The sequence below is a fragment of the Haliotis asinina genome, chromosome 13 (assembly GCF_037392515.1).
Source record: "Haliotis asinina isolate JCU_RB_2024 chromosome 13, JCU_Hal_asi_v2, whole genome shotgun sequence".
Lineage (NCBI taxonomy): Eukaryota > Metazoa > Mollusca > Gastropoda > Lepetellida > Haliotidae > Haliotis > Haliotis asinina.
This window is the reverse complement of record NC_090292.1, coordinates 4,462,974-4,590,519: the sequence shown is the minus strand read 5'-3', so window position 1 is coordinate 4,590,519 and position 127,546 is coordinate 4,462,974. Positions and strand designations below refer to the sequence as shown.

Genomic DNA, 127,546 nt, shown 5'->3' with positions numbered 1-127,546 from the left:
TCACGCTCAACTTCAAGATTAAAACGTCAAAGTAAACCCCTAAAAACGTAGAAGAATTTGTAAAACATGAGTAAGGTCCTAATGAGTTGGTTCTGTGGCATGAGAAGTGGGAGACTGTGTGCACATTCAAAAACGAAGTTTCTTGAAAAATAAAAATACTAAATGTACAAACATAATCACGATTTACAGTTTCGTGATATTTCACGGAGTGTTTTTTATTGCACCCATTCAATGGGAAATTGTGAGGAACTGGGAGGTCAACATTTATTTGACCTTCTCATTCTGTCGGGTACCCATTAACTGCTGGATGAACAAAAGCAAATTTATAAAATTTGACTTGAGCAATGATCCCCGTCGTAGATCACGTGGTCGGTGTACAACGACACTCTGCCGACCGCTGCGTCGACACTGAAAACTGCCTCTCCATTGTTGGCTCGTGTCATAGTAAATGAGGGAATGAATGACTTTATTTGGTGATGAGGCCACAGGTCCTCTACACGGAGTACAACATATCGGAGTACTTCAGAGATACAGGAAACGCCAGTAAAATAATAAAATACAGATGGTAGTTGACTATAGAGATGACAATGGCAGTGCGAGGTTATCGTGGTGATAGAAACTTATTACGCTATTTAAATGCAAGAAATGTGTACTTTCCAAGATTTATTGTTATTTCATTATGAACAGTGTATATTATACAGTGTACAGTATATTACAGTGTGTATGACCCTTCAATTCTCTGTACAGTGTGTATGACCCTTCAATTCTCTGTACAGTGAAAGTGACACGCCCTACCCCACCTGCATGTCATGTACAAAATCACAAACTAACGACATCTTCAACTCGCAAGTGTCACTTAACAATTACCACTGAATGGGGCTCATGGTGTGAAGGGATTATCCCAACCTTTTTGATGTACCGCCGGATTAATGAAGCAAAACTATGTGTAATTAGCTAATCTCAACGACGCCATGTTTTGCTGCGTGAGTTTCCGCTCGCGACCGAAAAATCTCCGAAGATGGCCGATCGTGTTTCCAGTATTACCGACATTGCTTCCGATAGGGCCGATGTGTCTCTGTTATTACCGCTAAACTACCGATATCGCTGCAATTGTTTCGCGAGTGGGCTGCGTTTGTTTACATTTGAGATGCAATTCCTTCAAATTTGCTGTAATTCCTTCAATTACTTAGGGGGGCCTGTAATCTGTTACCGCTGATTAACGTTCGGATACGGAGAGTGAAGCACCGGATTACTGAATCAACAGGTAATGAGTTTACATAGTAAACAAGATTGGTTACAGTTAGCTATCGTTCGGATATCGCGGGAATCGGATTGTCGGGGTCCGGACTAACGCGGCCTGACTGTACAAAATTAATTACGCTTCCTCCTCCAATCCACCCCCCTTCTGCCTTCGCATATATTTTTGAAACATAACTGTTTAATATTGGCATGTTACATGAACAAAATTTCTGCCCCAAATAAAATAACCCTACCTTAAAATCATCATCAACCCCTAGCCATAAATTACGAATGGTCTCTAGCCTTATTTAAATAGGTGAGGAACCCAACACCCAATTGAGTCGGGGTAAATCTGATTGCACCTGCGTCCGTTAGGACTTTTGCGTTACAGATAGCGTTTGGAAAAAGGAAAATTATAATAGTAAGCCCAACAAATGAGGGGGGGCTCTGATCAGGTAAGGACGGCGATGCAGCCGGTGATGACTGTGACATCAGACAAAACCTGCGGAACACGGAACAAAACACGGAACCTCCTTCCATCGAGTGTATGCAGAATAAACATCATCATATTCACTCAAGTCAGACAGACATTTAGTCCCCAAATAAAATCATTTCATTTAAAAGTATACTTTGTTAAAATGAAAAGTAAAATTCAAGTGGAGTCCCGGACAAATCCTCACCGTCAGAGCTGAGGCACATCACTGACTTACTGACTTAGGTTGGACGCTGTGTTGTGATATTATCGTCGTACTGGAGATGGGCTAGGCATGGAAGGCAATGCGTATTTTGCTGATGAATGAAAGTTTAGACCGAAGTTCAGGTTTGGACACGCGGAAGATCAACTGACTGGGATAACAGTTTTGGGTGTTGCTTAACACCTCTGTCGGCAATATTCCATCTGAATAAGGCTGTAAATAACCGAGCATGCACCATACAATCCAGTGATTGGCGTCATAATCATCGATCTAAGCAACTGGGAAGCCAGGATACATGCATTAACGTAGCCGTAGAAACTATGCATACATGGGTTCCTGAAGACCATTTCTTACCCGAATCTACCCGGTTCCTGTTATCCCATGAGAAATTTTATCCATACTTAAAATGTTGTACAGACCCTGTGTTACATTTATCGTCAGTAACCCATGCGTGTCGGAAGAGGTGACTAATGGGATCGGGTGGTCAGGTTCGATTTTTTTTTGTTTTGACATATGCCAGCTGTTCCCAATTGCGCAGATCGATACTCACGTTGTGGATCCTTGGATTCTCTTGCCCAAACACGATTACTTACAGACCGCCGCTATATAGCTTTAATAGTGCGGAGTGCGGTGTAAAACAAAACGCACTCACTAACAAAGGTGGAACATGAACACTGTATATTTCTCCAGACTGAGCCAAGCAGTTCGCCATATGCATTCTTTAGAAGCAGTTTGACGCATGTGTTTGGTCAGAGGAATCAATTTGTCACGTGTTTGATCAGAGGAAGCAATTTGTCACGTGTTTGATCAGAGGAAGCAATTTGTCGCATGTGTTTCATCAAAGGGAGTAATTTGTCGCATGTGTTTGATCAGAGGAATCAGTGTGTCGCATGTGTTTGATCTGTGGAAGCTTTAGAGTTGTCTCCCTTTGCTGTGTGCTTTGGCTGTTGGTAAGCACGAAGCCGATCGCGGAGCCTCGATGCTTCGCTGGAATGCTCAAGAATCAGTGACTGTGTATGTAAAGGTTGATTGTTGTGATGACGGGACACACACACGGACTTACACACGGAGTAATACTGGAGTTGTGTCATCATTCGGGGTATCTACATCTGTCTTCGTCTTCGTCTGATTGTCAACATCGACCTACATCCAAGACTGACCGCTCTCCATGTAACATTCTGTTTAAAATTGTTTTTCACTCTCAAACCAAGACTTTGGTGAGTTGATATTATATTTGTGACCCATGGCTTTAGATATGATTCTGCTGCATTGTCCTAGAAACCGCCATTGTGAATATCGTTGTATCTTGCTTTTGTCTGCTCAATACATAATACTGAATATTTTAGACTTGTCAGTGTTATATTTTGCTGGTTCTGAAGGGATTTTCTTATACCCTTTGTCACGGCAAATTATTAACCGTCACAGTGTCAGGTGTTGATGGTGAAGTGGGGTAGTCGTTCTGTCAGCCAGAGTTTGATTCTTGACGCGGCACGTCCTTGACATACAAGGGTCCTTATCATAGATACATAAGACGTGCTTAACACAGGTAGTTATTATTACAGGGACATGAGATGTCCTTAATATACAAAAGCTTATTACAGGGACATGTGACGTCCTTAACACAACAGTCCTTATCATAGATACATGAGACGTCCTTAACACACACGGGTGTACATATGACGTCCTTAACATACTAGCCCTTATTACAGGGACATGTGACGTTTTTAACATACTAGTCCTTATTACAGGGACATGTGACATCCTTAACACACAAGTCCTTATTACAGGGACATGTGACATCCTTAACATACAAGTTCTTATCACAGAGACATGTGACGTCCTCAACACACAAGTCCTTATTTCAGTGACAAATGACATTCTGAACACACAAGTCCTTATAACCAGGACATATGATGTCCTTAACACACAAGTCCTTATTACCAGGACATGTGACTTCCTTAACACAAAAGTCCACAACATCAGGAAGAAGCATATATTTTATTGTCCATGTCATGTACACACGCACTTTGAATCATTCATACCTTGCACACAAATATCAGGATAACAGTGATATGTGAACAAACGTCAGACACACCTAACCTATGGTGTAGTTAAAAACACACCGACAAAATGAGTTTGTCTGAAATGTACAATAGTAAATACAATATATATTTCAAAATTGAAGTCAATATCTTTTTGATACATTGATGTAGGAACATTAAAACTAGTGATAACATACTGAAGTCACTTCCTCCACGTGATATCAACAATAAGATTCGATTGGTTGATCATTAACAGACAAGGATAAGAAATCAGCAACATCTTTCAGTGTGAACATGCAACATAACCACCACCAATCTGATGATCAGCCTCGAGGAATAAACAATCCATCAGTTGGCCTGACCTGATTGCTTCTGATTTTTAGGGAATATATATTTAATTGGTTATCCAGTTCCATGGGAATTACTAATTTATTTGCAATAATACATCAATGACACCCTAATAATTTTTGAATACCACTTTTTATGAACCAGATATATCACATCTTGACAATGAACATAATGTACCCTTGATATTCCACGGCAATACATCGCCAGTCTGTTATGATAAATAGCCCACTTTCATTCATTAACTAATACTGTATATCACCACAGATAAGCCGACCCCTAACTTGACCCTTAAAATCAGTACCAAAATGGTCTGTTTTGCACATAAGCTGAGCCCCACAATGGGGTCAAACTATCGGCCAACTCAGACCATGACACTATGTTGTTAACTCGTGAAATAATGTTTGACGTTACGTTTGATTTACCCGTACATAAGCTGATCCCAATATTTTGAAGTGAAGTAAGTTGATGAGCGTTCTTGCCCCATCTAGGTATTTTCAACTTGCTCTGGTGCAACTTGAAACTGGGGAACAAATGATGACAAGATTGCTTGCAACAGTAACTCAGTGGCTTCAAGGACGTACTGTTCGATATATTCAGAGAAGAAATAACAAAACAATCATTTGAAATCTTCTGCCCATGTTGACACTGTCAGTTTAGCATGACAATGTTACTTTCAAACTGAATAGATAAATGACTGTTGGCTGTCATATTCCCTTGTGCATTTCATTCTTATAAATAACACCAATTCGCCCGTTGAAGATATTGCAGATATTACACTAGTGCAATACTGCTTGACATCAGACGTCCAAATGGTTCAAAGTTGTGACATCACAATACTAATGTCGCTGTCGCAGTTTGACAAGACCTTGCTTGACTCGTGGAAAGCTGAGAGTTCTCACACTGAAGGCAATTTTGCCACAGTTTCTGTCAATTTATGTTGGCAAGTAATAAATAAAATACTAAACTTGTTTCCATGAAATATCATTTAATTAAACTCGTTAAAGATTTAGTATCAAACTCGCTTTCGCTTGTTTGATACCAAATCATTAACTCGTTTAATAAAAATGGTATTACGCGGAAGGTCGTTTAGTATCCTCTATATATCTCATATCATGTAACAGTAACATCATACAACTCAAGGCATTTTGATGTTGTTACAGATGGTATTTTATGGATTAGAAGAATAAAGAAGCTTAAATCCATACAATAATTGGTCAAGAACTTTATCCATAAAGTCATATGCATATTGACTCTCCACGTTCAAGAATGTTGATCAAACAATTAACCATCACATGTCAACCCTCAAAACATATCCTTCACATATAGAGAATCTCACCCTCGTGTCTACTGATATCAAATATATCAACACAAGTTGATAAAGTAACAAATATCCAAGGCTTGCCGAGGATATTTACTTTTACCAGTGAGTGGGAGATTAGGAGATATCGTCTGATCTCACACAAGTGATAGTTCCTGTGGAACACAGTTTAGGATGATAAGTCGATATCTCACAAAATAACAGTGAATTCCTCCATTTGTCACCAGGTGCTTAATGACATTTTTCTCAGTCATTATCAGCACATTGAAAAACCTAACATAGACTTAGTGGGAGCTTAAGCAGTACAGTATTTAATGATCATGGTTTAGATTTTCGAAACTCTCCTAGAGCTAAGATAATTGTAAGTTAATGTTAACAGATGTCACTTACGACTGGCTTAGCACTAAGAGGGCTTTGAAAATCTAGGCCCTGTTTGACAGGCAAGCTGATGCATAACAAGAAAGGAAAGACACTTCATGAATGACAACCACTTTATTATATCATGGTGCAATGCTTTGGTATGACGTCTTATATCACACTTGCTCGGCAACCTAACAAGAGTCTCTTCGTAAATCTCTCATGATAATATAATAAAGATGTCATACATGAAGTGTCTTTCTTAGCATATTTAACAATAAATAAATGTTCGGGCAGCAGAATTGGATGATCTAATTTGCATAAATGAAAAACAGTGATACCAAGTTTATTGATTCATAGTATCAATGGTGTTACCTTGAACATGAGGTTTAAACTTAAATGTAAATAAATGGACATCAGTGGTCATCTACACACTGCTCGCATAGACCACTCCTCCAGGACTCACACATCACACACTGCACTCTTCACAATAATATAAACTCTGGGTTATTATACAATAACAACATCCAACATCTACATGCACTGATGAATTAATAAAATAACATAACGTGTAGGAAATATTTCATTAAAACAACAAAATGAAACCTGGTCCCCAAGTATAGTCTCACTGTAGTAGCATGTTATACAAGACTCTTGTAGACTCCTGTCAAATGACACGTGGACTCCAGGCATATCATGCAATACCATGATTTGGCTCCAGTCACGTGTCCTACAATACTATTGGGCTCTGGTCACATGTAACACTATACCATTGGACACGTCTCTTGGAGGCCTGGGTCCAAATATTGGCCAATAAAAAGTTCCAGATAATTCTTCAAAGTGTTGTCTCCTGTCATCATGTGCGAATATGTCAAAGGTAAGAGATAACAAACAGACTTTCAACCCTACCAGGTCATTTTTTTCCCCCAACTCATCTACTCCTGTGGTCTTGCAGTCAATAGAATGTGAAAACACTATTGACACAGATAAGAATGTTGATCATTACTGTGATATATTCAACAATATCACTGCATACGCCCATAGATAATCATCTTGATGAACAACACACCAGTACAACATGTTACAGAAATAAGATATGAATTGGAGATTCTCCTGCAAACCTAATACCCGACCCCATAATCGTATCACCACAAATACAAACTTCGTATATAAATAATTCCAACAATATTAACTAAACATAACCATCACAATATAGTAAGATTGAATATCCTCTACACTCCAGCACCGTTAGGTGACACAGGATAACATCACTGCCACAGGCTAATTTGCATATCAAGTGACGTTTCTCTTGTTTGTAAATCCAGTGCACGAACTGTATTGATTATTTACAGATAGGATGCTAGATGTGTGACAGTAAAGTGAATGATAATTCATATTTATACAGTGGCTCTATCGCCAGTTCTCCACAGGGCTTTGATAACAATATGAACGAATCATTCATGGTGGATGCCCGTGGCAAAGGTACCATGCCGACCACACAGAATGCTGGGTGAGTGGATATTGGTTTGACACAGAGACTCCACATGATCATGGTTTGGTTTGGTTGTTGTTTCACGCTGCACTTACCAATATATAAGCTATATGGCAGCGGTCCGTACATAATCGACTCTGGACCAGACAATCCGGTGATCAACAGCATGAGTATCTATCTATGCAAATGGATTAAGATTGACAAGGAGATATGACTATCATGATGCAGTGGTCAGACTTACTAACTTGATTCACACATTCTGATCATGAATACAGATGCACAACCTGACAATTCAGTGATTGATATTGTCAGAAGCGATTCACACAAGCACACATGACCTGTGAAAATCTGGGTTCAAAAGACTAGGCTTAAGTAAACCCATGCTTGCCCTAAGAGGTGCCTACCAAGATCAGGGTTTCAGACTTGCTGACTTGTCTGACACGTCACTGTATCCTAACTATGTAGATCAATGTTCACGCTGCTGATCACTATAACATCTATTCCTGACTTGATTATTTACAGACCTGCACCATATATCTGGAATACTGCAAAGTGTGGTGTTAAACAACAAATGCAAAAATCAAACAAGGCTTTACGACAACGTATAATTGACTGAGTCACAGAGCAATTACATCACCTCTAAGAACAATGGTTGCAGGGGACCAGTTCCAGCCCTACATCCCAGGGCTAGAAACAGCAATCAGTGCTAACTGTACAACAAAGTAACACCAGACCTCTAAAGGTTGTCACAGTGACAACATCAATGCACCCAACGCCTTTCAGAAACTGGAAAAATGTAATACATATTTGAGATCACATTTTCTCAGTAGAGTAACGATTCTAACGAATTTGGGGGGTTGATTCCTATCTGGGATACCAACCCACACTCTAAGAATGAGGCACATACCACAATGTATTGAAATATAAAATATATTCCACATGCCTGGATTTCTCAAACAAAAGGTAACCAAGACAGAGACCACTGGCCAAGTGACATTCTGGAAATACTAAAATATACGAGAAGAACCAGCCTTTGAATGTTGTTTTTCATCCTTGTTTTTATACTAGTCAAAACATGTACAGGAACACCCACAATAAGCAGGTGCTTGTTGCCATCCCAACCCATGCCTTGACTAAATAACATTTGCCAAATAACACAATCTAGTGCTCATTTATTTCGTTGGTATGTATCTTGCAACAGTGACAAATAAAACAGTTATGTTTCTCACAAAACATTAAACATTCCCCCCGATGCTATAGAATATTAACTCAGTGGTCTACTTCTGGAAATGGTGACTGCCACTGACTGGTAACATGGACATGCAACACATCGCACAGTGAAGAGGACTTCCAGATCATATTTGTTAATATCACAAACCACCGTCACTACAACACTATATAAACATCTGATGTAACATCTCATAGAACAAACATTGTTATCTCATGTTGACAAATATTAATGCTTGAGATGCCACAAAACATTGATATCATGACACTGTTACATTAAATTAAAAACATTCAAAACTCGTTCAATATCTATGTATCATTCATGTTTTACAAATGTATCATGTTGTTTGATGTTATGAGAGTTATTTTCCTGCACACAGATGGGAAATTGGAACTTTTTGATCTGTATCTTTTCAAGGACAATTACAAAATATGAAACATTAAATTAAATTTATGCAATGATGCCACAAAAATGGGCATCATGTAACATATCGAAAAAAGTGGCACGGGTATCAATTCATGAAACTTATGGATTGTGACGGCCCCTACTTAATGCTTTATGCATGAGCAACAATTCCAAAAATATTCACACCTCTGATCTGCAAATACAACGTCCAGATATGTTATTCAGAGAGAAATAAAACCATTACACTGCCATCACCATCTGACCTACATCTGACAATATCATGTGGAGAAAGCATATTTCAATAAACAACATAAGAAGTCAAGCTATAAATGCTGCTCCTCTTGATACCAGAGACAGCTGTGTTTGTACAATCCCAAGGGAGTTGAGAATACAACTTGAGTACACACTGATCCATTCATAAGGGTCATAACAAATAACAAACAAGCACCTGGTAGCAGCCAAGCTCAGCGATTATAGATTCTTCTTCTCCTCCTCCTCCATGATATTCCACAAAGTTGAGACATAAGCACGAGCTGTCTCCAACTAATTAACATAGTCAGTAACTTTGAGAATGATACAATGACATAATCTGTGCCTACAAAGTTGGTCATTACTGATTTGATAGAGAAGTTTCAAATAACAATAAATAAACAAACCATAAAGGACTCAGGATCCAAATATATAACACTGGTGTTATGCAACATTGTGCACCTTGAAGAAAAGACTGACAAGAACACTGATTATTATGTCCATATTCCCCGTACTGCCAGGATATACGCTATATATAACATACTCTCTGGTCCCACAAGAACCTTGTACTGACAAAGAGAGCCTGACTATGAGCTCTCAACAAAGGTACCCATCAACCAAGTTGAACACAGTAAGTTTGCACAGCAAAATAATATCAACATTGATGAAATGCAAAATGCTGTGTCCAAAATGCTAACAAACTTATAATGATTGCTCATGTTTACATGATATGTCCTGCTTGGAATGAAAAAAATGGTTATTTGAATTAAATTTATTAAATCATAGGCTGAATGCTATTTCAACTGACATTTCCATGATAGTGAAAATTCACTGAAAAAAGACAACTTCATTTCATCATTGAAATTGTTATCTGTAATAGTTTTAACACCTTGATCATTTGACGTAAGGTCACTTGTGTTCATGTAATGGGCTAACGTTCCAAACATAATGACAACATTACAGCATGGTGATCAAACTGATCCTTTCCTACATAAATACCTGTAATAATGAACAGACCTTTATACAACTTATTCAAACTTTTTCAGTCTGCATACCTGTATCACCTTTGAGATCATTGGCTAATATACTTATGAGATGCTTAGCATCTTGAATTATATTAAATGCACCTAAATTTAAAGAGATTCTGCTGTGTAAGATCGCACACATTCTTGGGCTCGGTGTTGACATTGCTAAATCAGTTACACCTTACTGTCATGACAAATCAGTTATTCTTGTACAGTCATACATACATCTGTAACCATTGTACAGACATGGCTTACCAGGTACACCTGTACGGTCGTGACTTATCTGTTACATCTGTACTGCTGTCCACAAAACAGTTACATCTGTACGGTTGTGATTTAGCAGTTAGGAATGTACAGTTTTTGCCTAATCAGTTACCGGGTACACCTGTACAGTTGTGACTAATTCATTACCGGGTACAACCATACAGTTGGGGACAATTCAGTTACACCTGTACCGTCAAATATGAATCAGTTTCACCTGTATGGTTATGGAAAAATCATTTGCACTTTTACAGTTGTCCTAAATCAGTTTTACCTGTACAGTCATATTTAATCAGTTACACCTGTACAGTTATGGACAAATCAGTGACACCTATTCAGTCATATGTAATCAGTTACACCTGTACAGTCATATTCAAATCAGTCATACCTGTACAGTTGTGGACAAATCAGTTACACCTGTACAGTCATATCCAAATCAGTTACACCTGTACAGTAAACACAAAATTTGAAGTCAAACATTTTGGAAAGAAATATCACTAGTTATGACAAAATAAGACAAAACTCTTATTAGGCACAAAAAAACCCAAATGATCCGAACATCACACATTTCTGATATTGACCTCATTGATGCCATCTCAAGGTTGATTTGGCATAAAGAGGAATAACACTTTCATGGAATATTGACTTTATCTTTTGAAGAATACATGTTTTCAGTATTTTGTCCCTAACAACATAGCAAAATATAATATCCAGGTTGTCAAAATGCAAAATATTAGCATCTGGGAAACACTATTCCTGATGACACATGTCCACCTGCCAATGAAAATCTCAAAAAAAATAAAACCCAAAAAAGCACTCTGACCAGAGCATATCATTCTAACCAAACAATCAGCATGAAAGTTTTCTCCATTCTTGTAACAAGCAAAACAAGTCTGTCAAGCCAGCATGCCTGATTTTCAAATCTCAAAAACAAATATAAAAGGACAGTTCCAAATTGAATGATAAAAAGGCACTAACAATAATATTGTGACAGATTCTTTGTACATCACTTAGTATTTCCCAGTAGTACAAATGTCTCTAAGATAAATATTGTGCAGTTAAAAACATTTCAGGGTTCTGGGCCCTTATTCTTGGAAAACGTTCACGTAGCCTTAAGAATTCTACTTTGATATTAGTCGGTGTCTTAAGAATGGGATTAAGATGTTTGTAGGTTATTAATGTTTCAAGAATAGCCAGCCAGTTTCTTCAGACCAACTTTCCAAATCGTGATGACCAGGAAACAAACTTGAATAGACGGAAATGACCTACAATGGGTGGTTTGATATTTTCATGCCGTGATACATAAAGGCTGTAAAGTTCTGATTGGATGAGACTGTGTGAGGTGTCTACAGGAAGTTATCATCAAGACGATGCAAAGAAGTTGTTGACTTTATAGTGCTGCATCTTGGGCTCCTCTAGCTTTCTGTCCGATTCTGATATATCGTTTTTTATTGCAGTTATCAATTCATCTGAAACATCAAGAATAACATGTGATAGTTTGACTGACATTCTCAAAGCTGGTAAGTCAAACATGAACCATTCAATTTCAAGGAGAACGAGTTCTCATTTATCGCAAGGAGAGAAAATTGATGTAGACTCTACATAACATTCCACATCTATGCAATACATGAGGATCCAGGTTTAAACTGGTCTTAAGCAACCCATGCTTGTCGTAAAAAGCAACTAATGGAATTTGCCTAAACCGATGCTCATGATGTTGATCACTGGATTGTCTGGAATATTGCTGACTGCGCCAAAAAATGAATTAATAAATAACAATTAAGACATAACTTGTTTTCCTTAACTTGTATATTTTCAAAAAAAAAGAAAAGTGATGCATCAGGATTATGACATAAGAATTTATGGCAGTGGTTTAAAATATTTTTTCTAAAGCCACTTGCCACAGGACAAGTGACCTTAAGAAAGTAACTTGTCTGCTAATCTGCCCTGTTTTTTATGACATAATCATGATGATGTAAATATGACAAAAGTAAATCAACATGGTATTTGATGTGAATGCTTATTGGACTTTTATCAAGAAGTGATAAATAGCAAAGAAAGCTCTACTTTATTATCATTGTGAAATTTAATAGCTACAGTTATAGCAGATACAAAAGAAAAACAAATTTATTTGCAGTTTGAAACAATAAGCAAAAATAGTCCAGTGACCTATGGACAAGCAAAATAACATTATTTGACTGCCCAACATGAAAACTGACATGTCCCGGGTGTCATGTGATCGGATTTTTTAACCCCTGAGTAACTTCGTCTGAGCAGGCACATATAGATATTGGTAAGAAAGAATGCCATGAGACCTTTGTGGCATGACGAGTGACTGCTCTAACCATTTGGCTAACTCATCACCCACTTAACTAACCTAGTTATACACTTTTGCACTGAATGAAACTTCAATGTTGAAAATATTACTTTCAATAAGTCCTCAGTTTGAATAAAATATAGAATTTTTCCATATGCCCTGGCCAGTCAGTTTGAAGAAGAAAAAGAGGAAGAAAAGAAGAAGAGGAAGAAGAAAAGAAGAAAAAAAGAAGGGTAAGAAGTTGAAAAAGAAGAAGAAAAGAAGAGGAAGGAGAAGGGGAAGAAGAAGAAGAGGAAGAAAAGAAGAAGAGGAAGCATAAATGGCACACAGTGCTGACAGGACCAGATCATGTTTTGTTTCAGCATAAATGGCATGCGACCCATCATTAGGTGTTACAAAAGTCATTTCTGTTGCCATTTTCACACAGTGCTAACAGGACCAGATCATGTTTTGTTTCAGCATAAATGGCATGCGACCCATCATTAGGTGGTACAAAAGTCATTTCAGTTGCCATTTTCACACGGTGGTAACAGGACCAGAATAAACATGTTCTAAGAACTTGACAAAATTATTTTTGACGTTAATGTTTGATGATGAACATATACTGTGGAGAGAATAGTAATGGGCGGTTTTTGGAATGTAACGCCTATGAATGTCCTCATAGTCATGCCCAGTCAGTTTTGAAACTGAGATGACCCCATGAAAGTAAGTGACAGCAGATGGTACCAGACAAAGAAACAGGACACAGTGAAGAGATACAACTTATTACTATAAGCAGCTGACGGCTGATTCACTGATCACTGAACTAATTGGGGATAATCGCAAGCTGTTACCAGAAATAGCGCTGTGCATCTGATTGCTAGACAACAATCTGTATAGAGAATAGCTTTATCCATCAGAAATATTGGAAACTAATAATTGTTACTACCAAATCACTTAACTGATTGTCTGATAAACTGCACAACCTACAATATTTATCTGGATATACAGTTTGAGACTCGGTCAAGTCAAATCTATGTATTTTCATTGCAAACATATTTGCAATGGACAATTGCATGGTTCGGACACAAACTTGCTTGTCTGGTGGATGATCTCAGAATGAACACATTGATAAGCTAGGCATAAACTAAAATAACAAACAGGGCCTCAAAATCTCAGCAGATCCTGACACAACTAAGGGAGGGAACTTTTCATGACTTGGAGAAAAGCATGTGAGTGCAGACTGGCTTTCAACTGGTCCAAATGTTTCCTTTAAGTTCACAACTAATGCAGCTGCTACTTCTAACACAAAGACATTAGCAGGATTCGCCATCATATTCTGACCCCATGGTAACAGGAACAAATGTTGGCTGTATCAAGAAGGGAGATCTCACCTAGAGAAGCAAATGTTGACATAGGGCGGATGTAGCCAACCATCACAACCTTCAGTCTTGAGCCATAAAAATCATCCTGGAACTTGTGCATTATATGTGTTTCCTGAAAATACAGCAAGTGTTCTGCAACATCTCAAAACACACAAAAAGAGTCCGAATCAAACCTATTTTCAAACTTGTTATAGATGAAGACAGGGTTTTACCTTGATCTACAAAACTAAGGTTGAAGAGGACAAGCAATAACTCCTTTAAAGGATCATTACAGGAAACAAGAGTTTTCATTAACTAGTGAAATACTGTAATGATCTGTATTTGAAGACTAAGGAGCACTTCAATCTTCTTGTGAAGATTTTGGTAATATGCAAATAGTATTATATTTTTATTTTCAGTATCATATCTATTTTTTAAATTTCGTTCTATAGACTTGTGAGCACTCAATGCAGATTTCTATGTCATGTATGTTAACTCTCTTGCCTTTGGAAAATGAAAACAAACTGAGTCATCATATCCATCTTCAACACAGTATTTACAGACACCACTTTTTTTGTGAATTATTTACATCTCAAGTAACTGTGCTGGAATTGTATTATGAATGAGCAGACAGCTGACATCCAGTTTTCACATTCTATATCATTACAATACGATATTTCAGAACAGGTGCTTGACATCCATCTCCATCCATAACCTACCTCACAGTTCACCATATGACCATTAAATAACTGGTGGGGCCTACATAATTCATTACAGGGCATCCCACAGTGCTTGCTAATATACAGAGTTAGGTGAACACATCCCTCCCACTTACAGGGCCCGATTTAAAAGATGTTAACCTACTTGCACCTAGTGCAACCTCAGATAAAAACTTAGTTGCACGAGCCAAATTCTAGTTGCACTTATACTGCAATATAGAATTACGGAAATATGCTGCTTATTCAAGCTTGAAGAAAAATTAGCTGGCATAATTAAGCTTATAATGTCAGATTTAGTGTTGATTTATTTCTAAAAATTAACTTGCACCTGGTGCAAGTTAGATAAATAACTAGGCTGTGTTTTGTAATATTGGGTTGCATGGGTGCAAGCAACAAAACTGTAACTGGAGCCCTGACTTACCATTGTCTTCTTGGTGTTCTTGTAGTATGGATTCCAGCCCACACTCATACACATCTTGTGTACTTCACCCCCGTCAACATTGGCCCAGCCATAGTACACTCCTGTTGGCATATCGGCTGGAAGCTTCTCCACTACATTTTCGGGGAAGTTGGCTGACAAAATACATACATTTTCATTATTATCAGATATAAACAGATGAATGTCCAAACTTTCCACATGGAAGTTTTATCCTAGGATATTCATGCCCCTGGGAAAGTTTGGGCTGAGCCAAGGCGCCCCCCAATCAAGTGTCCCCCCTTTTTAAACTTGGATATCTTGTTCTGTTTTCCATAAAATGGGGAGGGGAAAGAGAGGGGGAGATTTTGGCCTAGGTAGATTACTTCTTCCCCGCAATTACTCTTATATCAAAGGGGGAGATTCTGCCCTAGCAAGGCCACTTCTCCACCTTTGCTCTTATAACAAACGGGGGAAATTCTGGCTGAAGTTTTCCAAGGGCAAAGTTTCCCTGTGGAAGGTTTAGCCAGGGGAAAGTTTGGCCAAGTTTGGAAAGGTGAGCCGAGGCACTGGAGGTTCCCAGAAGCACAAAGAGTGGGATAACTCGCTACATGGGATGACATATTGTACAGCCAAGTCTGCATATCTGCAATCCTGAATTTTGTCCATCACGATTCACATAAATTATGTGTAAAAAGTGACAGAAATGTTAATGATTTAAAGAATTAATTTTATAAAAAAAGACAAGGTCAAGTTTGTTGGCTTGGATATATCCGAGACTGTATGTAGGCTTATCCAGTCATCATCATAAAAAAAAAATATAATTTCACAGTCGCAGCACATTGTCACCATTATTTCAAGGTATGTTGAGTAACATTCCAGATAAATCAGACTACAGGTAAACCATAGCCTGGACAACACAATCCAGTGACTGACATGAAACAACTGTTATGACAGTTAGTGGTGGTCTATATTCCAACCCCAAATGCTTTTGTGGTATGACATGAAGGCAGTTGAAATGCAAAGGAACAAGGGAAACTGATACAGTTCTGAATACATGATTGAGCGAGTGAGAGTGTGACATTTTATGCCGCTTTTAGTTAATCACAGTGGAATACACCAGAAATGGGCTTATATGTTTGTTAAAGGATTTGATGATTTCATTGATATGTTTCTATTAAGACCAAATAATTATGTCTAAATATGGCATTCAAACTTTTCCGTCAGGATAACAGAAGGACAGGTGTCATTAATCATATCTAACTCATCCACAGTTCATTCTAGATAGGTGGTTTTGCAAAATAACTACATGTATATTTAGGGAAAATAAAGTCACTGGCAAGATTTAAAATTACGAGGGGTCCCTTTAATCTTTTAGGTTAGAACTACTTAGTACTAGTTTGCTTGTATTTCGATTTGACAAAATGAAAATCTGCTTAGTCATCACAAGCATTCTAAACACAGCTACCTGTTACTCTGCAACGGTTTGACAAAGAAGTGGTTAATAGATAAGGGTCTTCACTGGGGGACATGCAAGGCAGTCAAATCTGGAGCCTTTAGTAAGTAGTCAGTATTTTGGGGTTAGTTAAAGACACATGAACAGGAAAGAAACTGGCAAGATACATCTTTATATATATCATCTCATCCTGTTGTTAGGGGTTTTCGACGATGTAAGACAAAAATGTAATTTTTATTCATCTATTGCACACAAAAATATCATGTGTTTCCCACAAAAATAGCATTGATGACATCTTATTGGCGAAACTAGAGCCGCTTACCACATCCGGGGATATTTTGTATGTGTTTTCGATGATGAGCCAAACTTCTCCCTCTGCACAGCAAGGGAGTGTTTTGATTACATGTCTTCCTGTTTTATACATAACCTGTCACTAGCAGATGACATATCTTGCTGAATTTTGCTTGTTATTTTTTTTTTGTCATATAGGCAATTGCTTTTGCATCTGAAGTGGTATTAACGATCTCATGGACATAATATTGATGTTTATTTGCTCTTTACATTACTTTAACTACTGGGTTTCAATTTTTAATAAAACGTCTCACAACAGGAACTTGGCATCAGCCCTACCAATGAAACTGTCTGCACTCTGATTGCGAATGTTCTTCCCCAAAATAGCACTAGAAATGCAATCGTAGAAATCACCAGAATGTCAAATTCAGCTCACTTAGGGATATTAAAGTTTTAATGTTCTGTAGAACACATGATTGTATAATAATGATGCTAATGAAAACTTCTCTATGTCATATACAAAGTCAATTCCTGCTAGCACTGACATTTCTAGTTGACCTGCTACCCACTCAGGACCCTCAGAAACGTGTTTCAAAGGTAAACATGAGTTTGTTTTTGACAAGGGAGTAACACGGTTAGGCCTCTGATTAGTGATACAAATAAAGACTCAGTTTAACAAAAGTCACAAAAGAGTATTAACACTTATCAGAACATTAAAGCTATATACTATATACAACCGATGTTTACATAATGATAATGCTTAATTTCGCATGGTCTCCACATATCATACTAAACGAGAGTTTAAGACTGGGATATGTCTCAGTAATAACCATGAGTAAAACAGATATACATGTACTTGTATTTTACAATAATAGGGCTGGCCTTACGTATCTCATTCAATCACAATGACAAAACTATCTTATGACTTATCTAGAAATTTCGGAATTTCCCATAGCAGTTGTATCACTGGCATTGACCGAGTTTTTACATTTCTGAGTATATTCCTCATGGACGTATGACATCACTATACCTGTTGGAATACCGAGCTCCTTGCTGCCACGACCAAATCCTTTCACTACTTCACCTTCTGCGTAGTGGGGAAGAAATTTCTCTGCCATCCTTACACAACCAAATATTCCTCGCATTTGCAGACGACGCTAGAGGGCGCTGGGACAAGGGAGAGCACTTCGTTCGTATCCTGCTCCATGGAAAGCTCCGAACAGTGGGTTACCCATTCATTAAACAAACTGTTTACGATATGCGCTGCGCGAAGCTTGGAACGCTTGCACGTATCAGGACCTTCTGTTCCCGTTCCGGGTAAAAACCGGAATCAGGATGTGAGGAAAGGTACTTGTCTGTCCCACAAACCTTGAACAAAACCTCTCCGCCCACAATTCTAGATTTTTCTCAAGGTTCTGAAGTAGGTTTGTTTCATATACATATAAGACATATAAGAAGAAGAACATTATTTTATTTGAGTGTTGCGTGCTGTGGTACAAGATTTCCAAACAGGTAGTACCTGACCAGTTGGGGATACTTGATTGATTGAATATGTGTAAAATATTCAAATGAATAAAATAGTTAGAACTTCATTTAAGTAAGTACATGCAGACACATACGTACTGACCGACAGACATATATACGTTGGAACATATAGGCACAGACATACAGGCACACATACACACACACACACAAACACACACACACACACACACAAACACACACACACACACATACATACAGGCAGGCTTGCGCGCACAAACTCACACACGCACACTAACACATACATATCCAAACAACCAACCCCACATCACAGACACGCACACATACAGGCACACTCGCGCGCATACACTCACACAATCACACATTCGTACAATAATAGGCTGATGCTGGGTATAATTATCCCCAAACCCACAGAAACACCTACATAAGTGCATGCATCCAACCATCCACAGATCAATCAAATCCATACCAACGTACATACACTTACATACTGCAGTCATGCATAGATAGGCTACAACATGAACATATTATTGAATACTACAGGTAACAAAAGTAAATGTTACAGAAACTGACGTGCCTAAATACACACACACACACACACACACACACACACACACACACACACACACACACACACACACACACACACACACACACTTTGGTGAAAGCCAGCTAACGGTTGGTATATAGTGATTTAATTATACAGGGGGTTGTAACAAACTTTTTCAGTGGAGAGAGATCCGGGAAAATAGGGCTCCAAGGAGATAACGTATTTCCATAAATTATATATTAAAGCGGAATAAAATTTGCAAAGAGTTAGAGAGTGGATTTCATGTCACACATTTTACAAATTCTTTCGTCCAAAGGGACACACTGATCGTGAGAATCTCCCAGTCGCTATTTCAAGAATTAAAACACCTGTACACAATTTTGCAAGTGAACTTTGGTGAGATCTTTGCACGATAAGTTGAGCATATGGTATTAAGTATTAAGTGAGTCTGTGTGTTTGTTTGTTGCCTTTGAGACGCCCTCTGTCATTCCACAGTTTACATAATGGTGACCATTCGATAAAAGCTAGGCCTTAATGTAATTTACAACAGAGGGTTCTAAGATTACACGATGCCATTTAGAAAGTGGTCAAATACAACATATGTGATATTTGGGATTTCACTTTCTCAGTAAAGTACAAATTCTGGTACTTTTTTGGTTGAGTCCCATCCGGGATTCGAACCCGCACCCTCAGACTCGGGCACCAGAGTCAGACACCCTCAGAGTCAGGTGCCTGACTCTGAGGGTGCAGGTTCGAATCCCGGATGGGACTCAACAAAAAAGTACTAGAATTTGTACTTTACTGAGGAAGTGAAATCCCAAATATGACATATGTTGCATAGGGTTCTAAATTGATTAAGTCCAAAACAGGCAACTGCTGCGAATTGATAAGTGTAGGAAAAATTATTAGCCCATTATTTACGAAAGTTTCGTGACCACAAACTGACTTTACTACTCAGTCGATTAATGTCACAGTTTTGTAGTTGATGCCATAGTCATGGCATTTCTAGCTCGTAAATGGGGTAGTCCAGCCCATATGTCCCCGAACTGATAAGTTTGGTGACTTACTGTCCACCCCGAGGAAGAATCTCCAGAATATCATATCTTATAATATGATTATTCTATTCAATTCAATATCAAATCAATTCACTTGTTTACTGTTTCAAGGCCCGTTGACCCGTAATACAGTGCATTGAATACATGAATATATACACGTGCTATCAAAGGATTTTTCCTCCAATTCGAAACACATTGTAAACATATCTGCCATGAATGTATGATCACTGGAAATCATGAAAGATATTAACCCATTGATATTTCTATTGTGCTAGAAAATAATATGTGCATCATCACGAAGAGTTTGATACTTTGGACAATTATATAAAATATGCTTTTCATCTTCCGTTACATTACATAAATCGCATTTAGAATCAGAGCTTTCATCTTCACGTAAACCATTTCTAATACTTTGTATTCCTTGCCTGTTGTACCAGCTTCTGAAGATAAGCAGCGAATCACAATATTTAATGTTATTAAGATCACAGATATACAATCCCGTAGTAAGTGGAGACGTAATTATGGAATACTGTAACATGACTGCTTCACACAGCGCATATCAGTATGGAAAAATGTATTGCAAATTTGGCAGAACCTCAAAATCATTCTCCCATACAGCATAGATCGTATTGTTCTCACTACTGTAATGGTGAAATCAATAATGCCGAACGAGTGATGATAATCTTATTATCATCAAAGTGAATGAGACTAATTTTGCGCCGCTTTAAACAAAATTCCCGCCATATCACAGCGGGGGAAACCAGAATTAGTTCACGCGTTGTACCCATCTGAGGAATCGAACCCGGGTCTTCGGCGGGACGTACGAACGGTATCTGGATCAGCCTATGTCAGTCAAAAATGACATCCACAAATTTGCGGTTCGATCAGTCTCAACTTGATTATACATAAGACCTAGAACTGCCTTCAGCAACCTGTGCCTATTGGTGGTCAGACTCGCGTCATCGTATTCCAGTTTTGGAGACTGATGCTCAAAGGTTCACTGGATTGTCTGATCCAGACTCGACTGTTTACAGACAGCCGTCCTACAGCTGAGTCCGCGTTTAACAACAAGCAAAGAAAGAAAGTCTGTATGGGCTTGTGTTTAGGTAAGCCATATTTTGAGATTTTATGAACGCTGCACGTAACATACGCCAACACTATTGGCACTGAACACTGAGAAGACATCTGTCATATTTGCAATGTGTGATGAAATATCCAAAATACTGAAAAATACCAAGAATATTATGAACATAAATGGGATTTCTTGGAGCGAGTTCGAAAAGTTATATCGAAGTTTATTCCCATGACAAGTTTATTGAGAGTACGATGTACGAAATCGCATTCAAAGCCGCGAGACAAGCGAGTCACCGGACTCCGGTAAGGCATTTGAAAAAAACATAATTTACAGTTACTGTTAAACACTGGGAGTACAAAACGTCACTGTTATATCAAAAGTGTCCAGTATGTTGGCACTGTCTGTGACTGGGGCTCGACAGGCGTCGTAAGTACGCCTTGTGACCTCCTCTGGCAAGAATGCGCAGTTGGCAACGTCTTCGCATAGATGACGTCAAACGTCTGATGACGTTAGCTGGTATGCAGTGCCACGTATCGTATACGGCATTCTCCAGCACCCGATTGGTTGGCAGGTTGGGACGTCTTCTCAGCTCTCTATCAAGATGGTCCCACAGGTGCTCGGTGGGAAACAAGTCGGGTGAACGTGGTGGCCATGACCGCTTCGAGGTCTGTCACATGTCTTGCCAGTCTCTATCGCTGTAGCCATGCCAACTCCCCACCACCATTTCGAATGACATATATAGTGACATCTGCACAGACATTCCATGAAAAACGGGAAAACGTAGTTGGGTTTCAACGTCTCTCGCTCGTTAAATACCAACATTTAGTCACTTATGTCGTAAATATAGCATGACATGGACACTCATATCATATCCTCTGTGAGATAACCAACTTCACCCAAAGATATTAATGATGTCTGATGGCATAGTATCAAGTGACATTACACTGTCGTGCAAAACATTGTGATGCAGTTTCACTGTAGTCTGTATCTTGTGGCAGATGTTATTTGGCGACCTTGTTGTGTCGATGAGTTTTGAGAAATCTAACTTTTATTTTAAAGCGTTTGTAATATTTCAGAGTTAAAACAAATTATCTGAATGCCAACAATTTTGAACGTGTATACATTCCACAAACGAACAAACAGCAGTCAGTGTGTATGTAAAGCGGACGTATAATATTACAGTAATGTCCGCAAAACAAAATAATGTGACTGGACGGACACAGGGGTGGGACAGATCAATTTGATTTTCTGGGCTTTGTGTTTGAACAAGGAGTGAGCGAGTTTGGTTTTACGCCGCTTTTAGCAATATTCCAGCTATATCACGGCGGGGGACACCAGAAAATGGGCTTCACACATTGTACCCATGTGGGGAATCGAACCCGGGTCTTCGGCGTGACGAGCGAACGCTTTAACCACTAGGTTACTCCACCGCCCCTTGAACAAGGAAACAACAGTATATGTCACGTTCCCTCACTTAAATGGGTGCTGGGTATACCTGCGAGATTCATGACATCTCACTGAGCGAAGTTATTTACCTGCATAGCGTTATTTACCAGCAAAGTTATTTACATTCTCACAGTTGTCGTATGTTTGTTTAACGAAGCACTTATCAATGTCCCAACTAAATCCAGGTGGGTGGTAAATAATCGAGTCTTGACAACTTTATGGATGACAAGTTCTTTTTTGTTGGTTTGATAGTTGTTTAGCGTTGCACTCCAGCTAGATGACGGTTGTCTGTAAATAATCGAGTCAGGAGCAGGCAGTCCAGTGATTGACATCATGAACATCAATATACGCCATTGGGATTCGGTCACATGTGTGGCAGTTCGAGTCAATAAGCCAGACCACGTGATCCCGTTAGTCAGATCTTCCGACTAGCATGGGCTGATGAAGATCACTCCCACCCCGGATCTGTTCAGGTAATTTGTCGTGGCTGCACTAAATATGACCGACAATATATGAGACGATAATTCCTAAGAGCAGGTGTCTTATTTCATCGTATTCATTTTCCAATCGACCAAAGAGACTTGAAATAAGGTCTTGGTATTTTGAATTTATTTTTCCAGCATATAACTGCACGAATAAACACTTTTGGAAAGCTGGCAATACTGATTTCAAATCTGGTATTGGCAGCCGTGTTGATTTTGTTGAAAAGTCAAACAAAAATTTATCATACCATTCAAAAGTGAAAAATACCACATAGTAGCCACGCTGTATGCAGCAGTCAAGTGAGTGAGTGAGGTAGTTTAGCTTTACGTTGCTTGTACCCAATATTCCATCAATATCACGGCGGGGGACACCAAGAAAGGGCATCATTCAGTTTTTACATTGTGTTCATGGGTTGAGACGAACCCGGGTGTTGTAGGGAGACGAACCCAGGCGTTGAGTGCGACGAGCGAACGCTTCAACCTCTAGGCTACTCCAAAGTCCCATGAGTAAGATATTCGTGTTTACAATCAGAACATCTGATCAACTACACTTGTTTGAATGATAAGTGGACGCGCGAGCATAGGGGTGGGCTGTGGTTAGCACCCTCAACACTCATTAACCAGTCGTTCCTAGGACACACACAAGGTGATATATGTGTCATGATCCTAGCGTCATGTTTCCTGTGGTAGGTGTGGAATACAGTAGATATAGCACTCACATGGGTTGGGTCAAGTAAACTGATGCGTACATAGCCAGGTCAGTGCAGATTCGACATGTCTTCTGTTTGGAAATACAAATGACATATGGTATCCCGTGAAGCTAAATAACATGCTAAAACATGGGCTGCAATAGTAACCAACACATATTGATCGGACTGTCTGCATACAGGCACGCATATTTCACCCGAGTAGTAAGTTAAATCACCAGATTTCTAATCATCATTGTGGGATATGAGAAAAATAAGAGTTAATGTTGTTTGGTTTACTCCGAAGAACCATCATCCATTGGGACTGAGGTAGCCCAGTGTTAAACTCGATCGTTCTTCTCTTGCCCCGCTGAAGACGACCTGGGTTCTATTTCCACGTGGGTGCAGTGTATAAACAATTATAACACCCACCTCCGGTGTTCCTAGCCGTATTGCTGGAATAATGCTAAATGTGGCGTAACATTACAATCACTCACTTTAATAATGACAATTTTGCAGATAAATTGTTCGTTTACGAATATTCTTAAAGAAACACAAAATAAATGTTCCTTGTCAGTTAAAACTAAGAGAATTCATTCACCCATACACAAATTAAACCTAATCTAGTCTGTAATTGATGCATTAACCGGAATTACTTGTTTGAGTGGCACTATAATTTATATATTATTTAGTGCCTGAATATTATCGGCGGCTGAAGTAGCTCTGAACTTGTTTGTTTCCCTGAACAGATCTATTTCAAACCATTGAGGTCCATTTCTCTTTGAAGTAAACATCTACTTGCAACGGATACGAACTTTTAAATCTTTCGTGGTCTAGTAAGCTCTCAAAAGGTAGGTGTGTCCACTTGATGCAGTTTATCACGACCTGTGTTTATGAACTATATTTAACCCGGAAGATCACGTCCGTGACGTCATCAGCGAAAGCGGCGCGCATGCGTGCTCAATGGTTGAAGGCGATCAGATCGTTCTTGATTGTAGATAGACCTTTGAAAAATCGTATCACTTATGTGGATGTTTAACTGAGCCAGCGAGGAATTTACTAAGGGGTTCCTAAGGAACTTGTTTATCACACTGTCTTTCAAATCTAGTCCCTAGCAGCTAGCCACCGATACAATGAGGACTTTTCTCCTGGTGTTTATATGTGGTGTCATCCAGTTGATCGGCCCATCAGGTGAGTGACTTCAATAGAGAAAGGGTTTCAGAGGTGGCGAGGGAGACCTCGGGTAGAGGTGGGGCTATATTGTGGACTGAAAGTTATCTCAAACCTAGCAACGTGAAGGAATGATTGGAAAAGCTTGATGGGTTTTTTATGTGTATTGTTTGCGACCTGAATCATTTTGTTTACATACTGTAAATTGACGTCTGTGGTGGGTACATGACTTGTTGACATTCAAGTCGGTATTGCAAAGTACAGGAACACAACTTATACAAACTATCAATGATCCCCATACATGAAATAGTCATAGTTTATCCCCCGAACGTCATCAATGACTAGCAATTAGCTTTCTAAAGAGATAACAATGCCGTCATAATGACGTTCACTGTTCATGATAATAGTTTATTATCATGGTAAGAAGTCTATCAATGCTATTGTAAATTCAGTGTACTGTGTGTTAGTACACTTTAATAAATATAAATGTAGATCAATACAAAGACACAGCTGTTGCTATAAGAAAGGTATTTACTCGGTCGTTAAGTGTGTCTGAAGAAGGGCCTTAGGTTGAGTGGCAAATGATTCTTAAGATTGCAGCTCCACACGAATACCTGTGACTCAGATAGGCACAGACCAGGTGTCTTTAAATGGGCATGATCAACTGTAGTTCTTGTCAGAACCTAAACTTTTTACGATGGGATTGGATTCAGATCGCAAAATGCTTTCTGAGTTGACCAGATCAATACTCATGAGATCTGTGCTATAATCTTTATGATTACACGATGCCATTTAGAAAGTGGTCAAATGCAACATATGTCATATTTGGGATTTCACTTTCTTGGTAAAGTACAAATTCTAGTACTTTTTTTCCGGTTGAGTCCCATCCGGGATTCGAACCCGCACCCTCAGAGTCAGGCACCTAATCGCCAGCACACAAAGTCAGCCGCCTAGCCCGCTCAGCCACCGCGACTTCCACAAAAATGAAAGTCGGACAACTGGTAGTCTAGACTGCGTACTTTGTGTACCCCTCTGATGAGTGTAAATTGGCACGGCTCCCACGGCCGAAAGCTATGATTACACGATGCCATTTAGAAAGTGGTCAAATGCAACATATGTCATATTTGGGATTTCACTTTCTTGGTAAAGTACAAATTCTAGTACTTTTTTTCGGTTGAGTCCCATCCGGGATTCGAACCCGCACCCTCAGAGTCAGGCACCTAATCGCCAGCACACAAAGTCAGCCGCCTAGCCCGCTCAGCCACCGCGACTTCCACAAAAATGAAAGTCGGACAACTGGTAGTCTAGACTGCGTACTTTGTGTACCCCTCTGATGAGTGTAAATTGGCACGGCTCCCACGGCCGAAAAAAAGTACTAGAATTTGTACTTTACCAAGAAAGTGAAATCCCAAATATGACATATGTTGCATTTGACCACTTTCTAAATGGCATCGTGTAATCATAGCTTTCGGCCGTGGGAGCCGTGCCAATTTACACTCATCAGAGGGGTACACAAAGTACGCAGTCTAGACTACCAGTTGTCCGACTTTCATTTTTGTGGAAGTCGCGGTGGCTGAGCGGGCTAGGCGGCTGACTTTGTGTGCTGGCGATTAGGTGCCTGACTCTGAGGGTGCGGGTTCGAATCCCGGATGGGACTCAACCGAAAAAAAGTACTAGAATTTGTACTTTACCAAGAAAGTGAAATCCCAAATATGACATATGTTGTATAATCTTTATGGTAAGGTTTGTCTGTATCTGCAAGTGTGATGATGGGGAGAGGTGCAGCAAACCTCAGATCAGAGTTTCAAATCAGTATATTTCTAAAATGTGGATAGGGCCAAAGCAGACTTCAGTAGGGTAGCAAAATGGTTAAGGTGTCCACTGGTCGTGCTGAAGGACTGGGTTTGATTCTGCGAAATTCTGGTGTTCTCCACTAGATATTGCTGGAATATTGCTAAATATAAAATATACTACCGAAAATGTAGATATAATTAATGGTGTTGTTACACAGCATTTACACAGCAGACATCACTGACAAATTATAATTATATTATGGTGTTCGTTTTTTTTATCCAAATTATACATTACTATATTTTAACTTTAAGAGACTGTTGGTGTAATCGATCATAACTTGTAACTCAAGAAAATTCTGCACCAAGGTTTTAGGTGTTGATGAGGACACTTGGATGGATGGATGGAGGATGAGGATGCAATACATTGCGAACATAAGAAGGGCTTGATTTTGTGCTTTGTTACTTGCACTGGTGCAAGTATACTGCAACCCAATATTACAAAGTCCATCCTAGCTATTAGTCTATCTTGCACCAGGTGCAAGTCAATTTCTTATTGGGTAAACATCTGAATAAACCATCTAATTAATCAACAGCATATACTTTTCACTACTACTAGAATTTGACTAATGCAATTAGTATTTTTCTGAGGTTGCACCTGGTGCAAGTAGGTTAAGATACCTTAAATCAAGCTCTTATAAGAATAGAATGGGTTTGAAATACACTGGGTAACCTGGGGGTTGATCTTCAGACAATCCTTGTTCATGTTGGTTAAGCATTACCAAGTGATATGTGTCGTTGTCATTTTTCTAATTCAATGAAATATAGGGCTGTGTGTATTTTGGTATAACAGTAAAACCTAGTAAAATAGTAACACAATGGCTTTTAGTCTTGATGAAGTGTGTACGTTCCTGTCTGACAGCGGGAATATCTTCATGAAATGAAACAAGTTGTTATTCAGAAAGTCTATCAATATTGTTGTTCCTTACTTCCAGAATGCCACTCACAGAAGTTACCTGATGAACAGATTCATCATGTCACCACATTCAAACACGACTTCTTTTCTTAAGTGCTTGTAGAGTCATCAGGATTAAGTTGGAACACGATAAGGGTCTTGCAAGTAGAAGAGTCACTTGATTCAAATATAGCAGGGTGTGGAGTTATCCCACAGATGACATCCTTACCATGTCAGCTAGTTGACGGGGTTAACCTCTTTGCTCAAGTGGATAGGGTGTCTGACTTCAGATCAGAAAGTGTGTGGCTCGAATCCCAGCACATGACTGAATTTTATGGCTGCTACATGAATACAGTCTGTGGGCAGTGGGGTAACTTAGTTGTTAAAGCATTCATTTGTCACACCAAAGATCCGGGTTCGGATACACACATGGGAACAATGTGTGAAGCCCATTCTGGTGTCTTCTGCCCTGGTAATGATGGGTTATTGCTAAAAGTCGATAAAAACTAAACCCACTAACTGAATACAGTCTGCGTCAGTAACCTGTAGGGTTAGCCTCAGTTTTCCAGTCATTGTGACCGGATCATCATCATGCCCGAGTTTGATTCCCCATTTGGTTACAGTGTGTGACGCCCATTCTGTTGTCACCTTCAGTGATATTGCTGGAATGTTACTGAAAGAAGCATGAAACCAAGTTTGTCCACTTGTTCGACACTGAATGGTAAAAGCTCCAGGTTTGAAAGTGTGAATTTCTAGTTAACACGATTCAATGCCCCAATATTCCCCATACCCCTTAATATGCATTGTCTCTCATGTTTTTCTGTGAAAGTTTGTGGGCCTCTGTCATGTGTAACAGTGTCACTTGCCCCTGTCTAATGGACAAGCCTTGTCGAATAACTGTTACAATATATCGTAGTATCGATAATCCTGATAATTTATCGGGCGATAAATATGTTGATACCTTGTTTGTATCGTGAATATGTATTGTTGACCTTAAAATTCTTAATGTTCAAAAGAAATTGAGGGTTATGTCAGAATTTACACTGTTTCTTGATAATATCAGAATATGCATTTTAAAGAAAATAACTAAAGACAGCATATTGTGGGGTGAATCGTATCATGTTTTTCCAGGTTATTGTGATACGCATCATATTGTGAATTTTCTGTATGGTCACACCTGTATTGTCAAGTATGTTCTGTGTGACACACCTGTCTGTCATGCTTGAGCAGTCACAGTGTTATCCAGCTCCCACAACTTAGGACTGAGATGCCTGACTGATTGTTGAGACAGATGAGGGTTGGTGTGACCTAATTGTTTTTGTATCAAGCCACAGGTGTTCACAAAATGACTTGCACAATCAGATCCACAATCATGCTGTATAATTATGAAATTCTTTACTGTCTTTGTCCATACAGTTTCAGATAAGAGTTTGACTAAATTACCTGATGATATTTGGTAATATGCTGGATATTAAACAGTTTATGAAATTTGTCAGAGACGGGTGACACAGGAATCTTAGCGTGATTTAATCACTGCTTGTAGGACATGATGTAATACCAGTACCAGATGTATCAGTATGTAACATGGCGTATAACACATATTATATACCCTGGCATATGCCATACACTATATATAACAATATATATAGAATATATAACATTTTCACACAGTATACATGACATATACTGCATGTCATATACTGTACAATATACAACATAGCATGTACCACACAGTATACAACATTACATATACCATACAATATGCAAGTTACAACATGACATATACTGCATGGCATATACTGTACAATATACAACATAGCATGTACCACACAGTATACAACATGACATGTAGTGTATGGCATATGTTACTCAATATACAACATAGCATGAACCACACACTATACAACACAGCATGTACCACACAATATGCAACATGGCATATATACCATACAGTACACAACATGACATATACTGTATGGCATATCCTTCACTATATACATTGTAACATGTACTACACAATGTGCACCATGGCATATACTGTATGGCGTATACTACACAATATACAACAGCATGTACCACACAATATACAACAGGGCATATACTGTATCACATATACTGCACAATATACAACAGCATGTACCACACAATATACAACAGGGCATATAGTGTATAGTGTATACCACAAAATATACAACAGCCAGTTCTGCTGTAATTGGTTATAATGAAGGTGACATTGGGTGTCACTAGACTCCTGTACAAGTTAACAGATCCAACACAAACTACCGTATTTAGTGGGCTAGGACATGGTGACATGTCACAGTCAGCACATACAAATTGCATTATCATTGTGAAAAGCCAACCATTCGAGTATGACAATCCAGTAAAAATATAACTGATGTCTGGAACTGATTTTAGAGAGAATGCTTTTTGTGCAGTGTCTGCTTACTCAGTAAGTTATTTCTTAATATCCTCAGTTCTGACAACAGCACACAACAGGTCTTTTTATGTTAATAGGTATGATTGCAAATTCATGTCATCAAGGTTATGAAATTGTTGTTCCTAATATAGCCAGGAAATGTTTACTCTTCTTTTGGCTTTTGAAAACTCAAACCTAAATGATCAAATACTGACCGCTTTGCTATGACATAATGTTCGAGTGTTTGTTGGGCCTTATGTGTTTGTAAAATTATGATAACAATAATGTAGTATACTGACTCATACATGTTTAGGGGCAGTGTGAACGTAGGTCACAGTGACCTAGTGGTTGAAAAGGTTCAACTAGAATCTTTTTTGTGTGGTACGAAACAGAAGTCATATATGTTATCACCACCAGCACCGGGATTACACGCTATCAAAGGAAAAGAAGTATTTGAGCTGATTCACTTACATTGTGCTCAAACTAACATGTTAACATCAACAGGAATATGTGGGTGTATTGTTTTGTTTTGTAATGTAATGGTGTTTTTTGAGGGGTAGGTGTCATGATGGTAGGGTATTGAGGGTGGATCAAAGTTTGGATAATTATGGTAGGTATTATAAAGGGTGATAATTAGGGTGGTATTATGCATGTGGTATTGAAAGTGTACAATGAAGTCTGGATATTGATTAGGTGGGGTTATTGAGGATGGATTTTATATATTTGGGTTATTTCGGGTAGGTATTATACAAGTAGAGTTTTAAGGGTGAGTATTAGACAGATGTGGTATTAAGGGTGTGTGTTATGAGCATGGGTACTATATGTTTGGGGTATTGAGGATGGGTATTTTGGAGGTTGGTATTGAGAGTGGGTATTATATAGATATGGTATAAGGGATGTGTATTGTGCATTAAGGTTATTGAGGGTGGGTATTATACCATTGGGATATATGTCACATATTAATATGCCATATGGCAAGTTGGGTATTGGCACTATTACTATTAGGGTTTTTCAGTGATGAGCGAGATGGCATAAGAAGGTGATGAAGGTGGGCTGTTGACTGAGGGTGGCAAGGACAAACTGGACACAAGGATGAGGGTTAGCCTCACAGTCCTTAAACCATACTATTGCTACTGCCTACCTAGCTCTCTCTGCAATGCTAAAGCTCTAACTGAAGCAAGTCCTGACTTCCCCAGAATCTCTGGTCTCCTCCTTTCAGTTTAAGTTGGTATAAATTGGTTTGTTTGTCACTATTACAATTATATGTACTCAGACTTAGACAAACCTTAGTCAACGTTGGGACTGTACACAGTTTTGATGCTGATGTTAGTTAATAACAGCTCCAACTGTGACATCCTCGTTGAGATATGTGCAACACCTTGTAATAAGTAGCTTCACACTTCCGTCACTTTCTGACCTCACAGGAACAGGCTGACCTCTAGTTAGTCTCAAGTAGGTGCTCGGAGGTGCTGCTTATTAATGAGTGTGAGTTTGCTTATATGTTGTTGCAGTCTGAGAGAGATTCCTATCCCCCAAAGTCAGATTCATAGATTGCCCCAGCCTCCTCCCCCCCCCACCCAAACTTGTGGAGCATAGATTGCCCCACCATGGACTTGTAGAGCATTGACTGCCCCACTCCCCCTTGGACTCATGGAGGATAGATTGTCCCACTATATACTCATGGAGAATTGCCTCACGCCTCTGGACACATGGAGTAACCTGCAATATTGCCTTTTAATCCTGGGGGTATTAAAATGTGCTCTGTCCATCCATGCGTCCATCCATCCATGTACATTTATCTATTGCAGAGCAGAAATTTAAAAACATTCAGTATTTGTTCACCAAACCTGGGACATTAATAGATCTGCAGGTGTGCAGTTGCCTTTTGATAGTTGTGGTATTTTGAATAAAATATTTTTGGCATTTCCTTGGCAACAAGCAAACTTGACGTAGGGATTGGTCTAGTAGGGTACTGGTGCCTTGTGATAGTTTTGGATTTCTGAATAAAATATGTTTTTGCAGTACAATGGCAGCAAGTTTGACTTTCACTGAATTTGGTGCTAGTGCACTTTGCCTTAGCAGCGCTTTAAAACCTTTCCCTATTTCTTCACCGAATTTGGCACATAGAGGGAATGGTCTGGTGGTGTACTGGTACCATGGTGCCCTATAATAGTTTCGGGATTCTGCAAATATTTATTTTGCATTTCTATGTCAACAATTTCGATTTTGACCGAATTTGGTGGTAGTCTTCTTTTCTGGAGCAGAACTGTGAAGCTTTTAAATATTTCTTTACCAAACTTGGCACATGGATAGTGCCTTTTGGTAGTTTATTAATTCTGAATAAAATATATTGTGTGTTTCCATGTCAACAAGTTTGATTTTGACAGAAATCGGCGATAGTCCTCTTTTCCTATAATGATCCTTTCTGGATCAGATCTTGGTGATTTTGTCAGAGTTCAATATTATTACCAAATTTGGAAAAAAAATGTTTTCAGTTAGCAAGTTCAAACCCAAGGATTTGGTTTACCGCTAAGAGTAAGGTTATGTGCCTTCAAGGTTGGAGAACATGAGTTACAGTACAGCAAGCTGGTGTCAGTATATGTCTCTGTTTTGAATGTCATTCCTGCTTTCAGTTGCAAGAATGGTTTGCCTTTAAGGGTATGGGCCTGTGCCTTTAGGGGTGGGATACGTGAATTATACAACAGACTCAGATTGTACAACACACTGGTGTCAAGGTATCTCTCTTCAGAGATTTCTTCATTCGATTGTTTGAATGATCTGGACCCTGTTGTCTGAATTGTTCTGATAACCATTGACCTGTGACCAATCATGAAGATCTCAACTGGACATCTGGACAGCCTAGGGCCTACTGGCTGTTGAAACAGTGTGACCACACATAATGAGCAGCTGAAGATCAAGTGACTTACTCACATTGAACTGTACACATAGGCTAATGTTTAGTTTCTCTCTCTCTCTCTCTCTATGTATATGTGTGTGTATTGTCAGAAAGGAATGAAGTAAATGTGTTTCAGTCGTAACAAGAAAAACCTCTTAAAAGGGCAACAAGGGAAGCGCCTGAGTAAAGTGAGACTGGTGATAGGAGGCGTTTTTGATTTGGTGTATTGGGGTTTTTGGGGGGTTGGTGGGGGTATGAAGGGTACAGGTAGGGTTTTGAGGGAAGGTGTTGTACAGGTGGGTTGTCAAAATGGATTAAAATTGGTTAAAATTGAGGTGGTTATTGTCCAGTTTGGGTGTTGAAGGTAAGTATTTTACAGGTGTGGTATTAAAGATGGGTATTGTATATTGAGGCATCAAGGGTGGGTATTGTAAAGGTAGGGTATTAACATGATTAATAATGGGGTGTTGAGGGTGGGTATTATTCAGGTGGGGTGTTGAGTGGGTATTTTACAGGTGGGATATTTTGGTGGTTATGAAATAGGTAGGGTATTGAGGTGGGAGGTATTATTATACAGGTTATGTGTTGAAGGTGGGTATTGTACAGGTGGGGTATTGTACAGGGGGGTGTTATAAAGGTGGGATATTAAAATGCATAAATAGGGGCAAATCTGTAATATATGAAATTCTTGACATACAATACCAGCTGTCAAACTAATCTGAAAATACAGAAATAAGAAACATTTGTAAAACCAGACAATATCCCAGTATGAACTGATATGTCTTTCTCATTTAAAATACTGCAGCATGTGGTCTCTTGCAAATGTTCAGTTAATACTTTGCTGCAGTTTTGTCCCAGCATTTGTGGTCATGGTTGTCTCATTGAAGATCTGTTAAAAGTAGACAAAGTAAACAGACGACTGATGCTGTATAACAAACATACATCCTGCTTTGTCATAAGCAAACATGCAACTACATTCACTCGGTAAGTTCTCCAACCTGACTACGGCTGTGATTATGTGGTAAACACTACTTGGTAAGGGCCAAACTGAATAGTCAGCCCTGGTCATGTGTATGTCCTTTTACTGTGATTACTGGTGTGTATAAAGCGTGTTCAACTTTTAGTGTCTGTCACGATATCTGTCACATGGCAGGGATTTATAAGGCTGCAATACAAATATTTACATTGTATAACACAGTATACCTCCTTATCTGTTAGCAGTGTGGCTTGTAATAACTACAATGGACTTATCATGAATCACATTTCAGGGATTAACTGATATATGTGCTTGTGCTGGGGACTCAGTGTGTTCTTATGGTTTTTGTAGAAATAGTAAATTTATGTAATCAACTATGCATGACACTTATTGTCTGCAGTGTAAAACTGAGGAACTAAATGATAAATAAATATGATAAGACCTATGTGTAAAAACGAATGTGTGAAGTACTAATTCAATGTTTTTGTTGATGAATTTCTAAGAATTTAACTAAATTTACTAACTCCTAGTATATAAATGCAAACTCTATTAACATTCAAAACCTGAGTAATACTAAACTAATCTAAACCCGAAATATTTAACATTCTTTACTATGAAAACGGAAGTGATTGTCTAAACTAAAATATGAATCTAACCTAACTTAAGATGTCTGTTTTCATCGATGTTGAAAACCCAACTAAAATTTTTAACATTAAATCTGGGATCTTGTGTAGTTCACTTGCAGGTAAATCTCATGTGGTCAGTGTCTATGGAAAGTGTGAAATGGATGTGTTCCTACGAATGTTTGTGTATTTCATAAACACTAACTGAATGAGATGCCTTTTAGTGAACACTCCTGATATATTTCAGGGATATTTATACAAGGGGTCTTCAGTCTAATTACAGGAGTGGGTGTGGTCCCTGATGCCTTTGTAGAATTTGTAGAATTTACTAAAAAGGCGTTTGATTGGTTTGAACCAAGACTCTCAGGCTGAGTAGAAGAAAATGTCAACTAATTTCGAGACATTGTAAAAATTCGTGGAATGTGCAATGTTGGGCCGTAAGCTTGCTGGACCCTTTAGGTTGCTGGGCCCCTTAGCTGGCTGGGCCCCTAAGGTGGCTGGGCCCCTAAGCTGGCTGGGCTCCTTAGCTGGCTGGGCCCCTCGGTCCTGGAGCCTGCTTGACCTTCAGTTTGACTTCACCACTGAAGACCACACAGAAGTTAATCTTAACTTAGGCTGTGGACTGTAGGCCAAGGTCACACACTGTATTGTAATAATGTATTTTGTCAACGGAACTGAATTATCAGATAAATCTAATCATTCTCAGTCTTTGAATTATGTTCAAACATTCCCACACTGATACCTTTCTGCACAAAATTGAAAACTGACACTTAGCGTTGTCTGCATGAACTGTACAGGGATACTTCCTCCAGCACGGCCAGAGGTGACAGATGGATATTAAATGTAATCAAAGATCCACACATACGGCAATGTCATTAATTGATCCTGTTTAACTGGTTGTCTGAGACACAATTTGGATTTCTGGTTTTATGAATTTATATTTTCTGTTCATTGCCACACTCAGGAACTTTTTAGCTTCATGATGGGGATAGTAAATAATGGAATCTGGACCAGACAGTCCAGTGATTGACATCATGAGCATCGATCTGCAGTTTGGATACAGAAACATGTACGAACATGCATTGCATTTAAATTAGTACTGAAATAGGAGGATGGGATGGGGATGTTAGGGGTGTATGGTATGTTGGCTCCGTGGTTAAAGCATTCGATAAGGACCTGGATTCGAAGGTATGAAGTCCATTTCTGGTGTCCCATGCTGTGACATTGCTGGAATATTGCTTAGAGCAACGTAAAGCTAAAGTAACTCACTCGCTCATTTGACTGATCCATACAGCATGATTACTGGGTGTTATTTTTCACTTGTGTATGGTATGATAAATTTGTTCATGGTATATTTGGGTGCCAGGTAGTTTTTGTGTACCTTTGTAAAAATATGTTTGCCCAGACCTTTTGATGGTCTAGTTAAGTTCAAAACGTAACAGCAATTATATCAGTTCAGTTAATTGTTAAATCATCAATAAACAACAGGTAAACCCGTGAACACTATCATGGCTGCAAGAAAAGTTGAGCTTCACTTGCCCTGAACTCATAAGCTAACCTACAAAGTGTTATCATCTAAATCGTGAGTTCGGTTATGAGCAAAGACTTTGAAAATGACCACGCTGTGTTAAGCTGTGAGATAAAGTGCTATCATTAAACTGTTTGACAGGGCAAAAAAATATATTTTGAGTCAATTGAGTTAGTCAGATGTCTCACATTTCCGATCAAATGAATCATGGGAATATATTTTATGATTTTTTAGTAGTGCCTCCACGGCACATTTGAAATATTTCATCTGTACCTTTTCAGTATTTACCATGTCATAGCATGCAGATTAGCAATATTTCTTTCCCTTTAATATCAATAAAATAGTCAAAAGAAGCCCATACTTTTTTAAAGGTAATCATACCTCAGAACAGGGCTTCAGTATGAAGCTTGAAAATCAAGACGCCCTTGTCATAATGTTATAAACTTAATTATTTTCGTCTCTTTGTAATGTTGTTCGTGGCAGACCTCACGTGAAGGTGTAGGTTAAAATACTGGCCTTCAGTGACCCATGCTTGTGGTAAGAGGTAATGAACAGAATTAGTTGGTCAGGCTTGCTGACTTGGTTGACGCGTTATCCATTACGGGTTGTGCAGATCGTTGCTCATGCTGTTGATCAGTGGATTGTTATGTTCAGACTAGATTGTTTACAAACCACCTCCATGTTACAGGAATATTTGCTAAGTATGGTGCTAAACTGAACTCACTCACTCAGGAACTGAGAGAGGTGATGTGCAGAAAAACCTCAGTTCGCACATTTTGAGATATGGGAGCCACTATCACCTTAGGGTGAATATCTCTTCTTACAAGTGCACAAGGGACCCCACTTACTTCAACCACTTCCAAGTGTGCCCCTAGGCACGGGGAACTTGTTAAGCTGTGCCATTATGATTTTCACTCTCTTACTGGCACTTAATTCTAGGAATTAGGAAGCTTGGATGTACAGTGATTTGCAGGGCATAGCTGAAGGAGAGTGTTTGTCAGTTAGTTAGAGTGTGTGTTAGTGTGTGTTATCACCTAGACTGAGATGGAATATGACACTGTAATCTACTGTAATAACATCTGATAGATCCTCTGTCCCCCGAGGACTGATTGATTGTCTCCACTTGCTGGCACTGTGCGTCTCACCAGCCAATCACATTAGAGGGTGGCACTGTGCGTCTCACCAGCCAATGACATTAGAGGGTGGCACTGTGCGTCTCACCAGCCAATCACATTAGAGGGTTTTCATTACCACAACTCAGTAATACTGGTGTAGCCTAGAATCAAGAGAGATTTTGATAATTCCATCAGTAATTGAATCACATTTGAACCAAATTCAGAATGATTACAGAATTTACACTCACACATATCCACCACAACACTTCAACCATAAGACTAACCCAATCTCCCAAGACCCTGGAGAGTAACAATATTCCATGAACTAAATGTTAGTTTGTACTGTGACCTACAAGTGTATGTATAGTTGCTGTGGCATGTGGAGTGTTGTCACCATGTTGAATGAGGTCGTGAGTACTATGGACATTTGTTATGACTTGTATTGATCACAGTGAGATAATGCCTTGTATTCCACAGGGAACCGTTGGCCGGGCATGTCATCTGTTGTGATTTAGTACAGATAAATGTTAGTACCATCCACAGGTGTCACTAGTGGTTACCTCTGCTTAAAAGTTCCAGGTCAGAATCGGACAAATCTGAAAATCTGCAGATGTTATTTTAGACCAGTGAAATACAGACAGGACGACTAATTATTGTCCACTGACTGGTCCAATGGTCTAATGGGTTTCACTGACTTGGTTGAAATGTGTCATTATGTCCCAGTGGTTAATGCTCATAACGTCAGTCTGGTTCAATCTCAATTATGTAAAGACTGTTGTTATATAGGTAGAACAAACACAGTGTGGTTTACACAGCAAAAGACAAATAAGCAAACAATAATGATATGGGACAGATGATATGAGGAGGTTGATGCCCACAATAGTGAACTCAGCATTGTGATCACACAGGGACTAGACATGCCCTGACTGGTGTTTTCTCAACAAACATGGACAGTGGTTAGCCTGAGTTTTGGTTACTGGTTTTACTCATCGCACCAAAAACCTGGGTTAGATGCCCCACATGAAGTCCACTTCGGGTATCCCCCGCCATGATATTGCTGGTATATTGCTAAAAGCTAAATTGCTGAAGTAAACTCACACATTGACTGATTGTTGGCATTGTACTTATTGCCCTTGTTGCACTTTGAGGTAGTTTTTAGAAGCATGATACACCATTTATTTTCTAAAGATGGGAAAAGGCATTGTAACAATTCAGTACGATACATGTGACATATAAAATTATTTTTTAAAGTGGTTTCAGCAGGGGTTAAAAAATCCCATCGAATGACACCAGGGACACATGTCAGTTTTCATTTCAGGCAATCAAATAATGGTATCTTACTTGTCTGTGGGCTACTAGGTAATTTCCATATATGGTTTCAAACTGCATATAAGCTTGGATTTCATTTCATGTCTGCTCAAAATGTAGCTAATACATTTTTAGTAGAGTTATCTTTTGCTATTTATCATTCTTGATAGTGTCATGAGATCAGGTTAAGTGGAAAACAAGTCAGCGGGCACCCCGATATCTATAACGTTTTGGTTTTGAATCCCTCTCTCAAGCGTCTGTTGCAATATTAAACTCAAAACTAATGCACATGTTTTTGGCTTCTCTACTTCGTCGTGGAGATACGGCTTGTACTACATGTGTGGAGAGTATGTTTGTGTGGCTTATCTTGCAGAACCTGCTATCAAGATGGGGATCCTGTTGCTCCATACTGCAGCTCTGCTTCTCAGGGTAGATATCATGTTTTATCGTACCTCACACATGAATGTCGCTTTCTGACTGGCTAAGCTCTATTCTATTATTTTCAGTGTACACCGCTTACAGGTAATGTATTATTTTCAGTGTACACCGCTGGAAATTCTGAACTCTTCTGGTGCTTCATGGTAGTACTTCTTTGTCTCGAATACCATTGAATCACTGATGAAGCACTGAAATTACTGATGTGTTGCGATTTAAAATCGATGGAAGGGATATATCTGTTTACCTTGTGTCTGCAAAATGGCGATTCACCTTGCATTCAACAGAAGTGCTTCAAACAGTTCAAAATTAAATTCAGGTGTTTGGTAAGATAAATACGTTGTTCACTGGTCCCTCGGGGGTCGTGGGCTGATGTACCCTCGAGGTTTGTTTATGTTCCTCGAGCCCGTCCCTCGTGACCAGTGAACAACTTATAATGTAGCTTAATTCTCAGTCCGCATCTGACATTCATGTTACAGGGAACACAGAGCTTGAAATAAGACCTTAGGGTCTGTTAGTCCTTGGGGTATGCTTACAAGATATTTGGATCTATCCAGATCAATCCTTGTGATGACCCTTTGACCTCTTGCTTAAATTCCAAAATTAGTTGTGTAACCAAGGTAACAGTAGTGAAGTGGAGTCTTTACCACTTGACATAAGTAACCATGGTAGTACTGCTACTTAGACCTGATAAGTCATAAATGATTCATTCAGATCTTTTTTAAGAAAATGCTAGTCCTGTCCAGAAATATAAATAAAAGTAACACTTGCTAGATATATATTCAGTGATTGAAAATGAAAGAACGATATCCCTCTTCACTTTAGACTGCAAAGATCAAGTGTTGGTTTAGCAGTTAGGGTAGGAGAGGGGCATAGTTTTATCCCCATCATAATCTTTGAGGCAGATGAGGGGTCATATGGTATATGGTGTTGTGATTTATGTTCTGGTTTACTGTTTCTTTAGTGCTTGGTTTATTGGTCAGCAACCAGGTATAAAGTTTATGAATCCATGAAGTTCCTTGTGTCAAGGCTATATTTATTTCAAGTAAGTCCTGTATTTCACTCGTTACAGAAGTGAAAATGACCTTGTTTTTCGCAAGTCAGGTGATACATGCTCATAGTGCATATCTTCGAGGGACCTGCTACCTTTGCAGGATGCAGTATGTTTGAATGAGGTCATGGGGTATATTTCCTCTTTATCTCACATGGAAAGGTTCGTGGACTATATTGGATGGAGAGGGGTTGATAAAGTAGGCAATATGGGTGTATTTACCTCCAGTAAACACTTCCTGGCCAGTGATTCAGTAAGATGACATGGAGACTGTAACTTGGTCATGTAACTCACTAGACAGACAGACTTACATAAGTCTCTGTTCACAAGACGTGACTACAAACTGAGACTACAAGCTGCGAGTGTATTTATAGCCATTATTAATCATTCTCATTGCCTATCTTAAAGTGTCACGTGATGTACAGTGTGATGAAAGAATATCATGTGTTTGATGACTGACTCATGATTGACTCTATCCAGTCCTTGTAATAGTGCTTTTCAAGTGTCAAGTGTTCGCTTGGCCTTAGGCAGTGTCCTGATAGTATCTTCAGAGTTAAGGTTAACTGACCAGGATGTTAAAGATGGGACACTGGTTTCCTTAGTTTGAGCAGCAGATGGCCTTTGTAATGCGAACAATTTCAAGTTGTCATCTAGACTTGCTCAGAGGTCTATTTTAGATTACATCCCATGTCTTAGTTGAAAGTAAGGCTTTTTTAAGAGGCAACTTGTATTTTATCTTTATTTGGTAAATGATGAATTAAAGACTTTAATGCTTATTTCTGTGGTTTTGCATGAGTGTGTTGAAGAGTTGAAGACAAAAACGCTGAATTTTTTTAAATTTAGACTTTAAAAGGCATCTCAATTTTTAACAAGACACAGATTTAGGTCACATTTTTCATGCCAAGGGGAGCATAATTTTTAATTTGAATTCCCTGGGTTTATGCAGCTTATTGCTTTTTATTTTCAGTTTCAATCAAATTTCAGAGCTTGAACATCAATAACACAGACTTCATGTTGCAAAATCAGCTCCTTCAGCATGCTGCATCGGTTTGCAAACTGGCATGATTCAGCAGAATTTCTGTCATTGATGTTGAGTTGTGAATGGTTAGACAAGGGAAGGTGAAAGGTTGTTTACAGCGATTCTCTCTTTCTGTCTCGGTCTGTCTTTGAGTCCCTGTATGTCTGTCTGTCTGTCTGTGTTACGGAAAGTGAAAATAGGTCTGTTTGTCAGAGAGAGAGAGAGAAGAGAGAGAGAGAGAGAGAGAGAGAGAGAGAGAGAGAGAGAGAGAGAGAGAGGCTTGCGCGCACAAACTCACACACGCACACTAACACATACATATCCAAACAACCAACCCCACATATCACAGACACGCACACATACAGGCACACTCGCGCGCATCCACTCACACAATCACACATTCGTACAATAATAGGCTGATGCTGGGTATAATTATCCCCAAACCCACACAAACACCTACATAAGTGCATGCATCCAACCATCCACAGATCAATCAAATCCATACCAACGTACATATACTTACATACTGCAGTGTCACACACGCACGCACGCACGCACGCACGCACGCACGCACGCACGCACGCACGCACGCACGCACGCACGCACGCACACACACACACACACTTTGGTGAAAGCCAGCTACAGGGATTCGAACCCGCACCCTCAGACTCGGGCACCAGAGTCAGACACCCTCAGAGTCAGGTGCCTCACTCTGAGGGTGCATGTTCGAATCCCGGATGGGATGAGAGAGAGAGACTAGCTCTGAGTCGACAAGTCATGGCTTAAGTCTTCACTCCTTATGTCTAGAACTCATGATCATTATGGGAGGGGACTCTGAAAATGTAAATATATTTAACAAAATGCTGCAAAAATTTACTGCAGACTCTGTCAGTTAAATTATGTTATAGAAAAAAATGTTTAGCTCCTGATCAGATAAAATGTTTAAATTTCCTCAACACTGTGATGTTGTGACTGTAACAGATGTCTGTCACTAAATTCTTCAAAGGCGTCGCCTTGTCAGTTGAATAGTTGGTCCTTTGTCGGAAAAACAAACATTAGATATGGGGATATTTGCATTCACATTGTATTACTATTCTTAGTAGTAACCATGGTAACCACAAGGGTTGAGATGTCCTATTATGTTGGTATTTTCAGTGCTAATTCGTAAAACCTAGACCAGTGAAACTACGCAGGTAAAATGACAGACGTACCTGCATAGGTGTAACCACACTTGCAATCATGTAGGCGAAACTACTCAGGTAAAATGACAGGTGTATCTACATTTGCCACCACACAAGTGAAACAGGATAGACATAAGTGAAACAAGTCAACAATACAAACATTATAACCGCGATATATTTATCATTTGGGTAATTTTAGATAAACTTTGAGGTTTTATTGCTGACTGTTGATATCAAGTTTTGGTTTAGTGTTTATGGCTAGAAGGGGGGTGTCACAGTCTTTATACTGAGTAATTTGATAGATACTATCAACCTAAGGACACAGACAGCGGACAGTTTCATGTGTTTTTCTGGGTTCAAATTCAGCATCTTGGTCTGTCCTCACCATTTTGATGTCACACTTACTTACGAACTATGACTTGTGCCAGGCTGTCCTCATATTCAACACACCTGCTGTGATATATCGGAAATAATGGTCAGTGTTTTATTTGAAGGCAATATTTACTTCAAATGTGCAATGTCGAGTGAGTATGATTATATGCTGCGTTTAGCAATATTTAAGCAATTTCACATCAGGGAACTCCAGAAATTGGCTTCACTTACATATGTGGCGAACCGAACCTGAGTCTTTGGTGTACAACAGAGTACAACTGAGTACAACTGAGTACAGCTAGGCTACCCCACTGCCTTTCATACAGTTAGATCTGGCGGGGTAGCATAGTGGTTAAAGTGTTTGCTCATTATGCTGAAGACAAGGTTTGATTCCCCACATGGGTACAATATATGGAACCTATTTCTGGTGTACCCGGCAGTGATATTGATGTAATATGGCTAAAAGCCCCATAAAACATGCTGTGGCATAAATGAATGACAAAGGTGGTTAAACTCACGCTCTTACTCACAGTCACACTCTCATTCATAGTGTCACACTCACTCACTCACTCACTCACTCACTCACCGTCACAGTCATTCAGTCTCACTCTCACTCACTCACAGTTACACACTCATTCATAGTCTCACACTCACTCACTCACACAAACTGCGATGGGTCTGAGGGGTATGGTTGATGCATGCTCATGCAATCAGTCACTGGATTGCATGGTCCAGACTCCATATAGCTGGAATAAAGCACAGCTTGAGCCAATGACCAGGCCAGTTTAATAAAACTGTAAATCTATTCTGTTTCTTAAACATGGGAAATGTCTTCAACTTACAATTCATTGATCTGTCTCACTTTGCTGACTGTTGTCCTGAGCACCATGCAAACATCTTGCTTTTACTTTGTTATCAACGAACAAGGTTGGCACTCTCCATGAACAGTTGATACAGCTAATATAGACTGAAAACAGATAGAGTGTTCCAGCGATCACGTTGTGTCTATGGTTTAAGATCAATCACAAACACGAAGCAGTGGCCTTGACCCTTTTCCACACAGTCATCTTAACCTACAGCATGTTCTCACTGCAGAAGACTTCGAACGGTTATGGAATCATTTATCTCCTGGGCTTAAGCTGGCGATCTTAACATACAGCATGTGATAACTGTGGAAGAATTACATAACTTAAAATGGTTATGGAATCATTTATCTCCTGAGCTTAAGCTGGCGATCTTAACATACAGCATGTGATAACTGTGGAAGAATTACATAACTTAAAATGGTTATGGAATCATTTATCTCCTGAGCTTAAGCTGGCGATCTTAACATACAGCATGTGATAACTGTGGAAGAATTACATAACTTAAAATGGTTATGGAATCATTTATCTCCTGAGCTTAAGCTGGCGATCTTAACATACAGCATGTGATAACTGTGGAAGAATTACATAACTTAAAATGGTTATGGAATCATTTATCTCCTGAGCTTAAGCTGGCGTGTGATAACTGTGTTAACATGGTTAAAGTTAGTGAGTCGTTCACCCCCTGCTTAGGTATTGAATACAAAGTTATGGGATAACAGTAGTATTTAGTTGAGGGAGCTACTGCAGGTCCGGTTGTTATCACCCTGTAGGCCTGAGTACTCAATCACGCAGTCAATGGCGGCGACAGAACAAACAGAGTAGTTAAGTAAAGAAAGTCAGTTTCACTCACTGTCAGACACCTCATGTGTCAAGAGATTACATTACAAATTGTTATAAGTTCGCTATATCCCTTGTTTGTTATTTACATTGGACCACCATCTTGGATTATACATATATAGAGATATACACAAGCTGAGGCTACAAATCTTTATTTTTGTACATTGACATAACATTAAAATTCTGAATTTATCATTCACAGACATTAGCTAGCGCATGTTTAACAATCGCAACAATCTCAACAGTATGTAACTTAAGCGCTATTGCAAATGAAAATCTAAAGGACCTACCTACCTTAGATGCCAATTCATTGCCTTACTCTGCAACATCAGACCACTTTAGGGAATGTTCACACTCCCAGTCCCTTGAAACCATTTATTGAGAGCTTCTACATCTTGGTGATTGGCAAATTTAAATTTTAAAGTTGTTCGCAATATACGTTTGCATGCTATGTCTGTGTTCGCTATGTCCATGTTTTGCTGTAACATTTGTATGTTCAGATATAGATGCCAAGTTTGTATATTGTTTACTTTGCACTCAGCAATATCCCAGCTATATGACATCAGCTTCTTAAGAAAATGAATCTGGATCAGACAATCCAGTGATCAGCAGCATAAGTATCGCTCTACACACATGGATGTGATGTCTTGTGTCAACTAAGTCCGCAAGCCTGACCACCCAGTCTTGTCAGTTGCCTCTTACTGCAAGCATAGGTGCTAAGACCAATTTTCACTCAGATCTTCTGGATACAGCGTAGTATCCACGTTGGCACATGTAAGTTCCGATAAGCATACCAGAACTTCATCGCAAGTATTTCTGGTGTCTCAAGATGATCTATGACCGAAAGAATGTGATGATAGGTAAAACCACCCTCCATTGCCTTCCTGCATACTGCATCGTCATGGTTGTTGTGAGATCTTGTTTTGTGACCGTACATGACCCTAACTCTCTAGCTGTTGTATTCATGGTTCGCTGGACTGGACTTGTGTAGTAATCTGCCATAGGTGAGGTGCATCACACAACCCCTACTGGATTCACTTTGTTGTGACTTGCTCATCCATTCAAGCCCTAGTCCACTCATGTACTAAGGCAGGGCAGCAGACTAAGTGTCTGCCTGGACAGTCAAAGGTCAGTGGTTTGATCCAGGCATCATTAGACCAAAACACATGGTACCTATTGAAACAACACCCACCTTCCCCACCTAGACTCCCCTTACAAATAGTACCTCCATCTTCTCTCCTTCATCCCTCTCCCTATGAACATCACCCCCTCCCTTCCCCCTCCTGGAAATGGCATCCCCTCCCCCTACAAACAGTGCCCCCATGCTCTCTACTTCTGTGTCCCCTACGAACATTACCCCCTCCCTTCCCCCGCCAGCAAACAGCACCTCCTCCCCCTACAAGCAGTACCCCTATGCTCTCTACTTCTCTGTCCCCTACGAACATCACCCCCTCCCTTCCGCCTCCTGCAAGCAACACCCCTCCCTCAAACTGCACTCCTTCCCTTCCCTCCTACAAACAACAACTCTCCTTTCGCTCCTACCCTCTCCTGCTCAACCCGACAACAAACCCCATTTAACCTTACCACTGTTAGCTTGTATGGGAGTATGGAAATGGCAATATAGCATAGGACTGGTGGCCAAGGACAACAGTGTCCCAAGTCCCACAGGAACATAGTTGTAGCTGAGTCAACAAAACAGTGAATCAGAATCTGCATTATATATTCCACCTGGCTGCTCCTGGTCAATGCAAGAATTGCTACATCATTCGCACACAATATACGTGACAAAGCGATGGTTAATACTTGAATGAGTTGCGTAGTGATGACGTTTGGGGAAAAACCTTTGAAATTGGCTATTGCATTAAACATGTATATAATTTGATTATAATCGATAATCAAGAAAAGGATGAAAACAATCGCAGCTACCAAGACAGCGTAAATCCTAAATATATTTTGTATTGAAACCATACATACTTGAAAGATCCTTGACTCATGACTGTTTTTATCCCATGTGATGGAAACTTCAATACAGCCAAGCAGAACATGCTCAGTCTTTGTGATGCTTTCGTCACAGCGTGCACAAAATGGAGGATCCTCACCGTTCAAGGACAGACTATTGTAGTTCATGTACTTTACTGTAAACATTGTATTTGGCATTTTTGAATTGGTATTCAAACCCAGATGGGACTCAAAGCTCTTTCTTTAGTTCCCCCTGACTGTAGTAGAAGAGACACTCAGACAGTAAGTGAGTTGGGTTTTTCCCAATCTGGGTCTTCTTTGTGGCAAGCAAATACTTTAACCACTTGGCTACACCACCACCCTTCAGAACATACATTGTTTTGAGGGAGCCGTGACTTTGTAGGTGAAAATATGATTGCTATAAATACCAATATGTATAACTTTGATGGTGGTTTTGCAAAATTTGCTTTGTTTTATTTTAAGGTTGTGAACTTTTGGAACTCTAATTCATATGGTTACTTTATTGGAATTGTAAAGATCCAATGCTCTGTGGTAAAAGATAAAATTATCCTCTACTTTGCAGGTGTATATGCTAAGTTATGTCACAGAACTTCTGCATCATTTGGTTTTCATTGGCACTCTTGAAAAGTTCAATTTTTGTTATAAGCTTTTGCTGTTTTTTTAATGGCTTTCTTGCAGTTGATTACAGCCTGGGTATCATGAATATTGTTTGACAGGTATTGTCTCAAAGGTGACATATCACACAGTATACTGGGTATCATGAATATTGTTTGACAGGTATTGTCTCAAAGGTGACATATCACACAGTATATATAGGTATTGGGTTTCATGGAATAAGGAGAAGTTTTCCTCTACCTGATAGGTGTAGGCAGAAGCAGATGCCATATTATTAAAGGCTCTTAAATATGTCCAAATACGCATTAACCGTAAACAGTGCATAATCTTTTACTGATTGTCTTTCTTGCCTTCAGGCTATTAAAAAATCTTCCTTGTTACCCAATTTTCATAGAAATTATTGAATTGTACAGTGGTCTTGCTCCTGGCCAATACAACATCGTCCTCTGTTGGTTACCTAGTCACGGTGGAATTTATGGTAACACAATGGCTGATTCTGCTGCTAAAGCAGCACTCATCAAATCTGTGACACCACTTCTCATTCCATGCTTCTCATACTTTCTTTTGCTTAAAGGATCTGCTGTTTTGTATCCCATGTGATGCAAGAATCACAGTGCTGCTTGACTGTATTGATTTTTCCATCACAAGGGATAAATATTTCAATTCTAAAACAGTGAAGGATCTTCTTAGAGTAAATTATCATTTAATCATTGAATTTTAAAACGAAATAGATTTGCTGGATCTATTCTAGAAAATGGTTTGTAAATGATTCAGTATTTTATTATTGGCAACTTGGATTAGTGACTGAGATTGTTAGTCACTGGCTGTGTCCTCAAAGGAGGCTAGAGATTAATGAGATTATTGTCCTCCTGAGGACATATGTAGGTCCCAAAACTATCAAAGTCAATTTAAACTAGTTTTAATTCTAATTGTGATATTGTAGTTGTTTTACTGTCCTTTGACAACAGGTTTATGTAATATCCACATGTTCATTTCAATGTCAAATATGTTCTCAACATAATGTGGCTGAAATATTCCCAGAACTTCCATGACAGAATATTATGTGACAGAACTTCTGCATAATTGTTTGAATAGCATTCTAGAAGTTGGAAAGTCAATCTTTGTTGCATATTTCTGCTTAATTGTTTGATTTGCACTAAAGAGATCAATGTTTGTCATAAACTTTGCATATGAAGTCCCAAAATGTGTATGTTGGCCTCACTGCTGGCAGATGTGAGCGTTAACAGGTTCCTTCTACTGTGACCGGGAGTTCGAGTGTGCCGATATTGAGGCAGAAACAGGGTAAATGATGGAATTGTTGGATCAATACACGAAACATGGGGATTGAGAGATTGGGCAAACAAAGGAAGGCCGGAGTGTTTAATGTGTCTTACACTGTGTCCTGTCTCACCCCACCAGCCTGCTACAGAAGAGGTCCCTTTTGCTGGCCAGCTGGCCTGGGGATTGAACATCTTAGAAACACCTGGGACAACATTGTCATCAAATCATGGACATGTTTTATGGGGGATAAAGTACTGGGGTACTGATGTTGTCGTTTGATATGGACAATGTTGGACATGTTTTTGTCACCTTAGTGTTAGTTTTTGTGTTTTGACTGAATTATTGAGGATCTCATGATAAAAAAAGATCTCATGAAACTGTAAACCACCAAACTAACTGAGATAGAATTAATTCATAAATTTTAATGTGTTTATTAATTCATAGATTTTAATATGTTTATGATGCAGGGGAACCATGAACCCTGAAAACAGAAATATTGGGAATCCATGCACTGTAGTGGTTGGTTGCTTACAATCTCTAGCTGACTGTGCTATTAGTTAATAGTTCAAGGTTTTAATGCTCTCTAATGTACATTGTGTAAGTAAAACTATTTTTCTATCACAAAAATTAATGTATGATATCATTGATCACACAACTTTTTGGTTCATAATCATTCGTAAGTTTCCCTACTATCGTTAACATTTCCAGTTATCGATCATTTTAGCAAACAACTCTTGTTTTTATCTGACACTTAGTATTATTTGATTGGTGGGCTTAGTGGATAGACAAGGGCGGATGCCCCATCCCCAAATGGCTTATGACCACATTTTTTCTGTGTAGGCAGGGCCAAAGGGGGTTCAGAGGATTCGATGGCCCTGACTCCTCCTCCTGATCCACAAACGATAGAGATACTGTACTGTTACTTTAACAAATGAGGCTATGTTTGACAGTGGATAAGTTACTGTTATTTCTTTTTCTGATGAAGACCTCTTCTTATGATCCTATCAGTAATACTGTGCTTTAGAATTAACTGAGATAGACTCCGTGCATAAATTTGAATGTGTATATGGTGCTTGGGTGATATATAATATATAGTGAATCCAGGCAGTTTGGTTGATGGGTACTCTAGCACAAATTTATGTTGTCAGGATAAGGCTGAACTATTGTCGATATGACGTAAAAAGTAAATTTACTCACTCACAGCTGCCAATGTTATGGCTGGGCACAGCTTATGTTTCACATAATGTGTTAATAGAATTAGTCAGGCCAGTGAGCAAGTTTGTTCTGGGTTGTGGAATATCAATGAGCTGTTCCCACAGTGTGTACATATTTGCTGGTTAGCCTCCCCCACAATGGCTGTTGATAGACACACAGTTGCACTGGTTGTCCTGCCCAGACTGTTACACGGTGGATATTACTGGTATACAATAGCCTTTATAGTATGTGTAGTATATCTCACTTTATGGCCACTTTATTGCTCAGGAATGATGGTGTGTTATGACTTATATCCCATGTGTCAGCTTGCTTCAACCACCAGACATTTTCAGTCTTCCTCACTGAGACTGTCCGGCCATCAACAGGGAGAGACTTTATTAGATTGACCTGTCTCAGTTAAGACTGTTTTTAGGTCAAGCTGAAAACATGCAAAAATTATTTTGCATGCATGTTTTGGATGCATAGATTCTGATCTATAAGGCTAAATAGAAAAAGCGAAATGTTACTCAGGCACCGACGTGTCACTTTTATTTGTGCGCACAACAATATTTTATTGCCATTTAAAAAAAAATGATTTTGACCTGGTCGCTTCCCAATCATCAGTTTGTCCACTATAAGAATGAGCATCTGTAGGAACGAATGTGCAAAAGATCTGGATTTATACAATTTATGATTGTATTTCTCCACATACCCGTACCAAACCTACCACGAACACTGTCATTTTCATGAAATATTAGTAGCAAATTCATTAGTGTATTTCTGCTTGACGTCTTTTGATAATACATCTATAGCCTCACTGAGCAGCCTAATAAGAAGGCTCACAATACGTCGAAGTTTCAATAACAAGCCTGACTCATTTCTTGTCATGACACAGTCATTTGTTACTACGCAGGTATACAACATCCTGGTTGAGATGAGGCTCCACATGTGCAGGTGTTGGGCAATAAAGACATGTTAGAGTTATCAAGGTCATACAAGGAGGGTGGTGATGGTGGGAAACGACATATGTTCCATCTGATGGAGGCCCTTCCTCACATGGATATAGTATGTGAAGTCCATTTCTGGTGTCCCCAACTGTGACATTGCAGGAATACTGCAAAAGGCTCAAACCATACTCAGCATAAAAACTCGCATACTCAGCCTCTCATTCACTGATTTTTCTGAGATTTCCAGTGTTCCCCACCGTGACATTTCTGGGATACTGCTAAAAACAGCATAAATCTAAACTCGCAGCACTCTCTCACTCAAAAATGTCTGTGTAATACGGCTGGAGAGGGCACAAGGTACCAGCATGTTTCACTGAACACATCAGCTCAATGGGTTTTATTAGCCATTTATGCATTAACAATGACAGAGCTGTCACTTTGTGGAACATCTATCTTGAAGTAGTGCACCTGTTGATCCAGCTGAACTGGGATTGGCTTGTAGCTGTGTTGTGACTGAGAGGTTCTGAAGTTTTGTGTTGGTCATGGGAGAATGACGTTAATAGATGATTGCTGCGTGTATTGATAAAGTGTCTGTGAAAAACTATTTTTCTATTTTTGTTCATAAAATCTACACATAAAAATGCAGGAAAGATTGGTATTCAAATTGAACAGAAGCAATGTCTCCGCCCATTTTTTACAAACAAACAAACATGATCCCTGCAACCACACTGTTATCAGTTATCAAAATGGCATCAGTGTGTTGTCCACCTTTAACATGTCCACCAAGTATTACATTCATTTAGGTCTGTGGGGTAGCCTGGTGGTGAAAGTGTCCTCGCATCACAACGAAGACCCTCATTCAATTCTCCACACAGGCACAATGTGTGAAGCCCATTTATGATGTCCCCTGCTCTGATATAGCTAAAATATTGCTAGAGGCGAAATAAAGCAAAAAACTCACTCACTCACTCACTCACTCACTCACTCACTCACTCACTCACTCACTACTACATTCAGTTTAGTTAAGACTACCTTTCACATCTTGTCTGGTTCAGACTACAGGTCTCCAATAACGTATGTGTGTCATGATAAAATACTAGATGGATAGGTTAGTTGTAACCCATAATAGTGTTCACTGAAATTACTTGTTTAGATGTTTTTCTGAGTTTTTCCTACCTGACAGCGAAATAAAAATTGTGACAGCTGTTATGGAGAATTCAAACAGCTGCCAACTGTTGTCCATATGAGCTGGAAAAGTAGAGGAAACAGGTTTATCTAGACTTGCTCAGTGGCATATGTATGGCTCCAAATGAGTAGCAAGTGTCACTATAATTTGTAACGGAATATGTAATTCTCCTTGTAATACACAGAACATAGTTATTGCTGATCTTGCTGATGTTAGGCTTGCATGTCCAAGGAGGGAACAGGTTGTTGCATAAAAAGGTTGAATGTTTTACAAGAGAGATTTTTCTTTATGGATAACAACTTCTGTTTTACATATTATACGATGTTTCGATATGGATTTTTATACCGTTGTCAAACAAGAGTGTGTCATTTGATAGTAGTATAAGAATGCATACCGAAACCTCTCATCAAATATAATAAAGAGGTTTTTATCCATAAGGAATCTTACTTTCTTATTACTCACTGACTTCTAAAATGCCAGTGATATGAATAATTGCTATAACCCTATTACAGTGATACGATATGTGACCCATAAGAACTTTCACTCACAACTCTAACATTGTGATCCAAATATGACTATAACTTACAATAATACAAATTACAGAAAATACACTCTCTAAACACCAGTCAAACACTTCAATGTTTTAAACAAAAATGGATCTTGCATATTTGTTGGTTTTTCCAGAACAAAAATCCTTGACAGACTACATCAAACATTATGAGGAGCTGCGGTTGGACCCAGTCAGTATTCACCGAGACCACGAGCGTGTTCGTCGGTCACTGGATTCACACTTATACCTGCGCTTCAAAGCCTTTAAAAGGTGAGATCCAGTAAAATTATGAAAGAAGTCATGCTTTCTTTGGATTTGTTATTTGTTTGGTAGAGTTACCTCCCTTGGATGTGTATGGTGGTGTTGCGGTGTTGCAGGTTGCACAAATATTTTCCTAGACTGACAACTAGTTTCTGAAATGAACATATTGTATTCAAAAAAGTTCATAGTAAAAATAATAATATATTGAAATGGAGTCATGAGACTGCCTTCATTTTCAGAAGCTAAGGAAATCTGCACTAGCCACATTGTCTAGACCTGTGTGGGCTTTCTTGGATATATTTTTACAGGGTCTGTACAACAGACTACTATTTTCCTCTTTGACTTTTATGGTAATGTTATCTTTTTTTTTAAAAAAAAAAAGACTTCATCGTGAACACCTATGGCATGTGTGCATGTACACAGACCACCCCCTGTTCTGTATAAATGTCAACTGCTTGAAAATACCTATTCATCATCATTTTATTCCGTATAAGTGGCTGTGGAGCCAAATGTACAACATGTGATATACACATATGGTCTATTTGCAGAGATTTCCACTTACAATTAGAAAAGGACAAGTCCGTTTACAGCCCGGACCATGTAACGTCTAGCTTTGATGGACATTTGCAGCCAGTAGATACATCATTCATATACCAAGGAGTGCTTGTAGGTACGTACTTGTCAGCTTGGGAATGGATAACAGTAGGATATCCTGCAATGTTTATAACGAACATTTCGTCATTCTGCTGTTGACCCAGAATACTGCATTGCTTTCAACATGGATTAGTTGAAATAATGTTTAACTCCTCCCATCAGGCCAAATTTGTTTAGCTCATTTCTGGTGTGTCCAGGTGTTATATTGCTTCAGAGATGCAAATTCTACAATTTTATTGTAATCACTGACAGTTTTAACCTCAAAGCATGCGAAAACAGTTGCATTAGAAATTCTACAAAATTTGAAGAAAATTCATGAAGATTTGGACACATAGACAGAAACACATGTGTTTGTCAAGTAACCTATTCAACACCATAGGCTGGATAACGGCCATGACGTCACCAGGCCCCAGACTCTGTAGGCTGGGATATCGATTATGGAATAGTCACATCACATCAAAATGATATATAATTTGAGGAACCTTACGTGATTCGTGTATCAAATCTATCACTTTCCATAATGCCTAAAACATGTGTTACATTTCAAATTCATTTATTATGGAAAAAATTAGAATTATAAACTATTCGTTCGCAATGTTATTAAAAAAAATGAGTCTTGGACACATGCTTCAGTAATGGGTCCACATCAGAGTTCTTAATAAGAATAAAATCAAGAACAGTACTCCTTAAAGTTGTCAAATGAACATTATAACTTACCATTTCCATCTTTGTTGTGTGATCGTGTAATGTAGTTCAAGTAACATCTCAACATCGTCTCTTTGAACCTTACACTCAGACACAATGTTTAATGATAAAAAACAGGTATAAAACTTTCTTATCACAGGTCATAACCAAGCATAATACCTCCATGATACCTCCTTTCTGTTATCTGGTTAGTTGGTTTTCTTAGGTCACGTGTCTGATTTTCAGTTATATCAAACCAGTAAATGAAATTAACTCATTGGTTGCCGCTATGAGTTATCTTGTAGCTATATCGTGGTATTTTAAAACAAGTTTCACATGTTGAAGAAGCAATCGTATTCATGGTGGCGACAAAGAACGCTTGATTAGTGTTACATTATCTTCTTAGAATCATGATTACAAGTACTTAGCTGACTACAAATTTTCTGATCAAACTACTAATTTTGTTTCTTGAAACTACTATTTGCAACACTTTTAGGTCGGCAGCTGTCTTGCTGGACTATTGCTAAAAGTGTTATAAAAACCTGCTCACTAACCACTATCAATGAGTGACACTGGTAGTTAAACCCTTGTCATACATTACAGGTGTACCTCGAAGTTACGTTCACCTTTCTATAATCAATGGCACGACCCGAGGTCATATTAACATACCAGGGGAGACAACTTACCATATAGAGCCTGCAGCGCAGTATATGCAAAACCCAGACTTTCATTCTGTGATATACGACGAGAAGCATGTTGACCTTGACCCTTACAGGTAAGAATGACAAGTTATCCGAGGACAGAACAATTTCTACTGATGTGCTTTATTTATAGGTGCATTAGGTTAGGTTTTTGGTCAAAGCATTCGTAAAACTAAACTCACTCATAGAGGGGTGATGATACCGAAAATTCACGATACGATATGTATCGCGATATCTTCGAACAATACGATTCGATTTGAAGCACATTATGATATTCTGTATTAGTTATTTTCTTTAAAGACGTACGTACATATGTCACCTTTTGTCACCACCAGAAAAACATGTTGAAAATGAAATCTTTAGATATTCTGACTGCTTTCTGCAGAATGGTTTCCTTGTCTTCAAAATTCGGCTAATCTGCCGTCATATTCAGCAGATTCAGTTCAGCTGCAGTCACTGAATGTGATTATTTCATGGTGCAGGATTGTCTTTTTTTCAAGTTGCATTTAGAAGCTTATATTTCTCTTTGTGCATATTGTTGTGTATCATTTGCTTGATAATGGTGTTAAGATTTTACACCAAAGGTTTTTCATGTGTATTAATAAATTCAAACATCTCAATTTAGATTGACTCACTTCTCATTACAGACATCGGCGAGAGGCAGATCGTGCAATGTGCGGCAATGATCATCATTTTGAATGGATGAAACGTGTGGCAGAGTCAGCGTACGAGGCACCGAACAGAGCGAAGCGGGTGAGTCCAGTGGAGGATCTCTTGGTTTGGAATAAATGAATGAGTGAGTGTGTGAGTGAGTGTGTGAGTTTAGTATTACATCACACTCAGCAGCATTCCAAATACACGGTGGCAGTCTGTTTCTAATCGAGTCTGAACCAGATAATCCAGTGATAAACAGCATGAGCATTGATCTAGGCAGTTGGGATACAATGTGTCAGCCATGTCAGTGAGTCTGACAACTGAATATGCCCTGAACAAGTTGCCCAGTTATCTTATGCTCCACTGTCCCCCTAGCATCAGATGCACCAGCTTAATCATGGGAATCTCCATCTTGCTTATCTTCAGCTTCTTTCTTTTTTCAGGCAACTAAGAACTATGAGGCACCGGCCCACTCCCACAACAAATACAGTGAGGCATTGAACCGCAAGAAGAGGGCACCCCGAAACCTTGGTGGAAAAAACACATGCTACCTCTATCTGCAGTCTGACCCGATGTTATGGAACTATGTGAAGAATGAGAAATTCCCTAGAACACCGCTGGTGAGGATATAACATCTTATATCACATGTGTTTTGGGTGATATCACTATTCTACATCAGGAATGAACTTGTGAGGCTTGGGTGATGTAATTGTTCTACATCATGGATGAATATGTGAGTCTTGGGAGATGTAATTGTTCTACATCATGGATGAATATGTGAGTCTTGGGTGATGTAATTGTTCTACATCATGGATGAATATGTGAGTCTTGGGTGATGTAATTGTTCTACATTACGGATGGATGTGTGAGTCTTGGGTGATGTAATTGTTCTACATTACGGATGAATGTGTGAGTCTTGGGTGATGTAATTGTTCTACATCATGGATAAATTTGTGTGTTTTGGGTGATGTTAGTGTTCTACATCAAGGATGAGAAATACCCAGAGAAAACACTATTGAGGATATAACATGTTATACCAAATGTCTTTTTGGTTTCTTCACATCTACATCAATGGTGGTTGATGTTATGATGTGTTTGGTGACTGATAATTGACTTTCCTAGAACAAGACTGACAGTGGAATTGTTTGACTGTATAGGCTGGAAGTCAATGAAGAGATCCCACTGAGAAAGTGTTGTGTTCAGTGTTGGAAAGATCATTGCTTGTGAATTGTAGAAGTATTTGCAAAAACATACATGCTGCAGGTTTTTCATGTAATATCATTATGTATTTATTCTCTTGATGTATAATTTATGATATGCAAGGGGAGGTAACTCTTAAATGTTTCAGTCTGAGGAACGAGCTAAGGAGGAGATATTAGCATTTTTTGCGAGTCATGTGGCAGCCCTGAAGTCGATCTACTCGACAACAACGTTCAGTACATATGATGAGTCAATCTCATACAAAGGCATCAACTTCCTGGTCCAGAGAACGAGGGTAAGTTCTACTTGTATAGATGTATTAAACACTGTGTTGCTTCACATGATTGTGTTTATAGTAACTGAATCAAGCTAATGTTATTGTTGATAATATGAATATTGAATAGGGTGGTGGGGTTGCCTAGTGGTTAAAGTGTTTGCTCGTTACATTGAAGACCTGGGTTTGAGTCCCTGTTTGAAGCCTGTTTCTGGTGTACCCAACCATAATATTGCAGGAATACTACGAAAGGCGGTGTAAAACTAAATTCACTCACTCACATTGAGTTAATGCACACGCATATGTAGAGGAAAAAATGTCCTGAAATTCTATGTACAAAATATTTATTGTACCAACTTATTAATACAAAAGATCCTATGGTTTAAGTAACTGTCAAATATTACTGTACACTAAACCCTTTTTGATGCCATCATTCTGTCTGTAAGACACCTTCATCAGTTTGAGAAGTAGTTTCCAAATTTTGCTAGCCAGTTGGTCCAGATATACCTGAAAGTTAAGTTGTCATTATAATTCACTAGCCCAAAGTTTGAATGCAGAAACTAAGCTAACGATTACAAGAACAGATGAGAGTAAGATTTTGTCAGCATGGCACAGGTTTCATAACTTGTCTGCTAATACGATGAACAGTTTTCTGGGGCCATAATCATGCATGATTTAAGATAGCATAGGAACAAAATGCTACGAGAAAAGTTACGAGATCTTAGGCTTACTAGGGTTTTGTGAAACAGGGCTCGAGCTTGATCGCTGTGGTCAGAAAAACAAGGTCTTGCTCCTTTGCTTTCAATGGAACAATCTCAGGCTCAATCTCGGACAGTCTTCAACTTCTGCCGCCTTCCACTGTCATCTAAAAGCTACTTTTCTAAAACAACCTTTCTAGCATGACTCAGTTCCCACCATTATGTGCACTAGCACAAGCACTGACCATGGATTATAGCGCTATGTAAATTCACTGTTATTATTATTATTATCATTATTATCGGCAACAATGTCTTATTTACTAGATAATGACCGACGCAACTGAAAAGTGCAATACTGCTCAGGCCAGTGCATGGTGCAACCCCAACATCGACGTCAGCAACTTCCTCAACCTGAACTCCATGGATAACCATGATGACTTTTGCCTGGCGTACGTCTTCACCTACCGTGACTTCATCCAAGGCACCTTGGGATTGGCTTGGGTTGGCTCAGAGACAAGTAAGATAAGAGCAGAAATGCCAACCACTCCGATTTTGGTGGAGTTACTCTGATTTTCAAACTGAAACTCTACTCTCTGATTTGTCTGTAAAAAAAACTCCGATTTTTAGAAAATACAAGCATGTTTATAGAGTTAGAATGTTTGAAAGAATTTTAGTAAATAGCCGTTTTAATATGTTCATTTGAGTTAAGTATTGTCTGGTTAAATTGCCCATAAATTGCATATTTCCAGCAGACTAAATCTATTTTTGTAGGGGAGTTCCTCCCAGACACCCGTCAAAAGGGTCCCGATCCCCCTCTCATGCTCACCCCCAACTCACACCTTCAGGGTTGAGAATTGCTTTGGGCAAGGCATGACTCCGCTTTCATTTGATTCATGGTTGGCATGTCTATATGAGTCACGTGCACAGGTGTTGTTAATGAAAAACATTTCCTGATGTTGGTGCCAAGTTTGATCCCAGTAAGGTCTGGTTGCCATTGGCCTCCAACAACCACTACTTGTCATAAGCAAGTGACTGTTATGTTCATGGCCACACTTCACAATGCAAACATAGACAGTATAGATCTATGATGTTAATCACCCGATTGTCTGCTCCAGACCTATTTACAAAGCACTCTGGTATAGCTGAAATATTGCTGAATGTGACGTTAAACACCAAATGTGTTCTCACATTCAGTTGTTACCGAATCTTGCTGTTGTGAAACTTTACTTCCGATCAGTGATCATTAAGGGGTAGTTGAGTAGCCTAGTGGTTAAAGTGTTAGCTCGTCATGCCAAAGAACCAGGTTTGATCTCAATGGGTACAATGTAGCCCATTTCAAGTGTTCCTTGCTGTGGTATTGCTGGAATATTGCTGAAAGCTGAGTTAAAATTCACTCACTCACTCAAGAATCATTGACCAAGTAAACTGGTGTAACATACCTGCATCGCACACCCAGTAAGGTAAGCTTGGTGTTTATGTACAGAGGCGGCTGGCGGTATCTGTGAACAGTTCAAGGAATACCCCGAGGGCAATCAACGTGTTGGGAAGAGTCTCAACACTGGGATTGTGACCATCGTCAACTATGGCAAGCCTGTACAGGCTCGAGTATCACAGCTGACTTTTGCTCATGAGGTCGGACACAACTTTGGATCTCCGGTAGGTTATGGTGTTGTCCTGCTAACCCTGATCGTTGAAATCACATAAACTCAAACATGGTGAGGTCATTTATGCCTGAAATAAATGCAACTGTTTGTGTGCTTAGTCGGCACTTTAAATGACATGTTAGAACTTGCATTGAAGGTACTGATTCAGTTGCCCAAACACAACAGCCTAGTGCATGTGGAAGACAAACTTCCCATGCAATTAACATATATAAATGACCTCACCAGGTTAATATGTGTCTCACTTGGTCACTTGGTTGACACATCATTGTATCCAAACTGCATCAATGCTTATGCTCTTGATCACTAGATTGTGTGGTTCACTCTTGTTTGTTTAAAGGCCACCACCAAATAGATGGAATATTGCTGAATGCTGCATAAAACTAAACTCACTCACTCACTATGTGATCAGAATATCAACTAACATGTGCCTCCTGTATAATATGCACTGTCGAACATGCTTACACTAATCATAGTACGACAAGGGGCCCAACATGTGCCTGTGTATAATACCTGCTATTGGACATGCTTACACTAATCATACTACCACAAGGGGCCCAACATGTGCCTGTGTATAATACTCGCTATTGGACATGCTTACACTAATCATCGTACGACAGGGGGCCCAACATGTGCCTCTGTATAATTCCCACTGTCGGACATGCTTACACTAATCATATTATGAAGGGCCCAGCACGTACCCCATGATAATACATCCAGTCTGACATGCTTTCACTATTTACAGCATGACAAAGGCCCAACATGTGCCCCCTATGGAACTAATGAGCCTGATGCGTCCAAAGGTAACTACATTATGTTCGCATCTGCCACTCTTGGTGACAAGGACCACAATGACGAGTTCTCCACCTGCAGCCGTGACAACATCACCCGTGTTCTTGACGCCGTTGTCAATACAAGATACAGCAAGATCAACTGCTTCAACTGTAAGTATAGACGCATGAACTATCTCAAAAGTGACTTACATTTAATTGTTGGAATCATATTATGAAATTGATGCAAGTTACTGGTGTCGTGATGGTCTCCAACAGGCAACTATTGCACTGCTTGTTATTTCCATCAACTCTGACTGTGGTGCCACTGATGGTAAAGTTACAGATTAGTCAGAATACACCGAACTGACTAAGTTTGCACAAATAAAATCAAATGATTTTGGGGGCACATTTTCTTAATTGTGACAAGGGTGAAGGGACTTTAATTTTAAATTTTGATAGAAAAAGGTGACGAGTGAGGAACACATTTTAATTTTTTTCTGTCGGAAATACAGCTTGGGACGTTTTAGCGAGTGTTAATGAGTTGTAGATTCAGTCACACTCATTCTTACAGACACTTATTATTATGGATGACAAATGGATGATCAGGACGTGGCCTAGTCAAACTTATGTTTTTTTTATAGAAAAAAATTGTTAGCACACAAATAATAGTTTATAAGTGCCGATGCCTGAGATAGATTTCACTTTTCTTATTTAGCCTAACCCAACTGACTCACTTTGGTGTCTTCCCTCCCCCCTACCCCTAACCCAACTGACTCACTTTGGTGTCTTCCCTCCCCTCTACTCCTAAATTGCTGCAGTATTAAAGCAATGTAAAACCATGCCATGTTGACCCTTGAAGGTCCGGGGTAGAATAGACCTTCAGCAACCACGTTTGCCATATAAGGCGACTATGCTTGTCGTAAGAGCCCCTAACGAGATCGGGTAATCAAGCTCACTGACTTGGTTGACACCTGTAATCGGTTCCCAGATTGATGCTCATGCAGTTGATCACTGGAGTGTCTGGTCCTGACTTGCCTATTTACAGACCGCTGTCATATAGCTGGAATATTGCTGAGTGCAGCGTAAAGCTAAACTCAGTCACCATGCCATACTATCTGATGTATGAACGAAACACGCATGTTGTAACTTACTTAAACATTCATACAGCCTCCAAGTCGGCCTTCTGTGGGAATGGCATCACAGAGGAAGGAGAGGAGTGTGACTGTGGCTACGCCAGTGACTGTGATCAAACTGACGCCTGCTGCTATGGTAAAGGCAGCACGGAGGGCAGTGAGTGCAGGCTTCGTGAGGGCAAAAGCTGCAGGTACGCACTGTCTAAATGGAGATTCTGTTAGGTCAAACTGATTGCCCTAGCAAACTGATTTAAGTCACTCAGATACTTGTTTAAGGAATGATAATTTGTTTTGTGAAATGATAGGTATATTTTTTATTAGTACGATAGCTGCCTGGTGAATGTATAGTAGATGGATGACTAATGAAAGCTGTGGATGTTTCATGAAAGATGATAGTTGAATGTTTGACAAATACTGCTGGTTGAATGTTTGACAAATACTGATAGTTGAATGTTTGACAAATACTGATAGTTGAATGTTTCACAAATGTTTATAGTTGGGTGTTTTGACAAACAGTGATAGTTGGCAAACTCTGATAAATAGATGTTTGACAAACAGTGATGGTTTAATGTTTGATGAACAATGATAACTGTAAACTTGACATACACTGATAGTCAGTTGCTTGACAAACAATGACAGTTGTGTATTGTATGTAGATGGATGTTATCTATCTTTCAGCCCAACAGCTGGACCCTGCTGTAAGAAGGATTGTACCTTTGAGGCTAACATTCTGTGCAAGAAGAAAGATGACTGCTCCAAGGATTCAACATGCGAATATCCTTTTCTAGAGCATGTACAATTTGAATATATTGTATGTGCATTGTTTCTATTTGTGATTCAACCATCTTCAGACCTACACCTACGAGCAATGACTGGTGCCTGGTCACTAGTAGATTATTTGAAAGTATATTTAAAGTTACACTGACTTAATTCAATAGTTACAACCTTTCGTTGTGTTTAAAGGTGTTGTGACATCTTACGGTCATGAATGGTGTTCTACTGGACTGTAGTGATTATCGTAGTAAACAATGGTGCAGTAGGGTCAGCTGTGGTTTACTAGGGGGAACTAGGATCACCCACATTCAGACTGCAGTGGCAGAAGGATCTGGTATGGTCTACTAGGGAGAACTAGGATCAGCCACATTTAGACTGCAGTGGCAGAAGGATCTGGTATGGTCTACTAGGGAGAACTAGGATCAGCCACATTCAGACTGCAGTGGCAGAAGGATCTGGTATGGTCTACTAGGGAGAACTAGGATCAGCCACATTCAGACTGCAGTGGCAGTAGGATCTGGTATGGTCTACTAGGGAGAACTAAGATCACCGACATTCAGACTGCAGTGGCAGTAGGATCAGGTATGGTCTACTAGGGAGAACTAGGATCAGCCACATTCAGACTGCAGTGGCAGAAGGATCAGCTATGGTCTACTAGGGAGAACTAGGATCACCGACATTCAGACTGCAGTGGCAGTAGGATCAGGTATGGTCTACTAGGGAGAACTAGGATCAGCCACATTTAGACTGCAGTGGCAGTAGGATCAGGTATGGTCTACTAGGGAGAACTAGGATCACCGACATTCAGACTGCAGTGGCAGTAGGATCAGGTATGGTCTACTAGGGAGAACTAGGATCAGCAACATTTAGACTGCAGTGGCAGTAGGATCAGGTATGGTCTACTAGGGAGAACTAGGATCACCCACATTCAGACTGCAGTGGCAGTAGGATCAGGTCTGGTCTACTAGGGAGAACTAGGATCAGCCACATTTAGACTGCAGTGGCAGAAGGATCTGGTATGGTCTACTAGGGAGAACTAAGATCACCGACATTCAGACTGCAGTGGCAGTAGGATCTGGTATGGTCTACTAGGGAGAACTAGGATCAGCCACATTCAGACTGCAGTGGCAGAAGGATCTGGTATGGTCTACTAGGGGGAACTAGGATCACCCACATTCAGACAGCAGTGGCAGTAGGATCAGGTATGGTCTACTAGGGGGAACTAGGATCACCCACATTCAGACTGCAGTGGCAGTAGGATCAGGTATGGTCTACTAGGGGGAACTAGGATCAGTCACATTCAGACAGCAGTGGCAGTAGGATCAGGTATGATCTACGAGGGAGAACTAGGATCACCCACATTCAAACAGCAGTAGCAGTAGGATCTGGTATGGTCTACTAGGGAGAACTAGGATCACCCACATTCAGACAGCAGTGGCAGAAGGATCTGGTATGGTCTACTAGGGGGAACTAGGATCACCCACATTCAGACAGCAGTGGCAGTAGGATCAGGTATGGTCTACTAGGGGGAACTAGGATCACCCACATTCAGACTGCAGTGGCAGTAGGATCAGGTATGGTCTACTAGGGGGAACTAGGATCACCCACATTCAGACTGCAGTGGCAGTAGGATCAGGTATGATCTACTAGGGAGAACTAGGATCACCCACATTCAAACAGCAGTAGCAGTAGGGTGTTGGCATTCAAGCTAACTGTAGACAAATTTTGAACAGGTTGAATTTTTTTATATCTAACCAAGGGTTTGCTGAAGTACAGACATAATCATTGTGATGTTGAACCAAAATTTGAGTATTTTCTGTTACCGGTAATATCACATGTCGCTACAGTCAACTATATGAATGTTCATAACATATGGCTGCTGCTTATTAACAGTTGATTGTGTGGATTGCATGGGCACATCCAGGAATTTTGAAAGGAGTGGGGTTCCTGGGGTTTGAACCCCCAGAACTCCCTCGTAGCTTCACCTCCACAAAAAATAAAATCTTCACCGTGGTTTTAAGTCATTTTCCAAAGGGGAAGGAGTGGGTTCCGAACCATCCCTTACCACCTTGGATCCACCCATGGATTGTGTGGTCTGGCGTGGTGACCAGGTTGACTAAATAATTTATAATACAGTTGAAACAAACTATAAGTGGTCAGTTGATGAATTGATCAAGCAGTGAATTATACTGTCATGTCGTCCTGATGTCTTCCTTGACTGAAGCTACTGGAACAAAGGCTGCCTGCCCCGAACCACAGAAGGAGCCTAACAACACCTTCTGCAACAGCTTCTCTCAAGTTTGTACAATTGGGGTGAGTCATTGAACTGTGGAGAGGGGATGAAGGTCATGTAACTGCTATGGGTAGAAGGTAGAGGTCACAGGTCACTGGGGCGAGGGTCAGAGTCGGGTTAAGGGTCACAGAACTGGTGTCAGGGTAAGGATAAGGGTCACAAAACTGGGTTCAGTAAGGTCACAGCACTGGTGTCAAAGTCAAGGTAAACGTCTCACAATTTGGATGAGGGTCAGGGTCGGGGTAAGGGTCACAGAACTGGGGTCAGGGTGAGGTTTATTGAACTGGAAAGAGGGTAAGGGTCAAGGTCAGTTAGATGGTGACAGAGTCAGAACTGACGAGAGGATGATGGTAACAGAACTGGGCAGGATGGGCAGATTATATATATTTGAAGGATGGTTTATCAAGGGATACGTTGAAGAAGAGTAAGTGGTGTCGGAAAATATTAAATTTATTGCTCTGTTTTTGCTTTAAGTTGAGTGTGGGTGCTGATATCATGTTTATAAAGAATCTGCTATTTTTCTTGTGTCCAGGAGTGCATTGGCTCAGTGTGTCAGAAGATTGGTTGGGAGGAATGTTTTCTCACTTCCTCTGCAGATGGGAATGGACCATCCAGAGAAGAGCTTTGTTTCGTGTCTTGCCGTAAGTACTGTTCTGAGCACCTCTGTAAATTTACCTGGGTTCCTACAACTGCTTCATGATCGAAAGTCTCCAGGCACCAACTAACATGGTTGTAAACACTGCAGCTAATTTGATGTCAGATCGCTGCTGGTTTTATATTTGTGTAGAAATGTAATTTACTGCATGGAAATAAAACATAATTATCTATGTATATTTTTTCATGTTTTAGCAAGCATGAATTCTTCAAAATTCTTTTAAATGAAACAAAATATAATCACAGTTGAAAAGGTGAATGTAACCCATGGTGATTGAGTGGGGGTCGTACGCCGCTCGTAAAAATATTCCAGCTATATCACGGCAAGGGACACCAGATACGGGCTTCACAGTCTGTATGCATGCAGTGTAAGTGTTGGCCTCTTAATGGAAAGCCAACAAATTCTAGGTTTGATTTCCACATGGCTACAATGTGTGAAGCCCATATTGCTTAAAAATAAACTCACTCACTCTACATGGAAAACATATATTTTAGGGAAATCAAGTACATCTCCCTGTGTGAGCTCCTACAACTCAGCTGAGATCAACAAGGCTGAAAATGTGGATTTTAAGAACCTATTGGCTGATGTAAAAAGATTGAAGAATGACACAACTTCACTCATACCCGGCATTCAGCTTCCTGCAGGTAAGTCACTCTTTGTTCTCATATGTTCTCTTAGTCACTTTGACTGCTCAATGGTCTGAATTACAATACAAATGTGTGATCGTCACTATGACACTGATAGACTGGTCATCTTGACTGATGCATGCACGTCCCTACTGTCATTTCTGTCGCCATGTGATGTCATTGGAGGCACGTTTTTTGTTGTGGCGTCATCATATATTCCTTTCTATGCCTCATTATTTTAAATCAATGACCCATGCTGATTGTTGTCCCAAGCCGCAACGTACGTCCCGATTCATGTTAATGTGATATCTCATGAACTATTGTACCCAACATCTTCAAAATTGGTGACAGCCAACATTGGGGGATTAGGTAGACACCAGTCAATACAACACTGTGAACACTTTTCACACTCTTTAACATATCTCATGAACTATCGCATTTGATGTCTTCAAATTTGGTGATAGCCTACATTTGGTGAGTCTACATTAGGGGATTGTCCAAACACCAGCCGATTTTTGTGACCTTGACCTTGTTTTCAAGGTCACCACCACACTTTGAACACTTTTCAAACTCTTTAACACAATATCTCATGAACTATTGTATCTGATGTCTTCAAATTTGGTGACAGTCAACATTGGGGAATTGGGCACACACCAATCAATTTGGGTCACCTTGATCTTATTTTCAATGTGACCATGACACTTTTCGTACTGTGTCAACGCATTAGCTGAAAAAACTTTGCTACCAGTATCCTCAATTTTGTTGACTGGCTGCATTGTGTGATTATCCAGACACTGGTCATCTCACACATCCAGTGTGTGAGCAAAAAGTGAAAAGTAGTGAATATATTAGAAACATTTCATTCTTCTTTAGTGACAGGGGACATTGCCATATTTGTGGCCAACACTTGTTTTTATGCAGCTACTACATTTCTGTTGAATAGATAAGCTACAATTTGTTTCATTTTTAGCCAAGATAACGGTTTGGTTATTTTGTAAGGTGTTATTTGCAGAAGTTTACTGACATCTTTTGTCAACTTGTAACTGGCAGACCTCAGGCTTTTGCAGATGATACTCCCCTATAGGAACGTTACCCCTCATTTCATTTATGTATGCATGTTCCCCGGTACAAACCTATGGAGGAGTCTTTTTCCCATTTCACAAATATGAGCAGGTCTGTTATTGTTATTCCCTATTCAAATTTTTATACTGGTCTCTTATTCCATATTCACAAATGTACACAACCTGTGAAGGTCTACCCGGGTAGAATAGGCCTTCAGCAACCCATACTTGCCATAAAACAGGAGTATGCTTGTCGTGAGAGGCGACTAACGGGATTGGGTGGTCAGACTCACAGACTTGATTGACACATGTCATCAGTTCCCAGTTGTGCAGATCGATGGGTCCAGATTGTCTGGTCCAGACTTGATGATTTACAGACCACTGCCATATAGCTGGAATATTGCTGAGTGCGGCATAAAAATCAACTCACTCACTCACTCACTCACTCACTCACTCACTCAGAAATGTACACTGTGGGTTATACTATATTCACAAATGTACACTGGTGTGTTATTCCATATTCATAACTGTATTGTTACCTGAGGGTGTCAGGTTGGTATTCCCTTCTCCCTAGGCAGTTTGTATTTCTTCCACTCTTTGTCTGGGGATGATGTAGCTAGATGGTATACTCAAAAATAAGTCCAGTGTGGTGTTCAAGTCCATTTATTTGAGAACGATTTTTACTCTCAAAAGTCCTCAGATATTTCCTAGTTTCCCTTGTCTATACCCAGCATTATTATTCCTAATTTTTTTTATCCTGTGCGTGGCCTGTAATCAACAAACTGACCCCATATATCCGAGTGTCCATCCGCCTAATGCTGTAGAATCACAAGATCCAACCCTTCCTCCTTACTTATGTCAATTCAAAGAAATTGCCATTCCCAAAGAAAAGTAAATCAATAAAAATTTGGTTACTTGTCAGTGCACTTTCAGAGCAGTCTAAGTAAACTTATCCTCAGTAGTTTCGTTACACTCCACCACTGAGTCTAACAAAACCTTATGGGAGGTCGCTTCAGGTAACCTTTGAGATTGACCAATCAGAACACAGCTTACCAAATCGCGAAAAATGCACATTCGCACATCCCTTGTGAACTTTTTATCTCGAAAAGGTTCATACCCGAATGATTCCGAATGCTATTTAGCATACGATTGCTTCCGGGTGATGCACACGGCGTACGTACTGCCATGACAACGGTGAGTAAACAGTCGCTGAAAATAGTGTTTTTGACAATATTCAAGGATGTTATCTTGCGGAAATATTAGCTAATGGTAACCATGTCAACAGAAACCCCAAAGCGTATATACTGCAGGTCAAATAACTGTGTTATATACAGATTTTTGTTTGTGGAGAGATCTGTGTCGGTGACCTGAATATTTTGAAAGTCCCTCCGATCCCTAAATAGTAGCCGTTGTCTGACTGGTTAAATCTATTTAACCATCTCGCATTTGATTGGACTGTCATTGATTGCTCACAGGTTACCTGACGCGACCTTCTACTAGGTTTTGTTAGACTCAGTGGTGTAGTGTAACTAAATACACTGAGATTAAGTTTACTTAGACTGACTTTCAGAGTACATTGATCCTTCTTAACTCAACTTCAAATTTTGTTTAAATACTTATCAAATGTGTTTTAAAATTTCCATTTATTAATGTCCAGGTTATAATACACTGGTGTGTTATTCCATATTCACAAATGTACACTGGTGTGTTATTCCATATTCAAACTTGTGTACTGGTGTGTTATTCCATATTCAAACAGGTATACTGGTCTCTTGATCCCTCTTCACACATATATACAATTCTCTTCATACATACATCCATGTTCAAACATTGCTTATTGCTTGTCCATGTTCCAGGATCTCCTTGTGATAACTTCCGTGGCTACTGCGACGTGTTCCACCGATGTCGCGGTGTTGATGCTGATGGTCCACTTGCTCGATTGAAGAACCTCATCTTCAACCCGGAGACTCTGCAGTCCATCAGAGATTGGATTGTGGTAAGTTTAGAAATGCATCAAACTGCCCAGGTGAAAATTAGAACTTCTCAGTCATCCTTTGTTGTATAGTTTGTTGCTCATTGCTCACTGAATCTTGACCCAAACTTGATGGTGGATTTCATGGGTCCATTATATTGTAACTAAATTCATTATCAAGCAGAGGATATTTCTTCAGCTGTTAGTCATTAATTTAATGATAAAAGTCAGGAATAATCAGAGCTTTTTTCCCCTGTTTCCCGTCCCAGTGAGTGTTTAATAATACAGAGTCTGCTGCGTAGCATTTGTATCCACAATAACTAAACTGTTTCTATGTTTTAGTTCTTGAAATGCTTCTCAAAAGACATACTTCAAACCTATACACATTTTTGACTAACCACATGTAAATTCCAAGGTTAAGTTTTGACCTTGCCAGGCTCTTGCCAGGCTCCAATAGACGTTACAGTTCTGGCTTTTAAGGGTAGATAACCTCTTCATTGCTTAGAAGTAGCCAATGGATGACTAATTTGAAACCAACTCCGACCTTTAACATCAGTTTCAATAGATTTTTGATTTATCAACTTCATTTGCTGTGTCTACGAGAAAAAGAATGAAAGAATAGTTTTCCAGCGTATAGATTCTCTGAAACTGGGAGCTATTTAGTTGGAGTTTAACATCAGAGTCTTAAAGGATCCAGGTAATCACTGTTTCTTGCCTTTGTACTCATTGCTACATCCAACTCCATGCACTCATGACTTTGACCATCAGGTGAACTGGTGGGCGGTGATGTTGATGGGCATTGGTCTGGTGGTGGTCATGGGAGTGTTCATCAAGGTTTGTGCCGTCCACACACCCAGCAGCAACCCACGAAAACCAGCAGCCAGGAAGCTAACGTTACCACGGCGACATGGTAACCAGGGAAACAAACCACAGGCTCGCTCAGTACCAATACATGTAAGTATCATTGTTTAACATTGCACCACAGACTCATCCATGTGAAGAAAAGAACTGCAAGTCTTTAAGCTAACAGGTGCTTTGATTCCTGAAATAATTGTTTGAAACCAGCATTCCTGTTACTTGTGAGTTTCAGGATTACCTTTAACGTGTTCAGGAATGGTTTTGAATCCTGTATCATAATTGTGACGAAGACCTGAAATTATATCTGAATGGATTGTTGTAACACTTTATTTGAGAATGGACAGTGTTGGACATGATTTGGTTCAACATCCTGTCATGAGGATTCCATATCAGAACAGATCCCCTGGATTCTGTTACTTATCTCTCTGTTGAGTTTCCAGGTTAGGAAAGGTCCCTAAGATTTTAGTGCTTTTCTTCCCTTGGAGATTCTGTACCTTGTCTCCCTTTGGAGATTCCATGTAGGAAAGGTTCCCAGTAGGATTCAACCCATGAAGGTTGTGGGGCAGAATAGGCCTTCAGCAATCCATGCTTGCCATAAAAGGCGACTATGCTTCTTGTAAGAGGCAACTAAAGTGATTGGCTGGTCAGGCTCACTGACTTGGTTGACAAGTCATCGGTTCCCAATTGTGCATATCGATGCTCTTACTGATGATCAATGGATTGTCTGGTCCAGACTTGAATATTTACAGACCGCCACCATATAGCTGGAATATTGCTGAGTTTGCCGTAAAACCAAACTCACTCACTCACTCCCAACAGGATTCTGTTATGCTGCATGAAGAAAATTAAATGTTTCTTGGTCACATTCTTTTCAAAAGTGAGGAGGACGGTAGGACTTTACGTAGGATTTTACTTTTGATATTTCTTAGATAAAGAAGTGATGAGGGTGAAACACATTTTTGTTTTATTTCTCTCAGAAATACAGTTTGGAAAGTTTATGCATGTGTTAATGAGTTGTAGATTCAGTCGTTCTCACAGACACTCATTCTTATTGTGGACAAATGAATGATCGGGACATGGCCAAGTCATACTTATTTTCTTTAAGTGGCAACAAAACAAATTGTGTTACACACAGAAATATAAGTGACGCGCCAATGCTCAAGAAACATTTCACTATTTATTTAGCCTTACTAGTCTTCCATTGGAAGTTCCAGGCATTACAGTTTCCCAAAAGGATTCTGTATCATGTCTGCCTATCCAGATTCAAGGTTAGGACATGTCCAATGGATTCTAATTGCTTTTCGTGACTGTGTAGATTAGATAATCTCGTTCTATGACTTAATCTGATTGTGTTATGGTACTAATTTGCCATACAGTAACAGATAATATTTACCCAGTTCCTTATTACAGAATATCAGTCTAGGACAGACTTGATTATTAGGTTTTGTCTCCATATAGGTTTGCTGTCACTAAGCGTTGTGTGAAGCAGAAATAAAACATTGTTTCTTGTTTAACACCTCACTCAGTAATATTCCAGCTACATGGCAGTAGTCTGTAGTCTGGACCAGGTAATCCAGTGATCAACAGCATGAGCGTCAGCCTATGCAATTGGACGCAATGATACGTGTCAACCAAGTCAGCAAATCTGACCTCCAGGTCCCGTTGCTCAACACTTACAACAAGCATGGGTTACTGAAGACCAGTTCTAACCTGGATCTACACAGGGTCAGGAATCAAAGAACATTTTCAGCTTTAGTAGGTGTCTCCTAATTACTCCTTCTGTGATATGGATGATTATTAAAGTCATGTCCTGCTAACAACTGAAATGTGCTGACTCTTAACTATGCCTCTGCAGGATCCTCCACCCCCCTACAGCAGTGCAGCTCATGGCGGACCTCCACCCCCTGGCCACGGCAAGAATCATCATCGTCATAACAACAATAAACATGGTGCAAAAAATAGCCGACAAGCACAACGATATGAGATGCAGCCTCGTGCATAGTCAGTACCGAACATTCTACTTGGACAGAGTCAGGGCTCAGTAATTGTTGAGATCTGATTCTGTACATACATCCAATCAAACACCCCTGCTAATAAGGGGAGATAACCATGCAATGAAACTCTCTACAGGAACATTCAACTACGTGTCAGGAATTCCACTGATTTATCAAATTGTTTAAAATTTAAGATATATTTTTCTCAATGAATTAATATAGCACAAAGATACAGCAATTACAGATACAGTCTGGTGTAAGTGTTTGCTATCCCAATACGGGGGCCATGCAGATACGCCAAGGCAGCTAGGTGATATAGAACTGTATCCCATTGTGTTGGGAACCTCATATAAACCACACACTGTCCCTGTGTCATGCTAGTGGACGTGTACCAGCCACACCAGTGTATAACTCTCATATCACACCAACCATCTGCCACAGTGAGTTTCATTGCATCCCATATTTTGCTACAATGTTACCAGTATGTGTGTATTGTGCCGTGTGGCGGTGACTGGTTAACCCGTTCTCACCTGACGTTTCTGTTCCAGTTCAGGGGTTCCCTACTATGATACAGAGAAGTACTACAGGTGATGTTACTATAGCAACATGTACTTTGTTATTATAGCAACATGTACTCGCATACCTAGATACTTAACCTTAAGAAACTCTTCAGTTTTTAATGCAAATTAATTTATTGCAATTTGATTAAAGTTTCATTGATTTTTTATCATGCTATATTCTATTGACATTCTGTTTTGATAAGACTTGTTTCTGTAAGAGATGATGCCAGTTAAATGATCTAATGAACCAGTGTGTTTCTAGAATGTAGGATTCAAATTTATTTTCATTAAAACTTTAAATGTTAGTCTGTGATCTTTACGAAACTGGACTTACTGCCAGTGTGAAGCTCCAGGTGGTCAGATGATGCCTTGTGCTGAATGGTTGCATGTCCAGTCAATCAAACATTCATGTGACATACAGTGGATGTCAGACATGCTTTCACCTATATTTTATACCAGTCTTTGCAATGAAGGACAGATAAGGAGAAATACTACCAAAGTTTAATTATCAATTTCAAATATTTGTGTATATTTTTATTGAGGTATTGTAACATTCTCTGTGGTGTTCATTATATGTACATTTATATGCATAGAATGAGATAATTAATTTATTAGCTTCATGTGTGATAGAACTAGTGATTCATGAAGCACTATTGTTTTGTAGAAGTTTTTAGAAACAGATATTTTATTCAATAAAGAGAGTCTCTCTGTAGCCTTGATCCTGTGGGGCTGATTACAAAGCAAATCACTGCTGCCGCAAATTCTATTGGCTGACACTGGTTGCAGTGCTGTGATTGACAGATGGTTCACCATTCCCATTGGTTACTAACACATCAATCATCGCTTTGCATGGTTCCTGTCGAAGGCTGCTGTAATGTTTAGCAAAAATAATTGAAAATATTCTTGTTCCATTTCGCTGTTAGTTATCCTTCTTTATAGCCAGATGATCCTGATTTTAACACATCAGCATTATAGTTTTGTAGATGGATTCTCCATGCATAGGCAGACCCAGTCACTACTTCGTACCTTCTGTTTATTTGCCTTCTATTAACAGTTATATACACCGGATATACGGTAATTACTACATAGGCAGGAGTGCTATTGCCTCTTATTTTCATAACGCTACAGTAGTTGGCTATGTATTGACAGAAAGACTTAGAGAGCTGTTTACTCTTCATCTGTACCCATTGTATTCCTGGAAAAAGTTAAGCACCACTCTGATATTTGTTTTGTATATACTGATCGTAGATGTACAGTGACATCGTAGTGGTTAACGTATTGCTCATGTGGCCCAGGTACCGGTTCCTTCATAGATAAAATGTATTTCTGGTGTCCCCTACTATGAGACATCTTGAAGATTGCTCAAAGCGGCCTTAAACCAACTCACTTTCTTTGAAAATTGTACCAAACCCTCTTCGAAACATTTTGTGGTCTTGATTGTTTGGGATCAGTCCATGTACTAAGACCAGTATCTGCTGTAATACATCCTCGATATATCGGTAATAAAATTATCGGGCTGACCCATAGATCCATCCAGGGTATAGTGGAGACTTATTGGAATGTGTACCCTGGAGATATCGAGGATGGCTGTAGTACTGCCAAAATACAAGTCTATTGGCTTGTAGATTGGAATGTTTTTGCCACAGATTGATAAGTTGTGCTTAACCTTTCTCCAAGTGTTTATATGGAATGCAGAGTAGATGATTCTTCAGTTATATTTCATAAACAATCACATTTTGTTCCAGGTCTTCATTTTCAGAGTGTTGATTTCACAGAACATTTGATGTGTCTTGGATGGTGTTGACTGATGAGATGTGTTTGTATTTCTGTAGAATCCATGGTATAACAGGCAATAGCACATGACTGGGTTGTATCATATGTTGTAAGGAGTGATGATAAGAATCGCGGGTAATGATTGGTTTGTTGAGTTACATGACAACGGTTATTCAAAGGTACTCTGTACTTTGTTAAAAGAAAGTCATACTTATTTTGGAATAGTTGTACAGAAAAACAAGCCATCATTCTAGTGGTTCATTATGAAATTCAATTCATTTGGATTTAATTTAGGTAAGTGCAATGGCTGTTGTCTCCAGACAAGGATATATCCCAAGTTTGTTATAGTATAAGATGAATGTTGTACCACACAGCGACAATGACACAAGTCTATCACTACCCTCGTGGAAACAGAGTGTTTTATACTGTCCTTTCTGTGTTAGCCCATTCATGTACATACACCCACTACCACTAATTGGGTGGTTCAAGATGGTGATAAGCTATATATCCCATCCTTTTATGCCTACTGTATCACACCCCATGTTATGCCCCTACCATCTCACAGTATCTTATCTCATGTGTATATAATATGATCTTGATTTGAATGTTTTGAAGACATGTAATTTATTTCTTTGTTCTTGGATTTTTCCTTGTGTGTTTGTCCCTGAATATAGGTGGACACAGCTCACACAAGTGTGATCTTTATACCCACGGCTGCATGAATGCTTCAGTTTTAAGCATTGACCTTTCGACCTGCATTCAGAACCAGGCAAAGTTTCAGACATGCTCCTGCATAAATTGTATTTATGAATTGGCTCATTTGTAAGCCTTTTTTAGTCCAGTGAGCTGTTGACCTTTTAGGTTTTCAAGGGCGTCATTCCACTGACTGCTGGCATCAGTAATGTATATGGAGAGGTTGTGGGCCCAGTTTTCTAAGTCTTTCTTCCACACCTTCCATGTGTCCATTTATGGGAACATTTGATTCCCTGCTGTCCAGCAGTCCTCCTTTCTGAACAAGCCCATAGGTAGAGTCAGTTTGGTTTGTTTCAAGGTTGATGTATGGGTGACCCTGATGTTGCAGCTAAGGAAACTTGGCCCACAACAGTCTTCTTGATATGGATATGGCAATAAAGTGTATCTGAACTATTTGATTGTAAGGCCACAATGCTCCTACTGTCACTAGTACAATGTTCCAATCGTCATACCTATTTACCCATGCTAGTGCTGTAACAATACAATTCAAAGTGTGTCTGTGATGGCTAAAGGCACAACTAAACAAAGTTAGGTAACTGAACTCACTTAAATTACCTCTTATTTTTTACAGTTCACCTCTTGTGACTTGATATTGCCCCCTTAATCATCCTCTCTAGTGCAGGGTATTTTGTCTCCATGCTAAGTACCTCCGGACATACTCACTGCCATGTAGCTTTATGAAAGAGGTGACATCATTATCGTCCTTGTGTGAGGATATGATCCACTGCTACACAGTGTTGTGTTGAATTGTTACAGCTCTAACCATTATCATGTTGACACCCATATAAACCTCTATGCTGAAAAGTGTACAAGGGAGACAACTCTGCACAGCGGTCTTCCATCTTGTCTCCAGTATTAAAGTTTCTGTCTCACTTTTTTTCTCCTGCTCAGCAGTTACCTCCCTTACATACTATGTTACTCGCCACCATTACCCAGTGGCATTGACATTTGTCACCTGAGGAAGAATGTGGTTAGATGCAGTTTCATTGTTAAAATGACCTTGACTTAAGGGAGGTAACTTGTGTCATGTCTTCACCACCAAGCAAGTGTTTCGCTTTCATTTTTGTATTAGCTTTTCACTATCATTACCGAGGATCTCACACCACAAACCAGTCTTGTTGCTGTGACTGTGACCCATGTTATAATTCCTTCTTCAAGGAGTCATTTCTTGGAAATGCGATAACACTAGCAGGTTTGACTCAAATGGTTCAAATGCTATTCTCTCTCTAAAGCATGCTAGTTTAGCACATTTAGTATAGCTGTATTTTATTACAAACGATTGACATGGTGTGCACTTCACACAGAACTTCAATGAATGTGAGTCCAACTCATTTTCAGTTTGTGTTTTCAGGATTGCTCCTTGGAGCTTTGTTTGAGAAGGAATAAGTTTGGAACACATCTTCTGATATGTTTAAACATCAGAACAGCTAAGAAATTGCCTGTTTTCCTGGTAAAATCTCTGGTCAAATAGTTCCCACATGATGAGAGTCAGTTTGTTTTAAATGAAAAGAGGCCCAGTTGGGAGTATTTAACACTGAGCAGCTTAACTAGGCAACAGAGCTTGAAGGCCAGTCCCCTGTAGCATGGGATCCCAGTCACAGCATAAAAACGAAAGTCCTGGTCACCTTTTGCTTTTCCTTCCGCATATCCTTTATGATCCCTGCTTGGCTGCTTGTCCAGGCTGATGAGCATGTTGTAGAATTTCCCTTTTTTGTACTATGCTAAATTACCCTTACCGGCCCTTGCTTGCTTTCACATCATAGAAGAGCTTTGATACTTCGTTGATCGAATAAAGTATAAAACCTGCCAGCCAAAATGTTCCAATTTTGGTTGGATGTAGGGGAGATAACTCTGTTTATTTTGAGATTGAGCTGTGAGAGGCGTTGTATATTTTCGGATCAGATGAGATTCATGTCTAGTGTATCATTGTCATTCATTATGGAGAAGAATAAATGTTTTTTATACAACCAGTTCGTGGTCGTGTGTATGACGTGCTATCCCTTGGATGACCTGGGTTAGAATGACCTTGTGTTTAGAAGCAGATGAGTCTGATGCATTGTCTTTCTCACCGCCCACCTGAACACACATTCGCACGCCTGATTAAGTGAGTGAGTGAGTTTAATGTTACGCCGCACTCGGCAATATTCCAGCTATATGGCGGCAGTCTGTAAATAATCGAGTCTGGACCAGACAATCCAGTGATTAACAACATGAACATTGATCTGCGCAACTGGGAACCAATGACATGTCAACCAAGTCAGCGAGCCTGACCACCCGATCCCTTTAGTCGACTCTTACAACAAGCATAGTCGCCTTTTATGGCAAGCATGGGTTGCTGAAGGCCTATTCTACCCGGGGACCTTCTGGGGTCGCCCTTGATTAAACAATTGATTGCGCTTGTAAGTCTTATGCTGGACTCTCTCTGTGTGAGTCCAACATATCAGCTTTCGTTTTATCTGTTTGACGAGTTACACAAAAATATTTTAAGTACCACACATACTGAAATACGAGCTAACACTTCGGTGGAAAAAATCTATAAGGTTACCAGGAATAGTACCTTGTTAAAGATGAAATACCGTGACCTTCAAACTGACAGGTAGCGACTAGAAACGAGTCATGCGCACTAAAGTTTAAGAGCCTGAGTATGAGGTATCTCGACCTCCTCTTTGACCTCTTCCAAACGGACCTCCTTGACATCCTTCTTGACCTCTTCCAAATAAACTTCCTTGATATTCTCCTTCACCTGTTTCAAATGGATCTCTTTGACTTGTTCCAATTGTTGTAGAAGAGGCCGTTTTGCTCCTCTTGATCCAAATCTCGGACCAAGGACATAATATTATGATCTCTACTCTTTTCTGAATAATATACTAAACTCTTCTCCTTCCTGTTGTAACCGTTTACCTTTGTCTAGATGGCGAACTACAAAGCTTGAAGTCCCTATGTTAATGGAACACTGTTATGGTGTCTTCAAGCTAAAGAGGTAATTGTTTATGGTATAATTATATATTACAACATTTAATAAATAATGAGACTGGAGAGAAAAAAATGAGAGTGCGTGTTGGAATCTCAGATCCTGGATAGGAATACACCCAGAAAGTACTAGAATCTGTACTTAAAGGTCACATGCAACCAAAACATCAAACATAATTAAGACACATTTATCACTTATTCATGACATATAATAAACATTGCTGCTTTTAAAAAAAAACAAATAAACAAAATTATAAGCGTACAATCGCCATTCAAAAGTGCAATATTTTGTACTTGGGCTCACTTCCCCCGAAACGAAGCCCTCGGGAGACCGAACCCAGTCATAGCGGGTGGATATGCACTCAAGTGTAACGACGGCTTCCGATTGGCTGTTTCATTTGCTGATATGCTGAGGGTTCATTGTGTGTACAGAAGGATGATCTGTTTGATGGGCATTTTAGAAGTATAGCCAGTCACAAGATTCTTTATGGATAACAACTTCTTTTTGTGTACTTGATGCGTCGTTTCAGTATGGATTCATATACTGTTGTCAAACAAAATCATATACATTAAAAAGAAGTCGTTATCCATGAAGAATGTGTATAGAGATGTTGGGTTTGGAAAATACCTGTTCTCTGAATTTGCACTCGATCCAATCAAATATCATGTCAGTAGAGATTGTAAACTACTGCGTGGCTGGAATCTGTCCAAGTACAAAGCGGGACTTGAAACTGACAAGAGTTTGCACCAGTTTCGGTCAGATCCAGTCATCCGAAAAAATGAATGTTGTTTGTTTGCAACCCACAGGCATAAAAACATGTCATGTGTATCACACGTGCCTAATCACATAATGTGGCAGACACGGGACTCGGGTGCACGAGTCATAAATCAATTTATTTTCTTTATGTCGTATAGTCTGATAGGTGCTAAGTTCAAATTGCACGTGGTCAATGATTGAACCTGTGTATGAATGAATGAATGAATGAATGTCTTTATTTCCTCCCAAATACATTCGAAGATTAAGCATTTATGATATCAGTCAACTACATATATACAGTTACATATCTACATATGATAATAACAAAGCACATATATTTATAGCAGATGGATATTTACATGAGTAAATTAGAAAGTATACATCAATGAGTCTTTTAAGGCATAGATATAGTTTGAAAAGTGTAATGTGGTGGTTTGCCATGCTGCTTCGTCAAGGCCAGGGATCGGAAGTTTGGCACCACAAAAGAGTACAAGGGCATCTTCATCATCCAGCATTTCAATTAATACATATACATCTATATCCAGTATGTCAAGTAGTGTCATATAAAAATGATTTCGTTGGCTCATTACAGATTCACAGTGTAAAATAAGGTTGGCATCATGGTCATGGCAGTACTTATTACAAAGCGTACATTCCTTTGAGAATTTGGCTTTAGAGCCGACTAGTACAGTAAGTTGTATACGGGCTTTATAGTCTGGGTACAAATACATCAGAGTGTAGAGTCTATGTAGACTCAGTGTTTGGTGTATTACAGCATATCTGGACATATCTTCTCTTATGGAGAGTTTCAATTTCCATGGAGCTTCTTCATAAGAGAAGATAGAACTTACAACTATTCTTCTCCAAGCTGTCTTTGACGGAAAAATACCAGTTTCCACATAAGTTACTACATATATCAGTAGATTATACTTCCGTACAGTACATAACAAAGTGTTGCAAATACTGCGTGAGTGAATATCTAAGTGAACAGTGAGTGATAAGAATGCACAGAACAGCGTTTTCGTTGATGAATGACAAGCGTTGTTACATAATCTTCCTAGGAATAGCAATCTACACTTATCAATGTATCCAACCATTGTCCAGAGACCTAGGTTGGCACACACAGAATCTGTTGACATACGTCTGTTGAACCCTTGAATACATTTAGCAAAATATCGTTGGGTATTTTCCAGCAGATCAATGTTTTGCCATATAGCGGAGGCATGGTTTCATAGCCATAGAAACTTGTAGGTAAAATCATTCTTTTCCATATATTAACACATGTAACAGGATGTAGATCAGTATTGTTAAGACCCAATAGGCGTAAAGAATTTATAGTTTGCCTGGCCTTTTGACAGTTAGCAAGAACTCTGTCTTTACAAGACAGATCTGATGAAAGTAGAACACCACCATATTTTACTGATGAACTTGTATTAATTGCGATGTCACAAAACGAGAATGAGAGCACAGGAGAAGATTGTTTTCCTTTCCGAAAAACTACAACACTGCTTTTAGATGCATTGTATGTTAGGTGCCATCGGGAAGCATAATCCGAGACAATGTTAAGTGAATTCTGCAGCCCACACGGGGTGGTACTTAACAGTGTCGTATCATCGGCTAACAGGATTGATGGCACGTCTATACCATATACACATATACCATTGTTACTGCGTCTTAGTTCAGTTAATAAATCATTAATAAAGACAAGGAAGAACCATGCAGACAGGACTCTACCTTGCCCTACACCTTGTTTTACTTCAAATGTATCTGAGCTATTTCCGTTGCACATTACAAACGAAGAGCTGCAGATGTAGCTATGATATAGCAGATTCCACATTTTTCCCGTTATACCCAAACTGTAGAGTTTTAGGAATAGATCGTTATGCCAAATGCGATCAAAGGCTTTCTCATTATCGAGAAACGCTGAAAAGACTTGTGAGCCACGCTCAACATATGTTACGCAATCATTGAGCATGAACGTTGACATAATGTCACCATGTTCTTTTCTAAATCCAAATTGTAGAGGGTCTGGAAAATAAGGATTAATATTACTTATATAACATTGTAGACGTGAGAGTAATAGTTTTTCAAATAGTTTTCCTATACAGGAGGTAAGGGTGATACCTCTGTAGTTTTTGGGGTCGCATTTTGAACCTTTTCCTTTATAAAGTGGAACAATCATACCCAGTCTAAGGATACTGGGAAAGTAGACAGCTTTCATAATTGCGTTATATAAGACGCAGAGCTTTTCGACCAGCGCGTCACCTCCATAGATAAGGTGTTCATTGTTTACATGATCTGGTCCAGGGGATTTGTTACGATTTAGATTGACCAGATGTTGTTTTAACTCTGAAGACTGGATATCGGCATATAGTACAGCGTCAGCAGGAGTAGAGTCATTAGGATGTGAAATTATATCTGCTAGTTTGTTATCTACAGATGCTTTAAATTCATCATCAAACGTTTCGGCGTGGTGCGGTAAGGCAAGGTTAGCATAGTAAGCACCCCACAGGTTACAAATGGTCTCTGGTGTGTCCGCTTGGGTATTGTTAAACACTAATTGGTCAACCGTTGACCGCGGGCGTCTAAGTTTACGAACAGATTTAAAGAAGGTATTAATATCAGTTTCCGATGTAATTTCGAGTTCACGAGATAGTTCTTTGCGTTGTTTTCGCTTTGCCTGTCGATGTAAACGACGGAAATCGCGCTTTGCGCGTTTGTATTCTCGATATGAGTATGAATATTGTCTCCCCTTGGTTTGTCGTCTGCTAGCCAGGTTCGACGAGAGGCTCGCATTTGATAGTGAGCATCACCTAGGCCATTACTCTTCCAATATGGCTTTAGATAGGGTCTAAATGTTCCAGAGGGAATACACTTAGATCTAGCACTAGTAAGGGCACTACTGATCTGTTCATTATAGAGCTCAATGTCAGCAGGTTGAGCTTCGTTACATGGCATGCATATCTCAGAGAGAAGTCTGCCTGTTTCTTCTGTGTAAGAATTTATTTCAGTGGACTCAGCTTTGTGCCATTTCGGAAGACATGTTTTGGATGTAGGAATTACAGATTTAGGTTGTACTGTAACATTTACGAAACAAGGAAGGTGGTCAGAGATCGTGTAGTCACAGTGATCGATCACACAACACTGAAGTATGTTGCTTACCGCATGAGAGGGTATAAGGATATGGTCAGTTAGAGACTTGTACAAGTTTTCCTTACTTCTCCATGTATAGTCCGGGCCATACGTGCGAGAGGTATGTAACACGTGTACAAGATTTCTACAGGTAATAAGCTTTTCGAGTGCCTTTTCACGTAGGGAAAAAACAGTTTTACACAGATCTGAGTTCAGATCTCCTAGTACATAGGTATCTCCTTCTTGACAAAGCATATCATAGGCATCCATTAACTCATCTAAAGCATCAAGATATGTTGAATGTAATACATTAGTAGATGGAAGCCTACAACAGATTACATACACATTTGCATATCCGTTGCACATAAGCTTAGCACTTACCAGGTACTCAGACGTTTGTAGTAGATAAGCTTTCCATCGCGATTGGGAATGACATAATAGGGCTATACCCCCGGATCCCCTGCAGGAGATACTCGTATTACACACACATGTTACAACGTTGTAATCATGAATGTCGGTCAGTTTGTGAACATTATTTGGATTTAACCAATGTTCCTGGATGCATAGTACATCTACATTAACAGGAACGGTATTAGATATTACACCAGGCGTGCTGCTAGACACATCACGTACATTCCAGGTAAGTAAACTTAGAGTCATGAGTATTAATGTTGCACACATAGAGAGATTTGGAATTTTGCCGTTATTCATGGACATTTAGTACTGTTCATCTTGTCGGTATCCAGTACCGTTGTACTGTTCATTTTGATTTTCGTTCATATTCCGTTGGCGATGCCGAGGTATATAAATCCCTGCAACGAATGTCACGTGGCCAAAAGTTGCTGTCATTTGCAACGTTGTCGTAGTCATCTGCAGACAAGTTAACCTGTACTGTGTAAGTTTTTGTGCCATCATAATACAGTTTCTCGCGCAGAAGACGTACATAGGTAGTGCGCACATGTCATTCATGGGTGTAGTCAAAGATTAGCTGCTTGACCTGGTCAAACGGTTTATCTGCGTTGATATTGTATAACACAATTCGCTTTGTCTTCACTCTGGACACGCCCTTCAGTGCTGGATACGATTTTGCAAGTGATTGAATATTGTGGATCTCAGGATGTGTTTTTTTCCTTTATTGCTGCTGTAGCTGGTGCAGTACAATGCTTTTGACGTAATGGTTTCTGTGGCTGTGACTCACTGTTATCCGTTCCACAGAAGACTAGGTCATGGGAGTTTTTAGTATAAATGTCCCACAACATATCTGTATTTGTCAGATCTATTACACGCTTGGTGCTTGCTTTAGGCCTGAATTATCAAATCGGGGTTAGGAACTGCATGTGTCAGGTGGGGACTGTGAGCTCTGTTTATCTGCAGATAGACCCATCTTTGTCTCATTTGCCTGGTTACTAAGCTCCTTAAGAGCTGGAGAATGTTTATCATGAATACGTGCGTCTGATAGGTGCTAAGTTCAAATTGCTTGAGAGTCTTGCTTGACAACAGTACAAGGATCCGTACCGAAACGTCGCATCATATGTAATAAAGAAGTTGTTATCCATAAAGAATCTTACCGTCTTATCACTTACCAGCTTCAAATAATGCCAATCAAACAAATCGAGTAGATCATATACCAGGTTCAATCAGATCCACTCATCGGAAAAAAAATGAATGTAGTTTGTTAGCAACCCACAGACATAAATACATGTCATGTGTATCACACCTGCCTAATTACATAGTGTGGCAGAGACAGGACTCGGGTGCACGAGTCATAAATCAATTCGTTTTCTTTATGTCGTATAGTCAAATTGCACGTGGTCAATGATTGAAGCTGTGTATTGCATGTTGTCTTTAGCAGACAGGCAGGCAGACATATAGGTGTGAATAAACCTGGCACGGAGCTTCCTCTGAGACAGAGACTGCTTACCACAATCAACAAGTTTTTTTACGTAACGAGTAGATTATTTACTTGTTTGTGTACACAACCGAGATTAGACTATTGCTCACGACCTCAGACGCTGGGCATGCATACTGTTTCAAGCTCCACGAACCTATTCACTCCGCATGCTTTATGGACGCTGTTGAAACCAGTTTTCCCCCCAGCGCTGGGGGGAATTTAGTGAAACGTTTGAACTCCGATTTCGCGGGCTTTTCTTTCATCGTGTTTTTTTTTCAACTTTATAGGTTGAATTGGCATTTTTTTATGATTTGTTTCGGTCAGTGCATACCGAAAGGTACCAGAATCTGCAAAGTTGTGTTTTACGTTGCATGTGACCTTTAACTGAGAAAGTGCTATCCGAAATATAACATGGGCTACAGTCGTTTTCGAATCTGTGGGGTAGCCCAGTGGTTATGCGTTCTCTCGTCGCTTCGAAGACCCGGGTTTGTTTCCCAGATGGAATATTGCTGGAACATTGGAAACAGTGACGTAAAGCCACATTTATTCACTCAGTGGAAATGTAGACAATGGAACATAAAAAAAACTCACTGGATAATTGATAAAATATTCGCATCAGTTGTGAATCTCATCGACGAAATGTCACAACACTGTCTGTTAATGCCGATCACGTTGTTAGCCTGTGTGACACGCATGCATGGGATCTCATCTGCATGTATAGAGATGTCCAGGTGATACAAGATGACGGAGCTGCTGCTGCTGCTGTTGTTGTTCTTGTGTGCGGTGTTGTTATGCGTCGTCGTCATTAGGGGTGAAGGTCCAGTGCCCCCTCACCTGTACTACAGAAAGGCCAGTCCGTTTGTGGCCGGTGTCCTCGCTGCGTGTCCAGTATTCATCAAACCGTAAGTTTAACACGTGCACCTGTTGCTGTCCAGAAGGCTCGTCCTTCTACCTGGTGATGTATACATGTATGTGTATTTGGGGAAATGGGATCACATATTTCCATGTTTGAATGTTCGATAAAGGTGAACTAAATGTTTTGTCACATGAAAACCTGATTACTGCAGCTTTACACAACAGTAAAAAGCCGGAGCTGAGTGAGTGAGTGAGTGAGGGAGGGAGAGTTGCCTCACGGCATGCCACCTAGAGGTGGAGGCAATACCTGAAGAGATGTAGATCTTTGACGTTCTGGTGACGATCTGGCGACACCCGGAAGTGATTGAGTGAGTAAGTTTAGTTTAGTTTTACGCCGCTCTCAGCAATATTCCAGCTATATGGCGGTGGTCTGTACATAATCGAGTCTGGACCAGACAATTCAGTGATCAACAGCTTGAACATCGCAAAATTGGGAACCAACGACACGTGCCAGCCAAGTCAGCGTGCCTGCCCACCCGATAACGTTAGTCGCCTCTTTCGACAAGCATAGTTGCCTTTTATGGCAAGCATAGGTTCTTGAAGGCCTTTTCTACCCGGACCTTCACGGGTGACACCCGGAAGTAGTGTTAACGTACTGACTCAGCATGTATATAAGTTGGAGCGAGTTAGATATTCGAGCAATCAGGGCGGGGGACACCATTAATGACACCTTTTACCCATGTGCAGAATCGAACCCGAGCCTTCAGCGTGACAAGTGGACGCTTAGCCATTAGGCTACTTCACTGCCCCGGGGATTTGGATTGGAAAGAGGAAAAATGTCTCTTTGTCAATATTTGGAAGGGGCATATATATATATATATGTTTCAGGTACACGCCCACCCGCCTGTGGGGTCGAAGTGGCCATATCCAGACTTTTGTGTACAGCAAACTAGAGCGGTGGCATCACCCAAACCTTCACGGGCGACGTCATGAACGTGTCCTGTCCGACGGTGCGACATCAACGTTTGACGTGTACGAGGCAACACGTCAGCATAGATCTGCAGGTGACTACACCATATAGCGGATCCTGCTTACAGATCAGCGAATCCTGTTATGGAATATTGACTGTTAAGGACTAACTTAATCGCCCTTGTTGCTCGGTGATAAGTGTTAGGTCACGCTATTTTCATTACATGGTTCATGATGTCGATGCCTATATTCTTTATCTTAATATATACTAAACGCCAAAAAAACCCCCAACGTTACCATCCTACTTTTATGAATTTCTGACAAACTATAAAAGACGTTAGCTTACAAGAAAGCTGAACAGCACATCAATGTGCAAATCACGAAGAACGTTTCTCAATTGCATTCAGATCTAGTTGAAATTCATCTTCTTCAGAAGAAATTAAATTGTCCTAATTTCAACAATGCAGAAATAAACCAGTAACAGTCATTTCGACGTCCAAAAGAAAGGTTGACATAAAATTCTGCGCTGAGACAAAGATAAACCATTTAAAGTCACAATTTTTCAACCAAAAAACAAAAAAATATGTTGTGTAGTGAGTTAAATTATAGAAATCATTCCTTTTAAAACCTCTTCTGCTGATTTGCATTATTGAATACAAGTAAATGTGTCTTTGATATTGTGAAAACTGTTACATCTGAAATTATCTTTGTTAACATGCTTGCTTAAAAACTACACTTTTCCATTTTCTGTTCACACATAGCAATATCAGCCGTCAAAGCGTTGCAATATTGAGGCAGTATGTGCGTCAGTTTTACATGTAGAATGATTCCAAGGGATGTAGAGGAGCCTAGAATGCATGATATGACACACAATTTCGATAAATATGCCACGATTAACAGCTGGCGAGTGAGAAAGAGCCATTGGATGGGGTCAACGCCCACCGATGCCACCGTATTTAAAGACTTATTGAGCGCTACAGAGAGACGGGGTCACCGTAGACAGACCAAGAAGTGGAGTGAGTGAGTGACTTTAGTTTTACGCCTCACTCAGCAATATTACAGCTATATGGTGGCGGTCTCTAAATAGTCGAGTCTGAACCAAACAATCCAGTGATCAACAGCACGAATATCGATCTGCGCAATTGGGAACCGATGACATGTGTCAACCAAGTCAGCGAGCCTGACCACCCGATCCCGTTAGTCGCCTCTTACAGCAAGCTGAATTGCCTTTTACAGCAAGCATGGTTTGCTGAAGATCTGTTCTACCCCGGGTAGACCTTCACGGGTCACCAAGACGTGGATGTCCACTCATCACAAAGAGAGACGGAGATATATGTACCTCCTTCATTAAGGGAGGAGTGAAACGTTTCTTTTGGGTTTTAATATAATATATTTGCATTATAATCCGAGAGACAGGGGGTGATTTTGTTCCGAATGAGGTCAAAAGGTTTCAGCATGTAATCTGAGGTAAAGGTCTCTGAAAAATACTGATACGCAAGAGACACTCTGTTAAACAATATATTTTGTGAAATTACACATTTATCTTTCTTCTTCACATTGCAGCAACTTTGAGTGTAATTCTGAGTATTTGTAGTTAGGAGGTCTCATCTGACAGGATGCAGCAGTTTGCCGAAAAAGCCCCTTAGTGGGCTAAAACCACAGTTTTGATTTGTAAGACTGAAGGTTTTGAATTTGAGAGACACTTTTACCTCAGATTACATGCTAAAACCTTTTTCCTTTCCCAGTACCAAAATAGGCCCCGACCTCTTGGACTATCACTGTCTAGTTACCAGGAAACTACGATATGTATAAATTTGATTAAAATGAGGAAGTTACGACTCTAGTTTGTGAATACACAGTATTTAAGACAATTTGTGCATGAATTAGCTACCGAGAAATAGTATATTAGAGGAAGTACAACCTTCTCTTCAACAAGCAGGTAACTATCGTGTTTAACATCATGTGTTGTGTATCATGAGGGGTTTTCCTTTTCAGGCAGCTTTGCATGTTTCTTGTGGTGTCCTGTGGTTCATGTGGTATCCTGTTTCAAAGGGTGTCCTGTTTTATGAGGTGACCTGTGTTTCATGCGGTGTCCTGTGTTTCATGCGGTGCCCTGTGTTTCATGTGGTGTCCTGTGTTCATATGGTGTCTTGTGTTTCATCTGGTGTCCCGTGTTACATTTGGTGTCCTCATGTGGTGTTCTGTGTTTCATGTGGTGTCCTGTGTTTCATGTGGTTCTTTGTGGTTTATGCAGGCGATCTCTCCATGATCGTGTGCCCCGGTATCGCCAACAGCAGCGAGAACCCATACATCCGGACCTTCACCGATGTGGCTGTGAGAGATGGCTACAGAGTGGCGGTGCTCAATCATCTCGGTGTTCTGACCAACCGGAAACTCACATCACCTCGAGTGTTCGATTACGGTTAGTGATCAGAAACTGGAAGAAATGCAGCAAACGCACTCTTGAAGGTTTTCCAGCGATCCCTTTTGAGGAACACTTGGGAGAAAGACTGCGTCCAGCCTTATATTTGCGACGAATGATTTCGGGGTCCGTTTGGCAGCAGTTGGTGCGCGAAATACACATATTATCGTCTTTTAATAGAAAAATAATAAATAATAATAATATAGGTCATTTGTAATGCGTTTGACTCCACACCACTTGGTCATGCTCGGAGCACAAAAAGAATGTCTTTAGGTGAGATTTAAAAGTTGCAGCATATTTAATATGTGGCGGGGGAGGTCAACAGGAAAGCAGCCAAATGTTTGAAGGATCTATATCCGAAAGTTTTAAATTTATGTGATGGCACAACAAGACGTGATTGGTTGGCAGATATGAGAATCCTCGGTGGAACGCAGGGTGAGATAGTAGCAGTTCCACTTAATAGTACTACGTGGTAGGTTACAGTTAATATCTTAACACCCTACTCTTTCTCTCTGACTCTCAAATAATTCCGTTCGTAAACATTTTTAATATTTTGTTCTGTTCAGGCAATAGACTTCAAATAGCCTGTTCTCTTGGTCACTGAACTTTGTCGTAAACTTTGACGGAACAGCGAGTGGGTGTTTGTGGGATTCGGATTGAACTGAGAAAGCATCCTGAGCCACACTGTCGGATCAGTTCCCTTTCACGGCATGCGTTTTCTGCTTATGACCGGATCTGTCCTGGAATTTCGTGATGGGCAATAGTGGGTTCTTTAAGACCAGTTGTAACTGTGACAGTTGCCGGTTCGTTGAGACCAGATGTAGGTGGAACAATCGTTGGTTCTTTAAGACCAGTTGTAACATGGACAGTCGTGACTTCCTTGAGACCAGTTGTAACTGTGACAGTCGTGGGTTCCTTGAGGCCAGTTGTAGCTGGGACAATCGTTGGTTCCTTGAGGCCTGTTGTAGGTGAAACAATCGGTGGTTCCTTGAGACCATTAGTAGCTGAAACAATCGTTGGTTCCTTGAGACCTGTTGTAGGTGGGTCAGTCGGTGGTTTTTTAAGACCAGTTTTAGGTGATACAATCGTTGGTTCTTTAACACCAGTTGTAACTGGAACAGTTGTGGGTTCTATAAGACTAGTTGTAGCTGGGACAATCATGAGTGCCTCAAGACACGGTTGACCTCGCTTATCAACTAATGATTCATATACAAACTTACGGACGGATCGACTTTTACCAATAATGTAGCAAAACATCACGGTGGAAGGCGCCAGAAAGCTCATTTCTTGAATAGTGCCGCGTGAAAATATATTGACTCACTCATCCGTGCCTTGTTAACGTGAATTATCTCCCTTCTCTTTTAATGTTTAAGAATCGTTACCTCCCCTACAGGAAGTACGACAGAGTTCCACTATATGGTGGAGGACATGAGGAAGATGTATCCCAACAGCAGCTTCCTGGCCGTCGGCTTCAGCATGGGCGCCAACATCATCACCAAGTATCTAGGCGAGCACCCGGACAACCAGAAGCACTTCATCTGTGGGATGTCCCTGTGTCAGGGATACGACATTGCCAGGTGGGGCACGTGATATGGCTTTTATCGACCAATTACGTGATTTATGTGATGTAAAAATACACGACATCCTGGATTATTCATCGGTGATATATATCGCCGTAAGTCGTTGTGCATAGTTGCGTCCCTTTTATTGCACCAGTCATTCACAACAGGAACAGTTTGTACCGGCAAATGGCTGTCAGTTTCCATGGGAACGTCAACAAGCTGTTTCTGAAATCTTATGAAATCTCTGTATTGTACTCTCCCGACAAAAGTAGAAATGTTTTACACCGTATTTCCTCTAATAAGCACTGTGGATAAAGAAGCATTATAACAAGTAAATAATTACGCCTAGTAAGCGCAGTAAGGGCCCCGCCCCTAATAAGCGACGGGCCTGGAAATCTGTTGCAAACATAAGCGCCCACGCGCTTATGAGAGAAAGACCGGTAGTTCATTGTCAGTGCGATCTGTGGTGATAGCAGGTTCTCGCTTTCAGGCTTCCCAGGAGTTAAAATCAATGGTTCGAGTCCCATATTTATTTGTTTATCCTGAATATAAGTTGTCAGCAAGAAGCACTCTATTTTCATCAGATGTAGGATTTGCATCACCTCGGACTTACATTACGGACACATTGAAAGCAGTGCCGAAACCACTCACTCACTAACTCTTCCCACACTGCTGTAACTGGAACACATTGAAAGCAGTGCCAGAACCACTCACTCACTAACTCTTCCCACACTGCTGTAATTGGAACACATTGAAAGCAGTGCCAGCACCACTCACTCACTAACTCTCCCCACACTGCTGTAACTGGTACGCTGTAGAAGGCGCAACTTGCATCACTCACATTTCCAAGCTTTCACATTGTCACACCCATCTCCCTCGTCTAGTTTCAACAGGTGCTTGGAGAGTTCCGTCGTGATGAGGCTCTACAACAGAGCCATTGCCAGGAGCGTTAGGTCTTTACTGAGACGTCATCGGGACGTGTTGTTCAGCTCTGAGGCGGAGCGGCGGTATGGCGAGGCGGATGTGGACAAGATCTTCAGCTCGACATCCGTGATAGATCTGGCCAAGACGTTCAGTTGGTAAGGTTGTCAGACGCGTAGCAAGCCAATTCTATTGTGTACGCCCAATACATTGCAAACCTGTATTTGTAGTCTTCAGGGCTCGCGCAGCCTTTTGGGCAGCAATGACGCGTACGTGTGCTTTTTTGTATAATGGTTGGTACGTCCCTGTTTGTCTTATGTTTGTAGCTTCGACTAAAGTCTTCCCAAGTAAAATCTCATATTATCGATGATTCACAATTTTGTAAATGAATGATTATGGTTTTACGCCGCATGTGGCTACGTTTAGAAACGCACATATTGTAGACTTCTACGTGACGAACGTTCACTCTGAACAACTAGGCTACCCATCTTGCTGTATCATGTATAAACGTTTGGAACACATGCAAGGGAATATTTCACGTACAAAGTTTCGCGTTTCCCGCCAATATTGCAGCAGACGTGCTGGGTTTGATGACCCGGATGATTATTACGCTTGGGGAAGCAGCGCCACCTACCTCAACAACGTGAGTTGGCAACCTTTTGCAATTGTAGTGTTCGTAATCAATGAGTAAACCACCAGGCAAAAGAAGTTATTCTTCCATAGCTAGCTAAACAAAAGAAACAGTTAATTTTTCATGAATTTTCATGAGTTTTTTTAGTCAAGACTAAGTAATGCGTATATATTATATTACGTTGATTTAGTTTAACATTATAACTTTCAGCTGACAATTCCCATGTTGTTTCTAAATGCCCTTGATGATCCAGTCGTGTCGCCATCTGTACACGGTATAGCGAGGAAGTTCGCAGGTGAATGCATTGCACGCATGAAAGAGTCAAACGTCACTCACTCACAGCCATTAAGCAAACTCGCTCACTGTTGATTCGCGTTGAGTAGACGTCGTACGTAAGCAGGGCGGTGGTGTACCTAACGGTTATAGAATTGTCTCATCACTCATCACACTGAAGTCAAGGTTCGACTACCCACATGGCTACAGTTTGTACAGCCCGTTTCTTCTGCCCCTAGCTGCTTCGTGTTATTAGCGGCGTAAACCAATATGTTTTCACTTGTGCACAAGCATAGATCTTCTATATATCTTATCCTTCTCGGAGATGCTCGTTCCATCTTGTCGGAGACGAGCATTTGTACCAGACATACAAGAATATTTCTTACTGTTTTCTGTACCGTCGCTTTTATATCGACGTAAACGTTAAATCTAAACAGTGTTGTACTTTATGTTGTTCCAGAGACTCGCGACAACTGTCTTTTTGTAGTAACGCATCATGGCGGCCATCTTGGATTCTACGAAGGTGGGATTCTTGTTCCAAGTCACGTGACGTGGCTTGAAAGGGCCGTGTTGGAATACGCCGGTGCGATTGTTGCCCTGAACTCTGGAGAGAGGTAGTGTTGCACTACCAATCATGGAGAGCACCTGCCTATAGGCGTCTGACGTGTGTTATAGAGGTGAATGCCCCTTAAGCGAAGACCACACATACCTACAGCTGTGTAATCATTAACCTTAAGAACACCCCTAAATAACTGTTAGCTTTTTACCTATAAACGGGGTAAGTAGGTCGATTGTTTCCGTTACGTATCTTTCGTTTTCTATAGTTAGAAAGTGCGATAGTGATAATGACTCTCTTTACAAACTGAATGAGTGAGTGAGTTTGGTTTTACGCCGCTTTTAGCAATATTCCAGCGATATCACGGCGGGAGACGCCAGAAAATGGGCCTCACACACAGTACCCATGTGGAGAATCGAACCCGGCTCTTCGGCGTGACGAGCGAACGCTTTAACCACTAAGCTACCACACCGCCCCACAAAGTGAATGAAGACTTTACAGAAGCAATATATCTAATTAATAATGTTTGGTTTGTCTAAAATTGCAAGCGCTTTAATTCAAAGGCAAACGCAAGATTGGCGTGTATTGAATGTATTCTCGGACACGTGTTGTTTCCAATGACTGTTCATACTCTTGAATCATCTGGCAGTTGTGACCGCATAATTTTGTGTTAGAATTTTATTTTTTAAATGCAATTCATTCTGCAATTAAAGTTGAACATGTCTTTCAACATTTAGATTTGTATTTTGCTGTGTTAAGTTAATCATTCAAGGCTGTGACATTCGGTGCCACTTGGAATGGCGTGTCCAGAGCCTGTACAAGGAAGTGAAACTGAGTGAGTGAGTGAGAGGATGGGTGGGTGGGTGAGTGAGTGAGTGAGTGAGTGAGTGGATGGGTGAGTGAGTGAGTGAGTGAGTGAGTGAGTGAGTGGGTGGGTGGGTGGGTGAGTGAGTGAGTGAGTGAGTGAGTGGGTGGGTGGGTTTGGGTGAGTGAGTGAGTGAGTGGGTGGGTGGTTGGGTGAGTGGGTGGGTGGTTGGGTGAGTGAGCGAGTGAGTGAATGAGTGGGTGGATGAGTGAGTGAGTGGGTGGGTGGGTATTGCTTAAAACGGCGTAAAACCAAACTCACTCACTCCAGGATCGGGATGAGTGAATGGGTTTGGCTCACGCAGCTTTGAACTGTATTTCACTCGGTTCAACTTCACGTCAGAGAAAACCCGTGAAGGTCTACCCGGGGTGGAATAGGCCATCAGCAACCCACGGTTGCCATAAAAGGCAATTATGCTTGTCGTAAGAGGCGACTAACGGGATCGAGTGACTTGGTTGACACATGTCATCGGTTCCCAGTTGTGCAGATCGATGCTCATGTTGTTGGTCACTGGATTGTCTGGTCCAGACTCGATTATTTACAGACCGCCGCCATATAGCTGGAATATTGCTGAGTGCGGCGTAAAACTAAACTCATTCACTCACTGACGTCAGAGAAAAACCTAACTTGCCGATAAACGTACAGTAGCGAGCAAGAGAGGGAGGGGGCGAGAGGGCGAGGGAGGGAGCGACGCTTTACGCTATATTTCAGCAACATCACCACGGAGGACACCAGAAATGGCCTTCACACATTGCACCCGTGAATAGAATACCCTTAACACCGTCCCTGGAAGATGTAACATGAGCAGATGTGTTGTATACAAACGTGTGATTACTGGCACAGACTGTGACATGAATTACGCAACATGTTAGCGTGTCTCAGGATTATGGTGTTGACTAGTGAGTGAGTGAGTGTGGTTTTACGCCGCTGTTAGCAGTATTCCAGCGATAGACACCAGTAATGGGCTTGACACATTGTACCTGCTTCGGGAATGGAACACTTTCACCATTAGGCTACCCCACCGCCCCTACAATACCATTAGGCTACCCCACCGCCCCTACAATACCATTAGGCTCTCACTGCCCCTACAATACCATTAGGCTACTCCACTGTCCCTACAATACCATTAGGCTACCCCACCGCCCCTACAATACCATTAGGCTACCCCACCGCCCCTACAATACCATTAGGCTCTCACTGCCCCTACAATACCTTTAGGCTACCCCACTGCCCCTACAATACCATTATACTACCCCACTGCCCCTACAATACCATTAGGCTACCCCACTGCCCCTACAATACCATTAGGCTCTCACCGCCCCTACAATACCTTTAGGCTACCCCACCGCCCCTACAATACCATTAGGCTCTCACTGCCCCTACAATACCTCTAGGCTACCCCACTGCCCCTACAATACCATTATACTACCCCACTGCCCCTACAATACCTTTAGGCTCTCACCGCCCCTACAATACCTTTAGGCTACTCCACTGCCCCTACAATACCATTAGGCTACCCCACTGCCCCTACAATACCATTAGGCTACCCCACTGCCCCTGCAATATCATTTGGCTACCCCACTGCCCCTACATGCTGACAACCTTACAACTATATATATACAGAAGCTGTAAAGTAATGTATAAGAGAAGTGGGATTGCGTTGCCATGGCGTCATAAATTATTTATGAACAGGTGTTCCGTGGGAGTGACGCATGTAAATACGAGTGAAGGACAACGGGGAGGAAGACCGGGTGCAAGTCTCCGCATTGATAATGTGGGAAGCCAACACGGCCCACAGGATCTGCGTTCTTCATAAGAACCATTTTGTAAGAATATGATTCTGAAAACTATTCATGTATTCCCGCTAATGAGTCATAGACTTTCTACATTTCAATACTGGAATGGTTGGGACTAGCATTGACAGAACCATGTCGGAAAGGCCGATTGTAAGTACACATTACAAATTACAGGGAAAATTGTAGACTTTGATCTCACCAAACCACACCTATAACAAACTCACTGAACCAAAAGCCGGATAGTACACCACCGAAATATACCCAAACACTGTAGGAAATAATGCTATAACCGGATTTACGTATGTTTCCTGACATTTGCTAGGTATCCTCCCATTACGCAAACAAGCAGTTCGCTGACTTATAGATTAGGTCACAAGTCTAAGGTAATGGGTCACAAATATAAAATATCAGCTCAAAAGAATCTTGGCATTTACAGTGAGATCAGAAATACTAACTGAAGACAGTTTCTACAGTGAACAGTCCGGCACGGCTGTCAATCTTGAATATAATGTTGTTGACAAAGAGCAGACCTGCAAACTCTCACGCCTTTGGCTTGAGACTCACGGGTTTTAAGCATTTGTCACGCTTTCACGACAAACATTGATAATCTCACGTTTTTTTAAAAAAAACAATTAACATTTTTGAACCTATTTATAGACAGTTAACATGTGGAATGATGTGCATCCATACACCTTGGTTTGTGATGAATGACAGAATGACTGCACTGGAAGATAGTTGACAATATTTGCCAACTGTATTTTTAATTTGTTTTTAGTGAACCAATTTATAGAGTGACAGTTAACATGGAAACTGTAGATACCTATAGAAAGGATATTGTATTTTCCAACATTTATGTTCATATTTTTCCTCCGCATGGTAATTTAAAAGCACTTTTATGGTGTTAAAAACACTACTTTTCTGCAGCTTCAAGGGGGCTTCGGCCCGACCCCCCGCCAGGTTCCGCCTTGGACCCGACCAGGGCCTTGCAGCCCCTGAACCCCGGATTCTCAACCTTTTTTTTTCTTTGGGGGTTGGAAGCTCTGACACAGGTTCATTGTATTATGAAACAGGATAAAATTTACTTTCTGAGAAAAGCAGAAGACGCAAATTGACATCATTTTACAAAATTCCAAAATGATATTGCTCCAGTTTTTCTTCGGTCAAGTTATGAGTTAGAAACCCCATAAATGTACAAAATTGAAGAACGCACAACCGTCTTTTATTCCATTAGCAGTTAAGTATAGGAGAAACACGCCATCGAGGTTTTGACAATGTAAAACCGGAGGGGGATTTCCCGAACCCGATGGCTTTACATTGTCTACCAAGACCAGGAGAAGTATTTTCTCTAACATATATACCGCCAATGATGGGTAATTGTAGATGATCACTTAAAGCTACAGAACAATAACAGAAGTGCGCGTTAAATCTATTTAATGACAGTAACTGTAAGTAGATAATTTAACCCCTCCAGCTTCCTCGGTCCGATGGCCGTGCGGTAGAGCGTCTGCCTACACATGTGTTTGCGGTTCCAGTCATGTGCATTTTGAGTCTAATGTTCAACGATATTTTTCAACTGATTTCAAACACTCGTGTATCAACTGAATGTTGATGTTCATATAAAGTTAGGAAAAGTAAAACCTGGAAAGAGGTCTTTCTAGCGAAAAGTAAAACCTGTCCCACAAAACAAAAACCTCTGGGAAAAGAGATGACCTAATATATAGTGACAAGCACACTTGAGGTTTATAATTTATAATGAAGAGTTATGTTTCCTTAGCTGATTGCGACTCTGTTGCATCATTTAAATCTTGTCTCCACGTGAGAGATAAATGTGCACCTAAATAGTATTCATTTGGAATAAGGAAGTTCAATGTTTGCACAGAAGATTAGGATATATATAATTTTTATGATATAATAATACATTTAATTATTGTTTATTTAGACTACATGTAAAAAATAACGTGTTATGTCGATGTGATAATGTTTTCCATTGCAAATCGGGATATGTCGAAATAACATACGTAACTGGGTATTCAGAGAATATCCAGAAAAAGCATGTTGACTCGTAAATTCGGGCAAACCTTCGCAAAAATGCTAATAGATGCTGAAAAAAAACAGATCAGACTATAAACGGGAGTTAGGTTGCTCATCTCAAAGATATTTCACGTGAGTTGAATATGTCTCATCTGTTGATTAACATCTTTCTTTCATGAAGTTTATGTTAAGATATGCAAAAGAGTATTATACCAGATACCCACAGAAAAACAAAACGTCGTATTAAATATCTCGTAATATATATGTGGCATGAGGACCCGCAGATCGACAGGACTGGATACTGTAATACATGTATATGGTAAGAGATAGCAATGCATGTCCCTACTTTAATTCCCCATGGGATTAACATATTGTAGCCAATATATCTATCCCCCAGCTCGATCCCAACCATCGTCGGCTTCACCCGTCCTGGTTTTGCTTTTGATTTACCCTACCTGTTTCTTTTTATAGTGATAGTGAGACTCCATGGTAGCTACACCATTACTAGTTTCAGTATGAAAGTTATTATTCTTTACGTCAGCTATCCTTTATCATGAAGCTAAGCCTGCTTTGAAAATGGGCATTTAGAAAGTGCCCTTTGTAATACAATATCATCGCACACCAATTTCCATAAAACCATGGTCTGTTTAAAATAAGTCGCTGTAGACTTTGAAAAAAATCTGCATTGTTCATTTCAGTACTTATCCCTCCCCAGTAAAGTCGTACGAGGGGCGTTCAATAAGTAATGCCCTGACCCATTTCCCGTAGCAGTAGAGCAATGAAACTTGGCACACTTATTAGTCTTTCTCTACATAGGAACCACCCAAAGTAATGCATTTTCCCCATCGTTTGATGCAGTTCTGGAGATCTTTTTTGTAGAACACCCCATTTTGGTCCTCAAACCACGAAGTGACTTCAGAAATCAAGGCAGCAGCATCTGGGAAACGATTTCCTTTCAAAAACAACTTCATGGCTGGGAAGAGATGAAAGTCAGAGGATACAAGGTCAGGAGAGTAGGGAGGATGGGGGAGGATTTCATAGCCACACGCCTGTGCTTCTGATCTGGCGACATGCGAGTTGTGCACCAGAGCGTTGTCCTGCAGGAGGAGGATACCTTTGCTGATCTTTCCCCACCTCTTGACTTTGATTTCTTCTCATAATTTCCTCAAAAGGGAAGCATAGTAGGCTCCTGTAATTGTGGTACCCTTTGCCAGGAAATCTGTCATCACAACTCCATCTTGGTCCCAGAAGACTGTGAGCATGACTTTGCCAGCGGAGGGCTGCCCCCTTGCTTTCTTTGGAGGTGGTGATACCAAGTGTTTCCACTGCATTGACTGGACTTTGGTCTCTGGATCATAGTGATGGGCACAGGTTTCATCCTGTGTGATTAGTCTTTTGAGAAACTTTTTGACACATCTCCATATTCATCCTCGAGCACTCAACGCGTTCTTGTTTCTGCGACCAGGGCTTGTTGGAGCGACCAGGTCTGGGAGCTGTTTCCACAGACTTCCTGCCATGTTTGAATTCACGATGCCAGCGTTTTACAAGGTCATATGATGGGGCTTCATCACCATAAGCGTCTTTCATTTCATCACAGCACTCAACAGGATCCATTTCACACCTTACTCAGTTCCAACACTTGTTAATCTGAAACCACGAGTAGTTCAGAGCTCACATTTGCCTCATTACCCATAGAGATATCATTCAAATCACATGCAAATGTTTAGCTAAACAAGACAGCTGGAAGTGGGTCGGGGCATTACTTATTGAACTCCCCTCGTCTATTCACGTTTCCTATCTCGCTACCACTCCAACTGTAGTTAGTTTACTAAATGGTCATTGAAACCGGGTGGAAAAGAAGTGTGCACCCTCACCCCTACCCCTATTTTTGCTAGTCTTACAGTGTCTGCACACTCTACTTCCCCTCCAGCTGTAATAACTGAAATGTGTCAAATTATGAAATTAAAGTTGTCCGCTTAAATTACACACACAAAGAAAAACGACACCAAACAATGTCATATCACTTTTGTATATACTAAACAACACATATTTATTTATTTATTTATTTATTTATTTATTTATTTATTTATTTATTTATTTATTTATTTATTTATTTATTTATTTATTTATTTATTTATTTATTTATTTATTTGAACAGCGTAGGTCGACTTTTCATGTTTTGTCAGTAGCGATAAGCCCGATTCCACAGCACGCTGACTAGACTTCATGAATCCCTCCAAGATATGTTTGTGAAGTATGTTGTCTGCCTGCCCTCCCCACAAAGCCATTTAGCTCTCAGGTGACTGTTTCCAAAACATCTCTAGACGCTACCAATTCAAGAGGTGTCCAAATCACCCGCAAAGTTCCAGATCTCGAGCGGGCGGCTACCCATGTCTTACAAAATAGCGTTTAAAACGACTTATTGATTGATAATGAGTGAGTGAGTTTAGTTTTACGCCGCACTCAGCAACACTTTTGCCAGATCTATAGTACCCGTTAAAACACTCGCAAAGCCATGTCGCCAGAACAAAACGAGAACGGCCGGTATCATGAATAAGGTGAATTCAGTCATCACTTCTATGTTTGTCCTGTTTATTCTGCTTCTGTACCTTTGAATACATAACAAACAAACAAACAAACAAACCATAATGCCATAAAGACGTTACACAAAGTCCAAGTTCAATATTCATTCTAGCGACAGGTGCCTGCTGTCGGAGACATTCAGAAATATATCTGTGGACTTGAAAAATCAGTAATCATACCCGGGACATATTTCGATCCATGTGAGTGAGTGAGTTTAGTTTTACGTCGCACTCGGCAATATGTCAGCCGTAATATATTATCGGACCATTGAAACAATGTTTAGTTCTGTTAATACGGTAGTAATCCCTTTGCCTATTACTGAGCATTAAGGAGAGTATGAAATATAAGATAAATCCCAACCTGGTCACACACGATATAAGGGCATTAAAACCTATGTCCTAAATGAACATTTACCATAATTCCCATTATTCCGCTTTTGAATGACAATAGTTATGATGTTTAGTTGTTTACACATTTTTTTTGACACATTTGTTCATAGTCTTCCGGATTCTCTTTCATTCCACGACCCGCTAACAATAGCATATTTGGTTGAGAATAATTATTAACCCCCGGGTTCTCGGGTGCGCAGCCAGCCCCATTGTCCACCCCTCCGTTCTGAAAAAAACAACTGATTCTGTCCCTGCCAAATGACGCAGGCACACATTTCAAGCACTGGTCACTTACTAGAAAACGATAATAGAATCTAAGTCGAAACGTCGCCTTACACATGATAAAAAAGTATATCCTCAATAATTTTCAGCATTCTTCAACGGTTACATGAGGCCGCGGATGATACGTTTATTTCCGCATATAATTAAATTTGGGAAATAGTGTTCCTTCGGCTGGTGTGACTAGTATCAATCGTTCGATTCAAATAACACATTTATCAAGATTGCCACTCATGTAGGCTGGCTACATAAACGGTTTGTTTACACTCAGAGAAGAATGTGTGGGGCGGGAGCAAAGGTCGCTATTTCATTAAAGGGAGATAAATCCATGTTTGTTTGGGAAATTGCTTCATCTATCACGTGACGCACTGTGTCTCAGCCGCCTGCGCAGCCGATGATCTCATAGCGAATGGTTAATGATAATCAGTTAGAGCCAACAGTGGCCGCAACTCTGCAGTAACAGTACAACTCAGCTAATATCCATGTTGCACGGACTGCCATTGTCAGCAGTCAGTCAATGAAAAGCCGTTAGGAGTGTATCTCGTGCAGGAGAGAAGTTTCTCGAGGAGTGCATCTTGCATCAACTCTCTCCGCGTGACACTGAGTGACTGACAGCTACTGCCATGACCGAGTGGTTCCTGGGACTGGCGTTTCTGTTAGGAATCGTCAAGATTTTGAACATGTCAAGCCTGTCTGTGGCACCAGACATCTACATAAAGGATCGATCGTCTGCATTTGTGAAAAGCATTCTCGCAGCCTGTCCCATCTTCCTAGAACCGTAAGTTCAATTTTCGCGCACCTGTTTTGATTGACAGGCACACATTTCACACGATTTAACTGCGGCGATTGGCGATTCCGTGACTGACATTGTGTAATGTGTTGCACAGCGAGCACAGAGTTAAATGCACTCTGCAGCGAGGACCAGCTGATTTCCGGGTTCAGTCATAGTGCGCCTGATGCCAAAATAGAACGTGGGTTTTTTTTCGTGGCAAGTCAAGTCAGCAGTAGTCAGTAGATCTAACTGGGGGACGTTTCAATCAGTCATTCACCAGGATATGTTTCATGCATCATGGTGATTTATGTATGGTGTCGTCTACAATCAGTCGGAGTGAATGCATGGCTTGAAACACGATCAAGTTCATATTGTTCATATACAGTGTATAATTCTCTCGCTCCTGAGAGTATGAAATGACTGGATGGCTAGTTTTGCCATAGTATTTGGCATTTATACATTTATCACATAAAAACTATGAGCAATCTATTCCAAATAATGTGAGGATAAATACGTTTGAAAAAGAAAAGAGTTATTCATCAAAAAATTGCAACCTAGTTATTTGTCTAACTTGCACCCAGTGCAAGTCAAGTTTTTAGAAATAAATCAACAATAAATCTGATATTATAAGCACAATTATACCTGCTAATTTTTCTTCTAAACTTTGAATAAGTCAGCAGCATATTTCATTACATATTGCAGTGAAAGCAATGCACCTGGAATTTGGATGGTGCAACTAGGTTCTATCTTAGGTTGCACTAGGTGCAACTAGGTTAACATCTTTTAAATCATCCCCTGTTAAAGCATTGTGAGTAAAATAAATCCTTAAACCAGCGATACTGAGGAAGGTCAATCCGTCAAATCATTGAGTATGGCCACCAAATCCATCAAGTCATTTAGCCTGGCCACCAAATCATTGAGTCTGGCCACCCAGTCCACCAAATCATTGATTCTGACCACCCAGTCGACCAAATCATCGATTCTGACCCCCCAGTCCACCAAATCATTGATTCTGACCCCCAAGTCCACCAAATCATTGATTCTGACCACCCAGTCCACCAAATCATTGAGCTTAGTGGGCTTGAGCTGACTTGCAGAATCTCTTGTTCTTGTCAGCTTGCTTTTGATTTCTGTGACAGATGTTATACATCTGCTGAATATAGATCTGTCAGTACTGTACATCAACAGCTGGTTATTAATTAGAGCTATAAGTGTGTCACAGATGTTCGATGCACAGGCAGTGAAAACACTGCTTTCCTAATCCTAAACAAAACACTGTCCCTATGTCCTTGTGCACAGCTCTGCTGGAACAGATGATTCTAAGGCAGTTGTTCAAACTGATATTTCTGTATAGTCTGTTAAATGGAGATCCGGGTTAGAATTGGTCTTCAGCACCCCATGCTTGTCATAAGAGATAACTAATGGGATCACGTGGTCAGTCTTGTTTCTTGCATGTCATCGTGTCTCAGTTGTGTAGATTGATGCTGATGATCACTGGATTTTCTGGTTCAGAGTCGGTTATTTACAGACTGTCACTATATAAATGGAATATTGCCAAGTACAACATTAAACCACCAGCCAGTGTCAATATAAACCATGTTGGAAACACAGAAAAAGAGTCAAATTTCTGTTCAGCGTTATCATACCTGTCACTTCAGTTTAGCACAAGAACAAATCCAGTTTCTATTCCTGAAACATAATTCTTGATTAATTTTAAAATATGCATGTTTTTGTTATGTTCATTATCCTCTCAGAATGGTTATCTTTTTGCTTGACATTCCCCTAATATCTTAGATAATAATCAGGAGTTGTGTTTTTTCGTGTTTTGGTAATTTTAAGAAATTTTAAACCAGATTCCATTTTGAAAAATAAAAAAAAGTGTTTGAGTGCTAAGTGCAACCAGAGTTCATATTATATCACCATGTTAAGCTATAACAGTATATGAAACATTCAATATCAAGTGGGATAGTATTTTTTTCTCTTCAGTATATATTGATGATAGTTACTTCTTTGGAGGTCTTGACTTTAGACCACACATTGTGTTCAACCCTTTCCACTTGGCGTGTCATATGACTGTTATGTTACTTGATTCAAGTTAACCACTATCAGAGAGCAGCTCTCTCAGTCCACCTGTCAACAACCTCCAGATAAGACATGTACCACGACATTGGTCATCTCAAAGTCTGTGAGCTGAATATAATTCTCGATTCATCAGATTTGATGAGTTAGTAAGTAGGATTTTGCTCTGTTTCAACATCGTGGTGACTGACACAAGAAATGATTTTCACACACCGAGAACTAAACCTGGACTTTCGGCGTGATGAGTGGACTCTTAGGAGTTGACACACAAGGCAAACCAGTCTCAAGGGTTTAAGTATCATGTTCAAAACAGGGCTGTTGGGCTGCCAAGTGATTAAAGTGTCTGCTCGCTTCGCCAAAGATCCAGGTTCAATTCCCCAGATTGATTTTTATGTGTGAACACCATTTCTGGTGTCCCCTGTCAATATATTGCTGGAATATTGCTAAAAGCATTGTAAAGCCACTCATGCATTTATTGTGTTCAAAATATAACATTCTTCAGCCACATACAGTACTAGATAAGGGGTCACAATGTCACATGACCTTCAACCTCTGACCTGGTGATAGTTGACAACTGTTCAATGCTTGCCCCACTCTGAAGATCTGGGTTAGATTTGATCTTCACAACCCATGCTTGTCCCACCCATGAAGATCCAGGTTAGAATTGATCTTAAGCAACCTATGCTTGTATCACCCATGAAGATACAGGTTAAAACTGGTCTTTACCAACCCATGTTTGCCCTACTTGTGAAGATCCAAGTTAGAATTGATCTTCAGCAACGCATGCTTGTTCCACCCATGAAGATCGAGGTTAGAATTGATTTTCACCAACCCAACGAGATTAGATGGTCAGGCTTGGTTGATGCATGCCATGATATCCCAGCTGTGAAGATCGATGCTCATGACATCAAATATTACGTAGTTGGCCCTGGCTCGATTATTTACAGACCACCCGGCTTTAACTAATATTGCTGAGTGCAGCTGTAAACTCACTCACTCACTCACTCACTCACTCACTCACTCACTCACTCACTCACTCACTCACTCACTCACTCACTCACTCACTCACTCACTCACTCACTCACTCACTCACTCACTCACTCGGTATGGACAACCCCTATTTCAGGGGTCTGGCTCATGGACTAAAGTGCTCAAGTTTTGCCTACATTACAACAGTATATGACCCTTATCTGGGAAAGTGTTTGAACAAAGAAGTGTCTCATAATCTGGCACGTCTTCCAACCCTTGGACAAAATGGCAGTTTCAGATATATGGTTTCCGTAGAATATTGCATAATGTCCTGTACTAGAGCTGTGACGATATGTAACATAATATTGATATTCATGATACTTCATCTGACGATCAATATGTCCATACTTTTTTTCATATCATGATATGTATCATTGACCTTAAAATTGTTAATTTTCACTAGGAATTGACAGTTTTGTCAAAAATACAAATTGCTATATATATATGCGCCTTAAAGAAAATTACTAAACATAGAATATCATGGTATGCATCAAGTTGAATGTTATGATTCCAAAATATCGCAATGTGTATTGTATCGTGAAATTTTGATATTGTCCCATCTCTAGCTTGAACAGTCATGTAAAAGCTTTCTTGTTTATGCATATTTACAGCCTGACCAGAGTTGACTTCAAGGACAGTATTGTGTGATATCATAATGGTTTAAACTTTAATAATGTGTGATGACCATTGTTGTTGACCTTGACCTTTTGAACGTGTGATAACTAAGTAATTAATATGCTAGTGTGTTAAGACCACATTGTCGCCTCACCGATCAGATATACATGGTGTTACTGACATTACATCATGTCACCTGCATTGTAACCATGGTGACTCAACAATGTGACCTTTGTCTTCCTCTTCATGACTGTGGTAGCCCTGGCAACTGGGACATTCAGGGATTTATATAACACTGGCAGTCAAGGTGGTTAAAAAATGTAGTTTTGTTTTGTAGTTTTGGGATTTTTATTTATCTAGTAATCTCATAAATTCAGTGGTATTTTAACATTTCAGCCATTGTAAACATTGTTATTTGTTGCTGTCGTATGTCAGGTGAGTGAGTGAGCTGTATGTCGCTTTTGGCAGTATTTCAGCAATATGAGTGATGAGTTAACGTTTTACCAATTGGATTACCCTCCCAGTCAGGTATATACAGTCATCTATTAATGCACAGATTTGCGCAAAGGTTGCGGGGTAGCCTAGTGGTTATGGTTCTGCCTGTTACGCCCTCACTCACTCACTCACTCACTCACTCACTCACTCACTCACTCACTCACTCACTCACTCACTCACTCAAAGGCTCTACCGAATGCTAAGTCTGTGTATGTATAGCAATTCTATGCTTTCAAGTTTCAAGTCTGGATAAGCGGTCAGTTCAAGGATGCCAGTCATTTACAGGAACACTGTGTTATGTGTATTGATAATTTTTAGAAATTATTGTTATTTGTTTCCTTAGAGACTTGTTCCTGACTAGTTAATGAATCCAAAATAAACAATATTGTATCTTCATTAGCAATAAACAATAAACACAGACAATAAGCAAGAACATTTTCTCAGCAGATGAGTTGTGCATTCTGCTTGTATGTTCTGGCAATGTGTTTACCAGCCATATATATATCGGTAAACAATACACATTGTAACAATAAAACCATGCTGTGCTCTTCTGAGAATAAATTTATGATTATGGGTGATTTATGTGACTATTTTACAAGGCACACATGTTCAAATGTTAATATATTTGTTGAAGGAAAATGGGTTTTTATGTGGCATGAATGGCTGCTAGTCAGATGTGGCCTTCTTTTGTGTGACAGCCCTCTGTGATACTATGCTATTATACTGGACAAAAATAGTTAAGAATGTTTGTTAATTTTGAAATTATGAATAATGATGTATTTATTCATTGACATACTGATATATCAGTATCCCTAACTTGTTTTGTCCAGTATATTCATGTTTAGTACCCCACTCACACCTCGGTCAGGGCTTGCATAGGCTTGAGAAAGCTAGAAAATTTGGACATTTTACTCAGAGAAGCCCTGTATTTGTTTTAGCTTTGCCCCATATTTAGCCAAACTTTTGAGGTTATAATTTGCTGGGAATTAACATTTGATAAATTTCTTTGAAAGGAGTGAGTGAGTGAGTGAGTGAGAGAGTGAGTTTAGTTTTATGTCTCTTCTCGCAATATTACAGCAATGTCACGTCGGGACAACAGAAATGGGCTTCATGTGGCCATCTGAGCAATTGAATCTGGGTCTTTTGCGTGACGAGCAGACACTTTAATCATTAGGCTGCTCCACTGTCCTCTTGAAATGACAGTGGTGTTAATCGCCATCACAAAACTAAACTTGCTCAATGCAGGAATGAAGCTCAGAGTTCCCTCCCTTTGATGGTCTTTCTAGACTTGTGTGTTTGTGTCTACACATGAGTTGTATGTGTTTCTATAGTGCCTTAAATGATGATCTTTACTCAAGAGCATGTACAAAATGAATGCCTGACCCTAAAATTAATATATGATGCAAGTGACCTACCTGCATGTCATGTACAAGGTCAATGGCCCTACCCCCATCCCACTTCAAGTAATTTTTAAGCAGAACATTATAATAATTTTGCATGGCAAGTTGATGCCCCCCAATACAGAGCTCAGGGAACATGATCAAACATCAAGAGTAAGTCAGTCCATGGCCCCCTCTTGACCAGTGAACAGCCTATAGTCTATAATAAAGTTCGACATGTGACTCTTGCAGGACCTGATGATTGCTAGTATCAAATTTGTAGGAGACAGGGATGTTTGTCATTTTAGTTTTTTTATGACAGCAAGCTAGACTGTAATGAGAATAAGGGTACTGCCCACAGTTTTGATGAACTTTTTGCCTTTTGAATCTGATTATTAGTGACATTGTAAAGTACGTGATAGTCATGGTTGTGTTTTCAATGAATCGAAGGGTGTCAGGCGGCATTGAACCAAACACTGCCATTAGTAGCCAAACTGAAATACCCCAGACTAAGGTGTCACAGTGTGTCCTGGCGACTTCTGCCTGGAGATGGTGGCAAAGTTGAAAAAGGTAATTTTCATATGTGCCATGTTGAGAACTAGGGGAGGTAATTCTCTTTCACAGGTGAAAGACATCACATGCATGAACATCGCGCACGCAGGAAAACAGTCTGTCATCTTGCAGAAGGCACTGTCAACAAACTGGCATAAACCTATGAACATGATGTATAATGACCTGTGATTCTACAGAGATATTCTCATTTTGTTTTATAGCTCACCTTCACACCACAGCTTCTGTTATGCTTCCTGTGACCACTTTCAGATACATCCCGACCTTGATATGGGGGAAGAGTGGTCACATCCAGACAATCGTGTACGGCAAGATGGGGCGAGTCCAGTACCCTGACCTCAAGGGTGACAGACACGAGCACATCATGGCTGATGGGGCTACCTCCACATTCGATGTTTATCATTCTCTCTCGGAACACCCATCTGGAGGTGAGGAAGTAATGATATTTAGTCTCAGATTGCACTTACATTCCTATGGTTTATATTTTAAACAAATTATTCACATGTCAGTAATTTCATTTTAGATAAGGCATTGATGCTCGTGCTGTTGATCACTGGATTTTCTGATCCCAACTCGAATATTTACAGCTCGCCGCAATTTAGTTTTGATATTGCTGAGTGCAGTGTAAAACTGAAGTCACTCACTCACTCTGATTGGCTGTTATGCTAAAACAATTCAAAACTCAAACTAACTGCATGTTTATGACTCTTACCTCATTGAGTGAGTGAGTGAGAATGCTTTTACACTGCTTTTAGTAATATTTCAGCATTGTCACGGAGGGGTACACCAGAAATGAGCTTCACACACTGGAGACATGTTGGGAATCGAACCTGTGTCTTCACCATGAACTCTTTAACCACAAGACTACCCTACCGCCCTTCAAATCTGTGGAAGTAGCAGATTATGGTGTCAATAGGCCCCGTTCCTCAAAGCCATCGTAGTGCAACGACATTCGTAAGTCTTTGTTCAAGCATGGGAGTTACGATAGCCTTATCACTTCAGTCACTTTGTGGAGCGAGGCCCTGGACTTCGCGGTCGCTATTTCTGCAACTTTCATGTTAACTGTGTGTGTTTGTGTGTGTTACAGGCGACTACACCATGCTGGTGTGTCCGGGCATCGCCAACTGCAGTGAGAGCCCTTACATCCGCACTCTGGTCCACATGGCACAACGGAGCGGCTACAGAGTGGCGGTCCTCAACCATCTTGGTGCCTTGAGAGACGTGGCGCTCACGTCACCACGGATATTTGATTATGGCTAGTATGATGTGTGTTCTACAGCAAGTTGTTTGTGACCAGCCAGTAGAGCTACTCCGCATGACATATCAAAATCTATTGTAGCATGAAGACCCTCCTCTTATTTTTTTCTGGATGTAATTATGTACATTGGAGACTCAGTTATCTTCCTTTCTTCTAGACCTGTGATATGAAGGTCCCAGGGTAGAATAGGCCTTCAGCAACCCATGCTTGACATAAAAGGCGACTATGAGTGGTGTAAGTGGTGACTAACGGGATCGGGTGGTCAGGCTCGCTGACTTTATTGGCTCATGTCATCGGTTCCCAATTGCACAGATCAATGTTCATGCTGTTGATCACTGGATTGTCTGGTCCACACTCGATTATTTACAGACCGCCGCCATATAGCTGGAATATTGCTGAGTGCAGCGTAAAACTAAACTCACTCACTCCTTTCTTCTCAATAACGGTATGCAGAGTCGTCTCCCCGTCTCCTCTAATGATCTCAAGGGCTATCTCCCTTGTACATCCTCTTATCTTACCTATCTTCTGGTTAGTGGTATCAAGAGTTGTCTCCCCTTCATGCACTCAACAGGTGTCCCCTTCATTCCTTCTCTAATGTTTAACAAGAGTTACCTCCCCTACAGGAAGTACGACAGAGTTCCACTACATGGTGGAGGACATGAGGAAAATGTATCCCAACAGCAGCTTCCTGGCCGTCGGCTTCAGCATGGGCGCCAACATCATCACCAAGTATCTAGGCGAGCATCCGGACAACCAGAAGCACTTCATCTGTGGGATGTCCCTGTGTCAGGGATACGATGTCACACAGTGAGTTACATGCTGTAGGCACATGTAGTAGACTTTAACAGTTCAGAAATACGGGCCAGGACCCTTATTCTCAAAATGTTTGTAGCCCTAAAAATTGTAAACTTTGATCATAGCCAATGTGCTCAGATTGGGCTTAAGAAGTAAGCAGGGCTAAGAACGTTAAGGGAACAGCTAGCCAGATGACATAATGCCTATTTTAAATCCCTACATTGGCTTTGTATTGCATCTGGTATTGACACTTAAAGCTCCTTTGCATTTTCTACAAGTCATCATGAATCTCCTCAAAGAATACATACCATCTAAAACTCTCTGATCCCAGAACCCTGTTCTTGTTATCAGTGTCCAAAGATCCACGTAGCTTCATTCCGCAAGCTATCTTTCCAACATGCTGTTTCATGTCAGTGGATATCTCTACCTGTCAACATTAGATTCTGATTCTCTCGCTTGAAAACTTATCCATAAGCCTATGACTAACTCAAGCCAACAATATGTATTTTGTTGTATATTATTGTGTGATTTTATTGTAGCACGATGAACATAACATGGACAGAAGCACATTAAAAATGTCCTTTCTTATCAATATTATTACTTATTTGTGTTCCAGGATTTGCCCGCAGCTGATGAGCTATTTCCTGCCACGAGTGTATGTCTACGCGATGACGGAGAATATGAAGAAGATTCTGCATCGCCATAGCAGCATCCTCTTCAGCACTTCAGCGCAGGAGAAGTATGGCAGGTTTGACTTGGAGAAGATATTCAGCTCAACATCGCTGGAAACATTGGATGAAGCATATAGCTGGTAGGGTCAAGGTCACACTGTTGTATTTAGAAGATTTGGCTAGTTGAGGTTGGACAGTAAAGGCTTGATAGCTGGTAGGGTCAAGGTCACACTGTTGTATTATAGAGGATTGGTATAGTCAAGGTTGGACAGTTAAGGCTTGATAACTGGTAGGATCAAGATGACACAGTTGTATTGTAGAAGATTGGTAATGTCAAGTTTTGACAGTAAAGGCTTGATAACTGGTAGGGTCAAGGTCACACAGTTGTATTGTAGAAGATTGGGCTACTTGAGGTGGGACAGTAAAGGTTTGATAGCTGGTAGGATCAGGGCCAAACTGTTGTATTGTAGAAGATTGGGCTAGTCGAGGTGGGATGGTCTGGCTTCATAGTTGTGTATGGTATTAGGTGTGTGCAGGATGATTTTAGTTGTCCAGCTGGCCAGCCATTCTCAAAACGTTTTTATACTACGTGTTTCTTAAGGCCATCCTAACACATGGGCGACCTTCAGAGTTAAGATTTGTTTGGGCGACGAACGTTTCGAGAACAAGGGCCCTGTTCTTCAATAAGAAACAAAACACTTGCAAAGTATTTGTCTTAACTGCATTGGACGTGACGTCTGCATGTAGAAATACGGAATTATGATGTCAATTTGACTTTCGATATGTGACTGAATGTCTTGAAAACTAGTTGACTGATCTGTACTGGATGTGACCTCTGATCAAAGATTATGACACTTTTAATTTTTGGTGATGACAGGATTGGATCACATCCTTTTCTCTGGCAACTGGTTGAACAGCCAGGAAATCAACCAGCGTGATTAGTGAAATTTCAGTTACACATGTGCAGCACTCTCACCTGGCTGTTCTACCTGCAGGTAGTTCCACCATGTAAGCAATAACAAAACGTCACTACACAATAAGGATTTTTAGTTGAAACAATATTTTTATACAGGTGTCCAAAATTTTGATATGATTCATTAGAGTCAGGTTCATGGCACTGTGCAAATTGTCGCAATTAACAGATTTTGTGTGCGAAATTCATCAGTTTAAAATAAAATCAAACAGACCATGGCAGTGATAAGAATATGAATTTTGGTCTGTCAAGTTTAGTAGTTTCTTGTTCTCTGTATGGTGTTCTGTCACAATATGTGAAGTGACCATTTCTGGGGTTTGTGACCAATGCTAAGCCCAACTCACTCACTCACACTCTCTCTCCCTCTCTCTCTCTCTCTCTGTCTCACTCACTCACTCACTCACTCACTCACTCACTCATGTTCTGTCTTGCAGCAAGAGGTTGGGCTTCAAGTGTCTGGACGATTACTACAGGTCATGCAGCAGCGGAAACTACCTCAACAACGTAAGTCAGTCAACTTGTAATGTATACCGCATGTTGCCGGGCAACTAGCAGGCACTACCCCCACAATGTCAGTCAGTCAACTTGTGATGTATACTGTATGTTGCCTAGCAACTAGCAGGTACTACCTCCACAACATAAGTCAGTCAACAAACCATATGTTGCCTAGCAACTAGCGGGAACTACTTCCACAATGTAAGTCAGTAATTTTTGTAACAAATTTTGAAGTTTTCTTTACACAGTCACACAAATATACCCCAAAACAGGTGAAAAATGCAGATGAGTAAACCTAACATCTAAACAAGCAAAGAAGGTGAGCTACAGAGAATGTATGTTCATTTCAGGTGACGATACCGATGTTTATTCTGAATGCACTTGATGACCCTCTGGTGCCACCCAGCATTCACTCTATTCCGCGGAAGTTTGCAGGTAATGATATGTCATTTCTGAGATCAGGCTTGAAATGTTCTTAAGTAACCCATGCTTATTGTAAGAGGCAACTAACGGGATCGGGTGGTCAGTCTCGCCGACTTGGTGGACAGATGTCATTGTATCCCAGTAGTGTTGACTGACTCTCATGCTATTGATGACTGGATTGACTGCTCCGGACAGACCACAACCAGCTTTGGGACTTCAGCTATTGTTTACAAACAGAACATCAAAGCAGTCCACACAATGCTTCCTTTTGCCTGCCTCCGTCATTTTTCATGAAAGGACATTTCAACACTCAACATTATAAAAAGCTCACTCTCTCTCATGAACTCACAGTTGTGATGCAACTGAAACTCATTCACACATCCTCTTTTATGAGTTCAGGTAACCATTCAAATATAGCAAACGCTTGTCAGGCAGAATGCCTGGTTTGGCTACTCACATGGGAACAATGTGTGAGGCCAGTTTTGTTATGTGTGAAAATTAGAAGATAAAACTGTTTTCATTTTTGCAGTCCTTTATCGTTAAATTAAGATCACTGAATGTAAATTATAAATGAACATGTTAGTGTTTCTTAAAGTGGCGAAAAGTAGCATGGCATCAACTTTCACTTTCTTGTTTCCCAGAATCCCACGACAACTGCATATTTGTGGTCACACGCCATGGTGGCCATCTTGGATATTTTGAGGGTGGGTATTTTACGCCAAGTCCGATAACATGGATAGACCGGGCAGTGTTGGAGTTTGCAGATGCCATGGTCGCCATGGAGGAAAAACAGCAATAACCAATGTCAACTTTAGTCAACAACAGCAGCAGTGACAGTGTTTGTACCCTACCTCAACTGGCACAATGAAAACACATCAACTACTACTACAGCAGCTACAAATGCTGCACCTGCCTCAACCTCGACAACCACCACCAATCATTATGTTTGGTTATTAACACGAGATTGCAACATTTATTTACAAAACATGCTTGAATCATTGCATTCAAACAATAGCAACAGAAATATGCTTTTGGACACTTTTGTATAATGCTTATCCAATGTGATTTTAGAGTTGTGCTATGCAGAGTTACCTCCCATGTTGTTCCCCACCATGACATAATATAGAAACAGGAAAAATCTAATCTTTGGTGTACTTACACAACAGATTTTGTGTTATCTTCACAAAACTTTTCCAGTCAAAATGTTTTCATTTCTATCTCAGAAATATTATTAAACTGTTACAGTGTCAAAATACGACAAGAGCTCCAGATAATGCTGGCGTGTGTATGGATAAAACATATTCACAATACGGTAATTTTGAAAACGTAGCAGATGTGCAAAACAGCAATGGTGCACAGTCTTAGAATCATTTACAGATGTCTTCACCTGCAGCGTAGCAGCAACACTGATAAACCAAGATTACTGAAACTCCATTAAATTCCATTCAGTAGTTTTAATTTTCACAGTACTCCTATATTGCAGGAAGTATAAGGAGTACGTACTCCTGCTGTTGAAACAATACATGTAGCCCTCATGACAAAATCCTTTAAAATTTGAAATACTGTACTGGATGAAAGGCAATTTACAAAATATGGGTGTATGGATAAAGGAAGGTAACTTCTTCAGTACCTTTCAGTTGCATTCACTTAGTGCATGAAGCTTGTTTTTGTCTTCCATGTGGGTGCTTATGTGATTATCAATATCTTCCAGAATTGTTCATTTTAATGCCCATTTATTCCTGTGTTTAAATTTGGGTTTGGCACATTGCTTTTTATTCTTGGTATTGTTACTCAAATGAGCTAAGTGAAAATTGGGGTAGCGTAGTGGTTTAAGTGTTTGCTCGACTTACTGAAGACCCAGGTTCGATTCCCCACATGGCTGCAAATGTTTGATGCCCATTTCTTGTGTTCCATGCAGTGATATTACTACAATTATGTTGCCATTTAAGATAAGAATCAGATAATGGATTCACCGGGTACAAAGAAATTGTTCCTTCCCCAATATGTCTGCTGGTGCCTTTCTATACTGGAATGAGATTTCTCTTATAAAGAAGTATTCACTGTAACATTGAATTTTGTAAGGGACAAAGAAATGTAACAAGGCCTGTTAAATTTGAGATACTGCAGTGGGTCTACAGGGAGAAGGTATGCAATATGGGATGAGCGAAGGGAGGTAACTCCGACAGCCTTAGTCTACCAGTGAACCTGATGCACCTCCTCCTGTATCAGTGAGTTACATAAATCTTAGATTGAGGTCAAGATGTGTGAGTGACTGATAATGTGATTATGGGTATACTTTTTGATGTGATGTAGATCTATTTATATGTTAGACCCTGTAGACCATTTGTATAGCATTGACATAGAGCATAATCTGATGGTGTGGTAGCCTAGTGGTTAAAGCATTGGCTCTTTACGCTGAAGATCCGGGTTCGATTCCCCACGTGTACAAAGTGTGAAATCCTTTCTCATGTCCTCTGCCATGATAGTACTTGAATATTGTTAAAAATGCATTAAAACCATATTTTCTCACTCGTGATCTGCTATGATATTTCTGAAGACTGTAACAGTGGTACTGACTGTTACTGACTGTCGCAGTGGTACTAATGTCAAGGCCATTGCCATGTGGCGTACATGTGATGTATAACTTTGTGGGCATTTGTTGAACATCAGGGTACAGAATATTTGGGACAACTTTCACTGCCTTGACATAATGTTGATACCATGTTGTAAAAGTGGCATAAAACACTATTCTTTTCCAGTATTGCCTGGGTTTGCCATGGTGTATGATGATATGCTGAATGTTATATGTGTGTGAATGTTGAATGTGTGTGAATGTTGAATGTGTGTGAATGTTGAATGTGTGTGAGTCTTTATGGTATTAGCCTTGGATGCATTTCAGCATTGAATGTGTGTGAATGTTGAATGTGTGTGAATGTTGAATGTGTGTGAGTCTTTATAGTATTAGCCTTGGATGCATTTCAGCATTGAATGTGTGTGAATGTTGAATGTATGTGAATGTTGAATGTGTGTGAGTCTTTATAGTATTAGCCTTGGATGCATTTCAGCCTTGAATGTGTGTGAATGTTGAATGTGTGTGAATGTTGAATGTGTGCGAGTCTTTATAGTATTAGCCTTGGATGCATTTCAGCATTGAATTTGTGTGAATGTTGAATGTGTGTGAATGTTGAATGTGTGTGAATGTTGAATACATGTGAGCGTTTAATGCATGTAAGCGTTGAAAGTATAGGAGTGTTGAATGAATGAGTGTTATTTAATTATGTGAGAGTCAAATGTATGCATGTTAAACCTTAAATGTTAAATGTATGCATGTTAAACCTTGGAAGTGTGCATGCTGGATGTGTTTGAGTGTCAAATGTGTAGATATTGAATGTGTTAGTAGGTTGAATGTATAAGTGTTGAACAGAAGTGAACCAAATATGAAAGACATTGTAATGTGCAAGCGATGAAAGTTTGTTGAATGTCAAAGTTTATAAGTACTGAATGTGTGTTGAATGAATGTGCATCGGTGATGAAAGTGGTTGCATGATGAGATTGTGATTGTACCAAAGTATATTTCAGTTCTTATTGTTTCGTGATCAGTGACAATGAAATAGTAAAAATCAACAGCCATATATGAAAGAATGTCCTGTGTTTCACAAAGAAAGATTTGTGTGTCACAAAATAAATCCATGTTAGAAATGTGAGGATATTGTTGAAGTGTGTGTGTGTCAAGTACTGGTATTTAGACCAGTTTATTGAGCTGTATTCTGTGTCCTGCATGTTAATGTATTCTTTTGAATTTCTTAATATTTTTAAGCTAGTTTTTGGACCAATCTCGTTTGATTCTTATTTTTCAGTATTTTCTGTTTCCAGACCGTTGTACAGCTGATTTTTTTTATCATGTGATTGTCTGATGCAGTAAGTTATCCAGGGACAACATTTTGGCACATTCAAGTACACTCTCTTTCAGATATCCTTTATCATTTGTAAAAGCATGTATCACTGACAGAAGTTAGTTTATGCTTCACTATAATAGTAACAGAATGCCCTATTTTCTACTGGCAATCAAGGATAAGTTGAGCATGGACCTGACAGTTTTATAAGCAAGGCATGTGCAGCTAGGTGCAGAATCAGTTTCATTGTCATGCACTGCATGTGCACTAACATACATCTGCTCTCCCTTCCACTAACCAAATGGATTTGCTCATTGCTGTGCACCACTTACTTTTTGTAAACATGTTCTATGTGCTGGTCCAACTAATCCTTGTTTGACAGTAGTCTGTCATGGTTGTTTGCTACTGAAACACAGCATTCCACTAATGTGAGTTGTGTAGAATGTTTGTGTAGTATATTTCTAGAAAGGTTCCCCTGATGATAGCAAAGAGATTAGACAGATTTTTAAAGATTTTTTATGCAATAGTGTGAAAGTGAAGTCAGATGAAATAGAAAAGAACAAAACAAGTGCTGAATCTACACTGACCTACTTGCCAATTGACTGTCAGCTGATTCAGGAATAAGTGAAACAGGAGTGAAATGGTTGTAGCAAAAACAAAGAAATGAAAAGAAAATGCCACAGGATTGAAAGATAAAGTGTAAATGTTCATGAGAATAATTATGCTCTTTTCAGCTCATCTCAGATCTGTTGTTGATCAGATGCAGTTAGAAACTGTAACTGATATCAAACAGTGTACAATGATGACATACATTTTTTCTGCATCTGTACTCTTAGTAACAATGGATGACAATGTCATGTGCCGTACAATGATGCCATACATTGTTCTGCATCTGTATTCCCAGGAACAATGGATGATGATGTCATACAGTGTACAGTTATGTCATACGTTGTTCTGCATCTGTATTCCCAGGAACAATGGATGATGATGTCATACAGTGTACAATTATGTCATACGTTGTTCTGCATCTGCATTCCAAGGAACAATGGATGATGATGCCAAGACTGTACAATGATGTCATTCATCGTTCTGCATCTATGTTACCAGGAACAACGATGATGTCATACAGTGTATGCCAAAATTTGTTTTGCATCTATATTCCCAGTAACAATGGATGATGACACCATACAGTGTACAATGATGCCAAATTTAGTTCTGCATCTATATTCTTAGGAAGATGATGTCATAGAGTGTACAATGATGTCATACATTGTTCTGCATCTGTATTCTCAGGAACAATATTCTCGAGAACAATGGACGATAATGTCATACCTGTATGTGTACAATGATGTCAAACATTGTTCTGCATCTATATTTTCAGACACATTGTATGATGATGTCATACAGTGTGCAATGATGTCATATATTGTTTTGCATCTATATTCCCAGAAAGAGTAGATCATGATAACATACAGTGTACAATGATGTCTTACATTGTTCTGCATCTATAGTCCTAGGAACAATCTATTTTGATGATGTCATAGAGTGTACAATGATGTCATACATTCTTCTGTATCTATAATTCCTAGGAACAATGTATTTTGATGATGTCATGCAGTGAACGATGATGTTATACATTCTTCTGTTCTTAAGAACAGTGGATGGTGCCATTCAGTGTAAGATGATGTCATACAGTTTATAATAAAGTCATACAGTGTATAATTCTGTCATGCACTGGTATGCTGCTGTATTGCTTGGAACAGTGTTTTACAATGTCATACAGTGTATATCACTGTCATACACAGTTCTGTCACAGTATTTCTGCTGTATTGTTGGGAACAATGGATTACACTGTCATAAGGTGTATATTCTCTCCATACATTGTACTGAGATTGTATTACTGGGAACAGTGAAGTGTGATATCATGAGAACAATAGAATATTAAGTCATATTTTGTTCATGAAATCACTTATTGTGTCAACCTTGTGTCATTCAGTTTCTTTCTAAGATTGACGTTTTATATGGGTTTTTTTATTTTATAGCCAAATAGAAATGGGTAATGTCTTAAAATTCTGATTCATGTAACAGCCTGAAGGCGTCTGTATACACATACGTGTCATTTTACCTTTTGAAAAGTGAAATATGATCCCTGGTGACCCGCATACTATTAATAATAGCTCTGGTTACAAAAATGCAAAAAGACCTGCATGGGAAATCCTAGTCTCAAAATGTATAATGAGTTCTAGGAAAGTTACTGCCCTATTGCCCCAGTGTTTTCTTTTCTTTCCTTTTTTTTACTTTTTTTTAGAAGAAGGACATTCTGGTTGATGTTTTTGAGAAATCTTTTTTGCCTTCAGAGAAAGAAATTGAACACCTGTCTGATTAATGGATGGTAGCCTTGTTCTTTAATTTCTGTTTATTCTATTTCTGTTCTAATTATATATGGCATGTTATTAATTATTATATGTTGAATATATTTTTCAGCTTTTCTGTGATTATGTTATTTCATTACTGCAGGTAAATGCTGTGTCATTGTGTACAGCGCATACACATTGCGTACACAAACAAACACATAATCACAAACACACATACACATGACAAACACAAACATGTCACAAACACACAAACACATTGCATACATACATAATTAACACATACACACACACATTGCATACTCACAGACATTACATACATATAAACATCGTGTACACACGTGCACTTTGCATACATATATACACATAACATATATTGTACACACGCACATTGCATACACAGATCATATACACATCACACATATACATCACGTACACACATCATACACGCACATCACGGACATACAGACACATCGTGTGCATACATACACATTGCATACACATATATCACGCACACACATTGCATACACACATACATCACGCACACACATTGCATACACACATACATCACGCACACACATTGCATACACACATACATTGCGTACACACATACATCACGCACACACATTGCATACACACATACATCACGCACACACATTGCATACACACATACATCACGCACACACATTGCATACACACATACATCACGCACACACATTGCATACACACATACATCGTGCACACACATTGCATACACACATACATCACGCACACACATTGCATACACACATACATTGCGTACACACATACATCACGCACACACATTGCGTACACACATACATCATGCACACATTGCGTACACACATACATCACGCGCACACATTACGTACACACATACATCATGCGCACACATTGCGTACACACATACATCACGCACACACAGTGCGTACACACATACATCACGCACACACATTGCGTACACACATACATCACGCGCACACATTGCATACACACATACATCACGCACACACATTGCATACACACATACATCACGCACACACATTGCATACACACATACATCGTGCACACACATTGCATACACACATACATCACGCACACACATTGCATACACACATACATCACGCACACACATTGCATACACACATCACGCACACACATTGCATACACACATACATCATGCACACACATTGCATACACACATACATCACGCACACACATTGTGTACACACATACATCACGCACACACATTGCGTACACACATACATCACGCACACACAGTGCGTACACACATACATCACGCACACACATTGCGTACACACATACATCACGCACACACATTGCATACACACATACATCACGCACACACATTGCATACACACATACATCGTGCACACACATTGCATACACACATACATCACGCACACACATTGCATACACACATACATTGCGTACACACATACATCACGCACACACATTGCGTACACACATACATCATGCACACATTGCGTACACACATACATCACGCGCACACATTACGTACACACATACATCATGCGCACACATTGCGTACACACATACATCACGCACACACAGTGCGTACACACATACATCACGCACACACATTGCATACACACATACATCACGCGCACACATTGCATACACACATACATCACGCACACACATTGCATACACACATACATCACGCACACACATTGCGTACACACATACATCACGCACACACATTGCGAACACACATCGTATCCAGACATATACATCGGGAACACACACACATTGCCTACAAACATACATGTCATGTACACACATATGGCACACAATGACATTTGCTATTAAATTGCCCACCACACCCACACATAACACACTTACACTCTCATATGATTTGACCACAATGGCCAAGCGGATGTATTCATTCACACACCAACACATCACCACACTTCACCTACACTTCACCATGCTTCACACATGCTTCACACACACTTAACCTCACTTCACAGACTTCACAGACTTCATGCTTCACACACACTTAACCACACATTACACACACTTCACCTTACTTTGCGCACTTCACGTTTTACACTCACTTCATGCTTCACGCACACTTAACCTTTCTTCGCATACACGTCACACACTTCACCATGCTTCACACACACTTCACCATCCTTCAAAAAACTTCACCACACCTCAAACACAATTCATACACACTTAACCATGCTTCACACACTTTTTTAACACACTTCACCACGCTTAAAACACACCTCTCGCTTCATACACAGAATTATACAGATTTCTCTTGCCTTTGCGGAGGTCAGTCCTGCACCAAAAGTGTTCTGGAAAAGGGAAGATTATTTATTTCTGTTATTTTGCTCTATTTTTTGCTTCATTTCTGATACTACAATAAATCTGTTTACACACGAGTCTCTTGTGTAATGTTTTAGGAGATACGGATGTTCGTGCGTGAATATTAGATCAGATTTGCTCTCTAACAAGGATCACTAAAGCAAGCTGTTGCTGTGGAGAACAACGTCTTTATTCTGTTGCGCAACATTTCGGCATTGATTCTTTTTGCTTGACAGCAAGTTAGGAATCTGTAGCGAAATTTTGTCATAACGTAAGTTGTCCCCCATGATGTATTTAGGTTGTGATGTCTTTACGGTACTGCAACAGAGTCTAGGACACTGACGAAACATAGCATCTTGCATATGACGTCTAGTGGGATGACAGCCCGTTATTCAAAAAGAGCTTGTCGTTACTGGGGCCGCTTCTCTGTCGTCGCTGACGTTGACGGAAGCGTTTGTCTTGCTCATCTCACGCAATGTCAACTCACGCAACTCGTGACCTGTGGTTAGGTCAATATCTTTGTGTTTGAGAGCGCTCTGAAAATCTTTGGTGGGTGGAAAAGAACATTCCCATATTCATAACAGACAACTGGGGCATATAAAGAGGAGACTTCGTGGAGGTTGAAAACCAGATCAGGATGACCCACAGCATAAATGAGAGGTAGTCAGGATTTGAACAAGAAACTTATGCAGTGTTACACATCTGCGCGAAAGTGAGTGAGTTTAGTTTTACGCCGCAGGCGGCGGTCTGTAAATAATCGTGACTGGACCAGACAATCCAGTGATCAACGGCATAAGCATCGATCTGCGCAACTGGGAACCGATGACGTGTCAGCCAAGTTAACGATCCCTCTTACGATAAGTATAGTCGCATTTTATGGCAAGCATGGGTTGCTGAAGGCCTATTCTACCCGGATCTTCACGGGTCTCTGCGCGAAAGAATTCCTTTGACTATCTCAAGAAACATATTCGATTCCGTAACAAATAGCCACGTAAAATTTATTTGAGTCAATCACATAGAACCTGCAATGGCACCATGTGTTCTCGAATAGGGCATGCCTATGTCCTGTTTCTTACTAGCATAGACAGACAAGCAACTAAACAATCTCGGTGTATCAGAAAATCTAGTTGTTATGTTTGAATTATTACAGAAATATTCAAACCTCGAATCTGTACGCGTGGTTTTAAGCAAGTTCCTGTATATATTTCTCATCTATACAAATGAATCTGCTCATCTCATACTGGTTCGGTACCAGACCACAAGTGATGCTGGCAATGGCGAAGTTGCTGATGTTACCGGCTCAGCTGCTGACAATTGACGTCGACTCCATCAAGGTAAACTCACGAGAACGGTTGCTCCTCAGGAACTCAGTTTTGTTCCGGAATCCTGTGGTCAGGCTCGCTGATTTGGTTGACACGTGACATCGTTTCTCACTTGTGTAGATCGAAGCTCATGATGGAAATCGCTTGATATGGCTTCACCTATTGTGGCCATGTGGGGAGTCGAACCCAGGTCGTCAACGTGACGAGCGAACACTTTAACCACTGGACTACCTCACAGCCCCTTCACATAAGAACGCCTGTCACACAAGGTCAAAGTGAATAAGGACGCATTTAAAACATGACAGTTACTCCTGTTTCGACATCGTGTACATCATTGACGTCTTCTGAAAATACGACGAATTGTAAAACACATCCCAACCAGTGGTGTAGAACATGAGAGTTGAGATGCATGTAAATGATTTCTAATCGTCTGATCCTTGACTCCTATTCCATGACTTGTTGTAGACCTGCCCCAATTTGTTTCGTCTTCCGAGCTCGATGTAGTAGAGTCCGGATCAATCGACCCTGTACACTTGCCCTTGACTACACTTAAGTGAGTGAGTGAATTTTAAGCCGCACTCAGCAACATTCCAGCTATAAGGCGGCGGTTTGTAAATAATCGAGTCTGGACCAGACAATGCAGTGATTAACAACATGAGTATCAGTCTCGTGAGTAACCGATGACATGTGTCAACCAAGTCAGCGAGTCTGACCACCCGATCCCGTTAGTCGCCTCTTACGACAAGCATAGTCGCCTTTTATGGCAGACATGGGTTGCTGAAGGCCTATTCTACCCCGGACTTTCACGGGTCTACTAAAGCTTAGTCGCTGAACATATATAATTTTGGCTGTGACAAATAAACCTATTTGCATAGAAAAGGAAGACCAGAAATTCAGACCCTGGGGAAATCTTAGCATTGCAAGGTTGCAGGGAAAATAATCAGTCTAAGTAAACTTAGTCTCAATATTATTTGTTGCATTTCTCTAATGAGACTCACTAGAGGAGTGTGCGGAATAATTTTGAAACTAAGTGTACCTAGATTGGGAAAATAATACAGTTTATGGACTTGAGACAGACTTGGCGCAGGAGTTGTCGAATCTGGTTACACTGTGTGCTTATCACAGACTGTGTCACTTACAGGGACGCTTGTCGCAAGGGTTGACTGACGGGATTTGTGCTCATGATGTCAATCACTGGATTGTCTGGTTCAGACTTGATTATTTACAGAGAGCCATCATATACCTGAAACAAAATACAAAGTGAGAACGCAAATGTTTTAAGTTAAGTTGATTAGGCGACACCGTTTTTCATATCGGATATAGATTGGCATTATTGTCACTTGTTCTACTTTATATGCAAAGTTTGCGCTAGAATAAGATGATTCTTGTCATTTTTATTTTTTTTTTTGTCCTCTGAAGATACTGAGAGTGAGTGAGTTTAATGCCACCTTTAGCAGTATTCCAGCCATATCATGGCAGGGGACATCAGAAAATGGGCTTCAAACATTGTACCCATGTTGGGAATCGAACCCGGGTTTTCGGCGTGACGAGCGAACGCTTAAACCACTAGGCTACCCCACCTCCCGCGTACTCGAAGGAAACTACTTCGCCAAAAAACCTGCATGGGAAGTATAAGTGTCAAAAACTATTCAAAGACAGACACCTTAGGAACGCACCACCATTTCTCTTTATCACCACCCCTAAAATTGCTGTGCTAACGATTACAAAATTGGCGTGTTAAACTATTACAAATATTCTATTAACGATTACAAAATTGCTGTGTTAACGATTACACAATTGGCGTGTTAAACTATTACAACGATTACAAAATTGGCGTTTTAAACTATTCAAAAATTGGCGTGTTAAGCTATTACAAAATTGGTGCGGTAAAATTTTACAAAATTGGCGTGTTAACGATTACAAAATTGGCGTGTTAAACTATTACAAAATTGGCGAGTTAAACCATTACAAATTTAGCGTGTAAAAACTATTACAAAATTGCTGTGTTAACGATCACAAAATTTGGCGTGTTAAACTATTACAAAATTGGCGCTTTAAACTATTACAAAATTGGCGTGTTAACGAGTACAAAATTGGCGTGGTAACGATTACAAAACTGGCGTGTTAACGATTACAAAATTGGCGTGTTAAACTATTACAAAATTTGTGATGTTAACGTTTACAAAATTACCGTGTTAAACTATTACAAAATAAGCGTGTTAAACTATTACAAATTTGCTGTGTTTAACAATTCTAAAATTGTTGTGTTTTGTTTTGGATCTTTTACAATAAAATTTTTATGCTTACAAATTACGCATTTTTTGCAATAATGCTAAAAATTTTGTTTAACAATTACTCGATTGCTGTGTCTAACAATTAAGCAATAGTTGTGTGTAATGTTTACATAGTTGTTGCGGTTAAAAATTACACGATTTCTGTATTTAAGAATTACACAATTGTTATGTTTAACAGTTAAACAATTGTTGTGTTTAATGATTATACAATTGTTATGTTTAACAGTTAAACAATTGTTGTGTTTAATGATTACACAATTGTTATGTTTAACACTTAAACAATTATTGTGTTTAATGATTCCACAATTGTTTTGTTTAACAGTTAAACAATTGTTGTGGTTAACAATTACACAATTGTCATGTTTAACAGTTGAACAATTGTTGTGTTTAATGATTACACAATTCTTATATTTAACAATTAAACAATTGTTGTGGTTAACAATTACACAATTGTTATGTTTAACAGTTAAACAATTGTTGTGTTTAATGATTACACAATTGTTATGTTTAACAGTTAAACAATTATTGTGGTTAACAATAACACAATTGCTATATCAGGGACAATCTAATTGATATTTTATGCACGTTTCCTTTATGCAGCTGCTAACTCTAATCAGAGAATTCCAGATAAGAATCGACTCAGTAAACAGCGAGAGAAGGTATATCTCCCTAGCCAGCTGAACGCATATATCCAGGAAACATAATTTTTATGGTGTGTTTGTTTAACTCCCCACTCCGTTCAAATTCCAGTAGTGTGACAATAAATAACCGAGACTTTACCCCGATCCTGTGATTGATATCATGAACACAGATCGACGCATGTGTGATACTATGACGTGCATCAGCTAAGTCAGCTAGGCTGGTCACCAGATCACATTAGTTATTCGATAGTGATGTATGAGAGTGAGTTAGGTGTTACGCCGCTTTTTGCTCTATTCCAGTAATATCACGGCTGGGGATACCAGCAGTGGGCCTTCCCACATGGAAGTATACTAAAGTGGTATCATAGGTGCGGTTTTGTTTGCAGTATTTCAACTTCACCTGGTAACATTTTGCACGTTTGTAAGATTTAAACCAATTTAATTTTTCAAGCGGGTCTGTTCTTTTTGTTTGTTCTATTGCTGCATTAAACGACCGCCAAACACTAGAAAGCATCAGAGCCCGATGTTAAACTATTACAAAATTGTTGTATTAACGATTACAAAATTGGCGTGTTAAACTATTACAAAATTGCTGTGTTAACTATTACAAAATTGGCGTGTTAAACGTTGTTTAGAACAGGGTGGTGGCCCAGTGGTTAAAGCGTTAGCTCGTCACGTTGAAGATCGATTCTCACATGGGTAAAATGTTTGAAGGTTATTTTCTAGGGACCTCCGCCTTCATTTTGCTGGAGAACTCCATTACTGAGCAAAAAACAAAATAGGCGCACTGAGTAAGTATAGAGGGTGATGTCCGAGTAAACCCTCACTCCTTAAAAGTAAAGGGGCCAAGGCCCCAGCTATATAGCAAAGAGACTCACTCGGGGGCCTCGGCTCCATTATTTTCAAGGACTGGAGAGTTACGAGGATTATTAGCCTACTTCAACTACATTTAAAGTATTAGGAATATTTCTGTTATCAAAATTAAATGTCAACATGACAAATTTGAACTGTTTAATTTGAAACTGGTGCACATCGCTCCATTCTTGAAAAGTAATGGAGCGAGCAGACAATGGAATGACGTCACAAATGTAATTTAAACTTGATCTACGTGACAGACATAAGCATGATCTAATTACACACTTCTACGGTATGACTTACGGGTGTGGAAAACATGACTTGCCAATCAGGAAGTACTGACTGACGACACGATTGTGCACTGACGTCTAGATCAGAAAGGTCTTCTTATTTGGAAGGATCATGTTTTGTAATAAAGCTCTCTACCGATCATTAGCCGGTGGTCAGTATGACCCGAAATTATTCAAAATTTTAGGAATATGTTTAATTGTATTTCTAGCATAAGCAACCTTGACCAGCTATGAAGTGCTTAATTTCATTCAAGAGCGATAACTCGATCCCTTTTCATGAGTTTGTGAAGAGTTATTCCCCTTGTTTAATTGCTAGCAGACGACATTTTTAGGGATCCTCAGTATGGATGCTTTAGAGAAGTGGAAGTTGATTTTAGAGTATTATAATATGGACATGAGTTCAGCTAAAGTGATTTCGAGTAGAACAGGCATTCCTTTATCCACTGTTTATCGTGTTTTGAAAAATATTACAAATGGATATGGCGCTGAGCACTCGGGGGGCAGGCCCAGGAAATTAACTGTAGGTGACAGGAGGCGGCGTGGTATCCTTGTTTTTAAAAACAAACGTAGGCTTTTTGAAAACTTCAGGCTGGATATGATTGATAGAGAAACTGTGTCTCTCTGTAAGGAGACAAACCTGAACAACAGAAGCGCAGGATGAACTGGCACTTAAGGCATAGACATTTTAACTGAGACAGTGTGATTTTCTCAGATGAAAGTACTGTGTGGCTGTTTCCCTAATACACTGAAATTCTGGACCAAACACACTGAGCGTATCAGCGCCCAAAGTACCCTCCGAAATTTAATGGCATATCTGTGATAGGGGCCAACGCCCTCTGTGTGTTTGAAGGGAACAGTGACCGGTACACAGATATTCTCGAGGGACATTTACTTCCATCTGCTCACGTGCTCTATGGACATTTTTGTATTTTCCAGCAGGACAACGACGCAAACCATTGTTCAAAGAATTCACAAGCCTGGTTTCGGAACCAAAATATGACAATATGAGATAGGCCAAACTATAGACCTGACTTAATTCCAGTAAAAATGTTTGGGGACTTAAGAAGGAAAGTGTCAATAAGAAAAATCTGACAAATATTGCTGAAACGAAAGAAAAGGTGGTCCGATATTGAGACAGCACGGACCACGACTTTTCCAACTTCCTTGACCTGCACTATGTCCCGTCTCATTGAAGCCTGCGTTCCTGCTCATTGTGATTTGACAAAATACTAACTATTCGCTTGCCTTTGAATTTGGAATAATGCTATGCTAATATTCACGTTTAATTCGTGAGTAATGAGTGAAAAATATTTAAAAAATACAATCTTCAAATTCTCAATAATTTCTGGTCATACTACATAGGCCTATAAAGGAACAAATCGAGGGAAAGAGGTCCTCCTTCCGTTCTCCCATATTTTTGGTAACATTACATGAGTGAGTGAGTATTGTTTTACGCCGCTTTTAGCAATATTCCGGTAAAATCACGGCTGGGGACAACAGAAATGGGCTTCACATTTGTACCCATGTAGGGAATCGATCCCGGGTCTTCAGCGTGACGAGCGAACGCAACTTTAACAACTCGGCCACCCTACAGGCGCTAACATTATCAGACGTGAACAGAGGTAACGCAAAGAGTTTCGATTCTGTATTTCGTGTTTAATATTTTAGCTTTTAATAAACTTGGTGAGTTCTCCAGTAATTGTTGTGTTAGGTTGTTGTTAATAAATTAGCGTGTATTAATTGCTAATTGGAATGGGAAAAAGGGAGGAACTATTCCCATTAAGGATGGGTTACGACAAGATACATCAATCAAGAGTTGGGTGGAGCGGAGGGGACATCCCCACATCAAACACCCGCAACCATACCCTGTCACCTGTAACACATGTTCATCTCATCTACCACCCGCAACCATACACGTCACCTGTAACACACGCACACCTCATCTACCACCCACAACCATACACTGTCACCTGTAACACACGCACACCTCATCTACCACCCACAACCATACACTGTCACCTGTAACACACACACACCTCATCTATCACCCACAACCATACACTGTCACCTGTAACACACCTCATCTACCACCCACAACCATACCCTGTCACCTGTAACACACCTCATCTACCACCCACAACCATACACTGTCACCTGTAACACACGTACACCTCAACTACCACAGACAACCATACCCTGTCACCTGCAACACACACACACCTCATCTACCACCCACAACCATGCACTGTCACCTGTAACACACGTACACCTCATCTACCACAGACAACCATACCCTGTCACCTGTAACACACGTACACCTCATCTACCACCCACAACCATACACTGTCACCTGTAACACACACACACCTCATCTATCACCCACAACCATACACTGTCACCTGTAACACACCTCATCTACCACCCACAACCACACCCTCTCACCTGTAACACACGGACACCTCATCTACCACCCACAACCATACACTGTCACCTGTAACACACGCACACCTCATCTACCACCCACAACCATACACTGTCACCTGTAACACACACATACCTCATCTACCACCCACAACCATACACTGTCACCTGCAACACACACACACCTCATCTACCACCCACAACCATACACTGTCACCTGTAACACACGCACACCTCATCTACCACAGACAACCATACCCTGTCACCTGTAACACACGCACACCTCATCTACCACCCACAACCATACACTGTCACCTGTAACACACACACACCTCATCTACCATCCA

The 127,546-nt window shown here is 40.0% G+C and overlaps 4 protein-coding genes across 4 annotated transcripts; 3 read left to right on the top strand and 1 right to left on the bottom strand.

The window, feature by feature from the left end:
- Positions 1 to 10,130: 10,130 nt before the first annotated feature.
- Positions 10,131 to 18,386, bottom strand: LOC137259299 (riboflavin kinase-like). The gene is made up of 4 exons (XM_067796932.1): positions 18,231 to 18,386; positions 15,460 to 15,611; positions 14,350 to 14,452; positions 10,131 to 12,128 (listed from the first exon to the last, which is right to left on the bottom strand). The coding sequence occupies exons 1-4, from the start codon at positions 18,343 to 18,345 to the stop codon at positions 12,022 to 12,024; spliced, it is 477 nt and encodes a 158-aa protein (XP_067653033.1). The 5' UTR covers positions 18,346 to 18,386; the 3' UTR covers positions 10,131 to 12,021.
- A 6,559-nt stretch (positions 18,387 to 24,945) lies between these two features.
- Positions 24,946 to 76,263, top strand: LOC137259289 (disintegrin and metalloproteinase domain-containing protein 10-like). The gene is made up of 18 exons (XM_067796923.1): positions 24,946 to 25,188; positions 52,422 to 52,557; positions 53,097 to 53,218; positions 54,490 to 54,661; positions 55,235 to 55,340; positions 55,685 to 55,861; positions 56,590 to 56,736; positions 57,738 to 57,930; positions 58,897 to 59,069; positions 59,820 to 60,018; positions 61,015 to 61,171; positions 61,659 to 61,754; positions 63,983 to 64,067; positions 64,580 to 64,688; positions 65,197 to 65,346; positions 68,246 to 68,385; positions 69,130 to 69,315; positions 71,075 to 76,263. The coding sequence occupies exons 1-18, from the start codon at positions 25,131 to 25,133 to the stop codon at positions 71,219 to 71,221; spliced, it is 2,553 nt and encodes an 850-aa protein (XP_067653024.1). The 5' UTR covers positions 24,946 to 25,130; the 3' UTR covers positions 71,222 to 76,263.
- Positions 76,264 to 83,790: 7,527 nt separating this feature from the next.
- LOC137259295 (monoacylglycerol lipase ABHD2-like) lies at positions 83,791 to 91,569 on the top strand. Its single transcript, XM_067796928.1, has 8 exons — positions 83,791 to 83,951; positions 84,793 to 84,968; positions 87,128 to 87,295; positions 88,689 to 88,872; positions 89,742 to 89,936; positions 90,352 to 90,421; positions 90,620 to 90,704; positions 91,143 to 91,569. The coding sequence occupies exons 1-8, from the start codon at positions 83,791 to 83,793 to the stop codon at positions 91,298 to 91,300; spliced, it is 1,197 nt and encodes a 398-aa protein (XP_067653029.1). The 3' UTR covers positions 91,301 to 91,569.
- A 7,999-nt stretch (positions 91,570 to 99,568) lies between these two features.
- Positions 99,569 to 119,035, top strand: LOC137259294 (monoacylglycerol lipase ABHD2-like). The gene is made up of 8 exons (XM_067796927.1): positions 99,569 to 99,959; positions 106,373 to 106,548; positions 107,208 to 107,375; positions 108,002 to 108,185; positions 108,790 to 108,984; positions 110,252 to 110,321; positions 110,663 to 110,747; positions 111,377 to 119,035. The coding sequence occupies exons 1-8, from the start codon at positions 99,805 to 99,807 to the stop codon at positions 111,532 to 111,534; spliced, it is 1,191 nt and encodes a 396-aa protein (XP_067653028.1). The 5' UTR covers positions 99,569 to 99,804; the 3' UTR covers positions 111,535 to 119,035.
- Positions 119,036 to 127,546: the final 8,511 nt, after the last annotated feature.

Bases quoted from the DNA above. Each gene is read 5' to 3' on its own strand.
- LOC137259299 (XM_067796932.1), bottom strand. From the start codon at position 18,345: ATGCGAGGAATATTTGGTTGTGTAAGGATGGCAGAGAAATTTCTTCCC. The intron at 15,612-18,230 runs GTATAGTGATGT...GTATTTTGTCAG, and splicing joins GGAGCTCGGTATTCCAACAG to CCAACTTCCCCGAAAATGTA. The intron at 12,129-14,349 runs GTGAGATCTCCC...TTGATGTTTCAG, and splicing joins GTCAACATTTGCTTCTCTAG to ATGAATTGATAACTGCAATA.
- LOC137259294 (XM_067796927.1), top strand. From the start codon at position 99,805: ATGACCGAGTGGTTCCTGGGACTGGCGTTTCTGTTAGGAATCGTCAAG. The intron at 106,549-107,207 runs GTGAGGAAGTAA...TGTGTGTTACAG, and splicing joins CTCGGAACACCCATCTGGAG to GCGACTACACCATGCTGGTG. The intron at 108,985-110,251 runs GTAGGGTCAAGG...TCTGTCTTGCAG, and splicing joins TTGGATGAAGCATATAGCTG to CAAGAGGTTGGGCTTCAAGT.
- LOC137259289 (XM_067796923.1), top strand. From the start codon at position 25,131: ATGAGGACTTTTCTCCTGGTGTTTATATGTGGTGTCATCCAGTTGATC. The intron at 25,189-52,421 runs GTGAGTGACTTC...TGGTTTTTCCAG, and splicing joins CCAGTTGATCGGCCCATCAG to AACAAAAATCCTTGACAGAC. The intron at 54,662-55,234 runs GTAAGAATGACA...TTCTCATTACAG, and splicing joins GTTGACCTTGACCCTTACAG to ACATCGGCGAGAGGCAGATC.
- LOC137259295 (XM_067796928.1), top strand. From the start codon at position 83,791: ATGACGGAGCTGCTGCTGCTGCTGTTGTTGTTCTTGTGTGCGGTGTTG. The intron at 83,952-84,792 runs GTAAGTTTAACA...TATATGTTTCAG, and splicing joins TGTCCAGTATTCATCAAACC to GTACACGCCCACCCGCCTGT. The intron at 87,296-88,688 runs GTTAGTGATCAG...CCTCCCCTACAG, and splicing joins ACCTCGAGTGTTCGATTACG to GAAGTACGACAGAGTTCCAC.